At 38.5% G+C, this 144179-nt stretch overlaps 1 protein-coding gene across 1 annotated transcript; it reads right to left on the minus strand.

Moving 5' to 3' along the window:
- Positions 1–10197: 10197 nt before the first annotated feature.
- ASXL2 (ASXL transcriptional regulator 2) lies at positions 10198–117516 on the minus strand. The gene is made up of 13 exons (XM_068977773.1): positions 117444–117516; positions 75544–75626; positions 71839–71841; positions 45743–45851; positions 41979–42129; positions 34966–35081; positions 31800–31929; positions 30566–30712; positions 28489–28652; positions 23276–23372; positions 19637–19742; positions 16575–17286; positions 10198–13098 (listed from the first exon to the last, which is right to left on the minus strand). The coding sequence occupies exons 1-13, from the start codon at positions 117498–117500 to the stop codon at positions 10621–10623; spliced, it is 4353 nt and encodes a 1450-aa protein (XP_068833874.1). The 5' UTR covers positions 117501–117516; the 3' UTR covers positions 10198–10620.
- Between the last annotated feature and the right edge of the window lie 26663 nt (positions 117517–144179).

Below are 144179 nucleotides of genomic sequence, written 5' to 3' on the forward strand. Positions count from 1 at the left end.
CCAGGGAACATTTCATGCAAAGATGGGCTCGATAAAGGACAGAAATGGTATGCACCTAACAGAAGCAGAAGATATTAAGAAGAGGTGGCAAGAATACATGCAGGAACTGTACAAAAAAGAGCTTCACGACCCAGATTAATTATGATGGTGTGATCACTCATCTAGAGCCAGACATCCTGGAATGTGAAGTCAAGTGGGCCTTTGAAAGCATCACCATGAACAAAGCTAGTGGAGGTGATGGAATTCTAGTTGAGCTATTTCAAATCCTGGAAGATGATGCTATGAGAGCACTGCACTCAATATGCCAGCGAATTTGGAACACTCAGCAGTGGCCACAGGACTGGAAAAGGTCAGTTTTCATTCCAATCCCTAAGAAAGGCAATACCAAAGAATGCTCAAACAACCGCACAATTGCACTCATCTCACATGCTAGTAAAGTAATGTTCAAAATTCTCCAAGCCAGGCTTCAGCAATACATGAACCATGAACTTCCAGATGTTCAAGCTGGATTAAGAAAAGGCAGAGGAAACAAAGATCAAATTGCCAACATCTGCTGGATCATGGAAAAAGGAAGAGTTCCAGAAAAACAACTATTTCTGCTTTATTGACTATGCCAAAGCCTTTGTGTGGATCACAATAAACTGTGGAAAATTCTTCATGAGATGGGAATACCAGACCACCTGACCTGCCTCTTGAGAAACCTGTATGCAGGTCTGGAAGCAACAGTTAGAACTGGACATGGAACAACAGACTGGTTCCAAATAGGAAAAGGAGTATGTCAAGGCTGTATATTGTCACCCTGCTTATTTAACTTATATGCAGAGTACATCATGAGAAACACTGGGCTGGAAGAAGCACAAGCTGGAATCAAGATTGCTGGGAGAAATATCAATAACCTCAGATATGCAGATGACACCACCCTTATGGCAGAAAGTGAAGAACTAAAAAGCCTCTTGATGAAAGTGAAAGTGGAGGATGAAAAAGTTGGCTTAAAGCTCAACATTCAGAAAACGAAGATCATGGCATCTGGTCTCATCACTTCATGGGAAATAGAGGGGAAACAGTGGAAACAGTGTCAGACTTTATTTTTCTGGGCTCCAAAATCACTGCAGATGGTGATTGCTGCCATGAAATTAAAAGACACTTACTCCTTGGAAGGAAAGTTATGACCAACCTAGATAGCATATTAAAAAGCAGTGACAAAAAAAAAGAAAAAAAAGCAGAGACGTTACTTTGCCAACAAAGGTCCATCTAGTAGTCAAGGGTACGGTTTTTCCAGTAGTCATGTATGGATGTGAGAGTTGGATTGTGAAGAAGGCTGAGCGCCGAAGAATTGATGCTTTTGAACTGTGGTGTTGGAGAAGACTCTTGAGAGTCCCTTGGACTGCAAGGAGATCCAACCAGTCCATCCTGAAGGAGATCAGCCCTGGGATTTCTTTGGAAGCACTGTCTAAAGCTGAAACTCCAGTACTTTGGCCACCTCAAGCAAAGAGATGACTCACTGGAAAAGACCCTGATGCTGGGAGAGTTTGGGGGCAGGAGAAGGGGACGACAGAGGATAAGACAGCTGGATGGCATCACCAACTCAATGGACTTGAGTTTGGGTAAACTCCGGGAGTTGGTGATGGACAGGGAGGCCTGGCGTGCTGTGATTCATGGGGTTGCAAAGAGTCGGACACGACTGAGCAACTGAACTGAACTGATACAAGTCCTTTACTCGAGTCCTTTATTCAAATACTTTTTAAATTGGTTATGTTTTGGAATTTCTTATATACTCTGAATATTGATTTAATATGATTTGTAAATATTTTCTCCCATTCTGTGGGCTGTCTTCTCAGTGTTGACTATACCCTTTGATTCACAAGTTTTTAATTTTTAATGAAACCCAATTTATCTTTTTTCACCTGTGCTTTTGGCATCATATCCAAGAAATCATTGTCAAATCCAAATATGATTTTTCTTGTTTTCTTTAAAAGACTTTTAGCTATGTTTAAGCCTTCCATCCATTTGAGTTAGTTTTTATGTATGATGTAGAGGAAGGGTCCGATTTTACTTTCTTGCACATGGATATCAAAATTTCCCAACATTTACTGAAAGACTGCCCTTTTCTCATTGACTTGTCTTGGCACCGTTATAAACAATTACTTGACCATGTATTTGAAGGTTCATTTCTGGGCTCTCTATTCCGTTTGCTTCCATTTCTCTCATTATGCCAATACCACTGTATCTTTGTAGTATGGGTTTCCTTTTAAGTTTTCAAATACACTAACTCTTTATGGCTCATGTTGAGTTCTCTGCCTGGCACTCTCTGTAGTACCCAAATTTAGCCAGGACCCAGGAACAACTGTGCAATCAGGTACAGGGGAAGGGGAAACAAGCAGCTGAGTCATTCAATATGGTGTCTGGTTTCTTTGGAAAAGAAAAGGCACAGTCACTAGAGTAAAACGGTATGCCTTTATTCAACATAAAATGAGTCATTAAGATAAAATACAGTTTGTCCATGTGCAGAAACATTATTATACATTCAATCCTGAAGGTAGTTTTATACGACCAATAAGAGGAACAGTCTAAAAGTAGGAAGAATAAAGACGAGTGAGAAGGAGCTAAAAGGCAGAGCTTTATCTGTCAAAGTGCTAAGGCCTATGCGTACAAAAATTTTAAAGTAAGACCAACTAAGGTCATTTCTTCCATTCTGATTTCTCTTGGTGCTGGTGAAAGTCTTAGGGTATGATGTAATGAATCACAGAATTAATATGGGTTTAAAAAAAATAGGTCATAGCACTTATGGTTAAAAGTTTTTAATTTCTAGAGTTTCATTTATCATGTACTCTAGACCTTTCATGGGTTCTAAAAATTTCATAACAAACTTTCTAATAACAAACTTGCTCTTCAATAAGATTATTATCAGAGTAAAACTGTCAGGTCCTTTTCAGCGCAGATTCTGTCTCTGTATACAACGAACAGGAAACCAATTTTGAGACTCTGTAAGTTTCATTAATTTAAAGCTTGTTCAAAATGGTTACATGTGGATTCAGCTGGGTTCCTTTCAAACCACTACGCCTGAAAACCTAAAATGAAAACAATGGCTGACATGGAGTTCAAGTCCAACTCTAGTGTTTCTAAGCTCTGAAAACATCAGACACTGGTGTTTTTTTTTTTTTAAAGAATTGACCCAAGAAATATAAGATTTTACATACCACACTTTCCATAGGAAGGACATAGACTGTGTGTATAATAGTTCTAAAGTATCTCCAGGTATTTTAATAGCATTTAGTGCATTGCTTTCTTATTGGGCTAATCTGAATATTAAATATTTACAAAGAGGATCCAAGTGCTCTAGTTGGTTTAGAATTTGTCTGAGCCAATGTCTGCATCACTTGGCCACAGGTGCACAACCTTAAATGCTGAGCAGTGGCAAAAGCTGTCCCTAGATAATATAGTTCAATAGAAAACCATCACTTAGCCCACAAAATGCCTCACATCAAATTCCATGTTCCACTCATGGCAATTCATTATATTATAGGAATCCAAAACCTTAAAAAAAAAGTTTCAGTAAAAGGATAAAAATAATTTTGAGTTTTAATCTATCTTAAATCCAATCTTGGATTTATCTTTCTTCTTCCCTAGGCACTCACTAAGCTTTGCAGCCAAGATGAAAATCAGGATTTTCCCTTCAGTTTCTGAACCAGGAAAGCTGAATTTGCAGTTATTCTTCATGAGTGCCGGTTATCTAGTCACAGCCCACCTCAACAGCTGATCAGCTCTCTCTTCCAAGTTTAATCTGTGACAAGGAAATGTTTGTAGGCATGCCCTTTTTAGATTAAGACTGAGAGATACACAGTGGTACAGAGATTCCTTAGCTTATACAGTCCTTATAAAAGGAACCCAGTCTTCTGTTTAAGGTCATTACGTATAAGGAAAACACAGGGTATCCACCCTCTTGCTTCCTGGACAGAATTGAGACTGGATTACATGGTGGAATACACCTGATACCTTTTTTACTGAAAGGTGAACATGGATATTTCAGAATACAGAAATTCAAGCTGCAAACCCATAATCCAGGTAAATAAAGTTCAAAAATAAGCACTGAGAAAATAAATTTATCCTTTTAAAATCTTTCTACTGGAAAGTCATAAAGAATTAGGATTTAGGCCACTTTATAAGGGCAAGTGTCCTGCTGAAGCCTCTTTTAATTCAAGTTCTGTGTAAAAAGGGGGTGGAAAAAGTCAATTCTACAATATTAGAATGAAAAGAACATTAATTTTATCCATAATGGAGGGGAATGGGGATGAAAATATCTTTTTAAGTTTTAAATGAATACACTTCATTCTCACCAGTTTACAAGATGGAAATCAAGCTCTTTTATTTCCTTTAGCTTATTCTGAGTTTGACAGGAAAGCTGCTTTATTCACCAAACTGTTAAAAAAGTGTTAGTTGAAAATGAGATGGAGTATCTTTACTGACATACTGAACAGAATGACTTTCTTAATCTTGGTCCTACCAAGAGATTTCTTGAAATTTCTATTAATCTCTAGATCTTCAAATGATAGTGGTCAAAAGGTGGTAAATTTTATCAACCTGGCTCACTTCCACACTGAATTTTCATGCAGGGGCAATGCCCCTTTTCTTTCTTCCTGTTTTGCCACTGTGCTTTGCTCAGTGCCTCAACGACCTCTATTTCATAGTTCATTTTTTTTTTTCATTTACTCTTATTAAATTTCCAATTTATCTTGGGAAATAGCATATACTACTCCTTGAGCTCTGAACTAGACACATGCTATATGGTTACTCCTTTAGGAAAGCCTTTTACATGACTGCTTTTACCTTTGCTTATTTAGCACAGTGCTTCACACATAGGTGTTCAAAAGATATTCGAACATCATGATTTATGTACAGAAACAACTAGAAAACACTGTGGAATTTGATTTGTGGAGACCACTCTTGGTCAACTAGTGTTAAAAAGCAATGAACACAGGTTTCTAAGACTCTGTGATGTAAATAAAGGAAAGCTGGGGATCCAATTTGAAGCTGTGTTCTGGTGTATTGCTTTCTCAATCAACTCCAGTCCTTGAGGTCCTATGTCACTACCTGAACATGAATTTTACTTCCCGTGAGGTAGGTAGGAATAACACTAAGTATTCATTAGAAATTGGGGCGGGGGGGGAGCATGGCACATTTTTACAAATGGTTATCATGAATTGGTTCACACACTTTGAAATATTTCACTTTCATTCTTATCTACCAAATATGGGAATTATGAGGAGGCACATGTTCCCTGAGGATTTTTTTCCTTTAGAAATAGTGTTTTTTCAGCAAAGATTTAGTGCTGTTCTCTTAGGCGTCTATTTTCAACATGTTTGGGCAACCCTATGTATGAGTTTTCAATTTTTTAAAAATAAGGCTGTTAGGAAAACATTCTTGGGACTTCCCTGTTGGTCCACTGGTTAAGACTCTGCACCCAGAATGCAGGGAGCATGCGCTTTATCCCTGGTCAGGAAGATAAGTATACCCAAAGTGGCATACTCCTTTAAGTATTTATGTATTCTAATTTCCAAAAATTGCAATTTTTCACCACAGCAATTATGGGGAGAACTAGTAAACTACAATTAAGTGTTTCATAGGTCATTAAGATATATTATTCAAACTCTGACCTTACTTCCTTTCAGGTCACCAATAAAGCTATATATTATTCATTTTTAAAGAACGGGCTATATATCTTTATTTCCAACGACTGACTAGGTATCCTTCTGCTCCTCAGTCATATCCTAGAACTAAATATTTACAATCTCAAAATGACTTCTGGAGAGCAGGACTCCAGGTTACCTCTAGGTATGTGGTTAACCTCTCCTCTAACATTTGGCTCGGTCCTCATTTCCATAAACATATTTCTTGGCATTAGGAAGAGCAACATTCAAGTTTTCTTAGCACTTCTATCTCCAGATCAATTGGAAAAAACATAAAACCGGCTATGAAATTCACTTCTCAAAGAAGGAAAACAGAATGATTTCTATTATCTTCACGAGATTATTTCTTCATGTAAACCCTATGGCCTGAAGGTGGTGGCAAATTAACCTCTGCGAAAAAAGAAAAACCTACTTCCCCCCTTACAGGTGTTTCCTTATCATTCTTTGTCTTAGAAGCAGACTACATTAAAAAAGAATGCACTTTCCCAGCAGGAGGTGGTTAGGAGAGAAAACAAATTTAAAGGTGAAAGCACAGAGACAGACAGATTGGGAGAACGTAATGTTTTTACTAGAGTTCTGAAAGAAATATACTACCCTGATTTATCACAAATTTCTCATTTTACTATCTTCTGTGCAATCTGTTGGTAATCTTCCAATAGTAGTATAAGGCAACAACTGAGGGCCCTCACCCACACCACTTTCACATGTATGTCAGACCTCAAGATGCATCAAAAACTCCACGGTTATTCATTTTCACTTTAATTATCTTTTACTTAATAATAAAATGAAAAATAAGAATATATGAATACATACAATCTATATACATATATTTATTGCAAATACTTAAAATTCTTATGTAAAATGATTTTTCTATACTTGTGAAAAAATATGTTTTTAAATGGTGTTGACACCAACTTCTCTGTACATACCCTCAATTCCAATGTTAACAATTCCTTTAAAAAGGCAAAAGACACAAAAGTTTAGCATTTACCAAACCAGTCTCTACAAACCTTTAAGCCAGAAGGAAAAAAAAATAGCTTGTGGTAAATAAGTCAATATTCTTTTAAAATAAAAAATAAACTCCAAAACTTCCCCTTATTGCATTTTTTTTTTTTGGAAATAATCTGAGTGTCTTTGAGTAACTTTCTTTGAAATAATTTGTGCCTTAACAGTGAGGTCCTACATTAAACATACCTTATATGAGAAATTCAAAGTCTTCCACTGTCACTTTTTACATAGATATTAAAATATATATTACTTAAAATATATTACTGGAAAGCTATTTTTTTTAATTGATCTTTAATAGTTGTATCAAATGTAAAGCATTAAAAAAAATAAAGTAACCAAGAATCTATGAAGCTCTTACTTCAACTTTAGGAACTGCTTTACCTATTGTTCTCTTTCAATAGGTTATGTAGGCATTGAAACACGGTAGGAAAGATCCCTGCTTATTACCATATTTCTCAGAGTCTCTTTGGACTATTCTATGAATTGAGCTGAAAGCTACCCTTGGCCAAGTTTTTTTTTTCACTTAGCATATTGTTGTAATGAAATGGGGAGACTTCTCTCCTTGCTGTGAATTGAAATCCCTAGGTCGCAGAGAAAACCCTAGTACTGCTTACTGACACAGCTCTAAACAGTGATGTCATAACCAGAGAAGACCCCCTCATTTTAACAAATAATTTCACCCAAGAGGCCTTCAGGACTTTTAGGTGAAGAAAGGCAGTAAGAAATCAGGATGGTAAGCTATCCGATTATGAATGAGTTTATGCCTTCACCTGGAAGGCAATACGGTCTTCTTCTATTTATTTAAATTTGTGATATGTACACTGTGTGCCTTCCCAGCCCATATAAGTATCCCTCCCCGCCGCAAGAAAAATTCCCCATCTGCCAGGTCTAATTTTTAAAAAATGTTACACTGGGTACTACAGACAGCTTCAGTATCTTCAACATGAGTTATTATGTAGGGCAAACAACTTCAGGTTATTTGGCTTTTTAATAGGAGGAAGAATTTTAATAAAAAAATTTAAAGACTCAGGGAGCCTTCTCTACTAGACAACTTAGAATATTCATCAGTGAGACTGAGATGATAGGTACATCATTAATGCCATCTCCCCAAGGTGACCCACCCACAGTGGAAGGTTATCTGAAGGCAAAGACACCCTGGAGGCATCAGCATCAGGCAGCATGCCTGACTAGTCACTGGAAACAGTGCAACTTAATACCATAAAAACAAGCTGAGCACTTATTAGACACATTCCAGACTGAACTGAAAGTAACTGAAAACCTAAGATTAAAAACTGCTTGAAAGGTACTGGGATATGATACTCTAGTAATTTAAAGGTTTTCTTATTCCTATTGCCTCGTTTTTGAAAGAGCCAGATTCTAATTTTTGTCCTTTCAGCTCAGTCAGCATTGTAAGATGACCTTCTACGTGACACCACTGTTTGGAAACAAACTGATAAACAGACTGCCTTCAATTTTGTACCAATCTAACAGAATCTATTTTCTCATTTAGCCAAGATTGAGGCAGTGCACTTAACTGACGATTACTATTTTATTAGCTGGGGATTATTTGTAAAGAGAATCTGGTGAATGGTACTGCTTAGGGCCTCTCTTCAAGGGCCTGGGTTAAGATGAATAGGCACGATATGGTTTGCTCTCTAAATGGACCTGAAAATCCCTGATGCCTTTCCTCCTTTCCTGGTTAGTCTGTCCATCCTTTGATGAAAAGAACTATGGAGGAGAGACTCTATGATAGGAAAGGCGTGAAGAAAAAAATCATTTTGAAAATCCAAATTGATCGTTCCAAGTTCACCGTAGGGTCAGTTCTGAAACAGTCACTACTGCAGGCAGGCCGGCCATCCCTCAGTCCTGCCACTAAAGTGGGGAGTGAGAGAGCTGGGAATGGAGAGTTTTAACTATCAACAGGTCTTTTAAACACTCCTTGGGATTACCCAGGGCACTGACAATTTGAGAACAGAACCATGGTTTTTGATTTCTACTGGTTACTGGCTGGAGAACTTGCTCCTTATCCCAGGATCCTTGCAGATTTCTTATCTGTTAGCTATGTGTGTGCTGGAAGAACATTAAATTGTCTTGGCTGAAATAGAACACAGATATTAATCCTCTATTTGCTCTGGACCATAAAAAAATCAGAAACAAACAAAAAACAGAAGTAAATAGTTTCTTGTGGGGTTTGAAAGTATTAAGAGTGTATGTATAATTTGAGGTGAGGTAGGGAGGGGTGGGTAGTACAATGGGGACAAAGCTAAGATTATTACTGTCTACTTTCCCCTATTTGGAATGTGACTTAATTAAGGAGTTTAAACTGTTCTGCATTTTGTATATATCACATCCTGAATATTAAGCACGACGATGATTGTGCTACGTGGCACTAACACATGTCCTCTACACACATGAAATTAGATTTGAAATCCATATGCAAACGATGCACACTGACAATCCCCAACTTTTTAATACCAAATTCTGGTAAATCATAGATTTATTTTCATCTTCTTTAACCATGACCTAAACACATGTATTCACAAATCCTTCAGTTACGAGAGATAGGATTCAACAAAAAGGAAACAAAAAAAAAAGAACAAACAAAAATTTGGAGCTGATTTATCTTCCTTTCTAGATGTTCCCTTAGTCATTCACTAAAGCCCCTTTACATTAGAAACTTTAATGTGTAGACAGCAGAAATCCAAAGCAGGGGACATGATTTCTAAAATAGGAAAAAGTGTCTGACTTTTACAGTGTGTATGCCACACATATATGTTCAAAGTAATATAATTAAGATGACTTCCATGCTCCTCAAATGCCTGGGAGGTCAAAACAGATATAATAACATGGGGCAAATGTGGTTTAATGAGTTTTTCTACCTGTAGATACAGCTGACTGTAGAACATTAGGTAAGAAGTTGGAGAGAAGAGGGGGAGAGGGGCTACTTTGTTTCTAGTGTTAAAATTGTCTTCTAAAGTTCCTTAAATTCATTTCAACAATTTCTGCACCTTAACTCTGCTTACCCAACAGAACACTCTATCACTGACACTTCTCTGTTAATTTTCTACTAGTATTTCAAACTTGTTTGTAAGCTCCCATGAATGACCAAATCTTCAGAGATTATTGCTGGAATCACTGCCCTGCACAGGGGATGGTGACCTGAGGGGTCTAGTGAGGCAACTCTTTCATAGTTCACACTCTCTTCAGGGCAAGAAGTGGGAGTAGGGAATGGCAGGGATTCACAAACCACAAGCAGAGTGCCTGGCAATAGGACTAGCCTGTGGAAACCAAGAACCAACGCAGAACTTTCAGAGTCAGAAACACTACGCATGAAATTAATGCCTTACCAAAAATAAGAACTGGAGCAGGTTCCACCTAGGTAAAGGGACTGAGTAAACCCTCAATCTAAATTCTGCAAAGGCTGAAGAATCTATGTAAAGCCTGCGGTCAGACTGTCAAGACATAATCAACATGAACAGCCATTTCCTCAGACCATTCCTCCACTCCTTCCTTTCCCTGGCCTCTTAGGAAAGGGCAGAAGGGAAATTGCTGCCTTTTGCCATGTGTGGCATTAAACTTTTCAGTCACATGAAGGGGAACCGCAATCTGAAGTCAAAGTAATACATCATTACCTAAACACCTGGAAAACGTTACGACAAGATGTGACATATTTACATGATTTTGTAAGTGCAAACTTGTCACAAATTCACAAAGTCTTGCTTGACTTGGACTTACTATACAAGGTGCTCTTTCTCTAAAATGTAAGATCTGTACTCTGTGTTCCTGATTAAGTAACACTTGTCTCTTAAGACAACTGAAACTGAAACCTACTTGTTTATTTCTATGATTCCAAAAGAATGCAAAAACCACATCTGTCAACCCTTCCCCATTTCTGTCTCCTTTACAGAGAGCTCTCCTTCTGATCTCATTACCGAACAACAAGGCAGGAGACACAGAGTTTGGAGGGGCCGATGCAGTCGTCGTGGCAGAAGGCTCCACAGCCCTTGCACATGATCATGGCTTTCAACCGGCAGTAACACTTGGAAGGCGTGTCCTCTATGCTGCTCTCCTCAGGAAAGGCCTGAACAGGAATGGTCTGGCCATGGCTGCCTGCATTCATGGCCTGGCTGGCAGGGATGGCTGTGACAGTCACTGAAAAGGACATGACATCACCAACATTGCTAGACACCTGACTACAGTCGGGCATCCCTGGGACAGAGGAGTTATGGTCCATGTCCGATGAGGTGGAGACGTTGATCATGCCTCTGTAGCTTGGCCCGATCTGTGTGGGGCTCCCGTACAGCTTTGGGGTTTGCAGTGGTGGAAGGAGGAGAGACTGATGGGTAGGACTGTCTGCAGGCAGAGGAAGAGATGTAGAATTGAAACGCTCTGGGCTGCTCCGCATGGTCTTACCTCTCACTGCATGAGCCATCTGCTTCTGCGCTGCCTGAATAAAATCTCTGGCTAGGGTCTTCTCGTCAAAGGTTTGGCCTCGAGTGAACAGGTAATTCTCCTTACTTAAAGGGGTTTGCTCAGGCACTGGTGTCTCTGCCTTCACATTCTTTTTAGCTGAACAGTCACTGGTAGACAGGGTTTCTCTACTGTGGGGTCCTGAACTCGCATCACACTTGCCAGAACTCTGAGAAGCCTGTGGCTCCTCCTTCACCAGGACAGATTCTTGCTCATCACCAGTACTTTCCTCGTCAGTATCATCTTCCTTCCCGCTGCTACTATCTCCTGCTGCATTCTTACAGTCTGTGTATCCCATTTTCAAGGCCTCAGTGGGGCTACTCAGACAATATCGGTCTTCGGGGTTCAAAGAATGGGTCCTCCTAAAGCTCTCCGAACCCCGGCCATAGGTGGAAATATTAAGTAAGTAGTGACCTGCCATCGCAGGCTTGGATGTCCTTCTGCCAGCAAAACCCAGCATGAACCTCTGGCTTGTGGAAATGTCCTCTAACGGGAAACCTGAGTGAGTAAAGTTGAACTGCGAGGGCTGCACAAATGAGAGAATGTTCTGCCTCCGAACCCTCTGGCTGAGAGTCTGAAGAATCTGATCTTGGGTGGCCTTACTGAGTCCTTCTTGGTACTGGTGTGTGTCAATGCCAGAGTCCCTTAGATCCTTACCTGAAAAGAGCTGCAGGGGTCTTGGAACCTGGGGGAGCTGCTTACTTTGCAAAGTTTTACCCAGGTGCTGTGCAGCTGGATGGGACAGTCTCTCATGAACTTCCTCTCTGGTGCTGTTCTCTGTCACGCTGGTACCTACGAGTGCTCCTACCCCCTTCTCCTCTTTTGTAGTGAGTGGAACAGTTTTCATTTCAACTTTGGTGAGAGGTTTAGGCAGAATTTGCTCCATGGGAACATCTTTGCCCTGCAGCAGCTGAGTTACCAAAGGATTATTAGCAGGGATATTAGAGCTTGGCCTTGAAATGGGTCCATTCATATGTGAAGAAGTTCCCGGAGTTTTAAGGCTAGAAGCTGCCGGCAAAGTGCTCAAGGATGGAGCTGATGCGGTAGGCGCTGTGGTTACGCTGACCTGGGGCACAGGGAGCTTCTCTAAAGTGCCTGTTGTTAACAGAGATGTTAAAGGGGAGGCAGTTGTATCCACTGAAACGCTAGCACGTATCTCTGCTGAGGCCGGAGGATTTGGGGCATTCTTACTAGAACCCACTTTAGGCTCCACTGCGCCAGCGGCTGCAAAATGAACAGGCAAGGCACCCGTGATCAGAGCAGGATCTGCTGGAGCTGGAGGTGCTTTCTCCTGCCTACTGTTACTGGACGCTTGGGGCTGACTAGGAGAGGCCACCATGCCTGTTGCCCTGGGGGGATTTAGTTTTTCATTACTTAATTTTCCTAAAGCTGGCGGGAGTGCATGAATGTGGGCTGGTGAGGGGACACCGGCACATGCTCCACCGACGGCAGATGCGGGAGGCACTGAGGGGGTTTGCTGTAGTTGTGCTCCAGGGCCACTATGAGGCTGTGGCTGGCCTGCGGTCCTGGTCTCAGACTGGGGCTGAGTGTCTGGCCCAGCGGGTAAAAGCTCTCTCGGACCTCCCCTGCTTCCAGTTCCTGCCAGTTCCAGTGCGGGGCCCTTGCCAGGCTCACTGACTCTGTCTGAGTCAGGATCCCCTCCTCTAGCAGTTCTCCTTTCACCCCCCTCCCCTGGACCCTGTCCACCGCCTGGGCCAGGTCCTGGAATGGTCCCTCCAACTGAGGCGGCAGCAGCGGCTGCGGCTGCGGCGGCGGCAGCTGCCCTCTGTGCTTTGACAAGCTGGGCTTTTGCTTTGATGTCTGCAAGGGTTCTGGCTCCTGTTCTGTTAGGACTAGTGATGGAGATTGGAAAACGAGCCCTGGGAGAGACCTGCGATGTAGGAAACGGCATGGGAGAGATTCTGGAGACCGGGATCTGAAAGAATTAAGGGGAAAAAAAACAACAGAGCTTAGCTTTTAAGAGTAACAAAACTTCACTAACACAAATTCTCAGAATAGGGTGAACGCTATCACAAGGACGGGAGGCCTGTGGCTAAGAGACCAACCCATGGAGACAGCCACACAGGTCCGTCTCTAGGGTCTTTTCACCTCCTCTACTGGTGCCAAAGACTTTCCTCCGTTGACATTCACTCCCACTCAGTCACAAAACTCTTTTCTCAACACAATTCTGTCTTAATGTCACTACTACTCAGAACAGCTGATCATTTAACATACAGACCTTTCTATGATATCCGTATTTTAAAATGTGCGTAATAGCAAGAAAAGAGAAATAGAAAAAATAAAGTAGCACACTATTGTTGCTGTTTAGTCACGAAGTCATGTCCACCTCTTTGCGACCCCATGGACTGTAGCCCACCAGGCTCCTCTGTCCATGGGATTTCCCAGGCAAGAATACTGGAGTAGGTCGCCATTTTCTCCTCCAGGGGGTCTTCCCAATCCCAGGATCAAACCTGTGTCCCCTGCATTGGCAGGAGGATTCTTTACCAGTGAGCCACCTGGGAAGCCTGTCTTTTATTTCTTGGCTTTACTACGAGGTCCAGGGAAAATTTCTTGTTCTCTTTTACACACTCACACATGTACAGCTAAGCATATAGGCTGAATTATCTCAAAGTACAGAGGCCTCTGGATAGCACCAGAAGAAAGACAATGTGTAACCCACCCCACCCACCCAAGAGGGAGTACGTACATATTGGCTACACTATGAACCGAAGTCATTCTCACCGCCTGCTGGCATTATATTTATTTGTGGAGCTTTAAAAAAATATATGTGCTCTAAGTCCTATCCCTAAAATTGAAAATTAGAACTCCTAGAGAAAAAATGCATTTCTAAAAACCTTGTGAGGAGATTCTGAATGCATCATTAGGTCTGAAGCCACTGATTTTCATATCATAAAATATACTTGAAAAGACTCTGACTTCTGTTCAAAACAATACTTTGAACTCTATTGGAACGCATCAGGATGCACCAATCTTAAACCTTCTAATAGTTGGTAAAGTTAAAAACAGAAAATAATGGTTACAGATATTCTAGGACATTTAACTAAAAAAACTAAGCCACTGAGCCCAAAGATAATGCATCTTTCTGGAACTCCTTAATTGAGAGTAATAAAGTCACTAAGGATTTTGCATTACTGGCAATACTCATTTCTGAAAAGGTCAGCAGTCCTGAAAAACTCTCTCTCTTTCAGAAGTTAGACCTATGGGATTTGTGTAACACTTGTCATAAAGCCCACATATTTCTCATCTTGAGATATATTGAACCTCTGTCTCAAAGTTGAATCTGTTTTACATCCAACTGCACACAGTATTTCAGAAGCTGCCCAGAGTAAAGTCGTTATTACCCTTTAGTAATACCATCTGGAACAGACAATTAATAGGGAGAAAAAACAGATGAAACTAGAAAATTAAAAACAAGAAGTAAAAAGCACAGTTGTTTAGAGGAATCATATATAGGATTAGGAACAAACCATCTTACATCAGAATAACCTTGAGAATAACAAGATATTCAGTACAATAAATGATATCTATCATAATGACTGAAAATCATCAATAACATGTTGATGAAATAAGGATAATCCTTCAAAGCGGTTAAAATAAAATTTTTTAATGCTTAAAAATAATTTCAGTTATTTATGTAACTAGTCCTATTATCTGTTTATGTAGAATAAATGAGATGCAATACTTTTTTTTTTAATTATGAAAACCACACAAGGTTTCTAGGCGTTGATAACAACCGCAACAACTTAACTTACTGAGAAGCCCTCTCTCCTTGTATAGAAAAGGAATTAGATTCTTTCTGTTATAACTGTAATATACAATGTATGTCTGAGTTTTCTATCTCTGTCTGTAGCTGTATATATATATGTTTTATATTATATATATATGTAGGATAGATACATGTGCACACGTAATTTTATACAAGAGATTGATAATAAAATTCAAATTTTGTTTTTCTACTTAAGTTTTGTTTAAAAGATTTGTTCTAAAATTACATTAAGCTTCGTCTCAGAAAGAGGGATTTGGATAAGGTCTAAGGTAAGAGAATTATAATACTAAAGTCACTTCTGCTAGAAAGCTTTGAAATGAGGCAGGAGTGAAAAAAAGAAAGGAAGAAAGTTAAGTAACATAAATTTGGTCACAAAAGATTTAAGTTTTCAGTGCAGAGCCTCTTTGGATTAGCAGAAAGATGTGGAAACAGAAATGATGGTTCTTACCCAGTGTCATTTATATAAAGTAAAACCTAAACTGTAACCCAGCTCTCAGGTCTAGAGATAAGATAAGCTTCAAAGAAAGGTTTCTCATATTTTTAAAGAAGAATGAGTGATTATTATAAAATGAAAATCTCCAGCAAAGCATGAGAGTGTATCCTAATGGTAGAAAAATATCAAAAAAAGGAAAAGGAAAAAGGAGAGTCCTGAGTGCTGAAACCACAAAATTTAAAATTAAGAACAGCATAGTATTAGCAAAAAGAAGCAAAGAGGAGCAGAGTCTCATAGTGCATGAAACAGGTCAAGTACTTCTAACAGAGTATTTCAAGGGTTATTTCCAGTAGGACTTCGGTTTACCTAAGTTAAGAAAAACGTGTTTCTATTTGGCTTATTTTTTAACTTATATTCCAATGTGAATGAATACCCAGTGCTGGAGTTCATGCAGACACAATAATACTAATAAATACTATTAATAAAAAACATTAAGTCACTAGATATGATTAATGAAATGAAGAAAGAACTGAAAACTGATGTTAGGCACAAGACCAAGTACACACGAAGGTAGTGACACTGCTACAGAAATTTAAAAGATCTTGATACACAGCAATATATGGCTAAAGCACAAGTTAATCACATATCCAAAGCAGCAGAGCTTAGGCTATACCATCTTACTAAAAATCCCTCAAGAGAGGGAGATTCATGGCGGCCACACACATTTCCTATAAAAGGACAGAACTAAAAAAGAGTTCAGACCCTCAAAACATCTCATCAGCTATGGCAGCAAGAAAAGGGTCAAGGCACACTTAAACATCATGGCTCTTGATACAAAGATACATGACCTCTTACATCAATGACCTCCTCCTGTTTGCTATTATACTTAACAGAATACATTCCATAATTGTCTTAAAATACAAGAGGAGCCAGCAGGGAGGGTGGGTGGAAGTGGATTACATTAGATTCTCAGATATTTGAATAAGTATTCAAATCCCAATAAAGATCTGTAAGGCTGCACTTCTAAATGCCTGTTTCTTAATAATTTTACTCATGTATGACCATGGTTACACACATATCAAATACATACCACTGCTTCCACATTAAGAAACATCACAAACACTTGAAATTTAGTAGGCAAAACTAAAACCTTGTTCAGACCATCTCTCTTCTTCAATTCTTCCTTTCTTACCTTGAGGGGTGGTACTCTCCGCACCTGGAACCTGTCCCCTCTACTGAGAAAGGGCTGTGGGGAGACCTGAAATGGCTGCTGGTGCTGGCGATGCTCAGTGACACGCGGCCTTTTCTCCCAGCTTGTCGGGGCCTCTTCTTGGGTGAGAGAAGATTTCCTCTTGAGGCTTTCTGGGCTGTGATCAGCCAGAGTTGATGGAGGCTCTTTCATAGTTGTCTCCTGTGGACCTGCTTCTACTGTGGGCTTCATTACTGTTGTTTCTACCCCAGGACTCTTGGGTTTGCTCAGGGAAGTAACTAAAGCTTCCTGGCTTTCATTTTTATTATAATTTGAAGGTGTAGTGAGATGATTCTCTTTCTCAGATTCCTGTTCAGCAGAGGCAACTGGCTTTTGCTCCACAAGAGCCTCATCCTTCGGGCACTTGATGGGAGGAATGCTGCTAAGCTCATTTGTATTGGTAGCCGGGGAAAGAAGGGGCTCTGTGGAGTGTGGCTGTGTCTTCTCTTGGCTTTCATGCTCTTCTTTTCTGACTGGTGATGGCATCTGCAGTACTTCTTCTTTAGATTCTAACTGGGGAATTACTGGGACTACACTGACAGGTGAGGCCTCTGAAGGAAGCGTAGATTTTGGTTGCTCAGCTGGGGTTTTCTTTACTTTGGGATCATTGGGTGAAGCTGTCAATTTCTTTGAATCTTCAAGACTCAGGCCAGAACTAAAGGGTGCAAGAAAAAAATACTGTAGTTGAGAAATCGCCTATGTTACTGAATATATTATGAGATAATGTATATGGCAATATCTGGAAGAATCTGTGGTACTTAGCCAGTAGTCTTTATATATTATCATCACTATTATTAATATTAGTGAAAGGTCTGGAACTAGAGCACCTAGATTCAAATCCTGGCTCTGATACCTACTATCCATGTGATATTAAGTAAGTGAGTAGCCCCTCTGTCTCAGTTTCTTTAACAGTGTTGTTGTTTAGTCACTAAGTCATGTTCGACTCTTGGCAAACCCATGGACTGCAGCATGTCAGGCTTCCCTGTCCTTCACTATCTCCCTGAGTTTGCTCAAATTCATGTTCATTGAATTGGTCATGCTATCCAACCACCTCATTTCTTTAATAGTACACTGAGGCTAATCACTTCAGTGTTGCTAGGATGAGCAACTAATGCATGTAAAGTACTTAGAACAGTGTACCTAGGACATAATAAAACCTCACTGTAATGTTAATTATTATTATTACTTCTGCTTACAAAGGAGCTACTCTGTCTACAGGCATACACCACAGACTTCCCACAGAGTAGTGAAAGAAGCCAAAGACCCATGTCCCATAGGATTGTGGGTTTGGACTGTAATCAGCTTGGACAGCAAGGAGATCAAACCAGTCCATCCTAAAGGAAATCAGTCCTGAATATTCATTGGAAGGACTGATGCTGAAGCTGAAGCTCCAATACTTTGGCCACCTAATGCGAAGAACTGACTCACTGGTAAAGCCCCTGATGCTGGGAAAGATTGAAGGCAGGAGGAGAAGGGGACAACAGAGGATGAGATGGTTGGATGGCATCACTGACGCAATGGACATGAGTTTGAGTAAGCTCCGGGAGTTGGTGATGGACAGGGAAGCATGGTGTACTGCAGTCCATGGAACTGTAAAGAGTCAGACACGACTGAGTGACTGAATTGAACAGCTTTGTTCTGAAGTACCCGTAGAAAGGCTGGCCCAAGAAATCTAAGGAAACCAGAGGAGACAGTAGGAGAGATGACTAATCTCCAGAGGTTGAAAATGAAAACTGAATTTTTGAAAAGTCTGTTTAAATTTTACTTGGTATAGCTCTAAAATTCTGAGATTAAGTGCCTCCGAGTTATCCTGGGAATGAAGGCCAAGTAGGACTTCCTGGAGGGTTCACTACAGATTTCCTCTAATGTCTCAGAATAATGTACAAGTAAAAATAACATAGTCCTCTTTGGTGACTTCAAATAATCAGTCCTGTACCCCTGAGATGGAATGGCTAAGGACAAATTTGTACAATAATCAAATGTAGTCCTTCCCAAAAAGCTGGCAGAAAGTAACAGCTAAAAACAGAAAGACCCAAGAATGGCTGTAACTCTTGGAATGAACAATATTTACAGAATTAACTGCCACCTGTGATCATGGTCTAAATGTATTCACTTTGATTTCTGTAGAACAGCTCAAAGCTCACACCAAGAAGGTAAAAAAATCAGTGTACTGGGCTCTTCATTTCATTAAGAATCACTTCTGAAATGACCACAAAGGGGATAAGGATAGGAAGATAAGGAAAAGAGCTGTTTGTTCTCAAGCTATGATTATGCAGTCCATTAGGTATACATAAGGAAGGAAGAGAAACTAACAGACAATTAAGACTCTGGGTATTCAATTCTATTTCAAACAATACAGCCCCATTGTCATCTATTAAGTGTTCCCATTAAGTTTTTTTGGGGGGGATGCTTCGTGGCTTGTGGGATCTTAGTTCCCCAACCAGGGCTTGAATCTGCGCCATCGCAGTAAAAGTGCTGAGTGCTAACCACTGGACTACTAGGGAATCCTCCCATTAAGATTCTGTTAAGGAAAAAACAAGACGCACCATAGTGCCTTGAGAAAAGGGTCTGTATCTTGATTCAGCTATGTGTATCTCCCAGAGTGTCTTTTAGAGAAGAGAGGCTGTTTAATTACATGTTGAATATTATGGCATGTATTATAGGATTCCTTAGTGATTCTGGATAAGTTATCCTTTTGTGGGATAACTGCCTACAGTTAAAAAAAAAAAAAAGTATAGAACTTAAAAAGAAAGGACTCTAATTCAAGAAAATAAAATCTTTTTTTTAAGAAACCATACCATCTATAATGGCAATGTGTTAAGAGTTGAAGATTATGAGAAATCCAATTCTGTGTACCTAAGAATTATAAAAAGAAAATAATTTTCTTGGTAAAAAAATAGAAGAAAATTGCAGACTAGAATTCCTGGGAAAGTAGTTAGATGAAGTAACACATGACATATGTATAGGAATTAACATTTGGTTTACAAAATCTGTCTTGATATTACCTCTGACCATAGTAGCTTTCAAAGAATTGTTCTTTCCACGGCTCTACTTTTTTCTCCTTCTCAATCTCTTGTCGAATTCTCACCTGCATCTCCGGTGTAAACTCACCTACAATATATCAAAAAAAAGAGATGTTCAATAGGAATATGTTATTTGCAGCTTTCCACTACTGGCAAATCATGACAGAGTCATGAAGGAGTAATACTATCATGTGAAAGTAACAGAAATCTCCCCAAATTCCTCCCTGTAAGGGAGAACTCCCTAAGTGCCGTAAGTTGAAACATACACACTTTGCATCCCACTCCATATAGTTTCCAGTACGCAGCTGAGTTTAAGTGGGCTTTTTCTCTGGATTTTCCTTGTATCACTCCCTTCCAGCTCCAAATATTCCCTATAGATTTTTTATAAACTTTTTTCTCCACTGGAAAAAAACAGTCATATGCTTTTGGTAAATAATGACACTGAACATTTTATTACTTAGGTTTTATTTAATGTGGGAGACGTGGGTTTGATCCCTGGGTTGGGAAGATCCCCTCGAGAAGGGAAAGGCTACCCACTCCAGTATTCTGGCCTGGAGAATTCCATGGACTGTGTAGTCCATGGGTCACAGAGAGTTGGACACAACTGAGCGACTTTCGCTTTCACTTTCTCTGAGACAACTTGTGTTTTAGTCCTTTTAGCTTTAACAGCATAATGAACAGCTATGGCCCTCCTTAAAGACATTTTGAGGTTCCAGTGAAAAGGTAGGGAGCTATTTTTGGAGTTGTCAGTTTTCTAATTGTTCCAGAAACTGTATGAGTCTAGTGCCCTAGCAACAAGACACTCAATAAGCCAAAGACTAGGCTGCTCTGAATATGCCATTTATTTTCATATACTACCAACCAACACCTCAATCCTTCCCACTCCATCAGTAGAGAACAATGAATGTGCTTGGTAGGCCATCTTAAAACCTGTGCCTGAGACAGGCTGCTGCTAAGTCATTTCAGTTGTGCTGTTTCCTGTTAATTCTTTAATACCCAGGACATCAAAGAATAAGTGGAAAGAGTATATTTGAAGTATAAGACCTCTTAAGCCTTAGAAGTATAGGAAGAGGGGAAGGAAAAGTGTTAGAAGACATCTAATACTTATCACTGCTGCTGCTGCTAAGTCACTTCAGTCACGTCCGACTCTGTGCGACCCCATAGACGGCAGCCCACCAGGCTCCCCCGTCCCTGGGATTCTCCAGTAAAGAACACTGGAGTGGGTTGCCATTTCCTTCTCCAGTGCGTGAAAGTGAAGTCGCTCAGTCGTGTCCGACTCTTAGCGACCCCATGGACTGCAGCCTACCAGGCTCCTCCGTCCATGGGATTTTCCAGGCAAGAGTACTGGAGTGGGGTGCCACTGCCTTCTCCGAATACTTATCACAGTCTTGGGCATATGAGTGGGAGAAGAGGGATTTACCCATCAGAATCCACCCAGAACTTCTGCTTTTTGGTTGTGCCTACTGGGCTTAATAGAAAGAGGGATAAACAGTACTGAACTCTGTTCACATGTGTACAGTGTTCAAAGTTTTTGTTGCTCATAAAATATGACAGCATGTGTAGGTATAGCAGTGACTGCTCATATTAAAAAAAAAAGTAACGTAATAATAGAGGTAGCACTGTTGATAATATCTACTTTAAAAAGTTGGAGAGTAGGGAACATAAATCTAAATTATTCTTTTAAAAAAAGTACTGATAACAGATATGTTTTAAAGTGCTCAAGTGATTTTGACTCTTTCAGAAAAATGGGGTCTCTGTTCATGGAAATCTTTAAGAGAAAGGTCAAAAGTAATCAGTAATTGATCCTTTCTACACAGTTGTAGTGATCACTTCTATAACAACTATAATGAAAAATATAGATATTAATTAGCTGGTCATTAGCTCCATCAGTAATCTGACAAAAAGTGAGCAATGATTAGCATTCCCAGTGCTCCCGTTACAACTGTATTTACTTTAAAGCTTCTCACACTTGTTTTCACAAAGCTATTCCTTGGCACAACTTCCCATAATTTTCAAGTGTTATTCTGTATTCTATGTGTACCGACACAGTGACACACAGTATTGGAAATAAAAATAATACAATCACATACTATAAAACTACAGTCATCAAAACAGTATGGTACTGGCACAAAAATAGAAACACAGATCAACAGAACAGGATAGAAAATCCAGAAACAAGCCCATGCTGTGCTATGCTTAGTTGCTTAGTCATATCCAACTCTTGCAACCCCATAGACTGTAGCCTGCCAGGCTCCTGTGTCCACTGGATTCTCCAGGCAAGAATACTGGAGTGGGTTGCCATTTCCTTTTCCAAAGCTCATGCACCTATGGTCAATTAATCTATGACAAAGCAAGCAAGATTCCACAATGTTGGAAAGACAGTCTCTTCAACAAATGGTGCTGGGAGAACTCGACAGTTACATGTTATATGTGGAATTCAAAAAGAAATGATATAAATGAACTTATAAAACAGAAACAGATTCACAAACTTTGAGAACCAGCTTATGATTGCCAGGGGGAAGAGATAGTTAGGGACTTTGGGAAGGTCATGTACACTCTGCTGTATTTAAAATAGATAACCAACAAGGACTTATTGTATAGCATATGGAGCTCAATGTTATGTGGCAGACTGTATGAGAGGGGAGTTTGGGGGAGAATGGACATGTGTATATATATATGGCTGAGTCCTTTCACTGTTCAGTTGAAACTAACACAACATTGTTTATCAGCTATACCCCAAAACCAAATAAAAAGTTAAAAAAAAATAGTCAGTGGCTTTAATAATGGCTGAACATTAGAATCACTTGGGGAAAAAAAATCAAACAAAAAACCCCCATTGAAGCTCAGACGAAACAAAAATTGAGAGTGAGGCCCAGATTTCAGTATTAAAAAAAATACCACAAGTGAGTATAATAAGCAGTCAGGCTTAAGAATTGCTAATAGTGACTGATAATTACATGCTATGAAACACAGTCAATTACTCTTTTTATGCTTTATAATTTACCCTCTGTAAAACTGTTAGATCAGAATTAGAAACATGGCAAACCAGTGACCACAGTTAGGAATTCTTGGTCATAATTTGTATTTATTAAAGCACTCTAGCTGCCACTAAACTACACCTCAAATGGGTGAATTTTATAGTACATAAAACATTTCTCAATAAAGTGGATTTTTTAAAAGTTCTTAGTAAACTGTTAGTTTCATTGATATGGGGCAGGGAGAAAGAAGTTATCTCACTGTTTACCAAATCATGATTCGTAACACCATGAAATAACTCATTCTATATTCTGCTTATTAAAATTTCAACTACCAGGCATGAAGCTAGAAATAATGAAACAATCTTTAGAAATAGGGCCTAAAAATCTGTGTATTTTCAGTTTCCCAGGTAACTTTAAACCCTTGAAGAAACATCTTGCTGAACTCCATCTAGAGCCAAACTTGGTTATGTGCTCTAGATAAAAGTCTGGCAATGTATTTCACATAGAATAACTAGTTCTTCCCTACGAAATGTTCTGTCCTTTGCCTTCCCAAACTGGGCAAATACCTACTGAAGCTCAGAGCTGTCAATATGCCCTCCCCATGCATACACATTCTAGGAGACACATAAAGTTGAACACTTACCTTCTGAAAGTCTTTCCTTCCAGCCTTGGGCTGCTGAAGTGAAGAACTCATTATTAAGGGCTGAGCCATTTAACTTCATCAGACCATCTGGACCAACCTGAGTCAAAGAATAAGCCACAGAAAGCTCAGGAAGAAAACCAAATGTTAACATGTGGAATGTGATGTTCCCGTCTTTTTTAGAAAAGAATGTGTGTACATTAAATTTTACAGAAACAAGACTAAATCATACCATGCTGATTATGGATACTTCTATTTTATAATGTAATACTGTTTTTTTCTTTCCTGTTTATCTCTTTCTTCCTCTCAATTCTATTCCCTATTGATTAATTATACTTAAAGAATCTTCTGCAAATAAATACATATATGAGGATTTTTCTAAAAGGTTCATTGTTTTCTAAAAATGTTACAAATTACACACACTACTCTGAAACTTATTTTTCTCACATAATACAATATCAAAGTGTCTCAACTTTTTTTTTAGCTCCACTATAATAGCTGCAGATTATTTCATTGTATGAATGTCCCTCAATTCATGTACTAATTTCCTAATCATAAACATACACTTTATTTCCAGTGTTTTCCCATAATCAACAAAGCTGTAGTAAGCACTCCAATAAAGATGAATATACTTAGTTCTTTTTATCTATGGGATAGGTTTTGAAAGCAAAGAAATATCTGTGTGTGTATATAACTAAAGACTGTTAGATTATTTTCTAAAAAGGCTAAAACAATTCACATTTCTACTAGAAATATATGAGCATATTCCTTATCTTGTGAACAAGAGATATTAACACAGTATTTAACTTCTACCTATTAATGAGTTTGAAATGATAAAAATTTCCTTTATCCTGACTACTAGTTTTGTCTATCTTTCTGGTTGTTTACTGACTACTTAGATTTGCCATCTAGTGAAATGCTAATTCCTATCATCTGCTCATTATTCAGTACGGCTCCTTATCTTTTATCTTGTGAGAATCTTTTGCACGTTTACTTTTGCACAATAAAACAGCCACATAATTTGAAGGTATTTCCTTCCATTTATTTGTCTACTGACTTGATTTGTGATGTCATGCCAAAAGGTTTTAAGATTCTTCTTTACATTTGCGATTTTATTAACCGCCATTCTCTCAAAGGTAACATCTAGATTCCTATCAGAATCCCTATGCATATTCTTCATTAATAAAATGATTTTTAAATTTATATGGAAAACTGAGAGGGGAACTGCCTTTCTAATTGCTAAACACACCACACAAAGTAACTGCAATCAAAACACTTATTACTAGCATTAGAGTGAACAAAGAAATAAGTGAAAGAGGAGAGTGCCTATAAATACATACTGCATGTAAATAGTAGAATATATAACAAAGATGGTAATTCAAACTGAGAGGAAAAGGAAGATTATATAACTATGTAGTGCTAGAACAGCTGGCCATCTAGTCAGTAGAAAATAAAGCTGAACCATAATTTCAGAGCAATATAAAAAATATTCTTGATGGATTAATAGACCAATTTTAAGTTTAAAGTCACAAAGTTTTGAAGAAAATTTACGTAACTATTAGGACATCTTAGGGATTAAGGAACTCAACTCACTTTACTTTCTAAATCTATCTGGGCCAGGATGATATTCCTCTGGCTCTAGAGCACAAACTTTTTCTTTAAAGGACAGATAGGTCATATGGGCTACAAATAGGTCATATGGCCTCTGCTGCAACAGCTCAATTCTGTTATAGCTATAGATAATATGCAGAAACTAACTGAAGTGGCTGAATACCAATAAAACTTTATTTACAAAAAAAGGCAGTAGACTGAAATTGGCCTGCATGCTAAAAAGCTTGCTGACTGCTGCTTTGTATTCTATGGATTTGGCAGAGGAGTAACTGACTTTCCTATGAGAACAGGTCACTCAACATCTCCTTGAATATTCCAGTGTTGAGCAAGTTACTTCAAAACAAGTCAGTCCATTCTACAGTTTAATAGCTCTATTTTTTTTAACATTATTTTAACTCCAAATTTGTTTCCTGGAGAAACAAAGTTTACCTCTTCCATAGACAGACCTTCAAATGTATCTGAAGAGAGGTGTTTTAATCCACACTCCTTCCTTATTCTTTCCTCTGGTCTAAATAATACTTTTCCTACTGTACAGTGTTGGGCACTCCATACACTGAAATATGGTGCCCAATGTTTCATGCTAATAATAACCAGAATTTTGGATAAACTCCAAATTTCATCTGACAATGAGGCAGAATCACTAATACATTCACTAATAATTTCATTAATAAATTCCATACTCCCTATTCTCAGATTACTGTGCCTTCCCGCCACAGTTACTGAAAACGACAGTCAAGTAGCCTCCTATTAAGAATACACAACAGGACTGCACTCAACAGAAAGCTTATAAGTTCTAAGGTGCCTTTTAATTCCAAAATTGAACATAGCAAGATCCCCTCTAACAGAGGACAAGGACCATTAGTCATAAGACAGTTCGGAGGAACCCACAATAAAGTTCTACAGATAGACCCTCTCTATTAGGTCTTGTGTTATTAGCCCCAACCTACAAACTTGAGTCTTTAAAATTGATAAGAGCAATACCAGGCAAGAAGAGAAGTTCTTTAAAAACTCTCCCAAAACTTCAGTCTCCTTACTTGTTCTAACCAAGAACTGGGGATCCCAAAATCTGTAATTTCTCCAAGAAATGTTAAGGTAGGGAGAGCAATAGCTGGGAAGGATCCATTTTACTTCTTTGTCCCTGCTGCTGGTAGTACACTGACTTATCTGACTCCCCAGAAATGGAATCTGACGCACACGCTCTGCTGCTGCTGCTGCTAAGTCACTTCAGTCGTGTCCGACTCTGTGCGACCCCACAGACAGTAGCCCACCAGGCTCCCCTGTCCCTGGGATTCTCCAGGCAAGAACACTGGAGTGTACTAATTCATAGCAATATAAAAACTGATATCAATATAGTCTAGTAGAAAGATGATTTTCAGAATGAGAAAGATTTAGTTTTGACTTCATAGTCAAATAGCTATAATGATCTGTATAGCTTACTTATAATCTCTTACTACAAACTAGAGGACATATCTAGTTCTCTTACTATAATACAGGTAAAACAGATCTCTCTCATCCTGTTTTTAAATGATTAGAAAAAAGTGGAATGCCTTACAGATTGCTTAGAACATAGTACATACTTGGAAATAATCATTAATCTTTTAAAGAAACCACAGAATTGAAAAAACCTTACAAAATCATAATGAACCTTTTGCAGAGGAGGAAACAGAAGATCAAAAGGGAGAATGACTTGCTAGTCACTCCTCCTTCCTCGATGAAAGCCTAGGTCTTGGACCTATGCCTTATTCCTGACCACCTTAAATTTCTCTGGTCCCTGCCAAGATTCTTCCAAACCTTTAGTGTTTCTGCTAGGTACCATTTAGTTTTATTAAGAACTACAAACTATTTTGGATTTTGTTGTTGTTCAGTCACTAAGTCGTATCCAACTGCTTGTGAACCCATGGACTGCAGCACACCAGGCCTCCCTGTCCCTCACTATCTCCTGGAGTTTGCCCAAGTTCACGTCCACTGAATCACTGATTCTATCCAAACAACTCTTCCTCTGCCACCCTCTTCTCCTTTTGCCTTCAACCTTTCCAAGCATCAAGGTCTTTTTCAATGAGTCAGTTCTTCACATTAGGTGGCCAAAGTATTGGAGCTTCGGCTTCAGCATCAATCCTTCCATGAATATTCAGGGTTGATTTCCTTTAGGATATCTAGTTTGATCTCCCTGCTGTCCGAGGGACTCTCAAAGAGTCTCCTCCAACACCACAGTTCAAAAGCATCAATTCTTTGGTGGTGAGCCTTCTTTAGGGTTCAACTCTCACATCTGTATCTAACTACTGGAAACACCACAGCTTTGACTAGACGGACCTTTGTCAGCAAACTGATGTCTTTGCTTTTTAATACGCTGTTTGTCATAGCTTTCCTTTCAAGAAGCAAACGTCTTCTAATTTCATGGCTGCAGTCACCATCCACAGTAATTCTGAAGCCCAAGAAGAGAATATCTGCCATTGCTTCCATTTTTTTGCCTTCTATTTGCCATGAAGTGATGAGACCAGATGCCATGATCTTAAGTTTGTTTAATGCTGAGTTTTAGGCCAGCTTTTTTAATCTCCTCTTTCACACTCATCAAGAGGTTCTTTAGTTCCTCTTCGCTTTCTGCCATTAGTGGTATTATCTGCATATGAAGTTGTTGGTATTTCTCCCAGCAATCCTGATTCCAGCTTGTAACTCATCCAGCCCCGCAATTCTCATGATTTACTCTGCATATAAATTAAACAAACAGGGAGACAATATACAGCCTTGTTGTATTCTATTCCCAATTTGGAACCAGTCTGTTGTTCCATGTAAGGTTCCAACTGTGCTTCTTGACCCATATACAGGTTTCTCAGGAGACAGGTTAAGATAGTCTGGTATTTCCATCTCTTTAAGAATTTTCCAGTCTATTGTGATCCACAGTCAAAGGTGTTCACGTAGACAATGAAACAGAAGTATATGTTTTTCTGGAATTCCCTTGCTTTCTCTATGATCCAACAAATGTTGGCAACTTACTTTGTACATCTGGAAATTCTTGATCCAAGTCTAAAGCCTAGGTTGGAGGATTTTGAGCATAGCCTTACTAGCATGGGAAGTGAGCACAAATGGCTGGTAGTTTGAACATTCTTTAGCACTGTCCTTCTTTGGAATTGTGATGGAAAACTGACATTTTCCAGTCCTGTGGCCACTGCTGGGTTTTCCAAATTTGCTGACACCATAAGTTTATTATTAAAGCAAAAAGTGTTTTAGAAAAGTTTAACAAAAAATGAAAATAACATTCTTAATCTCATCAAAAGATCCACTGAAACACCTCATGTAATGTCTTAAGACAATTCTTCCTTCTGAATTATACTCTGTGGATGTCTACATCCTAATATGATAGCTAGACAAATTTTATTCCAAATCCTGACATTTCTGATAAGAGGGTTCTTTTTCTTTATAAGCCTTACAGGGCCACCCAATTAAGAACACTTACAAAAAATATTATTTTCCTTATTAATACCTTTGATACCACTTCTTTACACGTACACACAAAAACCATTTAAAAAATCTTAAGGAGTTCTAAAGGTGATGGCTGAAAGAAGCCCCAGAAGGGTTAGAAAACTGCTGATATGCTTGAAAGAACGCACCTGTCGATCCACCTCTGGAAGTAGTAAAAGCAGTCGCTGTTGGCAGTCTCCAGGAAGGACTGAAAAGGTGTGTTTGTTGATTAGTGCTCGTAGGTTTGTATTAACCAGAATGGAATCTGGCGTCTCAACATCAATCTCAGCACATTTAGTTCTCTTCATTTGCCCTGTAAAAACATGGAGAAGAATCACCTGGGCCTTCTTCAAATTCCTGTTTCTTTCTAAACTATACCTTGCTCTGTATTACAAAACAGCCATGGCTGTCATTATTTTAAAATATCACACTATGAAAAAGGTAACACTTCAGGTTCTTAGAAATAAACAAAGCAAATTTTGTTCATTCATAAAGGATAAAAAAAATGTTATCTCCCCTGCAAAACTGGAATAAACTGTAAAAGTGAATCTTTTGTCATACTAAAAAATGCATATTATGTTCAAGATTTGATCATTTCCCTAATGGAATTGAGAAGTTTATAACAACACATACACAGAATGACTGAAAAATGGAAAATTCAAATATCTCTATAAATTACACCAAGGCTCTTTTTCTCTTCCCATAATTATTTTCATAAATTTTCTCTGCATTAGCTAAAAATGTAAATGGAATCTGTGGCTTTCAATTCTACAGAATTTTCTCACATTATTTTTCTTGTATTCTTGCATCATTATCCCTCTTTCAATTTCTGGCCTTTCTGACATTTCCACTATTTAAGACATTGGACAGGCTAGACTCATGTTCCCACTTTACCTTCTCTCTCTTTTTCAATCTCTCCTTTGACCTATGTACTCGGAAAGTTTTCCACCTCTAACTTTTAGTACTTCTACTAGAATTTTTTATCTCTGCTCCCATAGTATCTAATATCCTGGAACTCTTTATTTTCTGATTTTTTTAAAACAGTAGTATTCTGTTCTTTCATGGATGTGATATCATCTTTTATATCTTTCTGTGAATACCATAGCTTTTAAAGTTATTTGTTTAACGTTTTCTCCTTCCTGACTTATCTCTACTTTTGTGAGTCTATATTTCAGATTCTCCCATGATGGAGGTTTTCTTCAAAGGTAATCACAAGCAAAAACAGGTCCTAGAAGACTGACTGAAAGTTCTGGTTCCGGGGTGTGTCTTGTAGACTGATGAGCTGCACAGAAGTCAATTCCAGATGATCTCTTTTAGCAGGCAATCAATAAATTTGTCGGCACAGTTGTTTGGTTTCTTTTTTAGGCTATTCAATTTCTTTCAGTACCAATCCTTCACTCTCCTGCTGAAGCTTAGGTGGGGAGGAAGAACAAAGTAATGCAGATAGAAACATGCCCCACTACTAACATTCTGGACACCAAGCAAGCAGGAGGATCACTATTCTGTATCTGTGTTTTATTTCATTTCCCTGATTCCAGTATACTGCCTCCTTATCTGTCCTCAGTTATGTATGGTATCTCTAAATTTAAAGTCTGTAAGATTTACTTTCACCTCAAAATAAATCTCTTGTCTCCTGCTAGGCTAGGGCATCAAACTGCTTCTTAATTAACTTTTAAAGAAGGTTCTTCTTTTCAACCCTATGCTTCATCTTCTCTAAGACATGGTATTTCCAATTCTTAAACCCTTCTGGAGTTCTACAGGCTCAGCTGGCTTGCTTCCTACGGGCACCTGCTCCTCAGCTCTATGAAAAACTCTATCCAGTTTTCATCTTTCAAAATTTGGTGATATTGCTTGTCCATCTGTTATCTTCTTGTTTTCTTTACTCTTTAGGGTTTAATCTTTTGTTTTTCCATATTCTTGCTTTAGTGAGTGGGACTTAGAGGGAGCAGGAAAAGTGGCTCAGTTTGCCATGTTCAATGATAAGCCCTTCTATGTATACAGAGATAAAACATAAATAATGCTGGATAAAGAAACCCCTTGTCAGAAAGAGAAATTAACCACAAAAAGATCTTATTCTGAAATGAAGTTTGATACGCAGGAAAGGAAGAACATGAAAACAGTCAAGAGCTCAAAGGAAGCAGCAATTAAGCCTGGCAGGTAACGAACTTCAAACACAGAGTTGACAATTTAATGTCTGAGAACTGAGTCCTTAGTAAAGTAACTTACTTGTGTGGAGCCTGTCAGACCTCTGGAATGACTTCTTCCCCAGGCCCAGCAGATGATTTTCCACTTTAACCGAAGAAGAAGAAAAGCTAGAGTTTGAGTTCTGAGGGCTGCTTGACTGTCCGTCAGATTGCTTTCCTTCCCATATTGCTAGGGGAAAAAATATATAACCCTGAAGTTATAGATAGAAACTAATCAATCAAAAGAACAATTAAATCATACAATCCTAACCAAAAGGTTATCAAGGAAATCAAACCAGTCAATCCTAAAGGAAATCAATCCTAAGTACTTATTAGATGCACGTATGCTGAAGCTAAAGCTCCAATACTTTGGTCACCTGATGCAAAGAAATGACTCATTAGAAGAGACCCTGATGCTGGGAAAGATTGAAGGCAGGAAGAGAAGGGGATAAAAGACGATGAGATGGCTGGATGGACATGAGCTTGAGCAAGCTCCAGGAGATGGTGAAGCAGGGAAGCCTGGCGTGCTGCAGTCAGTCCATGGGGTTGCAAACAGTCGGATGTGACTGAGCAACTGAATAACAACAAACCAAAAGGAGTTATGTTTGAGGCAATGTGACCCTGCAAATGTGTTTTGAGTCTGAGAATTAGGAGTCAAAAGTGAATAAAACCCCTTTCTTCCTCCCAGCACATTATTTGCTTCTAGTGGTAAATTTCCTTTCTAACAAAAATGCAAAGTTCTACAAGACATGGTTTAAATCTGGCAAACTCATAAATAAGCTGGCATTGAACTGAACTGTGTAATAAAAAAGCCTATACCTCGAACCAGTTTAAATTCAAAAGAAAAGCAACAGTAACAAAAAATCCAAAGGCCCGTGGATATGTCCAATGGAAACTCAAAGGTATTATGTACTCTTAGGAAAGATTTATATTTTTAAAGGAGAGAACTTGTAGAGTTCAGCTTGAGCAACTTGGCAACATCAGCTTTATAAGGTTACTAATTGGAGGCTTCTAAATATTATTGTTAGACATTTTGGGAATGAGTCACTGATCTTATTCTAACATGCAAATCCCAATGATGTACTTTAAAATAATTGTATGATTACTCTGCATAAATGTCTTCATTTACCCTAAAAGGATTTATACTGAGCATTTGGCAATATAAGGATTATGTAAATAAATATAATAATTTAAAAATAAATAATAGACTATATGGGTTTGGTATACAAAAATACTGGAAAAGAAACTTTTGCTGAAAAGACACTTGGTCTGCCTACCAGGTTTGGCAGGTACAGGGTCACTGGATGCTTTGACAGTCTTCAGAGACAGGTGCTGGTTGGAGGAGATGGACATGCTTGGCCTGCATTGCTGCTGCTGCTGTTTCTTCTGTTGTTGCTGTTTTAGTGCCTAGAAAGAGAAAACTGACTGTAAGAAACAAAACAAATCAGTTTTTAGTAATAACAAATAATAAATGACTTCTTTTAAGTGGTGAGGACCATGCTGACTATACAATTTCTGTGAAATCTATCCAAGTAAACAAAAAACTCAAACTAATTAAACACAGGCCTAAATGAGCCTTAAAATTTGGATTTTTTACCTTTACCAATATTCTCCCATATATAAATCTGAAAAACTGTCATTAACATTTTTTAGAACTTAAAAATCACCACTAAGCCAGGGATTTCTCAAACTTGTAGTAGCAGAGAATTAGATACTTTCGATCATTCTGAAAACAGAATTCTAAGCTCTGAACCAAGAACAGTTCTCATTTATATCAACTTTATCTAGAAATATAAATATTTCCCTTATGTATGCTTCAGAGGTGCTGCAGTTGAACAGAAAGTAGTAAATAACTACTTGAATTTGATCTTATGTAAGAGCAGTAAGATTTGGCCCAATGATTAAATGAATCTCAGGGATTTATATATAGCACTGTGGTAAACGAAGGGAGGGAAGATTAGAAAACACTGGTTCTATTAATAAGAAGTGTGGTTCCTTCTGGTTACTTCAGAATATTTTAATTTCTATAATGTTCTTATAGAATATACTAAACTAGAATGAACAGAAGAATAAAGAGCTTCTGAGGTTTTAATCATGAAGATACATAAAGGCAACTGTTTAATTCAAGAGCTTAAAAAAAAAAAGACAAAGAAACTAAAACTACATTTCAGGAAAAGGATGAACATCTATGACCTCACTAAAATGTCAACTGAAGCTTTAACTTTCAAGACCATCAGGTAGAAAAGTGTGTAATAACCAACTGCCTACTTGTTTCCGATTCTTTCTTCACAATACGGTTTTCTCCTACTTCACATTCACATGTTGTTCTGGCTATGCCATATAGGCACAGTGGCAACACTTGATTTCCTTGATCTAAGCTGTTAGTGGAGAAAAGAATACTCAGAGTCTCTGATATCTGGCTTACCTTTTACTTATAACATTTATAATAGGTGAGGCAGAAACATAATGTCAGTTTTGTCTGATCATTGATGATAGCTTATCTCTCATTCTTTGCAATCAGAATACAAAATGTTTGTAGGCTTCCTGTGTGGCAGCCACTAGTATTTATTTCCTTCTATTCGCAGTATGTAGGTCATTCTAGGTTAATGCGAAATTTAATAGAGCTACTTGATCTTATCTATTTCTGCTATGATCACATAAATACAGATATAAGATAAAAACGAAACAACTTACAGCTTCTCTGTTTTAAGAACTGCATTCAGTTTCCCCCTCCCTCAGTAGTATACAAACCCTGTTCCTAATTTTAAAATTTAAAAAACAAACAATAAAAACAAACTTCACTGTGGTAAAGGATAACTTATACTGAAATGTTTTCTCACCTAATAATATGAAAAACATACACAGGAGGCAAAAACTTTACATATCAACAATCTAATTTACATAATTTCCCATATTGCTATTCTTTAAAGAAAATACAGTATCTGACTCCTGAGATTACAAGAAAATAATACAGAGTAGTTTTTACGTCATGAATAAGGTAACAAGTTACAGTCATCAACTTATTTTTCCTTACTGAGTTTCTTCTACACTTACATCCTATGTGTGTGTTGGTGCATATATACATATTCATGTTTCCATTAAAAATATATTATTGTTCTGGGTATGTATGTCAGATATGTGTATGTTTTTAATGAGTGCTGTAACAATCTTGATTTTAACTATTAAACATTATAGTGTGGTGATGTTTATATGTGCAGAATAATTTCATTACAAAGTAAACTTTTAATCCTATGTAACTGTCTAATGTATGGATATGCCACTGTTAATGAAGCAATTCATGTATGTATCTCTACTTGTAAATTTTTCCTATTACAAACTTTAATGCAAACATTTTTCTGTGTATGAACACATGCATTTTTCTAAGTTTCCAAATATTTAACTGCTTAGTCATAGGGTATGTGCACTTAAAATTTTAATAAATATTATAAAATTTTTCTCCAAAATAGCTATGATAATTTATATTCTACAGCAAACTACAAGTAGTCATTTTCCCACATACTTGACAGTGCTTGATGTTATAATTAAGCTCTATTATATATACCAATCTAAGGACAGAAGTGGTCTGTGTTCTTAATTATTAGTCAAATTTATATGTATTGATAATCTGCATTTCAAAAAAATGAAAAGCTAGTTCCTTGAAAAGCCCAGTAAAATAGTCGGCAATTAACATTGAGAAAAGATACATTATAAACAAAGAACACTGAGGAACAAAAGAAAAACACACAAAAAAATCAAGTGAACTAGACCATTTTTTAAGAAAAATAAATTTCCAAAATTGGCAAAAAGAATCAGAAATCAAGAGTAGTACTAAATGAAACTGAAACGCCCTAGCAGTAAAAGGTAAGATCTGCAAGACTAATTTCTATTATTTTTTCCAAAAATCTAGAAAAATATAGAGAGCTACAGAACTTAATAGATGCTAAGAACAATCCTGATTCCAAAACTATACAAGGATGGTACAAGAAAATAAAATCTAAGCCAAACTCATAAAAAAGAAAATTCCACTAATATATTAAAAATGATATAACAAACATAACAGGGTTTATTCCAGAGAGTTAACTATAGATTAACATTAGAAAATCTAGCCCTGGAATTCTGCATACTGGCTGACTTAAAAAGCTACCTGATGACTTAATAAATGCTGAAAAAAATCAACCTGAAAAAATTCAGTACCTACTTGTAACACACACACACACATACACACCCCTCATAGCAAACTGGAAACTAATGAGGAACTTTAAAAATGTGATTTAAAAAAAAGTAACACAGAGGTGCATAAATTATTAAAAACAAATTGGGAAACTGTATAAAATTTTTCCTTATAAGGACTTAATGTCCTTTCAAGAAACTGTCATTGACTGCCAGAAGCATGCATTTTTAATGTACAAGTGTATACTTCTGTAAACAGAAGAGCATGATTACCTGCTTTAGTGCCTTCTTGCTGTGCTTCTGTGATGAAGAAATGACTTTACCTGCTGGAATGGTAGGAGATGGGCAGCCCGAATGAGGAGAAGATGGCTGTGACAGCCTAGATGATACTAGGGGGAGAAAAACGACAATTCCAAGTTTTATCAGAGGCGATATGAAGCACCATTCCTTTCCCAATCATATAGTGCTACCTGTATTAAGAACTGTGACCAAACACTTTTGGGAAGGATCTTCTTTTTGGAGGTCTACTGCAAACAGCCTCCCTTTTCAGTTTATTTCCCCAGAAAGCTCTACTGAAGGATGATAGGATGGGGAAGGGATGAATGTTAGTATTCATTACTTCTCATTCTTTAATTTTTTTCAATAGAATTGACAGAAGAAGCAGGAAGCAGAATATAAACCATGAGTCATCAACTAAGGTAAAGTTTCGAAAAGATTCTAGAACCTACTGGACAGTATTAGTAACAACATGGTATTGTGGAAGAGCCCTGGGTTGATAGAACGGGTTCCAGTTTCCCTTATCCTTAAAATGAAGGCAATAAGGTCATTCCAGCTCAAACACTACCGTTCTCTAATTCTTATATTCCTTCAACTCTGATATCCATGTGAAAGGGTGCTTTAGGACTTCTGATGGAATCCGTGTAGGTATACATAGGATGGAACCACTCTCTACTTCATCACTAGCTGTTTTATCAGACTCAGCCAAATCTCAGTATTGCATGAAGGGTTTTCCCCAGCAAAAGTCTATACTTCTTATAATAAACACAATTAAGATCTTCATGTTCTCTAAAGTTCGACAGTGTATAATTTATGATACAAGATAATAAAGAAATTGCTGACTCAGACTCAAAAATAAAAATGACGACAACAGTAGACAATGTTAAGAAGATTCGTCGTACTTAACTTCAGCTTTGTATCCCAGCCTTAACTGGAGGTTTATATATGGGAAAGAAAGTGTGGTTATTAAAAAAAAAAAAAAAAACAAACACGTTAATTGTAACATATAAAACAAAAAATGGAGTTGGATAATTCTTGAGATGGTTAAACAACAAAAAGAAACTAAATTCTTAGTGCACTCAGATGCTGACCAATTTTTTAAAATAACAGTTTCACTGAGATACAATTCCTATACCAAACAATTCACCTGAGGTGTAAAATTTAATGGCTTTTAAAGTATTTGCAAAGTTGTGCAACCATCATCAGAATCAACTTTCATCACCCATTAAAAAATTCTGTACTGGTTAGCTGTCATTCTTCTTTCCCCCTAACTGACTTCCCTCTTTAGTGATGGGCTTTTTTTTTTTTTTTTAATGAGTGTTTTAAAGATTCATCTATGTTTCAGCATGTATCAATACTTTATTCTTTTTATTACCAAATAATATTCTACTGTATGCATATACCACATTTTGTTATTCATGAGCTGACAGACATTTGGGCTGTTTTCACTTTTTGGCCATTTTGAACACTCATTAGCAGGATTTTGTGTTGGACATATGTTTTCAACCCTCCTGGGTTCATATCTAAAAATGAAATTGCTGGGTTTTTCAGTAACTCTATGTTTAAACTTTTTAAGGAAGTCCTAAATTGACTTCTAAAATGGCTGCACCACTTTCACAATTCCATCAGAAATGTATGAGTGTTCCAATTTTTCCACTCTTGTCAACACTTGCTGTTGTCTGTCTTCTTGATTTGACCAATGTTTTTAATGGACATTATGAAAATAAAGCTAAGAACTATTAATATTTAACTATATTTACTTTCTTTTTAATAGTTTGCAGAAATCTGAGAATATACATGTCCTCAACTCCCCCAATATCTAAAAATAAACAACAAACCAACCAAAATGACCCCATTAAAGAATGCAAGAATTCTAACTGTGGCCTGGAAAACACACAATAAAGCTATCTGTGATCACCAGGGCAAACCTTTGGATCGTTTCCCTTTAAGGCAAAAGCCCTTTCTAGCAAATGAATCCATAAACATATCTTGAAGCCAACTAAAATAAATCAAGAAAATTCCAGGACCTACCAATGAGGAAAATCTCCCAGAGTTGACTTAATGCCAAATACTGGTCTCACAACTTTAATGAAACTTTCAAATATTAAAGGTTCAAAACTACAAAGAGCAAGCACGATTTAAACACATGTTGATAAACTCATCTCTTTTAATCCTTCTAGTGCCTACGCTATCTCTAAGACACATGAACTTTATTAGAGTAACCAAGAATTAAACATCATCTATTTGCCTAATGCTGTGCTAGGTTCATTTGAACAGAATTTCATTGAATTCTTATAACTATCCTCTAATGCGAAGAACCGACTCATTGGAAAAGATCGTAATGCTGGGAAAGACTGAGGGCAAGAGAAGAGAATGAGATGGTTGGATGGCATTACCAACTCAATGGACATGAATCTGAGCAAACTCTGGGAGACAGTGAAATCTGGCATGGGGCTGCAAAAAGCTGGACACGACTTGGTGACTTGAACAATAAGGTAGGTACAACTTCTCTTTCTATTCCCACCCAATCTCCTCCAATTCTACCCTCTGAGATAACTAAATAGTTGGATTGGTATCCTTGTTGACATTTTTCTATGCAAATAAAAATATGAAAAATTTCAAGGATGTATATTTATATAGAAATATTAAATGTAAACACCTGCATACTGTGATGGTATTATCTAAATTTTCCTTATCTAGAAATTTAATTAGCCTGCAAAAGGACTCAGGTACTAAGGAGCACAACCAACATTTGAACTTTGCATAGTTTCAGAAGAGTGAGTACTTGCAGTGCGTTAGGTGGTGGCCACTAAAAGTCTGTCCGTGTCCTAACCCCCAGAAATGTTATATCATTTGGAAAAGGAGACTTGGCAGATATAACTGATTTTGAGACAAGGAGATCCTCTTGGATGAGCCCAGTGGGTCTTAAAATCAAATGACGAGTTACCTTAAACACAAGACAAACACACACAGCAGGGAAGTCCGTGTGAAGACAGAGGCACAGGCTGAAGGACCGCCTTCCTTTTAGCAGCTACACAAAATTTCATGTGCAGATGCATCCTAATTTCTTCAACTGGACTCTGATGAGTAGTTTAGTAATTTCTAGTCTTTTGCTCTTATTATTACACTGTTTTAAATGCTGGTTTCTAAGGTATTGTACCAAGAATAATACCTTATTATCTAAAAAATGCAAATTACTGAATCCCAACCCAACTCTACTGAACAAGAAACTGTGAAGGTATGGCCCAGGAATCTGTGTCTTAATGAGCTCTCCTGGTGATTCTGATGCATGTTCAACTATAATATACTGAGAAACCAGCTTTCCAAAGTGATTTAGAACCTGAGGCTCATTAAAGCCAGTTTTACTTATATATTGTATAGTTTACTGAAGTAGTTTCAGCTTGTTGGATACATCTGTACCATCCACTGGGTATAAGCTCAGAAGGCACCACTTTTCAATATAGCGTTGGGAATTTTCCATTTCAACAAATGATTATCATATGGAACAAGGTCCACAGGGTAATGGACTATTCATATTAGATGCATTTGAATTAAAAGAATTAGTAAATAATCTCTTAGTATTTTATTTTTTCTCCTGAAGATATTCAGTGAGACCCTCTGAAGTATTAGAGGGACTATCAGAAAAAATGGAGCAGTAATATCAAAATTGAAACTGAGCTTTATACAGTTAAAGGATTAACCATTGAAAGACTGATAACAATTTAAGTTCCCCAAATTGTTTTCACGGTCAAAAAGAGCAATACTTCTCTTAAGGGAGAGTTTTAATTTTCACAAATTAATAATAAAAATAATTTTACTATTAAAAATATATAAAGACAATAATAATAAATAATTTTATCAGAAGATAAAAACAATAATACATGTAGTTGTTTCATGCTGTAATATCGTATTTCAGGGAAAAGGCAGACTTCACTTAGATACGATCCTACCAAAAAAGCAGCAGAAAAAGTTGATTTTAATCATTTTTCTGGTGTTATTCCATCTTACCTTGACTTGGAATTCCACAAAGCTCTTCTCTGAACATTGTTTCCTGTCTGGAAATTAGGAACCAAAACTACAAACTCCTAAGTTCTTCCACCTCACACAGAAATCAATAAACTTGTGTTAACATTTGACTGAATTTCAAGGTTCTACTCTCTGTTCCTATCTGGCTGAAAGATACACCTATTTCAAGAGAGTCTCTATCGATTTCCAACTAGAAGTATCAGTTTTGCTGTCAGAGCTCTTTATTTTTGTACATAAAAGGAAGTGGGTTTCGATACTATCTCAGTGTTCTTCCTGTCTTACAATGCATTTGAAATAAAGTGATGTCAGATTGAGAGTAAAAGCTCTAAATAAGAAAACGGAATAGACACACATTTGTTTTACCTTTATTAATAACTGCAATTGTCTTAGAACTGTTCTGCAGCATGCTACTACTATCACTGCAAATTACAAGTTTTCCACTTTAATTTGGACTGGACTACAAAAATACTCATATGTATACAACAGAAAACTAAACCTACATTTCTATGCCTACGCCATATGCATGACTCAAGAATGAGAGAAGTACATCCTATGAGAGACTAAATCATTCTTCATTATTGCTAGCTTAGCATTTATCCATTTCTTAAGATATCAGAGCTGCCAGAGTCAATGTGAATTCCATATGACATCACATACACTTCTCATCTCCACCTTTCAAACACCACATGAAGTTCATCCTAGTCTCAGTTTAACAGGCTACAATCAGAAAAGATCTTAAGATCTCAACATAAACAGGCTAAGTAGTTAATACTGTGACAATTTCGAGAAGAATGCATCAGAGGCAGTTCGAAAATAATTTATGTTGACTACAACTTTGAATTTGCTATAACCTTGATGTTAATATCTTCTATTATTTCGCCAAGTATGGGGCAAGGTTGTAATATTTTAATCTACCCATTAAGCTACTGAGAGGAGGAGAAGGGGACAGAGGATGAGATGGTTGGATGGCATCACTGACTCGATGGACATGAGTCTGAGCAAACTCCAGGAGTTGATGATGGACAGGGAAGCCTGGAGTGCTGCAGTCCATGGGGTCGCAAAGAGTTGGACACGACTGAGCGACTGAACTGAAGCTACTGAGAATGGGGTTCAACTGTTATTTCTTAAATCCTCCTGTAATCACGACACATTTACCTCACAGGTAGCCTTTCACAACCATGTAACAGTCACTACCTAAAACAGCTATTGCAGCCTATGAGCTACCAAAAAGCAAAGACCTACACAACCGTGACTTTGTTCCTAGTTTACTGACCACCTTTAATGCTGATTTCCCTGTTTCCAGCCACATCCAGAAATTATGAATCTGTTTCTCTTGCTTGATGACCTGGTTTGGTTCCTAATCCTAGATCAACAATTTCCAAACTTAGAAAGAAAAATGTAAACTGGGGGGAAGCAGAGAAGAGAAAGAGGCCTAAATACTTTTGGCTCTATCTTCCAAAAAAAAAAGGTGGTGGTGGGGGGGGGGGGGTTTAGTATAATCTGAGAAACATTAAGACCCTGGACACACCTCTCTTCACTACTGACTGGGATTACTTTTAAAAAATACATATCAAGAATACTGAGGATTTCCCTGGTAGTCCAGTGGTTGAGAATCGGCTTTGCAATGCAGGGGACATGGGTTCAGTGCCTGATCCGGGAACTAAGCCCGTGCACGCCGGAAGCCATGTGCCACAATTGGAGTTTATACACTGCAGCAGAGATCTTGTGTGCCACAACTAAGAAACACCCTACGCAGCCAAATAAATAATTTTTTAAAAAAAGGAATGTTGGTCACAGGTCCCAATCTTGCCTTGCCTTTATTCCATTTGTTCATAACACTTAGGGTCTGGGCTGTTCTCTAAGTGGTTGTGATCTTAAAGCTAAGATCCCCTGGTTTCAAAATTTGTCCAAATAACACGTGTAGCAGCTGTTATGAGAGAACTCAGACAACGCAACCAGTTATCTAAATTTTCTCCAAGAGTAGTCCACACATTAACACAGAAATGGTAATAAACCTGATGACTTTTCTGATACAGTTCAAAAATCAACAGCTCTACTAGCACTTAAAACTGAGTCAATTATTCTAATAAGTGTAACTCTAAATTCTAGATCCAAAGACAACTCACCTACAACTGAAACCTAAGAGGACATCCAAGCTAGGGAAATTCTTGGATGTCTATTATGCTCTGGCATATCACTGTATCAGTCCTTATAAAGTAACCAGCATGAGCTGGCTTAAAATCTGTCCTGCCATATATGGCTCTATTTACCAATACTGGGGTAAAAATGATTTTGCCTCTTCAAAAAGACTGTTGAAAAAGAAGCTACAGATAATTAGCAAGACTAGGTAATAAAATGTATCTCTAAGTGGAAAATTCATCCCAGGGAAGCTGCAGCAACAAAGATGTTATTCTCTTAAAAAACGGTTTGGGGTAACTATAAAGCAGAAACCAAGCAGGAGACGAGGGCAAAGACTAGCAGACTAAATTTAGTCTTTGCTAGTAGAAATGAAAAGCATTCTTTTCCTAGTAAGGAATAAGATGTTAAAGCAATTAAGTCCTCAAATTTTAGAAGAGAGTATTAAAGAAGTAAATAACATAATAGTATCCTAAGAAGGGTTACAGGTAGCCAAGAGCTGAAAATAAACCCAGGTAAAAACGTAGAGCCATGTTGTCCAATGTGATGGCGACTAGCCACATGTGGCTATTTAAATTCAGGTTAACATAAAGTAAAAATTCAGTTCTCTGTCACACTAGCTATATTTCAAGCGCTCAAAGATGCATGGTGCTAGTGACTACTTTGTTGAGTTGCACAACATAGATGCAGAACACTTCCATCACTGCAGGAAATTCCATGGGACAGTACTGATCTAACTAGTAAGGGAAAGAGAATAACCAACCCAGGGTCTGGAAAAAGAAGAACTATTAACAAGGGCATTTATCCTACAGCATTCAGTCCTGTATTGAGGGGTCAGGTGGATTTACCTTTCCTTTTCCACCTGCTCTTTTTTCCCTCCTTGTTGCTGCCACCATCACTGCTGCTGCTGCTGTTCTCAGAACTCTGGGAATCTGACTGACCATCACTGCTTTCTTCTGAACCTTCTGAAAGCTCTTTCACCCCATCCGGCACATCTTTCTGAAAATGTAGGCATCCAATTAGGATTAATCATTACCATTTCAGCAAACAAGAATTAAATTTCTGATATGCATTATTGTGACTTGCAATTGTGCTGATTATTTTTGAGGATTGTAAGATTCAGTAGCAGAACCAGCAATTTCTGATTCCTGTCACCTCTCTTCTTTGTGTCAAATCAGCTACTGTTTGCTTCTATACTCAAAAATAAAAATTATACATTACAATCTTATGCACGTACAACACAGAGCCTTAGACAAAAACCTGCTATATATAAGCCCAGGTAAATGATGAAATGAAATCTATAAAATATATACAGTAACAATTTTTAAAAATGTAAGCATACCCATCATCCATATAATGTATATATATTTGTGTGTATACAAGTGCCATTATATATTATAAATTCAGTTAAGAGTCTGGACAGCAAGAAAGAGATGGTAATTATTTGAATCTATTTGGTTCCAAAAATTGGCTAGTAAGTAGCAAGAGTCAAATATAAAAGGAATTATTAAAAAAAAAAATCATATGAATCTTTGGTTTCTGCACTGCATAGTGAGAATGCTAATCAGAAACGATTCCTGTGTCAGCCACAGTATGATAGATATAACAGGGAAGCTGTAAAATTAAGAATCTAGGGTTTGAATTTTGGCCTTATCTTCTCCTAATGATGCAGCCTTGGGCAAAGTCTTAAACGCTCATGCCTCAGCTTCCCTGTAAGATGAGGTAATAGTACCTACCTTAAAAGATCATTCTGAAATTAAATAAGTTAATAATTGTAAATAAAATGCTTAGTACAGTGCCTAGCATATGATAGGGTTCAATAAATATTAGCTGGCTGCTATGTATTTATATAGTATATAAAATATAAATACATTAGTGAATGTTATTTCTAAGTTATAAAACTATGAATGATTTTTTTTCTTCTCAATATAATTTCTGTTTTCCCACACAATTTAATTTTATTATCAGATCAAAAATTGACACATGACCATCCTACCTACAACTGGCACTCACAACATTATAGTCAAGGCAGTAATCTCTGGGGGCTCCCCTTTTGGTTCAGTGGTTAAGACTCTGAGCTTGCACCAGAGGGGGCATGGGTTCGATTACTAATGGAGGAACTAAGATCCCACATGCCGCAGGGTGTAGTCAACAGAAAAAAAAAGAAAGCAACCTCTGATCTGGTAAGAAGCTGTTTTTTCTCACTTATGTTTAACTCCAGTGCCATTTCATATGTTTTACACTTTCTTAAAATACATATCCCTTATTTTTCTATTCTTTCTTTCAAAATCCAGGAAACTTTTACGGGTTAGTTGCCAAAGAGACCTCTTGATCCGTAAGTTCAACAAATACTTTAGTACAAATATAACTATCTTCCTAAACTTGTGACCCCTCCAGGATCAACTCACACCCCACATGTTAGAATCACTGCACCTGTTCTTTTACTCCCAGGAGTCCACACTTTATTTCTCTAATGTTCCTTGCCTGCATCTCTTTTAGCAGTCTCATGAAAAGTGTTAGTCGCTCAGTCGTGTCTGACTCTTTGCGACCCCATGGACTAACCTACCAGGCTTCTCTGTCCATGGAATTCTCCAGGCGAGAATACTACAGTGGGTAGCCATTCCCTTCTCCAGGGGATCTTTCTGACCCAGGGATCAAACCCTGGTCTTCCACACTGCAGGCAGATTCTTTACATTTGAGCCACCAAGGAAGCCCCAGTCACTCATAGTACAGTCCAATTATCAGTCCTAAACAATCATAACCATCTTTTTGACAAGTTTTCCTGCTTAACTCTTAAGTGTATCCTACTTGAATTATCTTCCTAAACATGGATTTGATCATGCTATTCCCCTGAAAGCCTCTGCCATTTCCTCAACACATGCCTACCCTCCCTCCTCCTCTCTCCAACTGCTGAGTCAGGTTTTCAAAAGCCTCCAAAGTGTGTTCTTCACCTAACATTTACCCCACCCTGACTCCGTACCACTCCAGCCCACACACAGATTATGGTCTAACTGCTCCAATTTACTCCCAAGTCCATTCTGAATCCTTTTATCTGTGCCTCTGCTTAACCTATTCCCTTGTCCTGGAAGGCCCTTCCTCCCATTACTTATCTACCAAAGTTCAACTCAAATTTTACAACTTTAAAATAGCAAAAATAAAAACAAAAACTTCCAAATCCCTTTATTCAAGATGAATCTTTATTTCTCTACACTATAACAGCACTTTATAGCACAGTACATTCTGTCACTAATTATTTCAGTAACTATGTGAGATTTAAGAGATCAGGAACCTTAATTCATCCTTCTTTATAGCCTCTACGTGTCCAGTACAGAGCAGGCATTTAATAAATATTTTTAACAATATGGAAGGTCTACAACAGCTAAAACCTAAAAGAAACATAGAAAGCTCCATGTGGGCTAGATCCCTGTAACCCCAAGAAGTTGAACAAGGTATTTTAAAAGAAGGTATTAAAGTTGAGTTAGATCTTTTAAAAATTAGCGTACTGCACACAACCACCAAGCGCAGTGATGACTACAGCCGAAGCTAAAAAGGTAAGAGGGGAAAAGAGCTGCACACACAGGTGGACTTAAGTCACTGCTGATAAATTTCCTTTGAGAAATAACACTCTCCTCAATCCATCTGGCTAGAGAGGGCTTAACCACACCCTCATATCAAGGGTGATCATGAACCTAAGGGCAGCCATCAGAAGATTCAATACGTTTGGCAAAGGTGATTGTTTAGGTACAGGCACTCGTGCTAAGCCACACCAATTAAGCTACAACAGAACTAACTAAAAGGGCTCCTGCTTCAGTTTGTGAGACTCTTTCCCCCCAGGCTTACAGCATGCAGAATGGGGCTTGGGAGTGAAGTCATGTAGGTGAGGAGAAGGCCTGCCTTACAATGAAACCAAAAGAAAGCAGAGAGACCCATTTCTGATGACAATCATTTGAGCTCCTGAATTCAGGCTGAGCTTCCTAAAACTTTGAGCTACGTGAACTAATAAATTCTCTGTTTTCCTCAAGTTCATTTGAGTTGGTTTCTCTGTTTATAACTGTAAGGACAATGATAAGTCAAGATCCCTTTTTTAGTGCAGGAATTAGAAATTAGCAAGCTTGTTATGGTAAAAGAAAATGGAAATTCAGTCAGATCTGAGTTCATATTCTGGCTCTAATACTATCTGGCCAACACTGGGCAAGAAAATCCAACTTCGGCTTTCTCCATTATAATAAAGAAATAATAACCACAGTTCTGAATTGTAACAGAATTAAATGAGAAACTAGTATAAAGCATTAAAGCTATATCCTCCACGGTAACACTCATTATTATTTAAATGATGTGAGGCCCTTTAAAAAGTCACTGGAAGTAATTTTCAATTCATCCTTTCAAAATAATATTGTGGCAGAGAATGAAGTGAAGTTACTTCTCCAATCTATCTACACATGGCTACAGATTAATTAAAGAAAAAAGTACTGGACATGGGATTGAAATTTTTACTTCTTCTTGAAAGTAAGCTCTTCAAGAACAGAATTCTGTCTCTATGATTCAAGTATTATTTATATATAGTCACTTCCTGTGTTTACTTTAAAAATGACTCCCTAACAAAAATATTTACCTTCAAAGTATATACTCCCATTCTACCTGGAACCTTATAGAAGATGCCTTCTTCACCTCGGGAGTTTGTGTGCAGCATGGCATTCAGGCATGCAAGAGGGGAAGTTCCACTGTCAAAAAAACAGAAAGAACACAATGATTAGTTTCTAGTCTCTGAATAGCCTATGTAACACTGAATTAAGATAAAAATTAATGGATCAACACTCATTTGACAAAACACATTTTATAAACTATAAAAAGTCTATAAATCTAGAGAGGTGGCCATGGAGAAAATGGATGTAAAATTCATTCCCAGATATCTAAAGAAAAACCAATTTTATAACTTTCTTAATCTCAATTCAGCATCTAACATTTAAGTCAAGAAAATTTTCTCTCACATAAGTATCACCAAAGTATTCTGTAAAGATTTTATTTTACTTACCATTTTATTTGTTAACACACTTCAGTGAAGCTGAAAAAAAATTTTTTTAATATATTTCACTTAGCACAAGCCTATTCAGAAGTAAAACAGAGAGGAAGAAGAAAACACAAAAAGAAATAAACAATATTAATCTCCTTCCATATTGCTGTACCAGAATGAATTTTAGTTATGGAAAGAACATATTTCCATGGCCTTTTTAAAATGAAGATATAATTGACATATTATATTAGTGTCAAGTGTGTAACATAATGATTCCATATTTATCTATATAATGGTTTCTTATATTTAGACCTATCATAAGATCACTTTAAAAGACTTATAAAACAGGCTTTGGAATATTCATCTTCTATGTAGAAACTTGATTAAAAGTTTACTAATTCTAATATGTTGTTGTTTATTCACTAAGTTGTGTGGGACTCTTGCAACCCCATGGACTGTAGCCTGCCAGGCTCCTCTGTTCATGAGAATTTCCAGGCAAAAATACTGGAATGAGTTGCCATTTCCTTCTCCAGGAATTCTTCCCAACCCAGGGCTCGAACTCACATCTCTTGCATTACAGGCAGATTCTTTACCACCCAGCCACCAGGGAAGTTAATATACATTTATCATATTTTCTGGAGCTTTAGCTATATAATAAATTATCTGTAGAAAATTCGTATATAACATTTTCCTTTCGAACTGCAATCAATTCATTTTCCTAAATGGAAATGTGTGGCATCCTACAGGATAGAGCAAACTTTTGACATAAGAGAGAAAACTCCAACATCACAGAAGAAAACCTTAATAACTAAATAAAAAATAAACATTTCTGTACGGGAAAGAAATATCATCAACAAAATTACACAAAACATACAAAGCTAGAATAAGTAACTGCATAACAAATGGCAGACAAAAAAATGAATAACCCTAAGAGAGCTTCTTTTAGGAAAACACAACCAACCAATTAGAAAAAAACGGATTAAGGATATGAACGTGCAGTATAAACGGCCAACAGAATACATGAAAAGCTGCCCAAACTTAACAGTGGTTAAAGGAAAACAAATGAAACTGAGACACCACGGCCAGACTTGGAGAAATCAAATATAGTCAAGTCTCTGTCGGCAGTACTGTACAGTGTCAGTTTCCTGGTTTTGACATCATACTACAGTTACATGTAAGATGCCACTACTGGAGGAAGCAGGGGGAGGTATACATGGGACTATTCTTATAACTTCCCATAAGCTTATAATTACATTTTTAAAAGTGAACTGATAAAACCCATTGCTGGTAAGGTTACAGGAAAATGAGCACTCTTAAAGACTGCTGGTGGGACTGAAAACTGCCACCCCTTACTCCCCCTTCAATTCCGTCTTAGGAAAGTATCATGGAAGTTAAAATTAATTAATAGTTAAAATTAAAACTATTAGGGGCTACTAATTCAACAATCCCACTTCCATCAATCCTCCCAAAATAAGACCACAAAGACTTACAAACATACATGCAAGGATTAACTTCAGCGTTGTTAAAAAGTGTCAAAGCACTGAAAATGACTTCAAAGTCAATAAAAGAATGGCTGACCATATGTTAGTAAGGTAACCAACAGGATATGAATCAATAACAGCTATGTTAACAGCAAAAAGAGTGCTAAATTCCAGGAACCATTCTGGTTAGACCTCACAACAATCCTTTGAGGTAAGCAAAATTATTAAACCATTTTTACAAATGAACAAACGAATATACTGAGGTGTTAATAAGTAAGCTGGTTCAAGATCACATAGTGCTTTGTAACTGGTGAAGACAAAATTTCAGTAAGAAGAAAGAAGCAGAAGAGGAAAGAAACTGCTTAAAAAGAACATATAACAAGTAAAAAGAAAACATGCTATAATCTGTAGCTCAATAACCTATCTGGTAAAAGGTGTGCCCTAAATTTTGGTATTCAATTTCAGTATTAAGTACCCACTCTGTTTAGTACTGTTTATTAAGTATCCAATAAACTAGGGTCTGTGGCTCCAAAGAGGAAAGCTTCCTTGTTCAAAGTTTAACAGGACAGTTAGACAAGGGAACAAACTGCCACAGCACACTGCAACCAGTGCTACCAAAACAGACACAAGTCCACAACCCCTGACCCCAAAAACTTAAGGCCAATCGTTTCAGACATAAAAATCTGGATTTTTGAAAAGCAACATGATATGCCATAATCTAGGTAACATCACCAGAGAGATCGGGGGCAGCAATCTTATAACCAAATACAGTCAAATACATGAATACTCACACTAAGTAGGAAAAACAGTTTAAGAGAACTGTCGACAAAGGGAAGTTTGGTACCAAAAGACTGAAAAACCTTTTTCAAGCATTTTGGATTTTGGCATTATGGAACGGAGATTGCAGGTTTGTACAAAGTACTTTAGGTCTGAGAGAAAGTCACATATAGTCTCATCTAGAGCTTAGTACCTAGAACCCAAAACAAAACAAACAAAGAAACACCAAAAAAACAAACAAAAACCCCAAGCCAACCAAACCAAAACAAAAAAATCTCTTACGGTAAAACCCATAAAATGAAAGTAAATGGCACACACATCTGGTGAAAAGATGTGGTAACAGATACAGACCCCATCATATTTTCCTCACAAATCTGGTGTAATTTTCCTTTGAAGGAAATATAGAAGTTTCAAAAAGCCCACAAGATATACAGAACACTACACTGTTTAAAACAAAAATTTAGATCTGATTTCAGGAAAATGTAAAACACCAGAGAACCCTTGAAAAATTCATTTTTATGAATAATGAAGCAATGGCAGAGAAGTAAAATAGGCCACACTGCCCATGATGGCAGGAATATATCTTCAAGGGAAGTAACTCCAGAATGACATAACTAAATAAAAATAACTGAGTGACTTGAAGGAACAGACAGCCCCTGCATGAGTGATAAAACCCTGGTACAGAGGAAATCAATACTGATGTCAAGTCAAGTAAGTATAATATGGGGTTGAAGCAGTTGAAGCAAGAATACCTCAAAAGATTATGTAACTATCATGAGATAATTTAGTTTCTAATTTTTCTGGTCCATGTTTAAGAGACTGGAGTTGGAGTAGGGGTTGGGGGTGGGGGTGGGGGGCAGTTCTCAAGGAAAGGAATAAGTGTAGTGTTATAATTTTATGCTGATATACTTCATGAAGGAAATATACTAAGATGCTTCCTACACAAGGCCTAAGAACAGAAGTAACTTCAGTCATACTGCCAACAGCCTTATTTGATTCTCTCTGCAGTAAAGGGGGTAAACAGTAGCCAGCAGGGCTGAAAGACCTGAGGCCTATAATTAACACTGCTCAGAGGAAACAAACATAGCAACTCATGAAGAGACCACTGTGTGGCCTAAGGAGCCAGATTTATGTATTCAGACCAATCTTAGAGTTCAGACCTGAGTGTATCATGGGCAAGTCAGTAAATATCCTTAATCTGCTCATCTGTGAAACAGAAGAAACACTATCTACTTCATAATCTGTACAGAATCTTAATTACATACAGCAAGTGTATGTCACAGAGAAGTGACTGAGTAACTGTGGTATTTTACCTTTACTTGTTTCCCACCCCAGTGTCATAATATTCCAGCGTTCCCTACCTATCTTGAGTGAGAGTAACTTCACTCACCCTCATCAATTCTCCACTCTGAAGCCAGTGACCTTTTAAAAATATGTATGATTGTGCCATCTCTGCCCAGCTGAAAATTGATCCATGATATCACAATGTGTTTAAAATAAAGCCCAGAATTATCAAAATGATCTGACCCCTGCGACACCCTCTCTGCTCTGGCCTACTCTAGTTTTCTTTTCATTTTGTAGCTTACAATTCTTCTGACTTCTTGGCCTTTGTACTAGTTAATGCTCTTGCTTGCAATGATAACCCTCACCTTTTCTCTTAGAAGCTCCAATTAATTCACTCTTCAGATTTCAGCCTTAAGTACCTTGTCTATGGAAGCCATCTCAATGTTGTATAGAATCAATAGTTCTCCTCAATATATTTCATTTATAACTACACATATTGTCATGAAAAAGTTTTAATTTAATATGTGACTCTACTGTAGGCCAGCCAGATTCAATAGCATGTGATTTCACTGAAGCTCTGGGAAGCAGATTCTCTCTTTTCTTCTATAGTCAAACCCCAAAGCATACAGGCTCCATCCCTAACTATGATGGATGAACCTGGTGAAAATGGAACAAAAATGAAGGAAGCAGAGCCAAATTTCTGAACAAACTGCCAAAGCACCTGGATCAAGTTTTGCCAGGTATTTTCACTTTTATCACATGATTAATTTCCTTCAATGTTTAAGCCAGTTTACATTACAGTTCCTGTTATTTACAAATGAAAATATCTTAACTGACAAAGCATCTAGATCAAAAGCCTTCATACTGACAGAGATATGAAAAGGATACAGAAGAAAATTATAGGAGAATATCCAAGGGTGACAACTCTCTCCTACCAATGAGAAAATATTATGTGTATGAATCAACAGTGTATACTGAATGATGGAAGGAGAGGCAACATGCTATTCAACATGCACAGCCTAACTGACCCAAGATACTCCAAAATATTTATCTTAATTTTTTCTAAATCTTGAACTTCAAGGATTAAGAAAGAATCAAGCTGAGATCTAGGCATGAAAAGCAAAAGTGGCAGAGTACATTACTGTTTTTAGGTAATCATTCACTCCCTCTATCAGGCCACCTTACAGTAAATAAAATGTATTTATTCCCTTGCCCCTCTTGGGCTTGGCCATAAGACTTGATCAATACAATGGTAACAGATATGTCAGAACCAGGGGCTAGCAGCTGCTTGCACAGTTTGACTTCCTCCTGATTGCCATGAGAGCAGGCCACTGATTTCGGAACCCACAGCAGAGAGCCAAGCCTAGGCAATAACTAATCTCCAGCTCCTCTAAAGACATGAAGAAGAAAAGGAACTAATGTGTTGTTATAAACCACCGAAACCAAGACAGTTATGCAGCAAAAACTGACTGATAAGCCCAGTATAATGCAGGGAACATCTGCCTTCTTACCAATACTCAATGCCAGACAGTGAAAAAAAAAAAAAAATCTATATCTATATCTAGCTAAGATATCACTTAAAGAAAGAAGTAATAGAAAAATATTAAGTTCATGAGAACTCAGGGAAAAGATCATCCATTAACTTAAATCTAGCCAACAAAGAAAGAAAACTCAGGAGTGGAGAAACATTTAGAGGGGGGAAAAAAGGTTGCAATTATGGTGATAAAAGAGAAATGAAAATACTTTCTATTTTTTTAGCACGTGATAACGCACGTTCAGAATTTTTCTATTTTCTTTTTCCTCAACTTCAGAGATCATTTAGGAATTAATACCCTAAATGAAGTATATTACTAATCTTCAGGGGAAAAGTTAGTACAGCAATTATCTTAGTTTCTTCAATTAAATGTAATACAGTGGTAATTCCTGGTTACTGATTTCAGAGTATTTTCCAGTGTTTATTTTTTCATTACTGATTGACCTGGTTTTGGCTATTAGGAACCATTTTTACAAAAATTTTATAGTAAATACTCTAAAATATATGAATAAATTTTAAAACAATGTAACTTCTAAAAGAGAGTAAGGCTCTTTTTCAAAATCACTTCCTTTGTTAACAGCATGCTAGTTAAAAACTAGCACAGCAGGTAAAGGGGCATAGAGACTATACACAGACTGAAGTGAGAGACATCCAAAGAGAAAAGACACATTGACTAGCAAGGTATTTGTTCACCAAGTACCAGAAGAGACACACTCAAAAAGAGTCAGTCATTGACGCTCACAAATGCAAAGAGTGGGGATGCCTATACGTAGCATTTAAAGATCAAGAGACAAGCCCAAGGTGAAGAAGCTGGGTGGGAGGATCCAGCGGTTTTAGAATGAGTGTGTTTAGTTCATTATCACCAAAACATTTAATCATTTCAATTATTAGGGAGAAAATTAGCGATTCCCTTGAATAATATCAATATAAAAGCAATCATGACATTGTGATAACAACTTGAAAAGTTTGTTATGTCAAAATACATTTTCAATTTTCAAATCTCTATTTTGATAAATGACTCATTATATCACAAACCTGTTTAGGCACCCATGCAAAAGACTTCTCTTACCTGTTTGTGTAGGGGTTAAACTGCAACCTACTACTCAAGTAACAAAATAAACAAACACAGTAGAAAATAATAACCCAGAGAATAAACAAAGAATCTGTGAGTTCATGCATGAACTCCTAAGCGCTAAGTCGCTTCAGTCATGTCCAACTCTTTGCGACCCTATGGACTGTAGCCCACCAGGCTCCTCTGTCCATGGGATTCTCCAGGCAAGAATACTGGAGTGGGCTGCCATTTCCTTCTCCAGAGAATCTTCCTGACCAGGATAGAACCCGCGTCTCCTACGTCTCCTGCATTGGCAGGCGGGTTCTTTACCACCGGCACCACCTGGGACGCTCCAATGAGTTCATACTAATATAAATAAAAGAACAAATCAATGAACGGGGGATAATTCATTGCCATATAATTCTAACTAACAAAAAAGAAATGACAGAATTAGAAAATCACCATATGTGGCCACCACACTGCAGACAAGTATTATCAGTGGACATCCTGGTGGATATACTCTTAAAGGACCCCTAATTATCACCACTTCCTACTCACCTCCTGTGTAATTCCCTCCCCATGATGTAGGCAGGACCTGTGACTTGCTTCTCACCAACAGAATAGAGCAGATGGGGCAGAATAGTAACTACATTACGAAAGACTGCAGTATTCTTGCAAGGTGACTCTCCCTTGCTGGCTTTGAGAAAGCATATTAGGTTGGGGGGACCCAGGTGGCAAAGAACTCAGGGCAGCCTTTAGCCAAAAGCCAGCAGGAAACCGAGGCACTCCATTGTGATAAATCTAAAGGATCTGAATCCCACTAGCAACCACACAGTTTCTCCAAGGAGAGAAATGGTTCCTTCTCCAATCCTCTTATTCTCAAATAAGAACCAAGCCCTGGTCAACACATTGGCTACAGTCTTGCAGAGAACCCAATGAAGCCATGCCCAGGCTGCTGACACATACAAACTGAGATAATAAATGTGTGTTGTTTCAAACTCCTAAATCTATGATAATATGGTTAAGCAGCAATAGAGAAATAACAATGAGATGCTAAAACTAGTGGGCAAAGACATACATAATGAGAAGCAAGGTATTTACACAGTCTCAAAGTATCTCCCTCTACACAAAAGGTACTAATTACAAAGGGGAAAAAAATTATACCTTTTTAGTAGAGAACCACATCAGACATCACATAAACTGAGGGACTGGGGTAACCAATCCAATATCCCAATAATGGGATAAGCTGAAATCACATACTTTTGGATATGATGTAGTGAAAATGACATATTTCTCTGACATTCTTGTCAAAAATGTACAACCTGAATCTAATCATGAATAAACATCAGACATACCTAAATTGAAGGACAGTCTACAAAACAGCTGATCTGAACTCTATAAAAAATGTAAAGGTCATGAAAGACAAAAACTAAAAGAATGTTCTTACATTAAAGGAGACTATAAAGATACAGAAAAGCTAAAAGGAAATGCAATGTGTGATCATGGATTGGGACATCAGCAGAACTGTCAAATTTAAATAAAGTCTGTTGCTTAGAAAGTAGTATTATATTAATATCTTGATTTTGACAATTACACTGTGGTTACATAAGAATATATTGCCTTTAGAATGTATACTCTCTAAGTGTTTGAATGGGGCAGCATGTCTACAATTTACTCTTACACATTTCAGAAATATCAACTAGACAGATAAATTATATAAAATGCTTACATTCGTGCAACCTAGGTAAAGTAACAAAAAAATTTTTGTAGACTGCTTTTTTAACTTTACTGTTTTTGCAACTTTTCTCAAGTCTGAAATTCAAATAAAAACCTAAAAAATATGCATCATATATAAGAAATCTATAAAAACAATATGCACCAATGAAAAAGTATGAAGTGCTGATAAATGCTACAATATGGTAATCGTGGTTGTTTAGTCACCAAGTTATGTCCGACTCTTCGCGACCCCATGGACTGCAGCATGCCAGGCTTCCCTGTCCCTCATCTCTCAAAAGTTTGCCCAAGTTCATGTCCATTGCATCGGTGATGCCATCCAACCATCTCATCATATAATTTATGGTCTTTTGAGGTTAATCCACATGCTACAATAAGAATTAACCGCAAAAGACCATAAATTATATGATTCTATTTAAATGAAATGTCTAGAAATGGGCAACCAACAGAGACAGAAAGGAAATCAGAGGATGGCAGTGGGAACTGGTACTAACTGTATGCAAGTATGAAAAATCTTATTGGGGACTACAGTGATAGCTGCACAACTGAGTAAATTTATTAAAAAATCACTGAACTATAGAGTTAAAATGGGTGAAATTTATGGCATGCATAATATACCTCAATAAAAGTTTTTTAGAAAAAAGATGACATGGAAAAGAAACTAACTTGATTCCTCATTCACTGAACATCTACCAAATAGTTACCATATAACTGCACAGCAGTAAGTGCTGGTGATATAAAAAATAAAGTGGACGTTTCCTAAGTACACATTCTTACATTTTAATGTAAAAATAAATGAACTGGGACTGAGTGAGGCCAAATGATATGATCTCCTTATTTCCCAGTGTGTACTCATACACACACACTATAGTTATTATTTATGATTAATTAACATTTCCCTCCCACTGGCAAGGTGAGGCAAGTTGGTACACATTTTACATGTGCAGTAATGTAAAAAATTTAGCCACAATTACAATTTTGTTATCAACTCAAGAACTGAACAGAATCAGAAACTTAGGTTTAAACTTTATTAAATATCTCCTCTAAAAATTAACTGATAATTTTTCCCATAACTAATCATGCCAAATTTCTCCACTGAAAGTCTGGACATTTTCACTACTTTCATTTTTAGTTTCTTTCTAGAGCTTGAAGATAAAAATAAAACTATAAGTGAAGTCTGCAAAAGTATTCATAAATATACAAGGCCCATCAACTCAGTAAAAATCTTTAGCTTTTTTAATCTTGTCTGTAACTCTCCTAATTCTGAAGGCCCTTATAGCACTCTTATCACTTGTTACACCAATTCTGTATCATCTCTGTAGGCAGAAATTTTTTAAAATTCACTCATATTTTTCTACAACCTTCTATCACTGCCTATATTTTAAATTTAACAGGAAAAAATTAGCATCTATAAAAGTTTAAAGAAGTAACCTCTGCTCATCCCTTCTCTACCTCAGCCATTTGTCTTATTACCTACAGTGGTTGTTTCTCCCATGTTATATAAAATGTATACTACTCAAATTACAACAAAATCCTACAACTTTATTGTGGCAAAATAGGACCCAGATGGTAAATAATTTGCCTGCAATTCGGGAGATCTGGGTTCGATCCCTGGGTTGGGAAGATCCCCTGGAGAAGGAAATGGCAAGCCAATCCACTATTCTTGTATGGAGACTCACCATGGACAGAAGAGATCTCAAAGAATCAGACACGGCTGAGCGACTAACACTTCTGCAGTTTCATAGTAGTGAATAGTGAAGTTGCTCAGTCGTGTCCGACTCTTTGCCACCCCATGGACTGTATGTAGCCTACCAGTCTTCTCCGTCCATGGGATTCTCCAGGCAAGAACACTGGATTGGGTTAACATTTCCTTCTTCAGGGGATCTTCCCGACCCAGGGATCAAACCCAGGTCTCCCACATTGGAGGCAGACGCTTTAACCCCTGAGCCATAGATAACATAAAATTTACCATCTCAACCCCTTCTAAGTGTACAATTCACTTCCACTTAAGTTCATTCACATTTTTACAACACCAGGCTCCAGAACTCTTCTCACCTTACAAAACTAAAACTCCACACCCATTAAACAACTCCCTATTTTCCCCCTACACCAGCCCCTGGCCACCACCTTCCTATTAATCCTTTCTAGGTTTCTTATGTAAGTGAAATTATATGGTATTTTTCCTCTTCTGTCTGGTTTATTTCATTTAGTATAATGTCTCTGAAGTTCATTTCATGTTGTAGAATGTTAGAATTTCCTTTAAGGCTGAAAAATATTCCATTGACTGTATATGCCACATTTTATTTATCCATTTGTCAATAAACATGAGTTGTTTCCATCTTCTGCCTATTGTGAATAATGCTGCTAATAAACACTGGTGTAAAACGATCTATTGAAGTCCTTGCTTTTGATTCTTCAGGTAGTCTTTTGCACAAGCTCATAATGTGGTGGTGGAGACTCTATGCGTTTCTAATTATTCATAAATTCTTCCTTAAGTTAAACCAAATACAACTTCCTCTAACTCCATTTATTAGTCCTGATTTTATGATGTAAATCATTGGTCATCATGGTGGAAAATTTAGGAGGTTCTTTTCTCTCCTCTGTGTGATTTTTTCTACTGTTTGAATTTGCTTAAATGACCTTGTAATAAACCATGTCTGTAAGTGGAGAGGAAAAGAAAGTTTCAGATGACAGCCCTTCAAGCACTTTAATAGGACTCTTCATGAAGCCCTGAAGTCTACTTTTTCAGATTTTTGGCCTCTCTTTTCCTCACTGGTATCCCCTCTCCAGCAACTAAGCTATAGAAATCCAATATAATAAACTTCTACAACTCATCCTCAAAATTCACCAGTGTCTTCCAACATTTATTATCCCCAGTTCAAGCCTTTGGCGAAAAGCTTTAAATGACTCCAGTCTTATTTACTTATTCCTAGGTACTCCACTTTGCAACACACCCTGCGTTATCTCAACTTATATCCTAATCTCTTATTTTTCTGTACTCCTTCCTATAGAATGGCCTTGTCAAAACTAGGACATAATCAGCTTACCTACCTCTGTTCCAACTGTTATACACTCTATATTTTTCCTTCAAAGTTCAATATCCTGAATTTCAACAAGATTAAATAATAGAATCCTGAGTTTCAAAGTTAAAAGAGGTATAGAATTATCTAGTTCCCCAAACAGATGCTTGAATAAACCCTATTTCAGGTCAATATTAAATGTGAAAAAACAATACACTCATAAGAATCTTTCACTCACATAATATATACACATACACACACACTCATTACCCACATACTAATGAAAAAAAATCAGCACCACATAACTTTAAAATCAACAGCTGATCTGTGGCATGCTTACCCTGACAGAGTACACAAAGCAAATTGAACATAACGGTGTCCTTACGATGGAAAATGGTGCGTTTAGAAATCATTAAATTAATAGTTTCGGTAGGCTTTAAATTCACTGAAATACTGTGTACTCTTACAAACTCTTTCATTAAAACCTTTTGCTTGCTTTCCCTTGGTCATATTACCTGCAATTCTTCCAATGAGAAGTTCATCTAGGTGAAGTACTAATCTACTTCTTAAAAAGAAATAAATGTAGTTTTTAAATGTAAAAAGTAGCATCTACTGATCTATTCTCTAGAGAATTAGTTTCTTCAAACTATTTTCCTCCCCAAACATGCTGTTAAACAAATGGAAATAAAACCCCTGCAGAGAGGGTAAGACGGTATGCAAGATAAACTTTTACCCGGGGATGCTGGAAGGAGGAGCCCCAGTTGGGACCTCAAAATGAGAAATCTGAACAGGGCAGCGAAAGGGCACAAAATAAATACGAGAGCAATCTAGGAATAGCATAGAGAGGGAGGTCATAGAAATAAAAAGATCCTTCAGAAACTGTGTTTATACACTCTCTCTGTCCTTTCAATACATCACTGTAAATCTTCAGTCTCTTCACCTTCCTATTATTGTCTTTTTTCCCCACTATTGCTTTTTAAAAAGTATAGCTTGTCCACTACCAGTGAGATATGAGCAAAATCATTTCAAAAGGTGGTGTGAGGGGGGGTGGTGGGAAGAGTCCAGTGTTTCTGTGCTTTATTTTAAAGTAAATATATGGAATATAAAGTGCTTGACTCCTATCAGTCCACAGCCATTTCCTCTACTGGTTTCACTACAACAAGTTGCTTAAAAAGGTCACTCTTAACAGCTACATATATAAAGAAATATCAACTGCCTTTATTTCAGCTGATCAAGATACTAACATTTCTTAACTGGCTGGGTCAAGTTTCAAAAAAGCGGTATGTTTCTGAACTAAAGAGGTATAGACAGTTGCATGTGAGGATAAAGAATTAGTATGGATAACAGAAACTGGAAACAAAATACTGGTCAACATAAGTTACGGAAACAGTCCTAAAAGAAATGAGCTAGAGAAGAATAAAATTTTATCAGGTTTGATTAAGTACATCAAAAAGTAAGAATCTGTTGTAATTTTCTATCTCTGTTCTATCTGGTATTCTTGTTCATTTAACAGTAAAGATTATACACCTAACTGGGCTTCCCTGGTGGCTCAGTAAAGAATCTGCCTGCAATGTATGAGACCCAGGTTTGATACCTAGGTCAGGAAGATCTCTTGGAGAAGGGAATGGCTACCTACTCCAGTATTTTTACCTGGAGAATTCCATGGACAGAGGAGACTTGTGGGCTACAATCCATGGGGTCGCAAAGAATCAGACACAACTGAGTAACTTTCACTTTAATTACCTAAATAGCTAAGGCTATTTATTGATTACAATTATTTTCTGTTTTTAAACAAGAACTGTCACTCTTGGCACTCACTCATATCAAGCTCTAGAGTTTTGAAAGAGTAAATTGAAATACACAAATTGTACCAATTCTTGGCATTTTCCAACTCACAGAAGTAACTTAGAGTTATGGTAAAGCTCATATAGGAAGATGTGGATACGTGATAAATCACATGTGTACTCTGTAATACCCATAGCAAACACTAAGAAAATTATGCAGAGACACAAAAAGAAATGCAGTATAAATAAGCCAATACAACACCACTGGAAATAGTCTTTGTAGGACTGTCCATTAATATGTCTCACCATCCCTGGACACTAGGCCAGTCTTCCTTGAATTTTTAACCTGGAGCAAAGTAGACATAGACTAATTCATCCCAGCTGGAGGGCCCTGATGAGCCCATCCTTCAAGTGTCAGCTGCCTGATCTCTGTAGCTAACTTAGTTCTCTTAATTCCAGAGCCTGTTTCTTTCCTTTGAAACTGTAAGCTACCCCATATTCAAATAAATCTCATTTCGATAGTTATTCGCATTTGGTTCCTATTATTCATACCAAAAGAACCTAATGAAGTATAAGACCCACTCAAAAAAACAAAATTTTTTCTTGCCTATTTAGAACAATTTTTAATTATAATTTTAACTGTTTGTATGACCTTAAATAAGGTTTCCTCCATAAACTAAAATTCAAAAATGAATAGTTTCTTATAAACAAAATTAATGGAATAGAAATTAAACTAGAGTTAAAAAGATTTACTAAGCTCTAACTAAAAGCCAAACATGCCATGCCCTAGTGAAATGGAAACACATGGATATGGTTCCTACTGTCAAGTGTCACAGGCATATAATAACCCTAACATGGGAACTGTTATAACAGAGGTGTATCTAAAATGTTTATCTAAAACGGCAGACAAAAAGCCAATTCAGTGAAGACTCAGACTAAGAATTTTAACCTGTTTTGGGCCTGGTTTTAAATAAGTGTCATTCCTTTAAAGGATTTACCAATCAGCTCAGTCATGTCCAATTCTTTGCGACCCCATGGACTGCAGCACGCCAGGCTTACCTGTCCATCACCAACTCCTGGAGCCTACTCAAACACATGTCCATCACATCGGTGATGGTGAATTTTAACCTGTTTTGGGCCTGGTTTTAAATAAGTGTTATTCCTTTAAAGGATTTACCAATACTCTCTCTAAATCAGTAAGAGCATAAACATACATTTTTAATCTTACAGCCATACAGCAAGTGTTAGCTCACACATTTCCAATCTCTTAAATATTTTCATTATTAGTCTGTAGAATACTAGGCATTCCTATGCTAGAAAGTCAAATAATCATCTTGAAACTAAATGTAGACTGAGTTTCTAAAAGTATAACCAGTGATTATTACAAATTATAAGAACAACAACAAAAAAGCATATACAACCAATATTTACACATTAATATCACTCTTAGTTTCTACACTAATTAGTTTTATAAAGTAAACATCATGCATCCAAGAGTAAGTTCAATTAAACGTGTAAAAGAGTGCTTTATAACTGTATAATACTTCTTTAGAATAAAGTAATTCTTACCTTCTGGAGTTGGAATGCACCCCAAGAAAATCAAAGAAGGAAAAGAAAAACAAAAAAACAAAGAGCTTTTAATTTTTCTTTACAAAGCAACAATTAAGCCAAAAAATTAAATTCTCTGTTCCCTTCCCAACAATATCCTTCAAATTAGTACTCTCCCCCATACTTTGCTACATAAAACATAAATTTCTTTAGAATTTACAAGTTTAGTTTCAAATATCAGTGTCTAAAATACATCAATTAAAGAGTCTAAATCATTTAAGATAATAATTGTAGTACCTTAATTACGTGGCAGAGTAAAACTATTACAGCAGCTTAAAGTTGAATGTGGATACATTGAATATACCCCATTCTTTAATATCCTTCCCATGCATTTCAAATTTCAAGGAACCATCATAAAGCAATCGGCTATAGACTCTAAGGTTTATTAGCTTCCCTTTGTTCCATAATGTAACTCATTATGAAGCTAAATAATAATAGACAAAAATACTTTTAATATCCAAGTTTTTTGTGTTTTATTAGTTTTTTTCATAATCCTTCTGACATCCCTACAAGGTATGCAGGCTTGGAAGCAGACTAAAATTAGCAGATAAAGAAAGTATAGGCTGAACTCAAAGGTATCAGCTAACCTTAGATAAATGTGGTATCAATTTAACTAATAATATTCTTTATTCTTAAGCTGAGCTCTTTCTAATGAAATCATCTCAAGGCAATTCAGTTTCACAGTCAAATTATCTGCTCTGTGGCAACGATTTCTGCCGCAAAGTAGTAGAGAATGAAGACTTTATTTCCCTTGCTATACACTTTTATATAAGAAGAGGTGAGAAAAAAATTTAGGTAATTGGATTAGTTTTTGTGTGAACTGAACTAAAACATATTTAAATACCTCATGAGGAAGAGTATTTTGCACATAAGTAAATGCATTCAATACTAATCAGATACAATCAGGACACCTCCAAAGAGGTAACATTTTAATCTGGAAGATGTTTATTAAGCATAATTTTTGTTAGATGGTTCCCAGAGTGCTTTACAATTCTAACTCTGAAAGGGCTTGCTTGGGATACAAGACTGAAACACAAGAAAAAACTCCCTGTAGGTAACAATTTTGAGCTCTGTAAGATAACACTATAAAGATCTGTTTAAATGTTCCTATAGGAAAATTTCTTTAAAAATGTACTGGCCCTATGAGGGGAAGGGATAGTCACAGAGTCGGGATCAACATGGACACACTGCTCTATTAAAACGGATAACCAACAAGGTCTTACTGCATAGCACAGGGAACTTTGCTCAATGTTATGTGGCAGCCTGGATGGAAGCAGAGTTTGGAGGAGAATGGATATATGCATATGTATGGCTGAGTCCCTGTGCTGTCCACTAGAAACTATCACAACATTGTTAATCAGCTATACTCCAATATAAAATAAAAAATTTTAAAAACCTACTGGCCCTTTGAGAAGACAAATTATTATAATGGCTGGAGTTTTTACTTCAAATTCTTCCAGAAAGCAATTTACAGTTAGACAGCCACTAACCTACTGTTCTATGTTAGCACATGGTATAAGTTTTATTTTAAAAACAACAGAGCAAATATACTAGTCAGAGGGAAGGGAGAACGATAGATGTAGAGGCAGTATATACTGAAAAAATAAAAAATAAAAGTCAGCAAGAAGCTTGACTTTTTATTTCACTGAGGCTAGTTGTGCTACCCTGGCCAAGTCTCAATCTAGATGGGCCTTAATTCTTCAATAATAAAATCAGATATAACTGTAATATCCTATTTATCTTTTCCAGCTATATCATTCTATGACTGAAATCAGGTGACTGTTTTTGGGAAAGAGGTTGGGGAGGGAGAAGAGGATGAGGAATGCAAAAGAGAGTACCCCTTAAAGAGTATTATTAACCAGAGGCATAAAGCTGTAAAACAGAACTAGACAGACCCCTTTTGTAAGGAATGCACATCCAAGTAACTTAAACATAGTCTTCCTTTCCAGTTCTTCCTCCATAAAGAATCAATGCTTTTAAATACTTCCCAACTTGTTTCAGAGGTGGCAAATAAGCAATGATCAACCTAATTTAAAGCTAGGCAGTTGGCTATGCTCATTTATTAGCTGTACGGCTTACCCACGCACACCAATTTTACGGTGTATAAGATTCAAATTCATACAGGCCTCAGCAAAATTACTATTATATATCATGAACCCTTGGGGTCACTTGGGACCACTCATAAATGGTCTCAGAAAACACTAAATCTGTGGATAAAAAATTCATCAATACCCAGAATCTTTTAAATTTCTCTTTCCTCTTCTACTCATGAATGGAAAGACCAAAAAGCAAACAACCAAAAACTAGTAAAAAGAACAGGTCTCAGGAAATGAATACTATTTTCTTCTTTCCTAAAAACTTTCTCTACTAGATGATATACTGATGAAAAAGAGGCAAGATAATACAGCCAACAGAATGAGCAAAGCTGGTAAAAGAACTCGGGGGTGGAGGAGCAGTTATTGAAAGCAATGGCTACTTTAGAAGGAAGGCTTGAAGTCCTAAATTCACTGCTGTAAAAGCACATTTGTAAATAATGGCAGCCACAGGTGATTGGCAGAGAAAATTTCTACAAAAGACTAAGGATAGAAGTAGTAAAAAAATGGTAACATTTTAAGGATTAGCCAGAACGGTCTCAAAGTATACATAAGCGCCTGATTTATGTACTATGTAGTATTCTTTGTATGCTTTACCAATAGGATGTATGCATAATGTCTATGTTTAGTTGCTCTGTTTTTAAAAACGAAACAGAATATCCAAATAGCACATAGTCTCTCAAGTTCCTATGTGTTAAGTACATACTGGAAGTAATAAAACATCTGAAATTAACCCTTAAACAGTCTGGGGTGAGAGAACTATTTATAATTTATGTGGTAGATACACACTTTTTAGTGTGGAATTTTCCAAAAGTAAAAATTTACATTAAAAACTGTCTTCAGTACCTAACTTATAAACCTAGACTTGTAGAAGAATTTATTTTTAGATTTTATAACATACCTGGAACTATTTATTCATCAACACCCAAAAAAACAGATACCTACTCTACAGCTCCAGTCATCACTACCTTTTCTTTTTAACTGCTGTCTTAACACGTATAACAAAACCACTCCCCACACTTGAACACTTCTCCTCACCCCTCATGATGTTCAAAACTTTTTTTCTGAATTCACTAAATATGCTCACTGGATTCTTTACTAATTAACCCCCTTCACTTTCCCAGTTTATTCCTCTGTTCTTCCTCCCTAGGGTAAATGGCAACTGTACAATCAAGGAATCCTAGAAATAATTTTTCATTTCTTCCTTCCTTATACTTTCCATATCCAATCCATTAGCAAGTCCTGAAACATGATCTCAAATCTGTCTGTTCTCCTCACCCTAATCTAAACCACACCATATCTTGCATAATCTAGTAAAGTCCTCTTTGTCTCCTTAATACGTTTAACTCTCAAAATGCTGCAGCACATCCTTCATAAATTATATCTAAATATCAGACTACATGTCTTGTAATTTTCAGATGTAAATGTTTCAGTAGGCTTAGTATTTCCATTTGGACAGAACAATGCTTAACCATGGCAATGGACTCGCATTGGTTTACTGTGTTCTATTCACATCCACTTTATTTGGTTTTAGAAAAGCCAGGCTCCAATTACACAGTTGACACTCAGGTTCCAAACACCTAGTCATAAAACACCTGTTAAATGGCCTACACCAAACTGTGACAACCCTCCTTACTGTAATTTAAAAATGACTGGAAAACAAAGGCTACACCAAAATCTAGAATTCCATTCAAAGCCAAAGAAAAACACCAGGATTCTCCAACTTGAAATTTGTGGTTCACCATGGAAGATTCCATGAATTTAAAGCTCAACCCAATTTCATGATTTAAAATTGACTAGGACTTCTGGTACTGGTGAAGACAAAGCAGGCCCACAACAGCCAGCCTATCTGCCTGTTACACCAAAAGACTGTAGACAAAAATATAAAAAGCAACTTTTATAAAAAAAACTTGTACATGAGTACAAGTAACATTATTACTTGTTCATAGTAACATTATTCATAATAGCCAAAAAGTAGAAACATCCAAATATCCATCAACAGATGAATGGATAAATAAAATCTGGCATATGTATATAATGGTATATTATTTGGCAACAAAGGAATGAAGTACTGATAAATGCTACCATATGAATGAGCCTTCAAATTCATTATATATGAAAGAAGCCAGTCACAGAAGACCACATATTATGTAACTTCATTACACAAAATATCCAAAATCGGCAAATCCATGGAGACAAAAAGCATATTTCTAATTGCCTAGGGCTGGACCATGGGGAGAGTTGCAGGGGACAAGGAAGGGGAGTGGCAGCTAATGAGTACAGGGCTTCTTTCCAGGGTGATGAAAATGTTTTGGGTGAGTAAACTTTAAAAAGAAAAACCTGAGCAGTATGCTCTAAAATGTAGACTACAATGGTATGTGAACTATATGTCAATTTTTAAAAAGTAACTACTTAAAACACTGAAAATTAAGATAGCAGGCACGCTGGGAAGTCAAAACCTAATTCACATGAGATCATACAGTATAGAATTTACCATTACCCACAGAAGGGTACTGGAGGTGATGGAATTCCAGTTGAGCTATTTCAAATCCTGAAAGATGATGCTGTGAAAGTGCTGCACTCAATATGCCAGCAAATTTGGAAAACTCAGCAGTCACCGCAGGACTGGAAACGGTCAGTTTTCATTCCAATCCCAAAGAAAGCTCAAACTACTGCATAATTGCACTCATCTCATATGCTAGTAAAGTAATGCTCAAAATTCTCCAAGCCAGGCTTCAGCAATATGTGAACTGTGAACTTCCAGATGTTCAAGCTGGTTTTAGAAAAGGCAGAGGAACCAGAGATCAAATTGCCAACATCCACTGGATCATCGAAAAAGCAAGAGAGTTCCAGGAAAGCATCTATGTCTGCTTTATTGACTATGCCAAAGCCTTTGACTGTGTGGATCACAATAAACTGTGGAAAATTCTGAGAGAGATGGGAATACCAGACCACCAGACTTGCCTCTTAAGAAATCTGTATGCAGGTCAGGAAGCAATAGTTAAAACTGGACATGGAACAACAGACTGGTTCCACATAGGAAAAGGAGTACGTCAAGGCTGTATATTGTCACCCTGCTTATTTAACTTGTATGCAGAGTACATCATGAGAAATGCTGGACTGGAAGAAACACAAGCTGGAATCAAGATTGCCGGGAGAAATATCAATAACCTCAGATATGCAGATGACACCACCCTTATGGCAGAAAGTGAAGAGAAACTAAAAAGCCTCTTGATGAAAGTGAAAGAGGAGAGTGAAAAAGTTGGCTTGAGGTTCAACATTCAGAAAACGAAGATGATGGCATCCAGTCCCATCACTTCATGGGATATAGATGGGGAAACAGTGGAAACAGTGTCAGACTTTATTTTTCTGGGCTCCAAAATCACTGCAGATGGTGACTGCAGCCATGAAATTAAAAGACACTTACTCCTTAGAAAGAAAATTATGACCAACCTAGATAGCATATTCAAAAGTAGAGACATTACTTTGCCAACTAAGGTCCGTCTTCTGTGGTCATGTATGGATGTGATAGTTGGACTGTGAAGAAGGCTGTGCACCGAAGAATTGATGCTTTTGAACTGTGGTGTTGGAGAAGACTCTTGAGAGTCCCTTGGACTGCAAGGAGATCCAACCAGTCCATTCTGAAGGAGATCAGCCCTGGGATTTCTTTGGAAGGAATGATGCTAAAGCTGAAACTCCAGTACTTTGGCCACCTGATGTGAAGAGTTGACTCACTGGAAAAGACTCTGATGCTGGGAGGGATTGGGGGCAGGAGGAGAAGGGGACGACAGAGGATGAGATGGCTGGATGGCATCACTGACTCGATGGACGTGAATCTGAGTGAACTCTGGGAGCTGGTGATGGACAGGGAGGCCTGGCGTGCTGCGATTAATGGGGTCGCAAAGAGTCGGACACAACTAAGCGACTGAACTGAATTGAACAGAAGGATGGCCTTGCCCTTGGCTTAAGAAATAATCACTAGGCCCTATCAGGGCCAGCCACATAGAAACACTACAATCTGGAGTAGGGGCTTTGATACATACCAACAATGTGATTTAAGGCGGGGGCTTGGGTCACATGATATCAGCTGACCACTACAGGGGCTGGACACTGAAAACTGAATAATGCCTACATGATGGACCCCCAATAAATAAAAACTCTGGACACCAAGGCTCACGTGAACTCCCCTGGTTGACAATACTCTGTTTAGTGTCACACACTGATGTTATCCTAAGTCATGGGGAGAGGATGACTGGAAGCTCTGCGCTGGGTACTGCACCTTGACTCCGTGTGTCTCTTCCCTTGACAAATCTTAATCTGTATCCTTTCAAAACCAAGTGCTTAACAATTTTCTTTGTTACACAAGTACTTTCAGCAAATTACCAAGCCTTGAGAGTGGTCTTAGAAATCTGTGAGGACTTCCCTGGTGGTCCACTGGTTAAGAATCCGCCTGCCAATGTAGTCGACACAGGTTCAATCCTTGTTCCGGGAAGATTCCACATTCTGCAGAGCAACTAAGCCCGTGCACCACAATACTGAGCCCACATGCTGAGAACCCATGCTCCACAACGAGAGAAGGTACCGCAATGAGAAGCCTGTGCACCGCAACTAGAGAGTAGCCCCCATTCACCGTAACGAGAGAAAGCTTACATGCAGCAACAAAGACTCAGTGCAGCCAAAAATAAAATAGTCTTTTTTAAAAAAAAGGAAATCTGTGAACTATGCAGTTGGTCTAATAAGTGAGGGTAGTCATGTGGACTATACTCAAACTTCAGCTGGGTAAACTCTCAGAGAGTGAGTTTTCTGGGGTTTATTTCTCACCACTTTGACTAAAAAGCATGACCTAGCTGAGGAGATGTCCTACTGTAGAGGATAAGTAAAATTGTAAGAATGGGTTGTGTGGTATGGAATTCCTAAGAGAAAAGAACCAGAGAAGGGTCTCCCCTAACTCCCTCACAAGGCCTGGGCTCATCTCTGAGGTGCACAAAGGACATTCCCCATCAACACAGCAAAGGCTTTATAGAACTGAATCCCTGCTCACACCTCAGACTAACAAGGAACAGATCCAAAACAGCAAAGCAAAGGCTTTAAAATATGAAGTGATTATCAAACTAACACAGAAGAGAGAACATGTGGTCTGTGACTAGCTGGGCTATTTACTGTAAAAAAAGAAAGAAATCAGTATTCTACAGAAGCTTTTAGAAGAAAAACAGAACCTAAAACAATATATTATTCAAAATATCCAGAATACTACCTTAAATTTCTCAATAATCTAAGGTTCAGGAAAATGTGATAGATTCTCAAGGAAAAAACAATCAACAGTTTCTAATTCTGAGATTACCCAGATGCTGGACTTAACAGTCAGAAACTTTAAAGCATTATTACTATATCCATGCGGCAAAGATAACTTGAAATAAATGGGAAGACAGAAGTTTTCAGCAAAGAAACAAAAACTATTAAAAAAAAAAAAACAGAAACACAAATTTTGGAATTAAAGGATATAATATCAGAAATTTGTAAAATTTCACTGGATGGGCTCAGTGGCTGAATGCAGAACAAAGTGTCAGAGCATGTGACAAAGGAACAACAGAAATCATCCCATCTGGAATACAGACAGAAAAAGGCTGAGGAAAAATGAGCACACTCATGACACTGGAAGAAGACAAAGAATGTAGTGAAGAAAAAATATTTGAAGAATGGCTGAAAATCTGCCAAATTTGGCAAAATATATAAAGCTATAGATTCAAGAAGCTCAGGGAATGCTAAAGAGATTTAAACACAAACAAATCCACACCTAGATATGTTTTTTAAAAAATCAAACTGCTGTAAACTAAGCAAAAAGAAATGATCTTGAAAGCAACCAGAGAAAACAGTGTATCAGGATTACTTACAGGAGGGCAATAATTGAAACAAGCATGTACTTCTCACCAAAAACCATGGAGGTAAGAAGGCAGTAAAGCAACATTTTTAAAGTACTGAAATACAAGAGCTATCAATACCAAATTCTGTATCCAACAAAAAAATTCTTCGAAATGAAAGCCTCCCCTCCTCTACCCCTCCCAAAGGACATTCTCAAAGGAAGGAAAACTAAGAATTCATCACCAGCAGAGCAGTTCTTGAAGAAATACTGAAAGGGAAGTGTTTCAGGCTGAAGGGAGACGATACTGGAGGGAAATGTGGAACTTAAGGGAAGAATGAAGAGCAAATGAAATGGTGAACATCCGGGTAAAAATAGTCTTTCAGCTCTTTATGGCCAGAAAGCAAATAATAACATCGTCTGGTGGGGAAGTCCATGTGTGAGATGTAACACATATGACAACTATAACAGATAGAGGGTGGATAAAGGGACCTAAATGGTTGTAAGGCTTCTACATTTTATTAAAGACAGTAAAATATTAATCCTAAGAATTCTGTGAAAGGTTGGGTATATATTACAATCACTAGAGCAACCACTATAAACATACAAGAAGAATAACACCAGGGATAAACAGGGTAATTACAGAATGATAATAGGGTCAACTAAGAGAATTTAATGCCCTTAATGAATATGCACCTAACAGTAAATATTCAAAATACTTGAAGCAAAAAACTAAATAACCGAAAAGAGAAATAAAGACACAACCATACTTGGAAACTTCAACACCTTTCTTTCAATAATCAATAAAACAAATAGACGGGAAAACCAATAATGGTACAGAAGATGTGAACAACCCTGTTAACCAAAATGACCTTACATTTACCGAACACTCTACCCCCAAACCAGGAGAAAACATACACACAGGCTTTTCAAGCATGTATGGAACATTTAAAATCCCAACAGAGACCATATCCTCATCATAGTCATAAAATGGATTTTTTTAAGTGGAAAAAACAATGACAATAACAATAGAGAAAAAGCAAAGAAACAAAACTCTGGTCGCTAAAAAAAAAAAAAAAAAAATTAACAAATCTCTAGCAAGACTGATAAAGATAAAAGAGAAAATAAAAATCACCAATAACAGGAACAAAACAGGAAACTCCCCTCGAGGTTTGATCCCTGGTCGAGAACTAAGATCCTGCATGCCAAATCTTCTTTAAAAGAGAAAAATATTGAGAGAGGGAAGATATGTTGAACTGAAAAGGAAAAAGCCACCAGCTTTGTGGAGGTAATATCTCAGTTGACTTTGAAAGATTTCAAGATTCTTTTGTAAGAGATGAGGATAAATGATGGCTTAATGTCTTGAGTACAGAGAAGAAATTTCAGATCCTAAACAGGCAACAGCACTGTACCAGTTTAGCTGGGGCACAGATGGAAAGAAATCAACTAAACAAAAGTGGTACATGGGACCAGTCAATGACCTGTTATTCAGGAAAAATTACTGACGCTTTCTGTGCCAGTTATCGATTTATTGAGTTTTAGCTCCAAATCCAACCTTCTTTGCCCTTCTCTGTGATAATGAAGTTGGATTCTAGAAACATTTCTCCTTTGCCAGCTGGCTCAATGTTACCTTTTGTCAGTAGAGTGCTGGGAGGACACTGCAAAAAGAAAAAATGGGGTCTTTCCTTTCTGGTTTTAGTGTACTCTAGCCTGCTTCTTCTTGAGCTTGCAGCACCCAACAGTATGAGGGACACTCTATAGTGGCTCACCCTTCAGCAATGTTCAGCAGAAAGCCTAAGGGTACCTCCCTGGAAAATTCTGCTGGTGGCTCAGCTGGCTCCCCAGCTGAACACCCAGCAGGAGGCTTTCCAGCAAGTTCTTTTAGTACCCAGAAGGTGGCCTCTGATGCGCCACCTCAGGCTATGGCACCAGAGAACTCTGTCATTCACTGAACCAGAGCCCCACCTTCTCCACGGAGAGCTGAATCTGGGAACAGGAAAGTTATTCTTTCCTAGGGCACACTGCCTTAGTCCTACAGTTGCTTCCCAAGTCTGTAATTACTGTATTCGATGTTATCTTTACCTTTTAATAGTTAATTCTTGGTTACCAGTTAATATCAATCAGTTAATTAACAGTTAACTTCCTAACTTCCCTGTTAAACCATGTATTGGTAGCTTCTGTCTACTGACTGGACCCTGAGAACTACAGAACTATAACTCAAAGATAGGTATCTTTCACACACCTAATTTTAAAAGATTAAAAAAAAAAAGAATGCCCCAAGGCCCAGAAACAGCTCAGAGAAGCTGCGTGAGTATATTCAGGAGGCTGGAGTCTGAATTACCTCTGGGGTTTGTATGCATGCCTGATGGGATACTTTGCAATCACAGGAAGTACTGACTCCAGTGAGGAGAAAAGAGCAATAGAGGGGAGGGGAGCACTGAGTTAGCCTTCCTGTAAACTGGAAAATCTACATCATCAGACAAAAAGGAAACATGTTAAGTGTTTTAAAGACTATTTTAAATACTGATGGCTAAGGACAGACATTTGCTACACAAGTTACACTGATTCAAGATAAAATAAAACCCTGAATAATTTCTCTTAGAAACTGAAGTAGTCAAATGGTATCATGTCTCTCAAATGGATACATGTCTCTCCAAATCCTTGATTTCATTTGTAGTGTCTTGAGAGGAAAACAAAAATAGTTATCCTTTTAATATTTAGAGTCACATAAATGTACAACATGATCTAGAACCCATAAGCTAAAGTGAGAATGGGGGTTTTTCAACCAAGTCAACCCAATAAATAAAATCTTTACTCAGTGAACAATACTAACTTTAAAAAGGAAATGATATAGGTAAAAATAAATGATTAAAAGCTTACAGAATTTTTTGTAAAGGTTCTGACAGAACTTCAACTTTGGAACAAGCAATTCTGTGTCAAAGAGCTCAAGACTAGGGAACTATTGCCCAGTTACCATTCCTATGTAAGTTAAGAGAAAAAACAATTAGGCTGTATTTTAGGCATGAAAAATTTAACAAGGGTGAGAAGTCACAACAAATTTTTAAAAACCATTTAAAATTTTCTGAAATAACTATTTATTGGCAAATAGTACAGAAACTTTTTTTTAAAACATGACCAAATACCCCAGGGCATCTATCTAAATTACCAATAACTGTTACAACCTAAAAAGTTCCAAATTCTTTTTTTAAAAAAACTTTTTATCTTTTCTTCTTCCCAAAGGTTATTCCAACTCTTTTCACATCTTCTTATCTGTTCTCAACAGAACTAAGCTACTTTTAGAATACTCCAAAATGTTCTTTTCACCTGAAACAACAAAATCCTTATCTTCTTTCTTCCCTGGGACTTTCCTGGGAAACTCTTATCTTTAAACGGGATTCACTTAGGAATTAAAAACAAACAAACAAAATGGAATGCATGAAATCATAAGTTATTGTGAGGGGGAAATTCACGGACCTTCTTTTTCTGTTTTCTAAAATGCTGGTATGTTTTGTAGTTATAAGGAGCATTTAATTCAAATGTTATAATATTCTAAAATACTGTACATGTTTCTAATTAATTCATTCAAAATTCCATACTTTGGGTAAATGATTTTCAATCTTACCACCTAACTTCTCAAAGGGACTACAATCTTTCTCAACCAGGAGCCAATCACTTCATTTTTAATACTTCTTTTTGTTGACTGGTTATGGTAAAATATATACATAATATACAAGTTACCATTTTAACCATTTTAAGTGTACTATTCAATGGCATTAAGCGGATTTGCAATGTTGTGCAACCATTACCACTATCCATTTCTAGAACTTTTCATCATCCTAGAGAGAAACTCTGTACCGATTAAACAGTAAGTCCCTATTCTCCCTACTCTCAGCCGCTGATAACCTCTATGCCATCTCCTGTCTCTATGAGTTTGCCTATTCTAGGTATCTCATGTATGTGGAACTGTATAATATTTGCCTTTTTCTGTCTGCTTATTTCACTCAACATGTGTTTAGATATCTATCTATATATATATACATTCTTTCATATTCTTTTTTAAAATTTTTGTTGTATTATAGTTGATTTACAATGTGTGTTACTTTCCATGTATAGTTCAGTGAATCAATTATACACATACTCACTTAGTGTGTTTTTAAGGTTCATCTATGTAGCATATATCAGAATCTCACTCCTTAGGGTTGAACAATATTCCACAGACTGTATATACCACACTTTAGTTATCCATTCATCTGCTGACAGATATTGGAGCAGCATCCATTTTACTATATTTTAAAATGAAACAATATAGTAGGAAATAACCAAAATTAAGCAAGATTCTTCAAAATGGGGGGAAGAAAGAAAATGGAAAAAGTGGAAAAGCTTGTATTAAGGATTAAGGAATGAAAGTAAAACTTTAAAAAGGAGCACAGCTTCAATAAGCAAAGTATCTATTTCATCTCATAATCTACCTAAAAGGTCTAGAGATTGTTAAGACTACCTACCATGTGACATGTCATGCAGCAAGAAGGTAAGCTATAATTACATGTGAATATGACCTTCCAATCACTGATACTTCATATACTCATTAACAAGTAGGTTAGCAATGTCTATTGCTGCCAAGCCTGGGGGGGAATGGGGGAGGGGAAGGAGAATGCCAAGTGGATGGAGATAATGTCCTGCCTTCATGGAGCTACTAGCTTAATGTAAGCTATAGAGAAGATACATGATTTTAAGACCAAAACAATATGCAATTTCAAATCTTAAGTCCTATGAAAAAAGAACACAGAAAATAAAAATGGAAAATGTGATCTATTAATAGATCAGGAAGTCAAAGATCTCTGAAAAAGACATACTCAAGTTGACACCTGAAAAAAATAAGAGTTAACTGAGTACAGGGGTCAGCATATACAAAAGCTAGGTGGGAATGCCCATCCCTACAAAACGGGAAACTAACAAAAGTGACCCCTCTCCAAAGTTACGGGAATGGACAATATTGCACTTGAGCTGGAGAGAAGATAATAAGCAAAAGAACTGAGAAGAAAAGTTTACAGAGAAAGAAAGAAAATTAGGAACGTCTGTGGATACTTCAACTAAGGAAACATTTCAAGAAGGAAGTATTAATAGCAGTCATCTGTGTTAAATAATGCTGAACGGTAAGACGGGCAAAACTAAGTTCCGTAATCCATTCTGAAGGAGATCAGCCCCGGGATTTCTTTGGAAGGAATGATGCTAAAGCTGAAACTCCAGTACTTTGGCCACCTCATGCAAAGAGCTGACTCATTGGAAAAGACTCTGATGCTGGGGGGGATTGGGGGCAGGAGGAGAAGGGCACGACAGAGGATGAAATGGCTGGATGGCATCACTGACTCCATGGATCTGAGTCTGAGTGAACTCCGGGAGTTGGTAATGGACAGGGAGGCCTGGCGTGCTGCGATTCATGGGGTCACAGAGTCGGACACGACTGAGCGACTGAACTGAACTGAACACAATGGAAGTCACTGGTGACTTTAAAAGTACTGCTTTGTGGTCACATAACTGTATTACCACAATAGCTTAATCAAGAACAGCTATTTGTAAGTTGTCACTAAGTGAAGCCAGAAGCTATTTTTGATGACTCCACCATCTTGCTACATTTTTTTAAGTTCTTCCTTTTTTTTTCCCCCTTCTGTTCTTATTTAGTATTCTTTCTCATTCACTGTTCCTGCCTACTCTCTAGAAATAATAATGACAAGTTTACAGCCACAGAGCCTTACTATGTTAGAGATGGATGATCCTGCAATTGTCATTTAGACCTAGGGCATTGTTAAGAGTTTGATCTCTTTATACCAGGTTTCCTGGTCTATTTCCTCAGTGTGTATCAAAAGTCTAATTTTATGAAAAGAACTGATATCTCTTGCTTATTCCTATTCTAGAAAATTCTATAGTGTCATAAAAAAGATATTAAATGCCTTAGCAGAATTTGTTCCTCAAAGTAACTAAAATCACTATCATTTTCTCCTGTAGCCTATACAAATATCTAGGATTACAATATTATGCTTTAATCTTAATCTAGTAAGTCTAGTCAAACTCAAATAAAACTTTTGAATAATGTCATTGATAAATTAAGAGTGATTAATCTTTTAATAATTTACAAGAAATATGTTTAAAGACTCATTCTTCACACATTTTAATGGTTTAATTTACAAATGTTCACATATTTTTCAGAGACATATTAATTATTCAGAGATAAACTTTTACTTCACATTTATCTCGAATGTGCAATGGCTATTCATCAAAAAATATAGAATCCATCTACAAATATTCCAATATAGCTCACTATTTCTCAACAGCAACGCCACTGACATCTGAGCTGAACAATTCTTCCCTGTGAAGGGCTGTCCAGCACAGTGCATGAAAGACACTTAGCACCCTCGTTCTGTTCCCGTTATCACCATAGTGCTCCCTCCTTTCTAGTCATGGTGATAATCAAAAATAGCCCCCCAAAATTCTGAACACTTACCCTATGGCCGTTACACAAATTTCACCCCTGACTGAGAACAACTAGTAGCACAGCAACCTCTTTCTTGTAATGAAAATGTCTCTAATGTAGACACCCAGATTTCTGCCTTAACATATAAAGTATATTGAACATAACTTTAACATTTCTTGATGACAGAGGGTCTTGACTATGAACAGTGACTATTATGTCCTGTTGTAATATAATAAAGCTCTTAGAAATTAAAGTGTGTTTTATCTTTGGTCCTATAATAATTGACCCTGGCTGTTTTATTTGAACATAAGACTATTACTTAAAACACATACTGCTTTACATACAATTCTTTTTGGCCAAGGTTATTTTTTCCTAGACTATATCTACTACACCTACCATTCTCTGAACTGTTTAGAGTATTTTTTATTTGCTAATGACCAAGCTTATTACATGAAAAGATGTAGATGAAAATGGCTCCAGGCTTCCTAAGAATTAAAGTGCATGGGTGTGGTGATAGCTGTCTTATAACAAATTTTTTCTTACTTTTGGTTTTTTACCCGTGCTATGACTGAAAACTCCAAAGATCTGAATTCAATAAATTATAAATTAATAAAGCAATTATTACTAAATAATCTTTGAAGACTGCTATATACTACAAAATATTCTAATTGAGTATTATAATTATTACAAATAACACTTAAATAACTCACCTGATTTCTTTTAGTCCTTCTCTCTGGATAACTTGAAGAATTTCTTTATGACTCATGGGTGTATTGGGATATTTTTCTAAGACCTGAGAAACAAGTATATAGTAACAAATTACTTACTTAAATTCTTATAATTACACATGTAAACTATATTTCTTATTCTTACTATAGCTATGTATTAATTTCATCCAGCACATACAAATCCAGAGAATTTTCATCCCTTAAATTTTGGGATAATAAATGAAAAATTAATGGGACATTCTTTAAATAGGACATTCTTTTCTTCAGTCACAAATCCTGAAGCAGAAATGAGTCAAAAAAGATTACTAATTATTATGAATTCATAATATGAAATTATGCTTACTCTCTGCCTTCAACCCCACATAACATAACTACCTATAGACTTACTGGAAATAGCTCAGAGTATCCACCTTTACATTTCCAAACAAAGTCTAGTACATTTTGGATGCTCAGTAATTTCTTAACCAAAATAAATGAACAATATAATGAAACTAAACAGTATCTGTGTTCTGGTAAAGAGGATATAAGCAAAGTTTATCCTGTCTCTCCTCTTGAATATGACTAAAAACCTGGACAGAGTACATGGAGCAGCTAGTTATCTGAGGACTCTGAAAATGGAAGCAGTTGGTTTTGAGGAGGAAACCAAAACCAGAAGTACTACTAACTCAGCAGTGAGTTTCCTGGTTTTATTTCCCCTAGGATCACTCAGTCCAAACTAAAGCAGCCCCAATTCAGAACTGCACAGTAAGTGCAGACAGAAATGGCTTCAAAAGAAGTCTTTCCTTTTTCTGTCTGAAAAGCAGTCAAGGGGGCCCCAAAAGGCAAGGAAGATCCTCTTGGTTTTTTCCCTTTCTCTCAGACCCCACTCCCAAGCAATTCAAAGGCAGCAACTGTGGCAGTGATGATACCAGCAGTGACTGGACAGGGACCTAAAACTTCAAGAAAGCAGATTCCTTCCAATCCTATGAATGTGCTGGGAATTCCTAAGGTTTATATCCTTTTTCTACCATCCTGTTGCTTGGCATCAAAGGCAGATGCAGCTGTGGAAGTGTGTAGCAAAATGCTGAAATGAAAACATGAGTTATTTAGCCATAGGACTAGGAAGAAAGTTCTCTAGGAGCCAGAAAGTATCAGGAAACTTGTAAAAAGAAAGAAGCTCAAAAAGTGACACCAAGAAGTTCGACAAACACTCCTAGGGTCACCCAAGAACTAAGCATATGTGGACACGACCCTAAACACACTATCAGGTTCCCAAAGTTAGCACTCAGTGGTGCATATGCAGGACAGACAGAAACAAAAGTTTTAAAAACTAGACACTAGAATTTTAGTGCACAGAGGTTAGGCCGAAACTTGGGTCCTGAACCGAAAAGGCCAAATGCCTGCTTAAAAAGCACCCCCAATCCCTCAAAATAAAGTACCAACAACATTCTCCATAGGACTCAAATGAGTCAGTATCAAAGTTTTACTGCAACAGAAATGTCACAAAAGGAAAAAAATGTCTAATATACAAACCCAAATCACTTGACATATGAAGACAGTAACTCAACAAAGGAAAAGACAACCTACAGACAATAAACTTGAGATGACACAAATGCTGGAATTTTCAGGTAAAGATTTTAAGGCAGCTATTATAACCATGCTGCAAGAAGTAAGAGGGGAAAAAAAAAAAAGAAGCGAGAAGACTATTCTTGGGGGGAAAAAAACAGAAGTATTAGCAAAGAAGTAAGGTTGATTATTGGAGGAGGCAATGGCACCCCACTCCAGTACTCTTGCCTGGAAAATCCTATGAACGAAGGAGCCTGGTAGGCTGCAGTCCATGGGGTCGCTAAGAGTCAGATATGACTGAGCGACTTCCCTTTCACTTTTCACTTTCATGCATTGGAGAAGGAAATGGCAACCCACTCCAGTGTTCTTGCCTGGAGAATCCCAGAGACGGGGGAGCCTGGTGGGCTGCCGTCTATGGGGTCGCACAGAGTTGGACACGACTCAAGTGAGAAAATAAAAAAAAATAAGGTTGATTATACTATTGTGTGTGTACCTGTGTGGTGTATAAAACAAAATTAAAATTAAAAACTAAAAAATACAATCCAAAGTAAAATCCAAAATTCTCTGGAGGGGCTCAACTGCAGAATGGAGGTAACAGAAGAAGAGAATCAGTGAACCTGAAGACTGAGCAACAGAAAATATTCAATTTGACAGAGAGGAAAGTTATAGGGGGAGAAATGGGCATGTCACCAGAGTCCCAAAATGAGAAAATAAAGAGAAGCATGCACAAAACATAAACAACAGCCGCAAAAGCTTAGCAAATTTGGTGAAAGATACACACGTACAATTTCAGGAGAACCAATTAATCTCAAACAACATAAATTCAAGGAAATCTATACACAGATATATCACAACCAAATTACTGAAAACCAAAGAAAATTTTAAAATCTTGAAAGCAGCCAAGGAAAAACACTATTTCACTTAGGAGAACAACAATTCAAGTGACTCATGTGGGTTTCTCATCAGAAACCATGAAAGGCAGAAACAGTGAAGCACATTTTTGAGTGCTGAAAGACAAGGACCGTAATTTAAAAATTCCTGTCCAGCAAAAATATCCTCTAAGAATGAAGAGTTTAAGATATTCTTAAAGGAAAATGAAGAATATTTTCCACTAACAGACTTGCTTTAAACTGCTTTCTTATAAGTCAATTTTGTATTCCTCCTCTTCTTTTTATACAAATTTTAGGCAGAAACTCTCTTTACCTGAATCATTTTCCATTCTTAACCTGGAACCCTTGGCAATTAGTGGATGAAAGTGAAAGCTAAAATTGAAACAATCTACATTAGACTATCAAAGGAGTTATCAATTAGCACAGCAATTGTATCACAAACAATAGATATGACTTATGTAATAGACATCACTTGAAGTCAGATATCTCAGATCAGCCACTAAGGTATCAAGACATGATATCAGCAACTATCATTTATAAAGAAGACACAAACAAGTGCTAATCATTCTCTCAGTTAAATGTCTCAGCAATCTTAAAAGGGAAGCATCATTACTCCCATTTAAGAAGTGGGATAACTAACCCTCAGGATAGTTATCTATTGTTATAGATAACAAATCGTAAATTTGCTAATAGCTAAGCAAATTTCCAAACATAACGCAGCAAGGTTAAGTGGGAGTCATAATTCAAACTCAGGTCTGTCTTGCAGCCTACAGCGTACTGTGTCCTGTGTCTACATCTCCTTCCTCATTTGCTTAACCATAAAATCCAACAAATAAACTTGTTTACATCTTCCATGACCTCTCTGCTACATCAGATGTTATTAACCTTTCCCTCTTAAGATACTGCTCTCTCCAGACTCTTTTTTTCTAAAATGTTTCTCCGTAGTCTTTCTGTTGTGCAGTTGCTAGGCCATGTCTGACTTGAGATTCTATGGACCATGTAGCCTGCCAGGCTTCTCTGTCCAAGACATTTCCCAGGCAAGAATACTGGAGTGGTTGCCATTTCCTTCTCCAGTCTTTTTCTGTGACCACCCCCTAAATATTTCATAAGTACCATTTTAGAGCTTTTCTTTTTCACTCCAACTCTCCCTGAATAAAATCATCCATTCCCAAGACTTCATCAGTCACTCCCATTTTGATAAATGAAAAGCAGCAGCACAGTCTGTTTATAACTGCTTTTAAACATCAACCTGTATGTTTCATCTCAAAATTAACATGCCCTAAATTTAACTACCTTTATCCAACTTAAGATCTATAACAGAAAACTGGACCTGTATTTACTATCTATATATTAAAATCATATAAAATTACTAAAAATGGAGAAAAATACATCATGGACACAGATAGCTCATAAAAGAATTAAAACAACTGAACAGAAAATATAAAGTAACATTTGCATACTGAAATACAGATAAAATTATATGATGTTGGAGATGTGCTTCAAAGTTATAATGAGGAAATTTAGATAGAGATTAAGTATTGCAAGGCAGGCTATAAGTCAACAATTATAGAAACTATGAGATGGTACAAAAATATTCATTATATTATTGCTGACTTCTATGTACACATTCAATATCCTATAATAAAAATGTATGGAAGAAACAACAAAGGATGTTTGATTTCACAAACGATCAAATGCAAAAAAAAAGTCACATTTCAATGGTTTTTTTCCCTGCTACTTTGGACAGCAAAAACATGGGAATAATAAAACACCGCCACGAAATGGATATGTACACACAATCCAGTGTACAAATTCAATTTTATTCAACTTTAAACTATTGATAATATAAGAAAATATTCATTATGTTACTCAAAAAAAAAGTTTAAAGGTTTCTTATCTAATAAAAAGATATTAAGAAAACCAGTATATTTACACAATTGAATATTATATAGCTACAGATGAAAAAAAAAAAATGTGAACTCAAATCTAGGTGTGGAATGCAAGTACCGGACAACACAATGTGGGGCGGAGTGACTTCAACCCAGATTTTCAAAAGTCATGAACAAAAAACACACACACACACACAAAAAGTCATGGACACATCCCTCTTTGGCCCTTCCTCAACCCTGTCTTGAAAATGAAGAAGACAAGTCATTCTGAACCATACAGACAAGGACACACCCTAAGAATGGTGGACTAACTACACCTCCAGACAGCTGGAAGGAAGAATAATAAACTTCCAAATCATTTAAGGAACTGTTATATGCAGCCAAAGCCATATCTAACTATTCAGTTCAGTTCAGTCGCTCAGTTGTGTCTGACTCTGCGACCCCATGAATTGCAGCACACCAGGCCTCCCTGTCCATCACCAACTCCCAGAGTTCACCCAAACCCACATTCGTCGAGTCGGTGATGCCATCCAGCCATCTCATCCTCGGTCGTCCCCTTCTCCTCCTGCCCCCAATCCCTCCCAGCATCAGAGTCTTTTCCAGTGAGTCAACTCTTCACATCAGGTGGCCAAAGTACTGGAGTTTCAGCTTTAGCATCATTCCTTCCAAAGAACACCCAGGACTGATCTCCTTCAGAATGGACTGGTTGGATCTCCTTGCAGTCCATGGGACTCTCAAGAGTCTTCTCCAACACCACAGTTCAAAAGCGTCAATTCTTCGGCACTCAGCTTTCTTCACAGTCCAACTCTCACATCCATACATGTTGGTACAAAAGTAACTGCAGTTTCAGCCATGAATTTTAAATCATTATTAACTAGGCTCAAACACATCTTTATTAAGCAAAATAGGAACCATTACAATCAACACATTTTTGTCAACAAGAAGTAAGTTTGTTTATTTATTATTCCTGTAGCATAAAAATCCATGCTTTGGGATTCGAGGAATTCTTGGAAAGCATTTTCTGCCTCCTGCTGGTTGTGGAAGCATTTTGCCTGCAAAAAGTTGTCAAGATGCTTGAAGAACTGGTAGTCAGTTGGCAAGGGGTCAGGTGAATAATGCTGGATGAGGAAAACTTCATAGCCCAATTCGTTCAACTTTTGAAGTGTTGGTTGAGCGATATGAGGATAGACACTGTCGAGGAAAAGAACTGGGCCCTTTCTGTTGACCGATGCCACCTGCAGGCATTGCAGTTTTCGGTTCATCTCATCTATGAGCATATGTAATGGTTTTACCAGGATTCAGAAAGCTAATAGGGGATCAAATGGGCAGCAGACCACCAAATAGTGACCATGACCTTTTTTTGATGAAAATTTGACTTTGGGAAGTACCTTGGAGCTTCTTGCTCCAACAACTGAGCTGGTTGTCACTGGTTGTCATATAAAATCCACTTTTCGTCGCACATCGCAATCTGATAGAGAAATGGTTCGTCGTTGTTGAGTACAGTAAGATAAGACAACATTTCAAAACAATGATTTTTCTGATTTGCAGTCAGCTCATGAGGCACTCACTTATCAGCTTTTTTCACCTTTCCAATTTGCTTCAAATGCCAAATGACCATAGAACGGTCAATTTCTCCTGTAGTTTTCACAGAATCAGCTTTCACGACTGCTCTCGATTGGTCGTTGTTAACTCCCAATGGCCAGCCACTGTGCTCATCTTCAAGGCTCTTATCTCCTTTGCAAAACTTCTTGAAGCACCTCTGCACTGTACATTAGCTAGCAGTTCCTGGGCCAAATGTTATTGATGTTGCGAGTCGTTCTCCGCTACTTTATGACTCATTTTAAACTCAAATTAAAAAAATCACTCAAATTTGCTTTTTGTTTAGCATCATTTCTATAGTCTAACATAAAATAAACAGCAAGTAATAAGTATTAGCAAAAAAAGTGAAAAATGTGCATTAAAATGATGTATAACATAACCACATTTATTTAAGAATGTATTCCAATATGAAACAGCAAATTTCAACAATGTAAAACCGCAATTTCTTTTACACCAGCCTAAATGACTCATCAGTCTATTCACATGACAGTTAAGTAATCTTCCTAAAATTTAAGTTACATATTCCTCTGATTTTTAACCCCTGTCACTTTTTAAAATATTAAAATCAGAAAAAAATCTGAGTTCCTAATAGAGTTTAAGAAACTCTACGTGAAACTTTCATCTCACTTTTCTCACATTACCCTCGTGCCCTTTCTCAAACATAACCAATTCATTCCTAATTCAGGGCCTCTGTTCTTGCTCCCTCCCCTTGTAATACTTTTCCTCAGAAATTCATGGACTCTCTCCTTCACTTCATTTCTTCAGAGATATTCTGACCACTCTAAAATACACTCAGACACTCGCAAGCAACACCACCCCTACAGACACACAATTTTATTACTTTAGCCAGATTTTCCCCCTACCTTTACTGAAATATAACTGACAACACACTGTGTAAGTTAAGGTGTACAATGTGATGACTTGATATGTGTATATATTGTTAAATGACTGCCACACATTAAGGCTGACTTAACACATTCACTGTCTCACATAGGTACCTTTTTTTGTATGTGGTGAGAACATTTCAGATATACGCTCTAAGCAAATTTCAAGTATATAATACAGTATTGTTAATCACAGTCATCATGCTGAACATTATATCCCCAGAACGCATTTATCTTAAAATTGCTAATTTGTATCCTCTGACCAATATATCCCAATTTCCTCTACCACTCAACCCCTGGTAACCATTCATCTACACTCTGTTCCTGTAAGTTCAACTTTTTTGGATTTCATATATAAATGAGATGATGCAATATTTGTCTTTCTCTGTCTGGCTTATTTAAATGCCCTAGACTGCCAATAATACTAAACATTAGGCAAGAGCTAAACTTTACAAAAATATGAAGCAACACTAAGTTAAATGCCAAGGCTTCACTCCCTATAAAGACACTTATATGGTCTATTAATATTTACATTACATATATTCAAATAAAAAGACAAAATAGTAAGCTATTCTGCAAGAAAAGCAAGGGTAAAATATCACAGAATAAGGCCCATTCATATGCAAGAATACTTTGGTTAATTAATCATAATGAGGCAGAATGTCAGAGTCCAAATCCCAACTCTACCAGAAGGTAGTGATAAGCAAACTGGAGGATGTGGTTGCCCTACTGTTCATATGAACCAGCAGGTTTCGGTCCAAGGAGCTATGAAGTGGAAATTAATACAAATTTCTTTGGACTATCAAATCAACTGAAAGGTAACAATTAATCCACTATCAGAATGAAATGAACTCTATTTAGAATTAAAACTTTTATATTATCCATGGTAATGGTAATATTAAAAGTATTTTCTAATTTATTATCCAGAGCAAGGAATTACTTTAATATGGTTGAACTTTACTATTTATATATAAATACTTAATATGCTGACAAGACATTAAGCTACTGCAAATGGAGACCTGAAATTTCTGTTTAATTTTATTTTTAATTGGAGCATAATTACTTTACAATATTGTGATGGTTTCTTCCATACATCAACACAAATCAGCCGTAAGTATACATATGTCCCCTCACTCTTCAACCTCCCTCCCCACCCCACCCCTCTAGGTTGTCACAGAGCACCAGCTTTGGGTTCCCTGTGTCATACAGTCTGTGGTCTTTCTTAATGAAAATTATTTTCATTGATTTTCTAGGTGTACTGTTTTTTAATGAAATAAAATAGAGGAAGCCAATTAGTTAAAACTGTTTAAGAGATGTTTACTTTCCTTTAAAAAAATAAAAGTTTATGACCAATACCTTTACACACTAGGCATTTTAAACTAATCTTAATTTAGAAATTTATGCTAAATTTTCTCAATATTTAGAACTATATATCACTTAATCTGAGGGGAAAAAAAGAAATGTTGATAAATTAAATACAAGCACTCTATTAACTTTTCTTGGAGGGGGGGAGTTGGGGGTCTTCCCAGCGGCACTGTTGGTAAAGAATCTGCTTGCCAGTGCATAAGACACACAAGAGATGCAGGTTCCATCCGTGGGTTGGGAAGATCCTCTGGAGTAGGAAAATGGCACCACTCCAGTACTCTTGCCTGGAAAATTCCATGGACAAGGAGCCTGGTGGGCTACAGTCCACGGGGGTTGTAAAGTTGGACACGACTGAGTATGCAAGTACTTCACTTCATTAACTTTTAAGTATGACCATTCTAAAACATACACAAATTCAGAGAGAACACTACAATCAACGATTGTCAACACATGGCTTATTTTGTTTCATCCATACCTGCAGCCAAGCCCAAGAATACCGGAGGGAGTAGCCTATCCCTTCTCCAATGATCTTCCCAACCCAGGAATCAAACCAGGGTCTCCTGCATTGCAGGTGGATCCTTGTATGTAGGTGGGAAGCATACAAAGTGGATTATCCTGAAAACAAATCTCAACATTTCATCCATAAATACTTATTATAGATCTCTTAAAAAGGATAAGGACTATTTTTTAAAATAAAAATACCACATTACTCCTCAGAATGTAACTATCAGTTCAGTTCAGTCGCTCAGTCGTGTCCAACTCTTTGCGACTCCATCAATCACAGCACACCAGGCCTCCCTGTCCATCACCAACTCCCGGAGTTCACTCAGACTCACATCCATCGAGTCCGTGATGCCATCCAGCCATCTCATCCTCGGTCGTGCCCTTCTCCTCCTGCCCCCAATCCCTCCCAGCATCGGAGTCTTTTCCAATGAGTCAACTCTTCACATGAGGTGTCCAAAGTACTGGAGCTTCAGCTTTAGCATCATTCCTTCCAAAGAAATCCCAGGGTTGATCTCCTTTAGAATGGACTGGTTGGATCTCCTTGCACTCCAAGGGACCCTCAAGAGTCTTCTCCAACACCACAGTTCAAAACGCATCAATTCTTCGGCATTCAGCTTTTTTCACAGTCCAACTCTCACATCCATACAGGACCACAGGAAAAACCATAGCCTTGACTAGACGGACCTTAGTCAGCAAAGTAATGTCTCTGCTTTTGAATATACTATCTAGGTTGGTCATAACTTTTCTTCCAAGGAGTGTCTTTTAATTTCATGGCTGCAGTCACCATCTGCAGTGATTTTGGAGCCCCAAAAAATAAAGTCTGACACTGTTTCCACTGTTTCCCCATCTATTTCCCATGAAGTGATGGGACCGGATGCCATGATCTTAGTTTTCTGAATGTTGAGCTTTAAGCCAACTTTTTCACTCTCCTCTTTCACTTTCATCAAGAGGCTTTTGAGCTCCTCTTCACTTTCTGCCATAAGGGTGGTGTCATCTGCATATCTGAGGTTATTGATATTTCTCCTGGCAATCTTGATTCCAGCTTGTGTTTCCTCCAGCCCAGCGTTTCTCATGATGTACTCTGCATATAAGTTAAATAAGCAGGGTGACAATATACAGCCTTGACGTACTCCTTTTCCTATTTGGAACCAGTCTGTTGTTCCATGTCCAATTCTAACTGTTGCTTCCTGACCTGCATACAGATTTCTCAAGAGGCAGGTTAGGTGGTCTGGTAGTCCCATCTCTTTCAGAATTTTCCACAGTTTGTTGTGATCCACACAGTCAAAGGCTTTGGCATAGTTAATAAAGCAGAATTAGATGTTTTTCTGGAACTCTATAGTTCCTTAATTATCAAATTATTTAGACAATGTCCTCAGTTTTCATGGGTAAGAGAAAACTATGTTTTTTTGACAGTTTGTTCAAACCAGTATACAAAGAAGACCCATGCATACCACATTTTGTTAACACATATCTGAAAGTCTCTTTTAATCTATGGATTTCTCCCTTTTTATCTTCCATTTACTGAAAAAACAAACAAACAAGAAAACTATAATTTCCCACATTCTGTATTTTGCTAACTGTATGTACTCTGAACGTATTTCCTGAAAGTTAGAATTACCTAGAGGGTTGCACAGATCCAGGGTTTATTTTACCAAAAGAACATCACAGTGTTGTTTACTCTCCCACCCCCACCCCACCCCTGCCACACACACACATGAGAACACACAGGATAGCTATGGTCACTTTTCTGAGATGTCAAGATGAGTCAGGAGGACAATTCATATAGAAAAAAGCAGGATAATTGTTTGAATCTATCCTTCTATTTATTATCAGAATAATTAGCTAGTTTTTCTAGTATATGCCAAAGGTGACTAGTGAGTATGGCTTTTTCCTTTAACATACCATTAGGAACATTATGAATACAATTTTATGTAACGCCATTATGAATTTTAATATATTTTACACTTTAATTACTGTATTTTCTCATTTAACCTGTAAACTGGTTATTCATAACCACTAACCCTCGTGCATATACATTTGTATGAGCTCTCATTTTCATATCAAATATATTAAAACTTCTATTGTCACATTTACTGCAAATACTTTTTCCAGTTTATTCTTCATCTTTTCATTACTGTTGTTTTTCCATGGAGGCTTTTATTGGTTTCACATATCATAGCTCATTAGTCTTTTCTTTTGATTTCTTTTAGCACATCTATGTTTATTCTCCCTTCAATAGCTTAATATTTTTCAATCTTTCCATTTGCATTTAACTCTTTTAATTCCCTTAATTTTTAATAAGAAAATGTACATGAACAGAAAAATGTACAGACACACCAGAGAAACCCAAACGGGAGAAATGAAGCGGAAAATAAAACGCCCATATCTATTTGTTAGCAAAAATACCATACTCCATTACATTATCACTACAATACTATTACTGTAGAGCTATTACTATTACATTATTTTACCATGAATTAATTTTAATTGGAAAGACTGCTTGTTTCACAAAACATTTAGTTTACTTTAACCACAGGAGGGCAGTGTTTATCAAATAAAAAATCATTCCATTGGAATTGTTCATGAACTTACAAAACAATTTTTAGAAACTATTTTATAACAAACTGAATAACTGTTGAGAAGAATTAAAATCAACACTACCCAGAATTAAAGTATAAAATAAATGTTTTTTAAAGCATACTTAGTCCACCTACTTCTTTACTTGCAGATTCTCACATCCAGCTAATACAAGGATATAAAATTTATACTTTTCAATATTCAAGAATTATATAAACAGGTCCTAAATTTGGGTTTGATTCTCACCTAATTAAAAGCAGTATTTCAATTACCGCTGCATTTCTGAGTTCATTACAAATAGAAGCAGATATGTAGAGCCTGAAATTTGTGTAATCTAGAAATTTTTACTTTAAATTTAAAATATACATATGAAAACATGCTAATCTTTACAGATTTACATCAATGCCCTGTGGCTTATTCACTGTCCAAAAGCTTTAATTTAATGTCACAGTAGTGAATCAAGTCCACCAGGAAACATGCAGAATGTAAGAGTTTATCCTAGGGAACAAATATGCCAATGTTAAAGGGTCAGAGAAGAAAAACTAGCAAATAAACAAAGGAGTAGCCAAACAAATAGGAAGGAATACAGAATACATTGCCTCAGAAAAGACAGAAGCATTTTAAAAAGGATAAAGTGATCAGCAATGTCAAACCCCCCCTAGAGGCTGAGACGGCAACTTCAAAGTCTTCTGTATTTAGCCACAAGAAGTTCTTAGCTTTACAAGTTCAGATTCCATTTAATCAAGAGGGAAGAAATCAAGCTTGAGGAGGGTTAGCACTGAATGGGAGGTCCAGGAGTAGCAACAAGAAGTTAAAGCAACTCTTCTTAAACAGTGAAGGAAGACATGGAATCAAGGAATAACTGCTTTGTCAAATGGACCTGAACGAGTTCCACTGAATGGGTTAAATAAGGAAACAGAGGTATCCCTTAGCCATACCAACTCTTCCCATGCCAATTTGACAGGCAAATAGCTTCAGAGAGTTTAACAAATTTCTCTTTTTCCAAACCTGTGCTATTTACAATGCAACACTCAGAAACAAATGAAGTCAGAGGATGCCGTATTCCTCACCCACCGAACTCACTCTACAAACGTTATGAGTTCATGAGCTGCACAGATAATATGGAAACATGGAATTAAGGCAGAAGGAATAACTGACAGGGCCAAACATCTTACCTGCCTACTGAGCAGTACCTGTTGATCACTGTCCTGAGATGCACTCCTCTGTTCAGCTTCTGTGACACCAGACTCTCCTTTCTTCTCTCCTATCTCTCCACTAGCAACTTTTCATTCTCCACAAAGTTGATCTTTCTCAAAATTCTCTTATCCCCAGTTTCTACTCTCCTTGGACATTTTCATCCTCCCATGGCTTCCAAAAATATTTATGACCCTACAGCAGAACTCTATACACACCTGCAGTGTTTATCACACTGTATTTATTATAACTGCATCTTAAATCATCTGTCTTGCCCACTGGTTTAGGCTTCACAAGGGCTGCGAACCTGTCTTGTTCATCTAGTACCTCTTAGCGCCTAGGACAGGACTAAAATATGTGATGGCTGACTGTTGGAATTAGGAATACAGGTGACAAGACTGGCTTTAGATAAAAGTAAAAAGGTGAGTTTTTTGTTTGTTTTTAACAAGAAAGAAAGATGAAAGGTGAGTGCAAAAGCGAATACGTTTGTAGATTCAGGAGCAGAAACTTGAATGGAAGAATGGGCTGCTGCTGTTTAGTCATGTCCAACTCGCTGAGACCCCATGGACTGCAGCACACCAAGCATCCCTGTCCTTCACTATCTCCAGCAGTTTACTCAGACTCATGTTCAATGAGTTGATGATGCCATCCAACCACCTCAGTATGTTCATCCAACCATGAACAGTATGAAAAGACTGGGCTGAGAATATTTAAATTCATATCTGTACAGAACAGCAGCTATGGATATCCAGAGATCTCAGAGGCTGGCTTTCTAAGCAGGGGCATAGCCTTAGCTGAAAAGTCCCTCAATTCTGAACAGCTCTATCAAGTCATTCTGATCTTCTGGCTTAGATTCTTCTTATTATTCAAGAATGTTATGCACACTCCCTGGTTCAAGCAAAAAAAAAACAAACTCAACACCACCTAATTCTCCCAAAACTCTGAAGAATTAACAGTTAATACTAATCTAGCATTTGAGTGCTAGGTACTGATTAAGATTAGCTCACTTAATCTTTACAGCAAACCTATGAGGTAGACAGCCATTATGGCATTCTTTTCAGATGTGAAAACTGAGACACACAGAAAATAAATACCTGCCCAAGGTCACATTAGCTAACAAGTGATGGAAGACAAGTTTCCTTGCTCTTAAGCATTAAGCTATACAGTCTCTCAATCAGTTATACATCCACACTACTCCTAAAACTAACTCTTAACAAACATTTACTAAGTGCTTCTTAAGTGCCAAAAACTGGAGATACAAAGATGAGTAAGAAACAAGCCCTGTAATTCACAGCTAGGGTAGGGACTGAGTAGGGGAAGAGAGAGATGGACATTTACAATACAAGAGAAGAAACACTGACAACATCCATAAAGAACTATGGAAACAAAGGTAAAGAACATTAACTCTTTCTATAAAAATTATGCAGTATTTCAAATGCAGAGTAAACTACAAAATAGTAAAACACTTAAGTATCGACTAACAAGCTTTGTCAAATCCACAAAGGGGAAATGAATAGAAATATTTTATACCTTGATTAGGGTGGTCTTTAGACAAGTAACCAGAGAACTCAACTTACCAACCAGAGAACTCAACTTACTCATACCTGAAAATGAGACTGTTTTAATCCCTAAATGATCAAAACAAGAGGCAGTGAAGTGATACCCAATAAAGAGGGTTGGGGATGGTAGGCAGGGCAAGTGAGAAGAAAGGATATAAGTTCTCTGCTTGATAAGTAAATAAATCTTTAGGGGAAAAGATATCACATCCATGTATACACAAACAAAAATAAAAATGGGATGCCAAAAAATGTTGGACAATATACAGCAAGTCCTTGCTTTTAAGGAAGTTAGTATTCCTTTTTTTTTTTTGGGGGGGGGGGGGGCAGGGAGCGGGGGTTGGTCATGCGGCATACAGGAACTTTAGTTTCCTGACCAGGGATCAAACCCATGCCCAGTATTGGAAGCATGGAGTTTTAACCACTGGGCCACCACGAAGTCCCCAGAAGTTAGTATTCTAATGGTAGAAACACACAGTAAATACGTAAGCAAAAAAAAATCTGTTTCAGATAGTGATAAATACAATGAACAAAATAAAAGTGGTAAGTACAATAAGTTTTAAAAAAATTTTTCAGACAGTAGTTAAGTGCAATAAAATAAAACAAGGTGACGAGTTTAATGAGACAATTTTAATGGGAAGAGAGAGAGCTGAGTAGTCAGGCTCAATGACCACCCAATATTCAAGCTGAGAACTGAGTGACAAGTTGCCAGGCATGGGAATATTTAATATGTATTTGATTAGTTCAAAGGCCATGAGAAGTTTTAGTTTATAAAGTCACATGGAAAATAAAATTCAAACTAATAATAAATATTTCATCATTTGTAAGAGGTTTCACTTACAAAACAAACAAAAACCAGGTAACATTTTTTAAACAAGCATTAAGGAAAATGTTTCATCTCTCATCTTCCCTTCTTTCCCATTCTTTCCTAGCTCCTCCCCCATGTCCCATCTCCCTCCCATTCTCACCCATCCCCTGCTCCTCAGATACTTACTAGCATCAAAGCAACCATAAATAAGCAAAAAAAATTTTCTTACTTTTACAAACAAAAGGCAGCAAGTTATATACAATATTCAATACATGACCTTTTTCATTTAATTTATCTTGAAGGTCCTTATGGTATATAGAAAGCATTTTTTTTTACAGCTGCATTATATTCCATTGTGTGGATATACCACAACTTATTTAACCAGTCTCCTAATGATGGACTAGGTAATTGCTTCCCTTCTTTTGCATTAGTATCCGGCAGAAACAACTGCTGCCCTGTATCACATCTCCTCAGCCCACGGATGAACTCGGCCTCATTTGCTGTAGGCAGTTCCCACTTAACACTGACTGTCCATTCCACTTCATGCTGATAGTGGCCTATCTCAAGGTTCCATGAGTCTCTCCACTTCTCTGCCTCAGGAACTTCTCTTACCCCAAGGGAGCCCAAACAGCAGCACAGCAGCCCAGTTCAAAAGAGCAGGGGAGTAAGCATTCTTACCAGAGTTAGCAATTCCAAACCAGCTGCTGGGGAGTCAGTATAGCCGCCTTCTCTCAAAACTGACATAGCTTAGCTTCTGCTGCTGCTGGGTATCCAAAACTAGTCATCAGCAAAGGCAAACCCTGAGCCTCCAATTTGGTACAACCACTCAAGAGATGAGCTAAGCACTGGATGGCAACTCGACAACACTGGGCATCCTCCACCCTCAAAAGGCAGCAATTTGCCCTCGCTGGCACTGACAATGATTCTGATAAGTCTGCCCTCTCCGCCTTCAGTGTCTCAGCCAGCACCATTATCCAAAAGTACCTAGTTGTAACAACATGGGGTATAAGACTACCTCAGACCACAAGACTCGTGCTTACAATGAGGAAAATTTAACCACCAGCACTGAGCACTCATATCACATATGCTATATGATCAAGAAGCAGTAAGCCTTTTAGGGTACACTGCAGGAAGTGCATCCTAAAAGTACAATCCAGGGGTACGAACAGAAATAGGATTGTTCCTAGAACCCTAGTGAGCTAAAAAAAAGAAGCTGTTTCCCATTCCTGCAACTTTAGGCTCTGCTAAAATCAGAGATCTTTATTCCCATGGGGCAACATTTTTAATCAGAGGAGTTTGAATCTGAAGTTAACAACTGTCAATCACTTTGGGTTCGTCACACTGATGGACTAGGAGGCAAAAAAAAAGGAGTTATAATGTTGGGGTAACTCACATTACTAGTTAGGTGGTTTTCAATGCATACAAGAGTGGTAATAACAGGCAACAGCAGCATAAGGCAAAGGCATGATAAGAGAAAAGCAAATAGGGGTTCAGCCCCTTCAGAAACGATAGTCCAGGTCACACTACCAGGCGAAGATCTCAGATTAGCTGAAGTCTGGCCAAGGGTGAAGGAAATCCAGAATAGATGGAATTGGAGGGAAATGAATATATGGTCTTAGAACCTGCTGCTGTCACACAGACTACAGCTTAAAGGTCTGTTAACCACTCTGTATTAAGTCATTTTTAGAGACTGCTGTCAGCCTCTATCTTGAGAAACTGGTAACAAGAGTGGGTTTAATACGGAGTGCTAGCTGTGTAAGAAATAAACTGTAACAGAGTCTCACAATGTCCTGCAACACTCACAATGCTGACGTTCCACCTCTCACACTGCCACTCCCTGTACCTGACATAACTTCCCTACTCCTTTCTATGTCTGAAAGTTTATCTGTCATCTAACAAAAGAGCAAAAATTTCCAAAACTGGTAATATTCAATCCTTCAAGGGTTAAGTAAGAAAGGCACTAACACACTACATACCTGAGAAAGTAAACTGACATACCTTTCTGGAAAGCAATTTAGTGAACATGAAACTTTAAGGGCCTTCCAAAGACTGACATCCTCTTACCCAGCAACTTTTCTTCTAACAATTACAAAAGCAACGTAACAGAAATATACAGGAGAGCTAGGCACAAAGGTGATCCTTGTAGTACTATCTGTAACAATGGTAAAAATAAACCAGCTTAATTTCCAACATTAAGATAATAAAGTAAATCAATTTAACTCTCCTCATAAAGAGATCTTTAGTTCAAGAGCAAAGCAGAAACCACAAGCCGTTTTATCTTTACGGCCCTCCAATTAGACAATACTTGAAACCTAGTGAAAGTGTTAGTCACTCAGTCATGTCCCACTCTGTGATCCCTGACTGCAGCCCACCAGACTCCTCCATCCATGAAATTCTCCAGGCAAGAATACTGGAGTGGGTTGCCATTTCCTCCTTCAGGGGATCTTCCTATCCCAGAGACTGAACCAGGTCTCCTGCAATGCAGGCAGGTTCTTTACTGACTGAGCCACCAGGGAGGAAATCAATAAATTATTTCTACATTGAAAACAATGGTATGTCGTCATCAAAGATTTCTTTAACCAGAGCTTTTGATGATTAGGAAATGCTTATGATATACAAAAACCACAAGCAAAACTGGTTACAACATAAGATTTCAGCTAATGTCAAAATGTTGATGGCATTATCTTAGATCAGAGTTGTTAACTTACAATCTAGGCCCATGGAACACAAGCTGGCCTCAGGATTGCATGAACTCCTGTGGAGTCTTGTATAGTATCTAGTGTCTGTATCTTTTTCTGTAGAGAAGAACCACAGCTTTCATTAAATTCCAAAGGGGAACTCTGACCCTGAAACTACTAAGAATATGTCTCTTTACACTTTTGTTTTTAAACTTTCCACAAGGCGCACTGCTAGCCAGATAATAAGGGGAAAAAAGGGGAAATTAAAGTGTCCACAGTTCACAAAAATAAATAATGAATCCCTAACAAAACATTAAAGTACCTGCATATTGAGACATTTCCTTAAAACACTTCTATCAGCTCAAGATGTATAATTTTCCTTTGTTTATATTTCTGATTTGCCCAACTCTTGTCCACATTGGAGGAACAAGATTTCATACAAGGTTCAGCCAACAAAGAAGGAACCGGAGGAGGAAACCAATGCGGGTAGTATCACTCTGCAAATATAATGTGTTACTATCACAGAAGAATTTCAGTAAAAGGACTGTATCTCAGCTAAAAAGTAAGTCCCAAATTCTAGGGCTATTAGGCCATCCTTCAAAAAAATGTCCAATAAAATGAAGTGGGCTAAACCATTCACTAAAAAATGGAATTGGGATAGCGATCATAGATCCTAATTAAAGTAAGGGTGCATCTCTTATCCAAACCTTCCATCTACTACAGCTCTCATTTATGATTATAAGACAGAAACAGAAGTACATGAATAATAAAGCCAGGAAGGGTGAATTCAAAGATATATCATACTCTTCAAAAGTTCTTTTTCTCCCAATCACTAACGGAATTGTTAGAAAAATTGCCTATTTATTAGGAAACCTCATTAATTACAAAAACCATAAAGAGTTCAGGGTTTCCCAGGTGGCACTAGTGGTAAAGAACTCACCTGCCAATGTAGGAGAATCAGGTTTGATCTCTGGGTTGGGAAGATGCCCCTGGAGGACGAAATGGCAACCCACTCCAGTGTTGCCTGGAGAATTCCATGGACAGAGACCCTGGAGGGCTACAGTCCAAAGGGTTGCAAAGAGTTGGACACAACCGAAGTGACTTAGTATGCACAAAGAGTTCAAACATTTTCTTATTGTTATGCAATAAAACCATACGTTAGAGAATCTAAAATAATAAAATTCCCCAGCAGTTCAATGGCAAGAACGTGGTGCTTTCACTACCAGAGCCCAGGTTCAATCCCTGGTCAGAGAACTAAGATCCCGCAAGCCACCAGGTATAGCAAACACACACACACACACACAACAAAATAAATAAATAAAGCTCTGGTTCAAAGGATTAAAATACCCTTTTTCTGCTTTTACACAGTGTAAAAGAAAAAAAACCTGGAGGTAGTATGAAAAGAGAACTTTACTAAATAGTGAAGGAAAGTTGTACAATAGAGGAGAAAGAAATTGTAACTTGTAGTCACTTTTATATAAATAGATGTCTGACTCTCACCATGATGACCTTCTAACACCAACACTCCCTGCTCTAGCTTCTGTCCTTCCTAACTCCTTACTAGTCAAAAGGAGGTCTAGTGAACTGTGCTAGAGTTCAAGCAAGAAATAAGAGGCAAAATCAATGAGTAAAGTGTTATCCCCCCAAGGTCAGTGACCAAGTTACAACCAATGACTCTCCACAAACTGAAACAAGGTTAAGTAGGGGAAAAAACTGGAAAAAAAATTAGGCTGAAATATCAATGGTAACTGCCACTGGACTGAGGGTAATTTCTTTTTTCCTTTCTACCCTCCCCATATTTTCTATCATGTGCAAGTATTATTCTGATCCAGATGGGTTTTTTCATTTTTATGTGGTAAAATCTTGTCTTTTATGGATTCTGCTTTTGTTAAGTATGCTTTCCAAAGAATGACACAAAACCCAGAGCAATATGAGAAAAAGATCTTACCAAATGGACCTACATTATATAAAATGAAAAACTTGGTACTGCCTGTACACACATGCACACACAAGCTCACACACAAACCTATAAGCAGAGTCTAAAGCTATGACCAACCTAGACAGTGTATTCAAAAGCAGCGACATTACTTTGCCAACAAAGGTCCGTCTAGTCAAAGCTTTGGTTTTTCCAGTGGTCATGTATGGATGTGAGAGTTGGACCATAAAGAAAGCTGAGCGCTGAAGAATTGATGCTTTTGAACTATGGTGTTGGAGAACACTCTTGAGAGTCCCTTGGACTGCAAGATCAATCCAATCAATCCTAAAGGAAATCAGTCCTGAACATCAATTGGAAGGACTGATGCTGAAGCATCGTTGGTTTGTAACATGGTCACTGACTGACCCTGGGAGGATAACACTCTACTTTGGCCACCTGATGTGAAGAACTGACTCACTGGAAAAGCCTCTGATGCTGGGAGAGATTGAAGGCAGGAGGAGAAGGGGATGACAGAGGATGATGGTTGGATGGCATCACCAACTCAATGGACATGAACATGAGTAAATTCTGGGAGTTGGTGATGGACAGGGAGGCCTGGTGTGCTGCAGTCCATGGGGTCACAAAAAAGTCAGACATGACTTGAGTGACTGGACTGAACTGAAAGGAAAACTAGTTGAAAAAATTGGGAAACATCACATACAGAGAAAGGTATTATAAATCAAGGAGAAAAACACCAATTCAAAGAAAAAAAACTGGCAATGAAGACAGCATAGAGAAACAGAAATACAAGTGGTTAATGAATAGCTAAAAAGATGTTCAACCACAGCCATACAAATCTAAATATAGAAATTGAAATCAAAACCATATTCTTTTCACCCACTAAACAGGCAAAGATGAAAAGGACTGAAAGTTCAGCATGGGACAGGGTGTAGGGAGGAGGCACTGTCAGCCAGTGCTGTAAAAAGGAACAACTCTTCAAGAATAATACAGCACTCTCTAGGCTTGGCTGGCTACACCTTTGTCCTGACAATTCCCAGACACAAAAATTAATTTGAAGATTATATTCTTACAAGTACATAAATATGTACAAAAATATTTACTAGAAAGTCATGTTTGTAATATCATGAAGCTAAAAATTACCTAAATTCCAGTAAGTAATAAAATAGATTGCTGAGAAGCCAAATAATCATCTATGCCACCATCAAAGAAAAGCAATGTGGCCATCAAGAGCACAGCCAACAAACATAGTTAAGATGAACAACATCAAAACTTAAAACTCTTCTGCATCTAGGGAGACAATCAACACTGAAAGGCAATCTTCAGAATGGGAAAAAATATCTGTCGAATTTTAAGGGGTTAATATTCAATATATAAAGAACGCCTACAACTCAATAGAAAAAACAATTTAAAAATGAGCAAAGGAACTGAATAAAACATTCCTCCAAAGAAGATATACTAATGGCCAAGAAGCATATAAAAATAATCACTAATCATTAGGGAAATGCAAGTCAAAATCACAGTAAGATGTCATGAAACCCACTAAGATGGCTGGTATGAAAAAACAACACACACACACAACACGAAATAACAACTGTTAGCAAGAATGTCGAGAAATTGGAACTCTTGTGCTTTGCTAGTGGGAACGTAAGATAGTGCAGCTGATATGGAAAATGGTATGGTGGTTCCTCTCAAAAGACTAAATACAGAATTATTCTATGATCCGGCAATATCACTTCTGGTTATATATCCAAAACAATCAAATGCAGGATCTCAAAGAGATCTGTGTATACCCATGTTCACAGCAGTATTACGAAATAGGTAAAAGGCGGAAACAAACCAACTGTCCATCAACAAACCGAATGGATTTTTAAATGTGGTATACACATACAATGCAATTACTCAGCCTTAAAATGGAAATTCTGAAACATGCTTTAACACAATGAACCTTGAGGATATTATGCTAAATGAAATAAGCCAGTCATAAAAAGACAAACACTGCATGATGCCACTCATATGAGGTGAGTGAGTGAAGTCGCTCAGTCGTATCCAACTCTTTGCGACCCTATGGACTGTAGCCCACCAGGCTCCTCTGTCCATGGGATTCTCCAGGCAAGAATACTGGAGTGGGTTGCCATTTCCTTCTCCAAAGGATCTTCCCAACCCAAGGATCGAACCCGGGTCTCCTGCATTGCAGGCAGATGCTTTATCCTCTGAGCCACCAGGGAAGCCCCCATATGAGGTAAGACAGTCAAAGAAATTCAAAGTAAAATAGTGAAGAACCCCTGGAGAACGGACTGGCACCCACTCAGTATTCTTGCCTGGAGAATTCCATGGAGAGGAGTCTGGTGGGCTACAGTCCATGGAGTCACAAAGAGTCAGACAAGACTGAGCGACTAACACACACACATTTGTCTGGAACTGTGGGAAGGGGAGTGTTGGTTAAGTTTTGCAAGATGAAAAAGTTCTACAGTCTATGCACAACAGGCATATACTTAACAGCGTACAGTTTAAAACTATCAAAATGGTAAGTTTCATATGCATTTTACCACATTTTTTAAAGGAGCAATGTGGATAGATAATGTTAGTGGCTAGAATCTAGGTGGTAAGGTATACAGTGGGTAAAATTCATTCAAATTTGCTGGGTGTTTTAATTTTGTCTTAATGAAATAATGTAAAGAAAAAGAACAATGCAGCATTCTATGTGCATATATGCATAGACATTCAGACATTATCAACTGAAAAATGCAAGTTGCAGAATTGTAAATGTCATTTAACTCCTTATGGAGAGGGGTGTTATACATATGTGAAGAAAGTTATCTTAGAAACCATTATCACTGTTTTCTACTGGTAAGAGAGTTAGATATGTAAATTCTTTATACCCTTAAGCACCCATTACTTGTACTCTATACGTATACATTTATACAGCCCTATAGATGTGACATTGTACAGGAGACAGGGATCAAGACCATCCCCATGGAAAAGAAATGCAAAAAGGCAAAATGGCTGTCTGGGAAGGTCTTACAAATAGCTGTGAAAAGATGAGACACGAAAAGCAAAGGGGAAACATAAGCATCTGAATGCAGAGTTCCAAAGAATAGCAAGGAGAGATAAGAAAGGCTTCCTCAGCGATCAATGCAAAGAAATAGAGGAAAAGAACAGAATGGGAAAGACTAGAGATCTCTTCAAAAAAATTAGAGATACCAAGGAAACACTTCATGCAAAGATGGGCTCTATAAAGGACAGAAATGCTATGGACCTAACAGAAGCAGAAGATATTAAGAAGAAGTGGCAAGAATATACGGAAGAACTGTACAAAAAAGATTTTCATGACCAAGATAATCATGATGGTGTGATCACTCACACTCACCTAGAGCCAGACATCCTGGAATGTGAAGTCCAGGGGGCTTAGGAAGCATCACTATGAACAAAGCTAGTGGAGGTGATGGAATTCCAGTTGAGCTATTTCAAATTCTGAAAGATGATGCTGTGAAAGTGCTGCACTCAATATGCCAGCAAATTTGGAAAACTCAGCAGTGGCCACAGGACTGGAAAAGGTCAGTTTTCATTCCAATCCCAAAGAAAGGCAATGCCAAAAAATACTCAAACTACCACACAACTGCACTCATCTCATACGTAAAATAATGCTCAAAATTCTCCAAGCCAGGCTTCAGCAATATGTGAACCGTGAACTTCCAGATGTTCAAGCTGGTTTTAGAAAAGGCAGAGGAACCAGAGATCAAATTGCCAACATCCGCTGGATCATGGAAAAAGCAAGAGAGTTCCAGAATAACATCTATTTCTGCTTTATTGACTATGCCAAAGCCTTTGACTGTGTGGATCACAACAAACTAGAAAATTCTTCAAGAGATGGGAATACCAGACCACCTGACCTGCCTCTTGAGAAACTTGTATGCAGGTCAGGAGGCAACAGTTAGAACTGGACATGGAACAACAGACTGGTTCCAAATAGGAAAAGGAGTGCATCAAGGTTGTATATTGTCACCCTGCTTATTTAACTTCTATGCAGAGTACATCATGAGAAATGCTGGACTGGAAGAAGCACAAGCTGGAATCAAGATTGCCAGGAGAAATATCAATAACCTCAGATACGCAGATGACACCACCCTCATGGCAGAAAGTGAAGAGGAACTAAAAAGCCTCTTGATGAAAGTGAAAGAGGAGAGTAAAAGAGTTGGCTTAAAGCTCAACATTCAGAAAACTAAGATCACGGCATCTGGTCCCATCACTTCATGGGAAATAGATGGGGAAACAGTGTCAGACTTTATTTTTTTGGGCTCCAAAATCACTGCAGATGGTGACTGCAGCCATGAAATTAAAGATGCTTACTCCTTGGAAGGAAAGTTATGACCAACATAGATAGCATTTTTTTTTTTTAATTTTACTTTACAATACTGTATTGGTTTTGCCATACATTGACATGAATCTGCCACGGGTGTATACGAGCTCCCAATCCTGAATCCCCCTCCCACCTCCCGCCCCATATCATCTCTCTGGATCATCCCCGTGCACCAGCCACAACCAAGCATCCTGTATCTTGTATCGAACATAGACTGGTGCTTCGTTTCTTACATGATAGTATACATGTTTCAATGCCACTCTCCCAAATCATCCCACCCTCTCCTTCTCCCTCACAGTCCAAAAGTCCATGAGACACAGATGTAGATAGCATATTAAAAAGCAGAGACATTACTTGCCAACAAAGGTCCGTCTAGTCAAGGCTATGGTTTTTCCAGTAGTCACGTATGGATGTGAGAGTTGGACTGTGAAGAAAGCTGAGCACCGAAGAATTGATGCTTTTGAACTGTGGTGTTGGAGAAGATTCTTGAGAGTCCCATGGACTGCAAGGAGATCCAACCAGTCCATTCTAAAGGAGATCAGTCCTGGGTGTTCTTTGGAAGGAATGATGCTAAAGCTGAAACTCCAATACTTTGGCCACCTGATGCGAAGAGTTGACTCATTGGAAAAAGACTCTAATCCTGGGAGAGATTAGGGGCAGGAGGAGAAGGGGACGACAGAGGATGAGATGGCTGGATGGCATCACTGCCTCAATGGTCATGGGTCTGAGTGAACTCCAGGAGTTGGTGATGGACAGGGAGGCCTGGCGTGCTGCAATTCATGGGGTTGCAAAGAGTCAGACACGACTGAGCGACTGAACTGAACTGATAGATATCAATCCTGTAATTTGTTTTGGTGTATGGTATGAAGCAGAGACATATTTTTTTTCCTCAAGATGATTAGATTTCAACATTATCTGTTTACTGTATTCTTAGATATATCTGACTGCCTGTGGGCTTTCACATCTATACTATTCATCAGCATCATTCTTGTCCAGTTACACATCACTGGCATCCTGCTTTACTCACTGTATCTTTGCAATACATGTTAATCTCTAGAAATATAATTTATGCCTCACTACACTTCTTTAAAACAAATATATTCTTAGTCTAACCCAGATGAGTTTTGATTTGTCAGAGTAGAATTGCTTTAAATTTATAAATTTACTTGACAAGAATTAAAATCTCTTTATTATATTGATTCTTCCAATATAAGTACAAATTCACTCTCTTCGATTTTTCAAGTCTATTCTCTATCCTTTCCCAGGATTTTGTATTTTCTTCACCTAGATTCTATATATTCCTTATTCAGCTTTGTGTGTACATGCATAGACACTTCAGTTGTGTCTGACTCTTTGCAAGCCTGTGAACTGAAGCCTGCCAGGCTCCCCTGTACAAGGGATTCTCCAGGCAAGAATATTAGAGTGGGTTGCCATTTCCTTCTCCAAAGGATCTTGTTGACCCAGGGATCAAAACAGCACCTTTCATCTCCTGCATTGCCAGCCAGGTTCTTTACCACTTAGCACCACCTGGGAAGCCAAATTATTGGGATATAGGAACTCTATTTATATATTTACTTTAACAATCATCCTTTTGAATGCTTACCTAGATTTTTTAGTTGATACTTTGGGAATTTCTAATAAATAAACAGTCTTGCTGCTGCTGCTGCTAAGTCGCTTCAGTAGTGTCTGAATCTGTGCAACCCCATAGACGTCAGCCCACCAGGCTCCCCCGTCCCTGGGATTCTCCAGGCAAGAACACTGGAGTGGGTTGCCATTTCCTTCTCCAATGCATGAAGGTGAAAAGAGAAAGTGAGGTCACTCAATCATGTCCAACTCTTAGCGACCCCATGGACTGCAGCCTACCAGGCTCCTCCGTCCATGGGATTTTCTAGGCAAGAGTACTGGAGTGGGATGCCATTGCCTTCTCCGAATAAGCAGTCATAGTATCTGCAAATTGGAGAAGGCGATGGCATCCCACTCCAGTACTCTTGCCTGGAAAATCCCATGGACGGAAAAGCCCGGTAGGCTACAGTCCATGGGGTTGTGAAGAGTCGGACATGATTGAGCGACCTAACTTTCGCTTTTCACTTCCATGCACTGAAGAAGGAAATGGCAACCCACTCCAGTGTTCTTGCCTGGAGAATCCCAGGGACGGGGGAGCCTGGTGGGCTGCCATCTATGGGGTCGCACAGAGTCGGACACGACTGAAGCGACTTAGCAGCAGTAGCAGCAGTATCTGCAAATAGCAACTTTTTTCTTCTTTTAATGTTTGCAACTCATTTATTTTTCATGCCTAACTACAGTGGCTACAACAACTAAAAGAATGTTAAATAAAATAATGAAAGCAAGTTTTCTTGTCGTATTTTCCATACATTTATCTCCAGTGTTTCACTACCATTGTGATGTTGGCTACTAGGCTGAAATATTCTTTATGTTATAAAAATATCTTTCTGCCCAAACTCAAACAACAACAACAACAACAACAGCAACAAAAGCAGTCAGGTAATGGAAGTTTTGGTATGTCCTTTTTTTTTTAAAGGACAATATGCTGAGTTTTATTTCCGCTATTCCCAAGACCGCTGTTTTAGAAGGAAAATAAATTTAAATAAGCCAAGCATAGAGTCAGTTATATTTAAGTCATCCATACACAGAAAGAAATTCTAATTAAGTTTACCTTCCTGGGTTTGTGTATGTATAATCAAAAGGTTTTGAACAGACACTAAATTTAAATAACTCCTTTTTTAACACGTGAGATAATCATGTAGCTCATACCTGTGAGGTAACACTAGGTGCTATAACCAAGTCCCAAAATTTCATTAGCGTAACACAATACAAGTTATTATTACATTATAAACAGTTATTCAGCTGTGAACATATTATTAACAGTTCAGTGCACCTGACTCCTATTCAGTGGGCACACCCTGCTCTTAAATACCTTGACCCAGAAGTGACACATTATTTCTGCTCACATTTCCCTGCAACAACAGTCTCTTGGCACCACCTAGATACAGGGGGTCTGGAAAATAAAATCCTTGCCTAGGGAGCTGGGCAAGTACCATTTCTACATATAGTTTCTCATTTTCAACCTAATAATTTGATGAATTAATAATTTTCTAATAACAAAAGGAAATTTCATTCCTGGAATAAATTCTGATTAATCATCGTGTGTTGTTTTATTATATTGCTGTATTTATAATTTACATACACGACTGCCTAGTAAAATTAGCTTATTTTCCTTTTCTTTTTGGCCTATTTGTTAAAAGGTTTCAATGTAAGTTAGTTAGCATTATTTCTACTGTATACATGGTAGGTGTTCAATATTTTAACAGTAAAACCACTATCCTGTCAGAAGAGAATTTGAGACAACAAATTCAACAATACCTAATCCAACAGACATACAGATCCTAGTTGCCATAATACAGACAGAAGTAATTTACTCTAGAAATAAAGCATAAAGAACACTGAAAAAACCAGGAAGCTGATACATCCTGAATAATGTCAGTATTAAATTTTTTTTTTAAGTGATAATTTTCTGAAAGCCCCTGAAGGACTTTACATTTTTTTTTTTTATTGAAACCTTGGCCATCACCTGTCACAGAGAGGATGTTACCTTCCACAGGCCAATGCCAATCCAAAATTACTCCAGAGGACATTTGGTATGAGTGGAGCTGGATGGTAAACTGGAACAAGAAGACAGGAAAATCTACCCTGAATTCTAGGAAATGGGAGTATAGCCCGAATAATGAACACGCTGCCTCCCGATTCAACTCCTACATCTCTCTTCCTCAGTCACATTACTTCAGCTACACTGACCTTCTCATAGTTGCTAGACCAAGATGGCACACTCCTGCCTCAGAGTCCTCATACCGACTGTTCCCTCTCTGTAGAGGGCTCCTTCCCAGATTATCTGCAAAGCTTGCTCCTTTATCTCTTTCAAATGTTTGGTCAAAGGTCAGCTTCCAGGAGATTCTCTGATGGCTCAGTGGTAAAGAATCCACCTGTCAATGCAGGAGACTCAGGTTCGATCCGTGGTCTGGAAAGACCCCACATGCTGCAGAGCAACTAAGCCCATGAGTCCCGGCTACTGAGCCTGTGCTCTACAGCCTGCGTCGCACAACTACTGAAGCCTGTGTGCCTAGAGCCTGTGCTCCACAACAGAAGAAGCCCTCACAACAGAAGCCACAACAGAAGCTGCAGCCCTGCGGTAAGAAGGCAGCGCACCGCAACTGGAAAGCGGCCCCTGCTTGCCACAACTCGAGAAAAGCCTGCATAGCAATGAAGATCCAGCACAGTCAAAAATGAATGCAATCGAAGTTAAGATACTTAAAAAAAAATTGTGCTAAAGGACGTATCAAGAAAGTAAAGGGCCTTGCCTGGTGGGTCAGTGGCTAAGACTCTGAGCTCCTAATGCAGGGAACCTGATTAGGGAACTAGATCCCACATGCCCAAATGAAGAGTTCACGTGCCACAACTAAAGATCCTGCAACCAAGTCCTGTAACCAGGACCCAGTGCAGTCTAATTAATTAAGTGATTGATTAAAATATGTTTAAAGACCATTTCTAAAAAAAGGTGAAAGAACCCACAAAGACAATATTGTGTGTCTGATAAGGTATGCAGTCAAAGTTATGGTTTTTCCTGTAATCATGTATGGATGTGAGAATTGACCATAAAGAAGGCTGGCTGAGTGCCGAAGAATTGATGCTTTTGAACCTGGTGTTGGAGAAAACTCTTAAGAGTCCCTTGGACTGAAAGGAGACCAAAGCAGGCAATCCTAAAGGAAATCAATCCTGAATATTCATTGGAAGGACTGATGCTCAAGCTCCAATACTTTGGCCACCTGATGTGAAAAGCCAACTCATAGGAAAGACATCTGATGCTGGGAAAGACTGAAGGCAGGAGGAGAAGGGGACAACAAAGGATGAGATGGTTGGATGGCATCACTGACACTCAATGGACATGAGTTTGAGCAAGCTCTGGGAGATAGTGAAGGACAGGGAAGCCTGGCATGCTGCAGTCCATGGGGTCGCAAAGAATCAGACATGACTGAGCAACTGAACTGACGCAGTATATGAAGAATTCTTAGAAATCAACAAAAAGACAAATAATTCAATTCTTGAAAAAGTTAAACACAGAGTTAACATATGGCCTAGCAATTCACCTCCTACATAAAGAATTAAACATTTGTTGTACACAAAATATTCACTGCAGCATTATTCGTAATAGCCAAAAGTATAAACAATCCAGATATCCATCAACTGATAAACAGATAAATAAAAGGTGGTATAGCCGTGAGGGAATATTATTCAGCCACAAAAAAAGGATACACACTATAATATGGATGAACTTTGAAAACATTATGCTAAAGTGAAAAAAAAGAAACACAAAAAGCCACATGTTGTAGGACTCCATCTATATGGACTGTCCAGAACAGGCAAACCCAAGACACAGAAGGATTAGTGGTTACCAGAGTGCAGTGGTGGGGCACGGCGGGCCAGGTATGAAAAATGACTGCTACTAATAATAAAGATAATGAATATCAACGAGACTGAAAACAAAAAGAGAAAGATTAATGAAACCAAAAGCTGGTTCTTTCACCTGATTTTTAAAAATTGATAAATCTGTAGCCCAAAAAAAAAAAAAAAAAAGGAAAAGACAAATAACCAGTATCAAGAATAAAGAGGGGATATATTACTACAGACTGCAAACAATAAGAGAATACTACCAACAACTCTACAGACATAAACTCAACAACTTAAATGAAATGGACCAATTCCTGAAAAACCACAAACTTCTAAAACTTACACAAGAAATCTGAATAGCTCTATAATTATACTAGAAATTGAATTCATAGTGAAAATGCTCCCACCAAGGAAATCTCTAGACCCCAGAATGCTTCACTGGTTAATTCCATCAAACATTTAAAGAAGAAATAACACCAGTTCTATACACAGTCCATTCTCATTATTCACAATAGTTATGTTCTGTAAAGTCACCATGAATGTAAAATTAGCAAATACTGACCCACTGCTCCTAAGTGAAATACAAAGTTCCTACAAGCCTCTGGTCATAGTTTTGTCAACGTAACCTTAGGATTGGGGGCAGGAGAAGAAGGGGATGACAGAGGATGAGATGGCTGGATGGCATTACTGACTTGATGGACGTGAGTCTGGGTGAACTCCAGGAGTTGGTGATGGACAGGGAGGCCTGGCATGCTGCGATTCATGGGGTTGCAAAGAGTCGGACACGACTGAGCGACTGAACTGAACCTTGTTTTACGTGATTCTGTTTAGAGGCATCTTATTTAATACATGTTACTGACTCACTGACTTTGAACTCATGGCCAAAAGGACTGTAACTTACACCTAAACAAAGCTTATCTAATACAGGTATTTTCTCCATAAGGCACACAGTTTCCTTGCATTTAAGAATGAATGCTAGACAGCACTTCAGTACTACACTTGGGAGCCATTTTAAATAGTGAGAGCCTAACAAAAAGCACAAAAATGCAAACACCATGACACTAAATAGACCAATTTTTCACTATGAGAGCTGAAACAAGGTAGAGCACCACCTTGTTCGACTTCAGCAGAGATCTCAGCGTCAGGTGACAAATGTTTCACCACTCAGCCAATGTCCATGAATAGACAAAAGTGCCACGTATTGATTTTGGGATGAGGAGTAAATTTTAGCAAGCAGGTGAATCCACAAGTACAGCTAACCCTCAAACAACACAGGTTTAACTGCATGGGCCCACCAATACAAGGAATTTTTTTCAACGGTAAAAACTACAATATTACACAATTCAAGGTTGGTTCAATCTATGGATGAGGCACCACAGATATGGAGGGTGGCCTACAGGTCACTTGAGGATTTTCGACTGTATAGAGGGTCAGCATCCCTAACACCCAAGATGTTCAAGGGTCAACTGTATTGAATCCGTGAATAGTGAGGCTCAATTGTAATCTCTCTGTTTCCTGAGAAACAGAGGAAGACTTCCTTTTTTATGAGGTCAACACTACCCTGATACCAAAGCCAGACATAAACAATACAAAAAAACTACAGATTAATATTCCTTATGAACATAACCATAAATGTCCTCAACAAACCCAGAAATATATAAAAAGTATAATAAACAACCAAGTAAGGTTTATTTCCCCAGGAAAGCAAGGCCAATTCAAAATTTGAAATATCAATGTAATCCACCATATTAAAAAGTCTAAAAAGTAAAGCGTTCACAAAAAACCACACAGCTAACAGGAAACACTTTCATCAAACCTCTGTCATTTGCTACCACCTCTGTCTGCAGGAAACAGACTTGGGAAATACACATGAAGCAAATCCAATACTAAATAGAAAAGCTGCCCTTCTTGCTGCCCACCCATCTGTTCTCAAGGTGTGACTTTTCTATCACAAACCTGTAATAGTTTTTCTCCTAGCAAAAATATTCTTAAATTTGATCAGAAATAAGCATACCAGTTGGACGCGACTGAACTGAACTGAAATATACCAGTCTTCTTAAAATCATTTTGTTTTTGGCTACGCTGGGTCTCCACTGCTGCTCGTGGGCTTTCTCTGGTTGCAGCGCACGAGCTTCTGATTGCCAAGGCTTCTCCTGTTGAGGAGCACTGGCTCTAGGTGCACGGGCTTCAGTAGCTGCAGCATGTGGGCTCAGCAGCTGCAGCACCCAGGCTTAACTGCTCTGCAGCACGTGGAATCTTCCCGGACCAGGGAGCAAACCCATGTCCCCTGCATTGGCAGGCAGACTCCTATCCACTGCACCACCAGGGAAGTCCAAATAAATTATTGTTTAATGATATTTTCACAAAAAGCATCATGGAACCCAGAGTCACTGTGATGCACAACTCTAGAAAGCGATATTCACATAAAATACAATATGTGAATATGAATGGCTTCCCCTGGAGTTGTGCAACACAGACTCCTGATTGATTCTAGCACCTCAACAACCCAGAAGACCAGCAGCCCAAAGGACAGTGCAATAGGAAGAATAGTGGCATAAGAATTCAGAGAAAAGAAAAATCAACATGAGCTAGAATGAAGTGGGAAAGAGTTTGCTTTCTTTTTTCCCTCTCAAGAATCATACAATTCTGTTGTGTTGAAGAACATGCCAGAACCTCCTATATAGGTGAAGATTTCAGGAGACTGGCAGAACTCAAGCATAGGCTTCTGTTGGACACTTGTAAGCATGAGAGGTGTACAAGGAACAGGTATAAAATAAGAAACACTGAATGATGGGGGGGGGGGAATGTATACCTCTAGGCATCCTTTTAATTCAAGAGCCCTACTCTAACCCTGATAACCTCTCTGTAGCTAGACTTTTCAGCTCTCTACAATACACCCCACAAATGGCCCCAAACACAGACAATGATGTTGTCACCTGCAGAAAAGCATTACAACTACTAGAATAAAAATATCTGTCAGTTCAACTTCTACAACTCTCCACATTTGGATCCTAGATTGTCTTTTCTGGCCTTATCTTTTACTTTACTTCACAAGACTCAAAGGTAAATCAGCATGCATAAAACATACACTCCATTTTTTCAGCCTTCCTTCTGTCTGCCTGGAATACCCTTATCTATATTCACCCTTGAATATCCAGGCCAAACCCTCTCTGAGACCAACCTTCCCATGTTCCTTCCTCCACCAGATTTTAATATTACTTTTGCTATTATACAGCCCCAACAACACAAATTTATGGTGTGATTATGGTTTATGAAAGAACTTAGGTGAACCCAATACCAAGTTATCTCATAGTTCTGTGCCAGGATTCTGGCCATGGCTTAAGAGGGTCTTCTGCGGAGGGTCTCACAGAGCTGAGTCAGAAGTGACAGCTGGGACTGTGAACTTATCTGAGACTTGGGATTCTTTTCCAGGCTTACCAGGAACCTTACCTGTTGGCAGGTTTCAGTCCCTTACTGTTTTATTGCTGACTTTTTGCAAGGAGTCACTCAGCAACTTGAGGCTGCCTGCCATTCCTTGCTACATGCTTTCTCCAGAGCAGTTCACAAAGTCTAAGTCAAGAGAGGGATCTGGCACACAATCTCCTAAACCATGATATGGAGCTTCCACTGCGTTCCCAAACTTGTCCACAGCTCGTTCAGGTCTCTGTCATTCATTCCACACTGACCTTGAGAAACAAGTGGCAAATGGGGTCCCTGAGACTAGAAAGCTTTTCATTAGAACTGTTTCAAACCTCTGCACCTGATAAGAAATAACATCTGTACAATATTCATTTTCTCACTCAGAAACATAAGATGATCTACATTTATTAATTTTTCAGTAACATTAAAAAACCATGCTTACAACACTTGCAACCCCTTGGAATATACCCGGCTACGCTCCTCTGTCCATGGGATTTCCCACAGGAGTAGGTTGCAATTTCCTTCTCCAGCTTCCCAACCCAGGGAGCGAATCTGCATCTCCTCCATTAACAGACGGGTTCTCTACCACTGAGCCACCAGGGAAGTCAACAACGTACCAGGTATCGTCAAAGAATTTTTCACACGTTCTAGCCTAATCATCGGAGAAGGCAATGGCACCCCACTCCAGTACTCTTGCCGGGAAAATCCCATGGACAGAGCAGCCTGGTGGGCTGCAGTCCATGGGGTTGTGAAGAGTCGGACACGACTGAGCGACTTCCTTTCACTTTTCACTTTCATGCACTGGAGAAGGAAATGGCAACCCACTCCAGTGTTCTTGCCTGGAGAATCCCAGGGACAGGGGAGCCTGGTGGGCTGCTGTCTATGGGGTCGCACAGAGTCGACTGAAGAGACTTAGCAGCGGCAGCAGCAGTCTAAAGTCCCTACAACTCCCAGTGTGGTCCTTACATCAAACCACCAGCATCACCTGTGAACTTATTGCAAATGCAGAGTCTCTGGCTACACTGCAGACCTACTGAATAATCATCTATATTATAATAACTTCCCAGATGATTCTTATACACACTAATGTTTGAGCACTGATTTAAATGACTTGTCCAAGCTGACACAATAAGCTCAATAAATTAAACAACCAAAATCAGATCCAGATTGTTAAGGTTATTCCCAAGCTGCTAATAAAAATAGTCTTGGGACTTCCCTGGAGGTCCAATGATTAACCTTGGGCTCCCAATGCAGGGGATGAGTTCAATCTCTGGTTGGGGAACTATGACACTGCATACTGCTTGGGAGATGCCAAACACACACACACACACACACACACACACACATATATATATATAGTCCTATATTCCTCTTTACATGTTTCATGGGTGTTTAATGATATACATGAAAAGTGTTCATTATCTTTATCTTGTAATCCATCTTTTTGACATCTTCTTTCTCCTTTCCCCTCTCCACCACTCACTCTCACACATACACACAATGTAAAAGAGAAAACCTTTCCCAAAATATCAATTTCATGGGTACCATCCATTTAAACTTATAAAATTTGTCAGAACCACTCAAATCATATAGGAAACTATAAAATCAATAGCAATACATTAAAAATTTTATGTTACTCTTTAGAATAAGTCACTAACATCGTTGTTAAGCACTTTATTTGAAACTGAATATGGCTAAACCAACTACTAAATAATTCAGACATCAGTGGGTTAAAGATTCCAGATGATGTGAGCCACCCCAAGCTATTCAAAGTCCATTCTAAATGTAGCATCAATGCTGTTTGCCGCTAAACATCAGCAGCAAAAGAAATTCCAAATGACAAGTGTTTCACAACTTAATTTTTACTAAAAGAACAAATTACCAAGAAGATGCAGTAACTCATTAGGTTTACAGTGTCCCTTGATGTTCAGGACTCAGTACATGTGTTTTTACAATTAACCAATTTTAGTTTTGTCAAGCAAGGTGAGAAGTAAAATTACCAAAGAAATGTCCAATTGTAATTCAAAAGGGTCTTGGAAGGCAAATATCGTGGTGTGTCTTGAAATAACTTTCTTTCACAAACAAGAGAGAGGTACTGAACAATACTGGCAAACAATACTTAATATAGTTGACTAATTTTACTCAAATTGTGCTATCTTTAAAGTGACAAGTGTCTTATCGCCAATAAAAAAGGTGAAAAACAACAACAAAGATTTAGCATCCATTTCTGCAGGTAGAAACCTTTAAAAGAAAAGTCTCTGCCATCAAGAAGCACAGTCTTACTGATACATATAAACTGAATTTCTTCCTACTTGTTCATAATAAAATATGGATTTTATTTGGGGAATATACACCTTTACAGCTAAACATTTTTTTAAGCACTCATTTATAATCTTTGAGAATGGTTTTCTTAATAGGACTTAAAACCTAAAAAAACACAAAAGGTAAAGATTGGCAAATTTATTTATTAATATATTAACATAAAAAATGCATAAATCAGTCAAAGCCAAAATTGGGAAACAGATCTGTGACATATGACAAAGGGCCAGTTTCCTTAATCTACACTGCACTCTTAGAAACTAGTATAAAAAAGACCAGGAAGCAAGAAAAAAAATAAGGGCAAAAATCTGAACAGACAAGTTTACTGAAAAATACACAGAAAGTCAGTAAGCATAGGAAGTTATTCTATAACAGCCACTAAACAAATGTAGGTATTTAAGCTTAATTAAAATTAAATAAAATTCAAAATTCAGTTCCTTAGTCTCACTAGTCACATTTGAAGTGCTCAATGGCCACATGTGGCTAGTGTACTGGACAGCACAGATACAGACCATTTCCATGAAGTTCTACTGAACAAAACTAAAGAAATGCTGTTAATGTACCAAAATGGCAAAGACTACAGATCCAGCAGGGCGTGGCAACCCAATCCAGTATTCTTGCCTGAAGAATCCCCATGAACAGAGGAGCCTGGAGGGCTACATCCATGGGGTCGCAAAGAGACACAACTGAGTGACTAAGCACGTTAATTTCACTTTGGCAACTAAATTATTTTCAATATTTGCATATACATTTAATTCCTATTTTCAGTATAGTGACTCATCCAAGACTTTCTACATACTGCCGTTCTACTTTTTCAAAAATAATGAGTCTAGGACTTCCCTGGTGATACAGTGGGTAAGAATTCGCCTGCCAATGCAGGGGACATGGGTTCAATCCTTGATCCAGGAAAATTCCACATGCCGAGGAACAACTAAGCCCATGTACCAGAACTACTAAGCCCACACTTCAGAGCAGGAGAGCCGAAACTAATGCGCCCACTAGAGCCTATGCTCCGCAAGGAGAAAAACCAACAGAACAAAGAGTAGCTCCTGCTCTCCGCTACTTGAGAAAGCCTACAGGCAAAAAGGAAAACCCCCTCCACACAAACTGTAATAGAAAACTAACACTATTAAGTCATATCTAAAGAATTCTAAAATTAAGTATGCTCAAAAACCTTTTAAAAACACTAAAAACATGATAAATCAAACTGTACTAAAAGTACTAAACTGCACAATACTGCAACACTATCAACTATGAGGATGGCCTCTATGAGATATGGAAAGAAAGAAAACAGAACTAGTGGAGCTTTCCCAGTCTTCTGGCTTCCCAGGTGGCCCTAACAGTGAAGAACCCGCCTGCCAATGCAGGACACATAAAAGATGCGGCTTAGATCCCTGGGTCAGGAAGAGACCCTGGAGGAGGGCACGGGAACCCACTCCACTATTCTTGCCCAGGGAATCCCATGGACAGAGGAGTCTGGCAGGCTACAGTCCATAGGGTCACAAAGAGTTAGGACATGACTGAAGCGACATAGTATGCATGCATGTATTAATAAAAAGGATGAAAACAGCAGACAAACCTTACTTATCAGGTTCCTGTAGTTGTATCTTCCACACAACTGGCCTCCTTCCAGATAGCTTTTGTAGTGAAAACATAATGCCCTTTCACTGACAGCAAAATTGCACAGCCTTTTAAAAGTAGATAGATTTTGTGGATGAGGAAAGAGCAAGGACTTCTGCAAATCTGACATCATTTTCTCAGCTCCTGCCATAATTCTAGGAGATGCAGCAGCAGCACTTCCCACAGACATTTTTAACTTATATGTTCAAAACAGATTTTCTTTCCTTCCTTTTTCCTTAGTTTGTTTGTGGGCTTTCAAGGCAGGAACATGAGAACAGGACAGAAGGAAGGATGAATTGAAAATAATAATACAAAATATAAGGGCAAAATACAAGGGAACTTTACTTCGGTATTAAGGCAAAAATGAAGATCTCTCAAGCAAAGAATTCGGTATTAAGGCAAAAATAAAGATGTTTCAAGCAAAGAATCCCCTAGCACAAACAGACCTGCATAAACGTATCTAAAATCTTATAATTTTATGTCAATTATACCTCAAAAAAACTGGTTTTGAAAAGTACAGGTTAGAGCAGTTTCTCAGTTTTTCACTCATGCTCTTCACAACCTTTCTCATTCTATTTTTAACATATTCCAGGAAGATTTTGTCCAGTTTTACTTTCTATAAAACAATATTACAAAAACAATATATTTCTTTAATACGGTTTCCCAAGATGCACACTCTCCTGGAGATTCTAATATTTACAAGTACAAACATAAGACAAATACGGGCATAAAAAGACTCTGGCCAACCAGTACTGGTCCAAGGAGATATCCCCAGGCCTGGCCATACTCCTAACAGGAGACAATTACTTATGGTCAAGATTAAGAGAACTGAAACTTTCTAAGTCAATACATCTTTTTTTTCCTAAAGTCTTTTTAAGACTTTTTTCTTTCTAATCATTACATATTGGCAACCCACTCCAGTGTTCTTGCCTGGAGAATCCCAGGGACGGGGGAGCCTGGTGGGCTGCCCTCTATGGGGTCGCACAGAGTCGGACACAACTGAAGTGACTTAGCTTTTATCATTTTACTTCTAAGTAATTCTTTTCTATTTTCAATACTTCCTACAAAAAGATAGTTAGCCTATGAGAGTTATTCATTTAATAGAAATTTTCTTCCACTATATTCCCTAAAGTTAAATAGCTTTAGGCGAGTGTGGTAAGTCGCTTCAGTGGTGTCTGATTCTTTGCATCCCTATGGACTGTAGCCCACCAGGCTCTTCTGCCCATGGGGGTTCTCCAGGCAAGAATACTGAAGTGTGTTGCCATGTCCTCCTCCAGGGAATCTTCCCATCCCAGGGCTAGAACCTGTGGCTCCTGTACAGCAGGCAGATTCGTTACTGCTGAGCCACCAGGGAAGCCCAAATGACTTTCGGTAAATAACATAAATTTAAAAACCTACACACTTTCAAAACAGCATTAACCACTAAGTGAAGTCTAGATACAAAAAAAACAAAAACCAAAAAACAACTTTCTTCAGTCTAGAAATCACATGCTAAAGATCTACACTTGCCTGCTGTTCTCCTTATCTCTCAACACCCATCCTTCACACACACTCGGACCACTTCACTCCTCAAAGATAACCTAGTGCAGTCTCCAAGGTCTGCTGCTCTCTTTCACCTACAATCACAACAAACTTGTCCAAAAAAGACATTTTTGCCTTTTAATGTGTCCCCAGTTGTGGTGGGTGACAAGGAAAAACTTCAAGAAAAAAAAAATGGTATCAACAAAATTATACTCTTTTGAAAGTTCTATTTTGTAAAAACAGCTGAATTCCTCAGGGATGTCACCTAATGTGTACATGATATAATGCTTTCTTTTGCTTTAAAAAAAAATATGCACGTAACTTTGAACACAGTTCTAAAGTCAATGTAATGATTTTCAGTATCTCTGGCTTACTACAAATTTTTGTTTTAATTGCTCCAAACACTATACTGCAGGTCTCTTACCCAAATCACATCATCACCACTATCACTGCTACCTTTAAAATTTAAAACGCGTAATGGGAGTTCCCTGGTGGCCTCAGTTCAGTCAGTCGTGTCCAACTCTTTGCGACCCCATGAATCGCAGCACACCAGGCCTCCCTGTCCATCACCAACTCCTGGAGTTCACTCAGACTCACATCCATCGAGTCAGTGATGCCATCCACCCATCTCATCCTCAGTCGTCCCCTTCTCCTCCTGCCCCCAATCCCTCCCAGCATCAGAGTCTTTTCCAATGAGTCAACTCCTCGCATGAGGTGGCCAAAGTACTGGAGCTTCAGCTTTAGCATCATTCCTTCCAAAGAAATCCCAGGGTTGATCTCCTTCAGAATGGACTGGTTGGATCTCCTTGCAGGCCTAGGGGTTAGTATTCCAGTCTTGCCACGGCCTGGGTTCAGTCCCGGGGGGGGGGGGGGGGGGGACTGAGATCCTGCAAGCCACAGGGTGCAGCCAATAAATAAATTTAAAATGTAATACTGTTAACTAAATACTTGAATAATGCTTTTATAACTAGCGTATTTATGAGACAAACAGAAGATCAGCAAGGACACAATCCAGTGTTGTGAAAGAGCATTCAAGTTCAACTGAATCTTAATTCCATTATTTCTCTGTGTGATGTCTTCAGTTATTGGAACCCATCTATTCTCTACATTTAATCAGACTTTGGCATAATCTTATAACTATATAATAATTATGGATCATATTATTTTTCCCTTTTCAGGTTGTTCACAGCAACCCTGTATCAATTTGTATAGCTCTCTCACATACATACAACACCCCAAATCACAAATATATGTGACATAAATACATATATATGCAAATAATTTTATTTATTTATTGCTCTATTATTGGTCAGGAACACAACCCCATTTTAATAATGTTCTCTAAAACAGGATAGCTGTATAATGTAGGTACCAAGAACACAATGAAATATGAAATAGATATTGCTTATACTCAATGAATAATTTTAATATATCCTTTCTGAAACTCGGTTCCTAGAACATTTGGCCTTAATGCCTATGAGGTAAGTTTAAGACTTGCTTCTCCTAGTTCTCTTAATCTTATAAAATATACAGTTTCCTAATTTAGGTCAAAGTTATCTCTCTCTGTCAAACCACTAACTTTCTGATCTCATTATTCTGCGTCTGAAAATATTAAAGATTTACTTTTGCTTATTCTTCTCACATTTAATTCTACCTATTTCTCCTATAAACAGAATCCTTTTGAACACTAAGGTTTATTTTAATTACTCACTTTACAGATCATAAAAAAGAGTAGTGTTTTCTAGATTTTGGCTACTAGAAAAAAGAAGTTTTAGTGTCACCATTCTCTTTCTAAAATTCATTTTTATAGTCTGAGCTCTTATATATTTGCCAGAATCAAATAAAAATACCAAACCACTAATATACTAATTGCTTCAGGAACTCAAAGCTCTACTGATTAGCTCTGGTCTTTACATCTTCTAAATACTACTTGCACATAACTAGCTAAGGCTTGAAATGTTTGTTATAAATGAGCAAACATAATAATTTACTATAGGAAAATAGACTGTAGATGCAAAGTTTTCCTATCACAATCTCCCAAAGATTAGACTATTTTATCCAAAGAGAGAATTCATAAAGTACTCATGAAATTCTAGAGACTTAAAATTAATTAACACAATGACAGTTGGGATCTGGTTACTTATGAATAAAATTTACCATCCTTCTTTAAATAAAAGAGGTCTTAAGGTAGTGCTGATCAACTAGAACAATTCCTCCTTCACTCCTTTTGTGAAGGAGGAATTTCCCCACCACCCAACAAAATTATTTCTAGAGTTTTTTCTTTGGCGGGAAACGACCAGCAATTACAGTTATGTAGATACACTGTAACTGAAAGCACTCAACAAATAAAATGTGCTTTTATTTATTCACTAACTTTTCCACATTTCCTACTAAAACAGACAAACAAGTTTAAGATTCATGAATCCTCTAAAACACAACATTTACAAAACAAATGCACAAGATTTACAAAGCAAATGTGCAAGAATGAATAAACAAAAGGACCCAGATTTGGGGAAATAAAAAAGACTGGGCGGTAATATATCAAATGTTAACAGAGTTTGGTTAAATACATGACTTTTTTCCTTATTTATACTAAAATACTATAATTTCCCTAACTTTCCCACAGTGAACATTTGTTACTATTCAGAAAACTCCTCTTTAAAAAATAAAACATACAACACACCATAAAGAGGGGCTTCATTTAGAGGGGCTCTCCAGGTTGTACAAGTATTATTGTCATGATTCACCATTAAAAATAATGCTTCCAATCCTTCTCACTTCCCAACACTAAAACGCTGCTGTCTTACGTCCTATTACTTTTCTGCTGCACCCTCAGAAGATGGAACGAACCTGACTTTCTCCAAACCTTTCATTTCTAAATATATATACATGGACGCCTTTAATTTTTTCATAAAAAGCATAAAAGTTCTCACTCATCCTCAATACTCTATTTTTTAAACCTACCTCTAAGTTTCGTTAAGATAAATTTAGAAGGAAAAAAAACGATGGTTTTATCCACTAATCACAACTTCGTGAGGCCATCACCACTTTAGCTACGGAAAAGTCAAGGCCGGGTAAAACTACAGGTCCCACCATGCATTGCTGCCTTGTTCAGAGTAGGTCTCTACGGAAACAGGAAAAAAAAAAAAATTCTACAAGTCCCACCTGTTACTTCGTTTCTAAACACCTCCTGCACTTTCGGCTCCAACAGCAAACATAAAACAAGAGCCTCGTGACCTCCGGCCGGATCCAGGAGCCCAGACAAGCAGGGGCCCGGGAGCCGGGCGGTGTGCCTGCTACAGCGGGTCAATTCTACCCAGTTCCACCGCTCTCCTCTTCTTTCTGGGGCTGGGTGCACGCACAAGCCTTCTCCTATCCGCATCCAATGGGGGCTCCTCAACCGCACAAGGGAGAAGAACCGGTTACTGTGCAAGCACAACAGACTTCCCCATGTTGGGGCAGGGGCTACCACAGAGTCGGGGTGAGAACGCAGTGACTCCGACAGGCAGCTTCAAAACACCATAGAGGAACCATCGCAGACGCGGGGAGAAGCCACAGCCCCGCGGCGACCCTCTTCCGCTTAGGCGCCTCCATTCCCACAGGGACCACAAGCCCGACACTAACCGCCGCCCTCGCCGCGCGGTTCTGTGCCCCCCTTAGCCGGGTCGCAGTGCCACTGACCTCCCTTCCCCTGCGACCGAGGGAGGGCGGCGAGGGAACGAAATCCTCCCAGCTTTCCCGTCCGCTCCCTCCGCCTTACCGTCTTGGCGGCCTCCGCCCAGGTCCTGCCCTTCTTCCTACGGCCCTTTTCCCTCATGTCGGGTCTTGAACTGACTGGGAGGCTCCCGTGTCCGGGCTCCGGCCGCCCTCCCTGCCTGCTCTGCCCTGCGCTGTTTTTCCCGCGGTGCCGGGAAAGGTGGGAGAAAGGGGAAGTCAGGCCGGAGGAGCACCGGAGCAGAGGAAGCGGCGGGGGTGGTGCGCTGGGGGCGGTCTATGGGGCGGCCGGTCCTCCTGCTGCCGTTACCACTGCTACCGCCGCTGCCATATTGGGTCCTTACTGTACAGGCAGCCGCTACGGTCATGTGACCGCTCCCGCGCGGCCGTCACTACTGTACGCAGCCGGCCGCGCGAACGAGCGTGCGCGCGCCCCCGCCTCCCGCACGGGGCCACAGGGAGAGCGAGCCGGCCGGCCGCGGAGTCTGGCCACGCCCCCGTCCTTCCGTTCTCAGCCTCGCCTCCAGAGCATGCGCAATGGGGAGGTCCGACGCTACGTTGCGTCTGGCGTCCTTCGCTCACGCCAACAGCGAAAACCTGCCTGCGGAAGCGGAACTGGGTCCGGCCCGGAGGGTTTATTGGGCGGTTTCTGACCGCGTGCGGGGCGCGGCGGTGTCTGTATAGCCAGGGAAGAGTCAGGCTCTTCCCTCTGGGGGCGACTCTCTCAACTGTCATTTTCAATAAGCCTGTAACTTGCCTTTTCTGTTTGTCCATGTTAATTTTTTTAAAGGTTATCTTTTTGAAGATTTGCCACAGTTCTCACCTACTTATTTGCCGCACTTGATAGATGAAGCAATCTGAGATTGAGTGATGCCACACTAGAATGTGGTGAAGCCAAAAATCAAATCACAAGCTCAGAGTCCTTTCCGTCACCTCAAAATGCCTCTCAGACTTAGGTAACCTTTATTTTCAGGCCACCAGTAACTACATTCATGCTTTTACATGTGAATGTCTCATCAAGGACACAAATGATGTCTTTTTTATCTTGGTGAGCTCATTGTCTGGCTCAGTGCCTGTACATATCAGGCGCCCAGTAAATATTTGCTGAATGATTCAGCTGGATCTGTGGTCAGAAACCATTATTTGTAGTGACCATAACGACCTCCTCTAAGATCCAGAATGTGGCATCTTCCGTCGCATTGTTCATGTCTTTATACTTTGCAAAGTAAATAGAATGTGTAGTAATGCCTAGTAATCTCCCAAACCCACCTGCTTCCAGAACCTGCTTCTGATCTACTAAACTTCAGTTCAGTTCAGTTCAGTTCATTTCAGTCGCTCATGCTAAAATAGGACTGAGGGACTTCGCTGGTGGTCCACTGGCTAAGTCTCTGCACTCCCAATGCAGCAGACCAGGGTTCGATTCTTGATTGGGAACTAGATCCCACATGCCACAACTAAAGATGTAATGCAGCTACATAAATATTTTTTAAAAATAAAATAGGACTGAGAGTTGGGCTGACTCTTGGGAGAAAAGACAGTCCTTATCTTGGAGTCCAGGATAGGTTTCAAAAGTATATGGCCCCCTAAAATTATGAAAAATATTTTGTGTGTATTTGCTGTGCATTTTCTGAGAAAAGGATTTATAACCTTTCCTCAGTTTTTGAAAGGGATCAGGGGATTTACCAGGTAACACAGTGGTAAAGACTTAGTGCTCCCAATGCAGGGATCATGAGTTTGATCCCTGCTCAGGGAATTAAGATCCCGGTTGGTGGGAGGTACAGCCAAAATAAATAAAAGGAGTCTGTTACACACTAGCAGACAAAGTATTAATAGGGAGCATGAGAGGCCATCTAGATATTTCCTTATTTTTCTACTTAAGTCATTGAGCAAACAACCTCATAGCAGCAACTGGTAACGAATATATTTTCACAAATTCCTTTAATAACTCATAACACTCTCTGTAACACTCTAGGTATGTACCATGTCACTCTAAAGCCTAGGTCAGTTCAAGAAGTCTGTCTCCATTCCCAGCTGTTGACGGATTTGCCATCTAGCCCAAATTTTAAGATTTTTTTTTCTATTTCTGTGAAAAACGCCATTGAAATTTTGATACAGATTACATAGACTTTTTAGATCATTATGTGCAATATGGACATTTTAACAACATTAATCCTTCCAACCGTAAGCGTAGATTATCTCCTTTTATTTGTGTTTTCTTCACTTTCATCAATGTCTTACAGTTTCAGAGTATAGATCTTTTACCTCCTTGGTTAAATTTATTCCTAAGTATTTCATTCTTTTTGATGCTATTGCCAGTGGGATTGTTTTCTTAATTTCTCTTTCTGATAGTTTGTTGTTAGTGTATTAAAATACAACAGGGGGATTCCCTGGTGGTCCTATGGTTGGGATGTGGGCTTTCACTGCCATGGACCTGGGTTTGATCCCTGGTTGGGGAGCTAATATCCCACAAGCCACATGGTGTGGCAAAAAAAAAAAAAAAATCAATGCAACAGATGTTTGTATTGATTTTGTACCCTGCAACTTTACTGAATTTGTTTATTTGTTTTAATAGTTTTTGGTGGAGTCTTCAGGGTTTTCAGTTAATATATATAAAATCCTGTCATCTGCAAATAGTGACTGTTTTGTCTCTGCTTTCCAATTTGGATGTCTTCATGTCTTTTTCTTCCTAATTTCTCTGTCTAGGACTTCAATACCATGTTGAATAAAAGTGGCATCCTTGTCTTGTTCCTATTCTTAGAAGAAAAGCATTCAGCTTTCCTCCATTGAGAATGATAGCTGTGCGCTTATCAAATATGGCCTTTATTATGTTGGGGTACATTCCCTCTATACCAATTTATTGACAATTTTTATCTTAAAAAGGATGTTGAATTTTGTCCAGTACTTTTTCTGTACCTATTGAAATGATCATATGTTTTTATCCTTCGTTTTTTTAATGTGTTGTATCACATTGATTTGTGGATATTGAACCACCCTTGCATCCCTAGAATAAATCCCACTTGATCATGGTATATGATCCTTTTAATATACCATGGAATTAGTTTACTAACATGTTGTTGAGGATTTTTGCATGGGTCTTCCTCAGAGATACTGGTCTCTAATTTTCTTTTGTTGTAGTATCCTTGTCTGGTTTAGGTTGGCCTCATACAATGATTTTGGAAGAGTTCCCTCCTCTTCCATTTGCTGTAAAAGCTTGAGAAGGCTTGATATTAATTCTTCCTTAAGTGTTTGGTAGAATTCACCATGAAGGCATCTGGTCCTGGACATTTCTTTGTTGGGAGGTTTTTGACTACTGATTCAATCTCCTTACTAATGGTAAGTCTATTCAGATTTCTATCTCTTCATGATTCAGTCTTGGGAGGCTATCTGTTTCTAGGAATTTAGTCATTTCTTCTAGGATGTCCAAAATGTTGGCATATAATTATTAATGTTGTTCAGTCACTCAGTAGTGTCTGACTCTTTGCATCCCCATGGACTGCAGCACACCAGGCTTGCCTGTCCTTCACCATCTAAAGGAGCTTGCTCAAACTCATGTCCATTGAGTAGGTGTTGCCATCCAACCATCTTGTCCTCTGTCATCCCCTTCTCCTCCTGCCTTCAGTCTTCCCCAGCATCAGGGTCTTTTCTAATGAGGCAGCTCTTGGCACCAGGTGGTCAAAGTATTGGAGCTTAGCTTCAGCATCAGTCCTTCCAATGATACTCAGGATTGATTAATTGTTCATAGCTGTCTCTTATGATTCGTTGTATTTCTCTAGTATCAGTTGTAATGTCTCCTGTTTCATTTATAATTTTCTTTGAGTCCTCTTTCTTTTTTCTTGGTTAGTCTAGCTAAAGGTTTATGTATTTTGTTTATCTTCTTAAAAAACTGTTCTTAGTTTCATTGATCTTTTCTACTGTTTGCTGTCTCTATTTCATTCTTCTTTCTACTAACTTTGAGCTTAGTTTGTTCTTCCTTTTCTAGTTCCTTGAGGTGTAAAGTTAGGTTGTCTATTTGAGAGCTTTCTTTTTTCCTTTCTTTTTTGCCATGCATACAGCTTATGAAATTTTAGTTCCTAAAATAGGAATTGAACCTAGAGTCCCCAGCAATGAGAATTCCAAGTCCTAACCACTGGACTGCCAGGGAATTCTGAGAGCTTTCTTTTTTCCTTAATGTAAGAGTTTATTTCTGTAACCTTCCCTCTTGAAACTGCTTTTGCTGCATCCCAGAAGTTTTATTATGTTGTATTTCCATTTTCACTTGTCTCAAGATTTTTTTTTAATTTCCCTTTTGATTTATTTGACACACTGTTTGTTCAAGAGGATGTAGATTAGTCTCAGCATAGTTGTGAATTTTTCAGTTTTCTTCCTTTAATTGATTTCTAGTTTCATATCATTATGGTTGGAAAAGATGCTTGATAGAAGTTCATGAATTTTCTTGAAATTTTCATGATAGAATTTTCTTGAATGTACCAAGATTTCTTCTTGTGGCCAAACATATAATCTATCCTGGAGAATGTTCCATGTACACATGAGAAGAATGTATATCCTGCTGCTGTTAGAAGGAATGTTCAGTAAATGTCTGATAAGTCCATCTAGTCTAACATGGCATTAAGTCCAAAGTTTCTTTACTGACTTTTCTTTCTGGATGACCTATCCATTGTTGAAAATCGGATTTTTTAGTCTTCCACTATTATTGTAAAGCTGTATATTTCTCCCTTAAAATTTGTTAATATTTGCTTTATATATTTAGGTGCTCCTGTGTTGAGTATGCAAATAGTTACAAATGTTATACTCTTGATAAATCAATCCTTTTATCATTATATAATGACCTTCTTTGTATCTTGCTATAGTTTTTGGTTTAATGTCTATTTTGTGTGTAAATATCAAGATTATAGAGGTAGAGAATAAATTATTGGTTGTGAGAGTTTGGAGATAGTGGAGGGAGGGAAATAGGTATGACTGTAAAGGGGTAACGTGAAAAACCATTGTCCATCAGCTGGTGAACAGATGAACAAAGTCTGGTATATGCATGCAATGGAATACTACTTAGCAAGCAAAATGAATAAAATATTAATACATTCAACAACACAGGTAAGTCTTAAATCAAAATCAGTGAAAAAAGTCAGATAAATCTCATCACAAGGAAAAAATTTTATTTTCATTTTATCTATATGAGATGCTGTTAACCCATTGCAGTAATCATTTCACAATATATATAGTTCAAATAGTCATGCTGTATGCCTTAAACCTATACAATGATGTATGCCAACTATTTCTCAATAAAAATGGGGGGAAACAGGTAAAAAAGAAAGGGAAAAAAGTCTATTTTGTGTGATATAAGCATAGCCTCTGCTCTTTTTGACTTTCATTTGCATGGAATATCTTTTTCCATCCCTTCACTTTCAGTCTGTGCATGCCTCTAAATCTGAAGTGAATCTCTTGTAACAGCATATAATTGGGTCTTATTGTCTATTTAGCAACTATATCTTTTGATTGGAGAAGGAAAAAATATTTTTAAAATTACTTTTGTTCATATGTTAAAAAGATAATTAGATGTTCTTTGTACCTATGTTTTATATTTCAGTTTAAGTCTAGATTAGGTAAATAATGCACGTGCTAATCAGAATTCATTATAATTAACTGTAGAAATTACCACACAATTGCACTCATCTCACACGCTAGTAAAGTAATGCTCAAAATTCTCCAAGCCAGGCTTCAGCAATACGTGAACCGTGAACTTCCAGATGTTCAAGCTGGTTTTAGAAAAGGCAGAGGAACCAGAGATCAAATTGCCAGTATCCACTGGATGATAGAAAAAGCAAGAGAGTTCCAGAAAAACATCTATTTCTGCTTTATTGACTATGCCAAAGCCTTTGACTGTATGGATCACAATAAACTGTGAAAAATTCTGAAAGAGATGGGAATACCAGATCACCTGACCTGCTTCTTGAGAAACCTGTATGCAGGTCAGGAAGCAACAGTTAGAACTGGACATGGAACAACAGACTGGTTCCAAATAGGAAAAGGAGTACGTCAAGGCTGTATGTTGTCACCCTGCTTATTTAACTTCTATGCAGAGTACATCATGAGAAACGCTGGGCTGGAGGAAGCACAAGCAGGAATCAAGGTTGCTGGGAGAAATATCAATAACCTCAGATATGCAGATGACACCACCCTTATGGCAGAAAGTGAAGACCTAAAGAGCCTCTTGATGAAAGTGAAAGAGGAGAGTGAAAAAGTTGACTTAAAGCTCAACATTCAGAAAACTAAGATCATGGCACCTGGTCCCATCACTTCATGGCAAATAGATGGGGAAACGGTGCAAACAGTGTCAGACTTTATTTTTCTGGGCTCCAAAATCACTGCAGATGGTGACTGCAGCCATGAAATAAAAAGACGCTTACTCCTTGAAAGGAAAGTTATGACCAGCCTAGACAACATATTAGAAAGCAGAGACATTACTTTGCCAACAAAGGTCCATCTGGTCAAGGCTATGGTTTATCCAGTAGTCATGTATGGATGTGAGAGTTGGACTATAAAGAAAGCTGAGTGCCGAAGAATTGATGCTTTTGAAGTGTGGTGTTCGAGAAGACTCTTGAGAGTCCCTTGGACTGCAAGGAGATCCAACCAGTCCATCCTAAAGGAGATCAGTCCTGGGTGTTCATTGGAGGGACTGATGTTGAAACTGAAACTCCAATACTTTGGCCACCGGATACAGAGAACTGACTCATTGGAAAAGGCTCTAATGCTGGGAGAGACTGGGGGCAGGAGGAGATGGGGACGACAGAGGATGAGATGGTTGGATGGCATCACCAACACAATGGACATGGGTTTGGGTGGACTCCGGGAGTTGGTGATGGGCACGGAGGCCTGGCGTGCTACAGTTCATGGAGTCGCAAAGAGTCAGACATGACTGAGCAACTGAACTGAACTGAACTGAACTGTAGAAAAATGCCCCAGCTTGGTAGAATTATTCAGTTCTGTCTAATGGTAATCCAAGGATATTTCCTTTTTAAGAAAAATTTTTCTGTAGCCTCACAAGTGGTAGAACCAAGATTAATTTCAGGGAGAAACAGTTGTTTTAAAAAGACAATAGTAGATTTCCATGGTGGCCCAGTGATGAAGAATCCACCTGCCAATGCATGAGACACAAGTTCAATCCCTGGAATGGGAAGATCCCACGTGTTAATGAGCAACTAAGCCCGTGTGCCACAACTACTGAAGCCTGCACACTCTAGGGCCCACAAGCTGCAACAAGAGAAGCCACTGCAGTCAAAAGCCTGCATATCACAATGAAAAGTAGCCCCCACTGGCCGCAACTAGAGAAAAGCCCTCACCCAGCAATGAAGACCCAGCAAAGCCAAAAATAAATGAATAAAACAATTTTTAAGATAATATTGAATAAACAGTGTAGCAAGAATGCACCAGAGCATAGGTCTTCTGAAGCCCTTGTTAGCTCTACCCTAGCCATAGACTTCAGCCTTGATCACTTGGTCATTTCAAACATGCTTACCTTGACTTAGGTCATGACCAGGATGCAGGGTGTTAGTGGATCCTGTTCAAAGTCCTTGCCTCTGACCCTACATTGCTCAACAGCAGTGGCTACGCAAAGAAAGAGGTGCCAGACTCAGACTGACTGGGCTGGAATTCCTCCACCTAAGTACATTCTGCCTATCAGAAGTTGGGCAAGTCACTTATACTTTTTAAGCCTCAGTTCTCTCTACTAGGTCTGAAGGAAGTATTAGATGTAAAAAGGGCTTCAAATAGCACCTGGTATGTTGTAAGCCATCAACAAATTTTAGCTATTGTATCTTGTAATTGTTTCTGGCTTACAGTGTAACAGGTGCTATTCAAGCGCTTTACATCTTTTACTCATTCAGGCCTAATAGAGAGAACTGTATGTTACAAGTGCTTCCCTGGTAGTTCAAACAGTAAAGAATCTGCCTGCAGTGTGGGAGACCCAGATTCTCCTGATTCTCGTGGTTAGGAAGATCCCCTGGCGAAGGGAATGGCAACCAACTCCAATATTCTTGCCTGTGAAATCCCATGGACAGAGGACCCCGGCGGGCTACAGTCCATGGAGTTGCAGAGTCAGACACGACTGAGCGACTAACACACACATGTTATAAGTAGATGTTCTTAGCTCTTCTTCCCTCCTGCAAAACTTATATATATCCTGTTTCCATTTCTCTACTATGCAACAAGATTTGGCTCACTTGGTGACTAGCAAGAGGAAAAGACAAGGAAAGAATTGATTTTTGAATGTCTATTATATACCTGGCAGTTTATATGAGGATATGAAGATGAAGAACTTCTCAAGAAATATTTCTCTTAGGAGCAATTTCTGCCAACTAGTAATATGATCTTGAAAATACTCAAGACAATTCAATTAAACAGATTAATTTAGTATCTTCCAACAATGAGCCAAAACACTGAGGACCAGAAATGAGTGCAAGAGGGCAAAACATGGAGGATAAAGACTATGTCTGTGATGTTCATTATTATATTTTCAGTGTCTAGAATAACACCTTGTAACAGGAGATGCTCAATATAATTTTATTAAATGAAAAAGTAGGTAAATGAGCAAGACATAGCCCCTACTCCCAAGTAGCTAATGTTAAACTAAAAAAGATATATAAACAAATTAAATATGATACAGTGCCCTACATGCAGTCATAAACATACATGCGAAACCCTAAAGTGAGATGGACGAAAAGGTGATAAATTCTGTGGGGATTAGGGGTGGGGAGGGTGTCCAGCAAGGCTAAAAGGAAGAGCCCTTTAGATTGTGATTTAGAGTGATGGCCAGTGAAGAGAGTAGATGGGGCAGGGATAGTAACTGAGATTAGAAACAGGAAAATCAGTTAGAAGGGCTTTATAACTGGTCTTCTAGAGGGCATTACATCCTCAGGTTCTAGATCAGGTTTCCTAACCAGGGGCCTAGAGGGGAGCCAATTAGTTTAGATGAAATTACCTCTTTATTTTCACTAACTTTAAACTGATTTGTTACCTATGACTTTGTTATGAACAGAAATCTCAGATATTTTCATATTATATTACAGAAATGCTTTATATTTATCATAACTTCACAATTTCTGGATTCCTAGATCTGCCACTGCTGCTGCTGCTGCTAAGTCGCTTCAGTCGTGTCCAACCCTGTGCGACCCCATAGACGACAGCCCACCAGGCTCCCCTGTCCTTCGGATTCTCCAAGCAAGAATACTGGAGTGGGTTGCCATTTCCTTCTCCAATGCATGCATGCATGCTAAGTTGCTTCAGTCGTGTCCAACTCTGTGCGACCCAGGGACAGCAGCCCACCAGGCTCCTCTGTCCATGGGATTCTCTAGGCAAGAATACTGGAGTGGGTTGCCATTTCCTTCTCCAATCTGCCACTAGATATTGTTATTTGAGGCATTAACAATGAAGCACCTATATCACCATATCATAAATTTGCTTTTCTAATAAACTGATCAATGTGTTTCATTGTAAATGTCTTTTATTTTTTGTAATCCTCTGTATTTTATGTACACATTGAAAAAGATTCTGAGAAGGAGTCCATAGGCTTCAACAGACTGCCAGAGGAAACCGTAGTAAACAAAGAAGCAAACAAACACAAAAACATGTGGTGGGATGATTAACAACCTCTACTCCAGAGTCAAATCAAATAAATGAAATTCTAATTTCATCAAAAGTGTGTGATATCAGGGCTTCACCAGGTCTTCCCTGGTGGCTCATTTGGTAAAGAATCTGCCTGCAATTCAGGAGACCTGGGTTCAGTCCCTGGGTCAGGAAGATCCCCTGGAGAATGAAATGCCAGCCCACTCCAATATTCTTCCCTGGAGAATTCCATGGACGAGAAGCCAGGTGGGCTATAGTCCATGGGGTCACAAAGAGTTGGACATAACCAAGCGACTAACACTAACATTAAAAAAAAAAAAAAATCCTACTTGGCCTCAGTTTTCTCATGTGGAAAATGGGTATAATATTGCTAGCATCTATTTCATCAGTTTGTTGTAAAGATAAATTATACATAAAGAGCATATAAGAATGGCAGGTATATAAACATTCAATAACTGATAATATTATAACCATTTTGATCTTGGTTTCTGAAGAAAATCCAAAGAACAAACCCTTAAATCTAGCATTTCTAGGGACTCTAGCCTATATATGAAGCTTTCCCTGAATGTTGATTAAGGCAACAGCCAAAAGAGTCCTCATTTTCTCCTCTTCCCCTTTTGTTTATAAGTCCATTTAAGGATCAATGAAGAGTCAGCACAAAGTTTTCATTTTCTGCACACACACACACCAAGGCAACTTCCTGATAATCAGGCTATTATATAAACACAGATTTAGCTGATAGACCCCCATGGAAAATATCCTATTCCAATTTCTCTAAAGCATGAATCTGGATGCTATTGACAGGCATGAACTAGCTTACTTCATGGGCATGAAGGGAAAACTAGAGCCTGCACTGAACTGTACTGAACTGCAGGTGGTCAGAGACTTAGAGATGCAGGAAGCAGGAAGGAAGACGGAGGAATTGGAGGCCAGCCAGGAGCAAGCTGGGAATAGCCAGGCTGTGCTGCTCCTTAGTTACCATGGGTTTTGTCCTGCCAGATGTCCTCAGCATCTCCTTGGTTTTCTGCCTGGGGAATTGACTGTTCATTCTTATGTTGTCTTAAATGCTGTTCACATTCACAAGTACTCCTCGGAGGTCAAATTCATTTTAAAATGTTCATTCTAGCAAGAGAGATTTTTTTACATAGATAGGATAGAGCCCAGATCTAGAAAAATTTAGGCTCAAGTCCCAGCTTTGTCATTTACTACCTGAGTGAACTTAAGTCATTTATTTAGATTGCTTAATTTTCAGTTTCCTCATCTATCAAAAATTGGGATCATTTACTCAATGAAAATTCCTTTCGACTCTATTGTGCAACAGGCTCAGATTTGGATGTTGAGAATACAGAAGTACACCAGAAAAGTAAAGCCCTGCTGTCATGACGCTTTATTCAAGAGGAGATGGAGGAAAAAAAACAGACAAGATAGTATCAGGTGTTGGTAAATGTCTGGGAGACAATAAAACAAGTTAACATGCAAGAGAGTGGGGGGAGGGGGCATCTTTAGCTTACAGGGAAAGACTGTCTGATAATTTGACATCTGAACTGAGACAGCAGATTAGAAAAACAGAAGGAACCAGTCTTATGGAGATGAGGGTGTGAGCATTCCAATGAGAAGGAAAGGGAATTTCAAAGGCTCCCAGGGAGAGGAAAGAATTTGGTACATCAGTGGAATATAAAGATGAAGAATTGAGAGAGGCAGAGAGGGATCTGGGAAGAAGTGGAAGAGGTAGGCAGGACTGAGGAGGCGGAAGAGGATGTGGGAGATTTGAGGAGAGCAGAAAATGTGTGAAATCCTTGTTTTGGAGAATGGGCAGGGAACATACTGGGGAAGTGTAGTAGGGTTGCTTGGCAGCATTGAGACTCCTTTTGAGATGTGTGGTCATGAATTTAAACTAGAACTAGTTGGCATAGTGGATGTTGTTCTAAGGACTAGATTAAATGAATGGCAGTTTTTGATACATGGCAGATGCTCGAAAATGTTGACTAGCTATCTTAAGAGAAGAAATAGATGAGGAAAATGCAACATGCTCAATTATTTTTGTGACCATTTGAATTCATAGGAGCACCTAAATGTATATTCTGATATTTGCTTTAAGACTAAGGTTTTCTAAAATAAGGTAGGGTATTTTTTTTTTGCTTTTGAATATTTTAACCCTGAGTGTTTTTGTATACCTAGTAAAATATGCTGTAGTTTTTGCCCTTGTGATCTTAATAAACTGGAAGTGAATTTCTTTGTTCATTCTCTTGTGAAGCCACTTCCTTATATTCCAAATACAGGAACACAGCTTATCTTAGTATATACTCAAATTTTGCTCCATCTTTTGGGGTGTTCAGACAAAAAAAAAAAGATTTTTTCTGGTAACCTTCCAAAGATGTTTTGAAATGCTAATTCACCCACATCTGCTACCTGGGAACAATTCTTCAGCCTAGGCTATCACATCTATTGCAACTTTGAATGTAACCTCTCTTGCCACACAGAAATGGAAGAAATCACACCTGAAATTTCCTATAATTTCATCTCACCAACAACATCTTTTTTGTCAAGTCCTTTTTCAAAACTCTGCAAGGTTTAGAAGTTCTGATACCAAAAAGTACTGATACTGATACGGAACATGGCAGAAACACTGAATGAACTAGATTTGAACAGGACAGGATTTGGAGTTGGCGGGGTCCTCCAAGGCAGCGGCTAGGAGATAGGTAAGCGTGGAGTGGTGAAAGACAGCTGGGTTGGTAGGAGGGTAGTGAGGAGTTCTGCAAGGTATAATAGGTGAGCTTATCTACTGGAAGGCAGAGAGAAGCATCTGAGAGAAAACAAAAGGAGGGATTCTAGGCATGCATGTAATCTGACAGCAGGCTGTGAGAACTGCAGCTCTTATACAAAGCCAGAGACACTGAAAAGAACAAGGTAGGCCATCAATCTCAGTCTCTGATAGCCTGAGCTCTGTGTTCTGCAAATTCTTCCCCTAGCTGATAGTGTCTCCAAAAGGCATCATCTACTCCAGTGTTCTTGGTTCCTCAAAGAAAACTCCTGCTTCCACCCCCGGCCCCATTCCACATAATGTTTACAAGTTGGAGGAAAAAAAAGATTTTGAGGTTGTAATAAAAGCAGCTCTCATATCAGCCTAACACTCAGTGTTCCTGTATTTGCTGACAGCTCCTTCCTGAAAACGTCTGGGACTCTGCCTGAGACTTCTCCCTGATCACTGGAGCGTACTTGAGTCTGGAACAGGGCAGACCAGAAAAGCCAGGGTCTTAATGCCCCTAGGAGCAACCTTCAAACACTGATTGCAATTGATGTAGAAACATCTATGTCAGTTACCTATTGCCATATGATAAACCACTCCAAAACCAGTCATTTAAGATGACAGTGATTTGTTTTTTCTCATGATTCTGTGGGTGGGCTGCATGGTGCCTCTTCTAGTTTGCCCAGGCTCACTCATGTAGCTGCATTCAACTGCAGAGGCAGACAGCCTGAAAGGTCCATGTTGGTGTCACTTACATTTCTTGTAGCTGGCATTGGCTGTTCACTCGGGACACTTTAGTATTCCTTCACGTGGCTTTTTTTTTTCTTTTCCAGGTTAGACCACCTTCCTTGTCCTGTGGAGATCTCTGCATATCAAGAGGGCAAAGGCAAAAGCTGTAAGGTATCTCAAGGCCCTCCACAATATCACTTTTGCCATTTTCTTTGGCCAGAGCAAGTCACAAGACCATCCCAGATTCAAGGGACAATGGTTAATAGACCATGGTGTTCTTGGGAATAAGATGGATGGATGGACAATAAGGATATTGCCTAACTTTTAAAAAAGGACCAAGACACACAGATACACTTTAGGGTGAACCACCTCCTCCCATGAGTCATACTCATATAATCTCCTGTCCTTGAAAACCTACAACCTGCTTCTAGCCAATAGAGTATAGCAAAGGTGACAGGATCGTCACTTCTTTAATTAGGTTACATTATCAAAGGCTTACTAACACCCAAAAAAGATGTCCTTTTCATTCTAGGAGACTGGAATGCAAAAGTAGGAAGTCAAGAAACACCTGGAGTAACAGGCAAATTTGGCCTTGCAATGCGGAATGAAGCAGGGCAAAGACTAATAGAGTTTTGCCAAGAAAATGCACTGGTCATAGCAAACACCCTCTTCCAACAACACAAGAGAAGACTCTACACATGGACATCACCAGATGGTCAACACCGATATCACACTGATTATATTCTTTGCAGCCAAAGATGGAGAAGCTCTATACAGTCAACAAAAACAAGACCGGGAGCTGACTGTGGCTCAGATCATGAACTCCTTATTACCAAATTCAGACTTAAATTGAAGAAAGTAGGGAAAACCGCTAGACCATTCAGGTATGACCTAAATCAAATCCCTTATGATTATACAGTGGAAGTGAGAAATAGATTTAAGGGCCTAGATCTGATAGATAGAGTGCCTGATGAACTATGGACAGAGGTTCGTGACATTGTACAGGAGACAGGGATCAAGACCATCCCCATGGAAAAGAAATGCAAAAAAGCAAAATGGCTGTCTGGGGAGGGCTTACAAATCGCTGTGAAAAGAAGAGAAGTGAAAAGCCAAGGAGAAAAGGAAAGATATAAGCATCTGAATGGAGACTTCCAAAGAATAGCAAGAAGAGAAGAAAGCCTTCCTCAGCGATGAATGCAAAGAAATAGAGGAAAACAACAGAATGGGAAAGACTAGAGATCTCTTCAAGAAAATCAGAGATACCAAGGGAACATTTCTTGCAAAGAAGGGCTCGATAAAGGACAGAAATGATATGGACCTAACAGAAGCAGAAGATATTAAGAAGTGGCAAGAATACACAGAAGAACTGTACAAAAAAGATCTTCACGACCAGATAATCATGATGGTGTGATCACTCACCTAGAGCCAGACATCCTGGAATGTGAAATCAAGTGGGCCTTAGAAAGCATCACTACAAACAAAGCTAGTGGAGGTGATGGAATTCCAGTTGAGCTGTTTCAAATCCTGAAAGATGATGCTGTGAAAGTGCTGCACTCAATATGCCAGCAAATTTGGAAAACTCAGCAATGGCCACAGGACTGGAAAAGGTCAGTTTTCATTCCAATCCCAAAGAAAGGCAATGCCAAAGAATGCTCAAACTACCGCACAACTGCACTCATCTCACATGCTAGTAAAGTAATGCTCAAAATTCTCCAAGCCAGGCTTCAGCAATACGTGAACCATGAATTTCCAGATGTTCAAGCTGGTTTTAGAAAAGGCAGAGGAACCAGAGATCAAATTGCCAACATCTGCTGGATCATGGAAAAAGCAAGAGAGTTCCAGAAAAACACCTATTTCTGCTTTATTGACTATGCCAAAGCCTTTGACTGTGTGGATCACAATAAACTGTGGAAAATTCTGAAAGAGATGGGAATACCAGACCACCTGACCTGCCTCTTGAGAAATCTGTATGCTTGTCAGGAAGCAACAGTTAGAACTGGACATGGAACAACAGACTGGTTCCAACTAGGAAAAGGAGTACATCAAGGCTGTATATTGTCACCCTGCTTATTTAACTTCTATGCAGAGTACATCATGAGAAACGCTGGACTGGAAGAAACACAAGCTAGAATCAAGATTGCCAGGAGAAATATCAATAACCTCAGATATGCAGATGATACCACCATTATGGCAGAAAGTGAAGAGGAACTAAAAAGCCTCTTGATGAAAGTGAAAGAGGAGAGTGAAAAAGTTGACTTAAAGCTCAACATTCAGAAAATGAAGATGATGGCATCCAGTCCCATCACTTCATGGGATATAGATGGGGAAACAGTGGAAACAGTGTCAGACTTTATTTTTTGGGGCTCCAAAATCACTGCAGATGGTGACTGCAACCATGAAATTAAAAGACGCTTACTCCTTGGAAGAAAAGTTATGACCAACCTAGACAGTATATTCAAAAGCAGAGATATTACATTGCTGACTAAGGTCCATCTAGTCAAGGCTATGGTTTTTCCTGTGGTCATGTATGGATGTGAGAGTTGGACTGTGAAGAAGGCTGAATGCTGAAGAATTGATACTTTCGAACTGTAGTGTTGGAGAAGACTCTTGAGAGTCCCTTGGACTGCAAGGAGATCCAACCAGTCCATTCTGAAGGAGATCAACCCTGGGATTTCTTTGGAAGGAATGATGCTAAAGCTGAAACTCCAGTACTTTGGACACCTCATGCGAAGAGTTGACTCATTGGAAAAGACTCTGATGCTGGGAGGAATTGGGGGCAGGAGGAGAAGGGGATGACAGAGGATGCGATGGTTGGATGGCATCACTGACTCAATGGATGTGAGTCTGAGTGAACTCCGGGAGTTGGTGATGGACAGGGAGGCCTGGCGTGCTGCAATTCATGGGGTTGCAAAGAGTCAGACATGACTGAGTGACTGAACTGAACTGATAAAAGGCTTTGCCAACTGGACTCAGATTCTCCTACTGGCCTTGAAAAAGCAAGCTGATGAAAGGTGAACTGCCTATAGGAGCGGAGAAGGCAATAGCATCCCACTCCATTACTCTTACCTGGACAATCCCATGGACGGAGGAACCTGGTAGGCTGTAGTCTATGGGGTCGCTGAGGGTCGGACACGACTGAGCAACTTCACTTTCACTTTTCACTTTCATGCATTGGAGAAGGAAGTGGCCACCCACTCCAGTGTTCTTGCCTGGAGTATCCCAGGGACGGGGGAGCCTGGTGGACTGCCGTCTATGGGATCGCACAGAGTCGGACATGACTGAAGTGACTTAACAGCAGCAGCAGCCTAAAAGAGAGAGGGCCTTGTGCTAAGAGCAGCCCCCTTTGTCCTACAACTGCAAAGAGCTGAGTTCAACCAACCACCATGTCAACTTAGAAGAGTACTCTAAGCCCTAGAAAGAAGCTCCATCCAGAAGAGATTTCCAGAAAGGAACAGAGCCCATCTGATACCTTGATTACAACCTTGTGAGACCTTAAGTGGAGGATTCAGCTAAGCCATACCCAGACTTCTGAAACAGGGAAACTATAAGGTAATAACATGGGAGTTGTTTTTAAAAATTCTGAGTTTATGGTGATTTGTTTGGGGGGAATATAAAACTAATACAACTAGAAAGCTGAGTTTTGCCAGTACGATGGAAAAATCACAGTCCCTTACGATTTCCAGACATGCGCCTCTTCTCACACCCAGAGCTCATCAATTGAAGGAGATACCAAGTCCCCTTGAGGATGAACCCTAAAATGATGCAACAGAACACCAGCAATTCCCTTATAATCTTTCCCCCAAAGGACTTATGGTCATTTACTAGAATAACTGAACAATGGCAGAAGGGGATATTCAGATTTTCCAAGAGATCATAGTTCACACTGATACCAAGAGTCTCAAAACACCAGCATGGCCTCCTATTGGAGGAACTACTGGGGTGGAGCACTAGATTCTCAAGCGAAGGCTGGGTAACCAAGATTCAAGACTCCTCAAGGATGGAGGCAAGCAACCAAGACCAGCAGAAACATTGACTGAAGGTGAGGGGGATCCAGAATGAGTGGCAGAGGAGGGAAGTGATAAGTAAAATAACACTACAGTCACAGTGCCAGTGCAGTACAGGAACTGAGACTGCTTCTATTAACTAGCCTCATTTCTTTTTTCATTGAAAAAATTTTCTTATTGAGTTATAATTGACATGTAACATTATAAATTTGAGGTGTGAATTCGTTGGTTTGCTACATTTGTATATTGCACTATGATTACTATAGTAAGGTTGGCTAACACCTTCATCAGGTCATATAATCATTGCTTCTTTTTATATTGAGAACAATTAAGATTTAACCTCATGGTGATTTTGAAGTTTAAAGTATAGTATTGTTGACTATAATCACTGTGTTCTCATTAAGTTTCCAGAACTTATTTATACACTAGTTGCAATGGAATACCTATTTTATCCCCAGTTTTATTGAGCTATAACTGACAACACAGCACTGTATAAGTTTAGGGTGTACAACGTAAAGACTCCTCTGACTTACAAACATCATAAACAATTACCACAATAGATTTAATGAACATCCATCATCTCTGGAATGCTTATTTTTAATAGATATTGCCAGATTTCATTCTGCAAAAAATAAACAATTTAGAGTTCTACCATTAAAGTATGAAAATACTCATTCCATATCTCCAAATCACTCTTTGTGGTTGCCACTTTTTAAAAATTTGTATCATTTTGACAGGTGCCTTATATCTGTCAATTAATTTTTATTTTAGTTATTGCTGCTGGCTACCAGCATAAAGTATCCATGACAAAATAGACTTAATGTGTGATCCAAATAGATCAGGGTGGAAAAGGTGTTAACAGTAGTGATACACCCATTGCCTTGGCCTAGACCTCCTTCACTCTGATGGCTTTTTCCTGCTGGTACCTGTAACCCTGAGCCTACCTAAGAGTTTTCTCTGGACACAGGTGCATATTCACCCACACTGGGGGCAGACTGCAATTGTTAGTGTGTTAATATACTCAGCTTTCAAACAATAACTGAAAGGAATTGGCTTATAAATACCTGAAGTTTCTTTGCTTCTCTGCAGGACAGCTCTGAAACAAGTTCTGCACAATCTCCCAGAGAATCCATGGAGACGTCCGTGGAGCACTCCCAGGAAGGACCCAGTGGAGAACCCCCACATGAATGATCCCATGGAGGACCCCCAGGAGAACACCAGCCTGTGGAGAACCTCCAGGGAGGATCCCCATGGAGGACCCCCTGACACCCTGGAGAACCACTCCCCACCCGGTGGAGGGCCCCCATGGAGAACCCCCAAGGAGGATCCCCTGCAGAACCACCCCCCCCACTGAGTGGAGGACCCTGTGAGACTGAGCTCCACTGAGTTACCTGTTAACTCCTCTGCCTGGCTTCCTCCCTTCCTTATTTCCTTCCTCACGCCCTCACCAGGGCTTCCTGAAATCAATTCCCAATGGACTTATGCTCTGATCTCAAGCCTGTTTTTGATAACCTCCACCTAGGACTGCAACGAAATAAGTTTGGGAAGTGTGCCCCATTTCAGAATCTTGGGTCTAAAGTTGAAAACTACAAAGTGAGAAGGCCTCTCCACAGCAAAGTGTAGCAACATGGGTAAATCTCACAAACATAATGCTGAGTGAAAGAAACCAGGCACAGGCGAGTACATAATTCCAACTGTATAAAGTGCAACAGCAGACCCCAGGGATTGATGTCATCACAAGTTCAGAATAGTGACTGGAAGACACGATGGTGGGAGCTTCTGGACAGCTCGAATTCTATTTCTGTAGTGTAGCGACATAAATGATTCAAAATGGCTTCCAATAATTTGAGAGAATAGCATTGAAACATGTATATTATCCTATGTGAAATCGATCACCAGTCCAGGTTCGATGCATGAGACAGGGTGCTCAGGGCTGGTGCACTGGGATGACCCTGAGGGATGGGATGTGGAGGGATGTGGGAGGGGGGTTCAGGATGGGGAACACATGTATACCCATGGCTGATTCATGTCAATGTATGGCAAAACCCACTACAATATTGTAAAGTAATTAGCCTCCAATTAAATAAATTAATTTTTTAAAAATGGCTTCCAATAATTTGAGCAACAAAATTAATAACCCAAAGTATAAAATAAATTTTGTGAGTATACACTGACATAAATAAATGATTAAAAAATAAATAAATATGGGACAAGAGACAGATTTCCCATGTAGAAGAATTTCAAATAATTTGTGTAGATGACACTCCACCCTCAAAGAAAGGGAATATAACTCTTCACCATTTAAATGTGGGATGTACGTAGTGATTTCTTCCAAAGAACACAGAAGAAAGAAAGTAAAAAAAAAAAAAGTAATTTCAGGGGCTTCCCTGGTGGTCCAGTGGCAAAGACCTATGTTCCCAGTGCAAGGGGCCTGTGTTCAATCCCTGGTCAGGGAACTAGATCCCACGTGCCACAATTAAAAGTATATATTCCATAACTAAGACCCAGGGCAGCCAGATAAATAGATTTTTTTTAAGTAAATTCACAATGGATAAGCACTACCTTAGCTAGGTTATCAAGGTCAAAACAACAGTGATAAATCATGTTAATAGTAGTATGTACCCTAGGGACTTCCTTGGCAGACGAGTGTGGTACAGACTTTGGGCTTCTGTGGGTTCGATTCCTGGTCAGGGAACTAGAGATCCCACGTGCTGTGTGGTACAGCCATGTATATGGTAAAGAATCCATCTGCAATGCAGGGAATCTGGTTTCGATGCCTGGGTTAGGAAGATCCCCTAGAAAGGGGACTGGTAACCCACTCCAGTATTCCTGCCTGAGAAGTCCTATGGACACAGGAGTCTGGTAGGCTATAGTCCATGGGATCTCAAGGAGTCGGACATGACTGGGCAACTAAGACACACACACACACACACACACACCATATCCTTAATATGATGTGATAACAATGATACTTTGCCTCAATGGTGTTCTTCACAAAACCCCATAGCCTCAGCCTCCCCAAACCCCATAGTCTAGTCATGAGGAAACCATCAAACAAAGCCCAATAGAGGGACCATCCTACAAAATACCTGACCAGTAATACTGTCGAGTTCATAAAAAACAAGGCAAGTCTGAGAAACTGTGACAGTCAAAAGGAGCCAAAGGAGTCGAGCTGACTAAAAGTCATGTAGCATTGTAGATGGGATCCTGGAGCAGAAAAGTAGGGAAAATCTAAGGAAATCTGAATAAAGAATGGACTTTAGCTAATGATAATGTATTACTATTGATTTATAAATTATAACAAATATATTAATAATGTAAGATGTTAATAGTAGGTATAAAGTATCTGAAAACTCTCCAAACTATCTTCACAATTATTCTGTTATTTAAATCTGTGCTTAAAAAAGCTTTATTAAAAAAAATAAAGAAAAATAATTCCTAATGAATCATGCCTCCCTGTGTCCATACCACTTTATAATATATCTTGCCACTTCTCCCATCAAACGAGAGTCTGGGATTTCTCTGGTGATCCAGGGGTTAAGAATCTACCTGCCAATGAAGGAGACACAGGTTCAATCCCTGGTCCAGGAAGATCCCACATGCCACAGAGCAACTAAGCCCAGGTGCCACAACTTCTGAGCCTATGCTCTAGAACCCAGAAGTTGCCACTACTGAGCCCGCCTGCCTCAACTACTGAAGCCGGAGTGCTTAGAGCTTGTGTCCAACAGCAAGAGAACCTACCACAATGAGAAGCCCCCACACTCAACAAAGAGTAGCTCCTGCTTGCCGCAACTAGAGAAAACTAGAGAAAGCCTGCTCACAGCAAAACAGACCCAGCACAGCAAAAAAATAAAACAACATTTTTTTAAAAAAGATACTACATGAATTTAAGATATTATTAGCAGAAAATTATGAATAATAATTGTAACTAATATGTGCACAACGTATTTCTCCTCCTGTGAATTTTAATACCAAAGAAATACTCTCTAATGATAGTGTTTCTAGTCTCCGTGGTGTTTAGGGGACTTGTTTGCAGAGAGTCTATTCTGAGGTCCCTTCAAATCAGCCACGAGTGGCTCAGTCATCTAGCCTACCTGTAAAGCAGTTCAGCCCTGCTTGGGTATTCCAATTTTCCAATGAGACTTCTTTCAGAAAACAGCAATTCGTGTATTCTATATCCACCTTCTCCCACAATCTTTTTTCCTGTTTTTTGGTTTTCCCTAAATGGTAGGTCATAGACCCTGGAGTCTAGATAAGAAGTGTCCCCTCTGCCTATGCTCCACTCACTTTTTCCTCACTTAAGGCCTGTGTCCTAGCTACACCATGTGCAGAAGATTCCCCTGGGATGCTCCTCGCCTGCCTAAGCTCATGCGAGCATTAGCTATGTGCTCAGTTGTGTCCAACTCTGGACCCCATAGACTGTAGCCCCCCAGGCTCCTCCCCAAGCTCCCATGGGGACTCTCCAAGCAAAAATACTGGAGTGGGTTGCCGTTTGCTCCTCTGGGGGGTCTTCCTGACCCAGAGACCGAACCTGTGTCTCCCATATTGTAAGCAGATTCTTTACCATCTGTGCCACAAGGGAAGCCTGAGCTCAATCCTTGGTAAAAGAGAGAGGCGGACCCTGAAGAGGCTGAGCTGTCTGCCCCTCTGTGAACCCGGGAGCTGGAGCTCCAGCTGAGCCCTGATCAAGTGTGTTTCATCTCTCAGGGTGGCCTTCAGCAGGATCCCTTGGAAACAAACCTGCATTCACTTTGGAGACCAACCACCCCTCCCATGCATAACAGTAAACAAGGGCAACTCTTGCGGGGCCATTGCTTCAAACAGTGGGCAACACAACCTCTGGGAAGTAGGACTTGGGTTAGAAAAAGCATCAGTGACTTACTTAGCTTTTTCCTCCAGCTTGTGTCTATAAGTAGTAATATGGTTATCACATCTAATGACACATTTAAGAGAGCGAGAAAAGTAATAAATGTTTGTTGAATGCTTATTACGACAGTAGCTACAGCCCTAGGCAGTCTCTCTCACCACACTCAACTTCTTTATTATAAAAAATTCCAAATGGACAGACATACAAAATATAGTTTATCCATCCTCTAGTTTCAACAAAAATTCAAGGCCAACCTCTTTTCATCTTTATCCCTACCCTCTCTTGCCCTTCCCATATTATTTTGAAGCAAATTCCAAATACCATATTCTTTTAACCAGAAATCATATTTCAATATGTATCACCAAAAGATAAGAACTCTTTCACAATATAGCCACAAATCATTAATATATCTTTAAAAATTAAGAATAAACTTTAATATCAGTCAGTCAGTATTTAAATTTCTCTAAATATCTATATATATCTTGTAACCAATTCAGTCATTTCTCGTAATCATTTTTGAACTCTTCCCTGCCCTTTTTCATCTTTGTGCTTTCACATTTGTGTTTTCTGCCTGGACTGCCCTTTCCTGCCTACCCAATGAGACAACAGCTCTCCAGATCTGTTCAAATATCACCTCCTCCAGGAATTTTCCTTTGCAAACCTTCACAGTTAGTCATCACTTCAGCACTGACTCTCTGCTCTATTTGTGTATGTGCCTGTCTCTCTCCTCAGACTGTGAGCTCCTTGAAGACATGAACCCTACTCTCTCGGTCTTTGTAACCCCAGTACCCAGCATGGCATCTGCCCTTTAGTATTTGCTTCAAGCCAGCGGATTATTTCTAAGAAGAGGTTCCCAAGGCCTTTCTATTGTTCTCTTTGTTGATCTAACCTTTTCTAAAGTTCAATGTCTTTTGCAAAGATGGTGTTTTTCCTCCTTCATCTGGGCTGGAGGTTGACCTGGTGTTTCAATCTGAAAGCTTTTAGAAACCACTGGAGGCAGAATTAATTGGTTTAGAGATTTTTTTTTCTTTTTTTTAGATTCCAGGATTGATATAAAGCAAAATGACTGAGGGAAGAGAAAGCCACTTTGTCAATCAGCAGCCTGCTCTGGGATTTACGTAGTAAGAACTGTACAGAATTGAAAGAAAAAGATATTATCCTTGTCCTCTAATCGCATACAATCTACAAACCATCTGGTTCTCTGAGAAGGGCCTTGGAATATGTTCCTAGTTTCCAAACTGTAATTAATAACATTTTGAACAATAGTTTTCTAGCATTTCTTTAACTTCAGAATTCCCTGTTTGGGTTTATCTAGCCTGCAAAATCAATACGTTATACTGACAAAAGCAGATTCCTGGTGCCTGGTTCCACAGGGCTCTCTGCCAAGTCCCTCCCATGTGACCCCCAGACACAGAATTCAGGACACCAATCAATCATTCATTCACTCTGTCATCATTCAACAATTTATTGAGTGCCTGCTATATATTTGGTGCTGGTAGCTCTGTGCTGAATAAGACAGATGGACTTCCATTCTCTTGGATTTACATTCTGAGGGGGAAGAGGGAGAGAAGCAGTAATTACTAAAGGCCAGTGGTTCTTAAACTTTAATTCTCTTCAGAATCACCTGGAGGGTTTGTACAAACCACAAATCTCTGGATCCCACCCCCAGAATGTCCAATTCAGTAGGTCTAGAGTAGGGCCTGAGAATAGGCACCTCTAATGATTTTCCAGGTGATGCCAAAACTTATGAACCTGGGACCACACTAAAAACTATTATGTCAAAAATCAAGCAAATAAAACACCTTCAGATAGTGGTAAGTGCTATGCTTTTAGAAAACAAATTTAAAAGAGTAATGGTGTAGAAAGAGCAACCAATTTAGACTGAGTGGCCAGGGAAAACCTAACTGAGAAGGTGACATTTGGGGAAAACCTCACTGAGAGGGTGACATTTGATGCGAGATCTGAATGGTGAAAAGGAGTCATCTACAACTCTGGGGGAGGGTGTCCCAAGACAAGGACATAGCAAGTGCAAAGGCCTTGAGCAGGAAACAAGCATAGCAAAGCTGAGGGACCATATACATAATTAAAAGTGCCAGTGTCAATACTGCATATTTTGAGGTGGGGGATGTGATATAAGATTGTAATAAAAGTATAGATGGAGTCAGTTTGTGTAGGACCTTGAAGGCAGTTGTGAAAAAAAAAACAAACCAGTTTTTAAAGGGTAACATAAAACCATCGGAGAGTTTTAAGTAGGCGATTCTTATGATTTTATTTTACATTTTAAATATAAACTCTTTGCTGTGAAACATCTTTTTGGCTATTGTGTGGAGAATGTACCATGCAGATAGAGATGGGGATGGGGCAGGGAGAAAAGGTGGAAGATAGAAGCTGACAGACCAGTTAGGAGACTTGTAGGATTTGATGGGGGAGGGGAAGTTGCAGTGGAAATGGGGAGAAATGGTAGGTAGCTATGTGGGTGGTGAGGAATTGTTGATGGGAATGACATCAACAATTGCTAAAGGCTTAGCATAAGCCTTGCTCCTTGCAGGTATTCAGTAAGTAGTCATGAATGAATGAATGAAACTCCCTTTCTAAAACACCATGCCTACAGCCCTTCACTTCTCTGAGGAATTGAAGAATATGGTAAATTATCATTCCTGAGCTAGATTCCATTTTCTAGTTGGGAACGGGGCTTTGGCTAAGTGTGTGTGGGTGTATGTGAGTGCGTGTTAGTTGGGTATTTTTGGATATCGTATCCCCTTCCATTCTCCAACTCTCTTTTTAAATGTTTCACTGCTACCCTCCCCCCCTTTTTCAGATATAATGCAGGTTTCCAACAGCTCCTTAAGAATTATTTTCCCTTTGTAAAGCAAATTGAGTGGGGGCTGCCTGGGAGCTCTGCAGTTCCCCTGGGAGCTGGAAGGAGTTAGTTGAGGCTCTGGTTGCTGGGAGAGGCTGAGGGTGAGGAGTGCTTCTTCCCTGCTGCACTTAGGGCAGAAATCCATTTATTCTTTAGGATCATTTTCATTGAACTGCTTTTATTACTGTTTCTACTGCATTTCTTGCAACTAGAATGAAATGCAACCAAAATATGGGTTGAGTTTCACAAGGAGAAAGGGCCATGAACAACTACTGTGGCGTGTGACAGCCCTGAGCTCTGCAAAAACAAAGATGAGTCAAGCAGCTTCTGCAGATCAAAGGGAGCTGTCGTACCGCTCCGCTAACAGCCATGTTCAGTAGGGAGGAGGATCTCTGAAACACAAGTCGTGCCTTCCAGTGCTAGCAAAACTTTTAGAATTCCCTGGGGAAATAAACCCTTTTTCTCAGCATGAAGTTTCAAAAGTTAAACATGTAATCATAAAAGCAGAAAATCTGTTTTTCTTTGTAAAGATGGCATTGAAATACTTGCAAGACGTCAAAAGGACTCAAAGGTCAGCTTCCACTTGCTTTAGGTCCCAGGATCCTGGACGGTAGAATCTGGTGTATGAACCCGAAGCTCTTCCTGCTGGTTCCTGCTCATTCCCCATCACTTCATCACTCGCTCTTGTACGTGGTCCTTTCCTGGTACCGTGTTTTCTAGATGACAGCCTAGGATAGCTCCCTCGCGTTTTTCTTTCTCTCTTTCCTGCAAACCCATTTCCATTCTATTTCTAAGAGTATCTTAACCAGCCAAGTACAAAACCAGCTGAATTGTAGAACTGAATTTTTTTTATATGTTTGACTATTAGTTTTACATTAAAAAGCATACGTTTTATATGTAAACGTACAAACTGTTAGTTCTTCATTCCTCATTAAAAATGTAGACAGGTAAAATATATTATCGTTTCTTCCTCAAAAAAAAATTTAAAAGTCCTGTTTTGTTTGTTTGTTTGTTTTTGAGGATTTTTTTCTTTTTTTTTATTGAAGTATAGTTGATTTGCAGTGTTGTGTTAGTTTCATGTACACGGCAAAGTGATTCAGTTGTACATATATGCTGCAGGAAGGTGTACCTGAAACTGGGCTCTTGTCTAACACTTGGAAATGAATTGTCCAAGGGGACAGATGTGCTGACGAAGCAAGAGATTTTATTGGGAAAGAGCAATCCGGTGGAGAGCAGTAGGGTAAGGGAACCCAGGAGAACAGCTCTGTCACATGGCTTGCAGTCTCGGGTTTTATGGTGATGGGATTAACTTCTGGGTTGTTTTTAGCCAATCATTCAGACTCAGAGTCCTTCCTGCTGGTGCACGCCTGTTCAGCTAAGATGGATGCCAGCAAGAAGGATTCTGGGAGGTGGTCGGACATGTGGTGTCTCCTTTTGACCTTTCCCAAACTCTTCAGGTTGGTGGTGGCTTATTAGTTCCGTGTTCCTTACCAGGTTCCTTACCTCCGTTGTTCCTAACACAACTCATGCAAATGGTTACTATGGTGCCTGGCCAGGGTGGGCAATTTCAGTCAGTGTGCTTCCCTTAACATATATATAAATATACTCTTTTTCAGATTCTTTTCCATTGTAAGTTATGTAAGATATTGAATATAGCTTCCTGTGCTATACAGTAGGTCCTTGTTGTTTCTCTATTTTGTAGATAGTGGTGTGTATGCATTGATCCCAAACTCCTAATTTATCCCTTCCCGCCATGTTTTCTTTTTAAAGTACTGATTTCCCTTTTGTAGGCCACTGGATCTAGAGACAGAGAGACAGAGAGAAACAGACAGACAGACAAAGAGGTGTGGTAAAAAAGGAAGGAAGGAAGGAAGGAAGGCCAACCCCAAGCACTTAAATTCCTTACAGTGAGAGCAGCCTGTCTCATCAGACTTTACTCCTATTTTAAAATAAAGATGTTC

Source organism: Capricornis sumatraensis, chromosome 1, assembly GCF_032405125.1.
Source record: "Capricornis sumatraensis isolate serow.1 chromosome 1, serow.2, whole genome shotgun sequence".
Classification (NCBI taxonomy): Eukaryota; Metazoa; Chordata; class Mammalia; order Artiodactyla; family Bovidae; genus Capricornis; species Capricornis sumatraensis.

What these genes read in the sequence shown, in the direction of transcription:
- ASXL2 (XM_068977773.1), bottom strand. Translation starts at nt 117,500, where the DNA reads ATGAGGGAAAAGGGCCGTAGGAAGAAGGGCAGGACCTGGGCGGAGGCC. An exon ending in GCAAGAAGGCACTAAAGCAG is followed by an intron (nt 31,930 to 34,965) that starts GTAATCATGCTC and finishes TTCTCTTTCTAG; the next exon opens with GCACTAAAACAGCAACAACA. An exon ending in TTCCAGAGGTGGATCGACAG is followed by an intron (nt 23,373 to 28,488) that starts GTGCGTTCTTTC and finishes TCTTTGACTCAG; the next exon opens with GTTGGTCCAGATGGTCTGAT.